Genomic DNA, 144,179 nt, shown 5'->3' with positions numbered 1-144,179 from the left:
TGTTTCTTTCGCATTTGCTATACGAAAGTAATTCTGAGGTTACATTGACCAAATACTGACTTCACGAACCTAGATCTTCTATGTTGTTAGGATGAAATAAATAAGAACTGCTTTCATGAAATGCACTTGAGATAACAGAAAACAATACAATAAATATCTAAAAGTAATACTTATATATCTAAAAGAAAACACAGAATCAGTTGCCGTTTCAAAACTTTTTCGCATACTCTCTAATACAGAAACTATCCCTCTCACCCAGCATATAATTTTGAACCCTTTTTTATGGCGGCAAATCCCTTTCCATAGTTGTCTTGACAAGAAATGTTGATCTTTGACGTGGATTTCCCTTTTCTACTGAATCTGTGACGATTTTAGATGATTAATTCGCGGCATGCATTTAATACTAAACGAAATTCGAATTTGAATTTTTGAAGCGTATTTTTATTTCAATCAATTCAAAGAAAAATTTGAACTACAATTATACTCACAAAATCACAAAGATATCAAATTTGATATTGTTGTGGAAATCAGATGGAACTAGAATTGAGGGATCTACCTGTAGTTAGTATATGTGGATGCATTCAACAGGCCTCAATAATAAATAATGAAATTTATTAGCATGAAACACAAAGACACAGATGATAAATACACAGCTGAGCAGTACATTAGCAATACGCAGCAGCATTTATAACATATAGTAGACCACAATAATAATCGATAATAATCAACCACAAAAACACACTGCGCGGCAAAACAGAACTCAGCAGGGGGAGGGAATCCCCGTAGCTTTAACTGAGGTCTCTCCAGACGCCTATTATATCTCCATTTTAGCTGTACCCAACTGCCGACTTACTACGATACGACTGGCTACTGAACGCACGACTCGATGTTGCTTCAATACTTGTCTTCAAAACTCAGTGCACGGCTGAATTCTCAGTCCACTAATCGAAGCTTCACTCGACCCTTATGCTTCGCAGGACATATCCAACTAATTCATCGTTGACTCACTATATAACTGAATATACCACCTTTGTCGCTAATTTTGCCAAGTTTGTCTCCAATCCCAGGGGTCTTTGATCCAGCATCCGATCAGTATCGAATAGAACTAACCGTAAAACGGTCTTTCCTATGATTGACCTTACGTTGTTGAGTAGCAACATTCCAGATTCGTAACAAAATGTTTACTGTTCGTTTCAGTATGCTCAGACGCCCCCTTTTCGACGACGCATACGAGTATACGAGAAAGAAAAAAATATGTTAAAATATTGTTTTAGATCTATATCCTAGATCTTATATCCCTTATATTTGTATTTGGATAAAAATGTGTTGAGTGGAATTTGCAGATATTTTTTTTATAATTCCTGTACAACTTATTACTATTGTTTGATGGGTACAATAGGAAAACTTTCAAATTTATTACTCTTTCGATCCATTTGGTGTTTCCTCTCCTTCTTTCGATCCATTTGGTGTTTATTGTTGTCCAAAGAATAAAAGCATTGCAAGCAAAACTATAAAACTATTAGAAGAACTATTATAAAAACTATCGATTTTTTTTATAAGTGTATATATAAAAAAGATAATCCAGAGCATCCGCAATTCCTCGAATTCGTTTATCGATTTTTTTTTCCTTTTATAAGTGTATGCATTCAAAAACTGATCCATAGTATCCGCTTTATCTACTTTCTCGTATGTTGCGTCATAAGAGTGGCGGTCTTGTAATATTTTGGTATATAATAAATAGTAATTGTATCATTTAAAAAGTAGAAATTTTATCTTTGTATTTGATCAGGAAGCTTTTACTTAATTTTCTGATAGCACCAAACATAGTGATATCTATTTTGATAAGAAATTTTTCCTGCTTGTAGGAAGTAAATCTAGTATATGCTTCATTTTAGCTTCTAAGTTTAAAGTTAGATTACTTACAACTCGCATGTTTTGATAAAAAAAATTTCTGAATTTTACCCGGCCTCTTTTCCAGTGTAAACATGTACCTTTGGAAAATAACGAATTTTTATTCTATATTTATTAATTTTGAACGATATTCGTTCATAGGAAGTTTGACAAAGTGCATATGAACAATATAATTACAAAATATAAAAATCCAGATTAATAGTATTTGGTATGCAGTTCTGATGTATAAATCCATTCCAAATTTTGAAATAAATCCGTCAACCTGTCGTCGTCGGTCGTCTGTCGGTCTGTACATTCGCATGCATGTAAACATGATAGCTCAAAAGCGCAAAAGTTCAAAAAATTGAAAATGGAGTTAGGTTCGTAATCTTGTTACTATAACAATAGTGCTGTGCAAAGGTTTGATTCAATGAATTAAAATAAGCCAGGCAAAATATATTCAATTATTTTCATTATACAGCGCATTAAGAAGAGCTTTTTTGTGAAACTCAGAATTAAAATTTCAGCCTTCGTGGCGTTTATGGCCTTGTTCAAGCATTTCATTCTTATTTTAGAAGAAAATTTCGAGATGACACTATTATTAGAGACTGTATCAGAAATTTTCTACGAGATGATTCCCACTTGTGTTATATAAGATAGGGCTAGATTTTCAACAATTCACTCTACTCTAATAGCCCATATTTTACGTGTACAACTTTACTCTCGTCGGTTTTAGATAGATGGCTGCAACCGTAAGTGCAGGTCAAAATAGATAAAAAAAAAAAATCTCTTATAGTGAACTTGGACATCGATTAGCATAAGGATAGCACCACGTTAGTGAATTTGTGTTCGTGTCATAAATTTATTCTCTATCGAAAGTGTCAGTTTCTGAGTCAAATTCTTTCATTTGGGGGAAGTTTTTCTGCTTCAATTTGAAGAAAACTACAACTAACGCAACGCGTATCGAATGCTCTTAAGTAATTGCTGAGAATTTGCTCGCAAGAGTTTGCTCGAATGTCGTTAAATGTTTTAATAGTTCAGAACCGAAAATTTGTTGACATTCTGCATTTATTGATGCAGGATCGATGTGATATATTGTGAGTGTTTGAATATGGAATGATTCAGTCAAATAGAATAGGAATTGGTGAGTTTTGAAGAGGAAACGGCAAATGGCGACATTATCAAGAGAGACATGACAAAGTTTATCCTCCAGCATGATAATACCAGGTCACATGTCTCAAGATCGGTCAGGGTATACTTGGAAACGCTAAAAAGGACAGATTTTACCCTATCCCTCATATTCTTCAGACATTGTTCCATCTGATTATCATTCCTTTCAATTGATGGCAAATGGATCAGATGATCAGCAATTCAGCTCTTATGAAGCAGTCCAAAAACAGATCTATTTATGGATTGTCTCAAAAGAAGCATCGTGTTTTCGAGATGGCACCCGGCAACCGCCAAAAAGATGAGATAAAGTAGTAATTGTAGTAAAAGTAGTAATTGTCTTTGGATCATGAATAGGTTATTATTTTCGAAGAATATAGCTTTAAATTTTGGACAAAAACCGGCGAAAGCAAATTTGTACACCTAATATATTTTACAATATTGTATGATATTAAACGAAATTCAGGGTATTATATAATCTTGCTGAATTTTGAATAATATAATATTGCATAATATTGCGAAAAGGCTGTGTTGTCTGGGTATAATGGAGGTTCCTCAGATTTTTTATAAAAAATTTTAAGTTTGGCAGGTAGGGCTTGGATTTTTTATAATATACATTTGATGCTCTATAACCAATCAAAAACGTGCATAGCATTCCTTTTTTCACTCTTGTAGCAATAGTAAGTTGTGCCGATAACGAAATTTCAAAATAGACAAATGTCCAAACTTAAATTTCAATGTCTCATTAGGACAATGCTTCTTTTCAGAATCGGATTATCAAACTAGACCGCAATATCCGGCAAATCTATAGGGGTCCCTGAAATTACGATATTTACAATATATTCTGATTGAATTAATTTTATGTTTTTATTTAATTTACAAACACCATACTCTCGAACTTATTCAATGCAAGTATTGATGGAAGACTAAAATATTACTCTAATATTCTTTATTAATAAAGAAAGAGCCCCCGAAACTTCATTGCCTGGGCAGAAAATGAACATTTTGGACACTTCAGACGCGAATATTCAAGATGGTATAATTTAAAATCAAGGTTGAAACCAAATAGAGCGGCATGCATGGTTGAAATTTGAGTATATAGTAAATTGTTGAGTTGAGAATTTGAAAGTAGTTGAGTAGAAATTTGAGGAGACGATCGTTCTTTGTTCTTATCGTTCCATTGTAACATAAACAGTCCGGTCTTTTTCTAACCTTGATCTGAAGTGGACTCTTTTTCTTTCCGTTGTTTCAAGTCCTTGCTTTGTTGTTCGTCTTCTTTTGGTTAAACTTTAGAAACATGAATATGGATTGAATCACATCTATGATACGATCCTAAAACTGTAAACTGACGGAAAGTGTGGTTCTCTTTATACCAGATTTGTGTGTGTGTGTTGGTGTGGGTGGGTGAGTGTGTATGTTAATAAATTCACTTGCTCTCTACATTTGGAAACCTTAACATATCTCAACCTTTGTTGCTTCAAATCCTAATTCATCATATTCTCAATTTCAAGTCCATTTTCTAACCACACATTCTATACTCATTTTTTTTTCAAATAATATATTCTCTTCTAAATTCATATAGTAATACAGTGTGAGCATAAAATCTTTTTATGATTATAAAAATTTGTTACGTTAATATTATTAAGTGTGCCATTCTTTTTGCAAATTTCTTATTCAAATTTGTAACTATACCAACTGGCGCAGCAAATTTCATCTTGTACACGCTTTGTAGTTTCAAGCATATCAATGTGCTATTCTAGTTTTCAGCAAAGGTTGTCCAATTCTTTTTATAACACTACAGACAGTATCTATCATCCAAGCTCTTAATGTTGATTATTATAAAAAGATGTGGCAAACTGCCATTATAATATTTATATCCTTGAATAGAAATGGCCGATTTCATTTCATAGAATCATTTGCACAGAAGGATTATTATTATTTTTTTTTTCAATTCTCTTTCGTTAAAAATTAATATTTTATTCACTTTTAGTAAATATATGAATTGACTATAGTTGAACTATATAGTGACAAAAATTTTGTATAATAATCTCCAATGGTAACTAACAATTTGTGATGACGACAAGACATTGTGCTCGCCTTGATGCATGCACACTAAAACTTAAAATAATGGAACAAAAGTTTTCATTCATTCTTTGTCCTTTCCGCTTCAGTGAATTGTTTTTTATTTTTAAGAATGGAAATTACATTACATGCGATAAATATCTGAAAATGTAACAATAGAACTACTCTACTTATTTATAAATAATTATAAAAAGCTAAGAAAAAAGTTTTATTGGATAAAGTCTATTTTTTTATGTTGGACATTTTAATATAATAAAACCTTTTTTAATATACTTTAAATGATAATCCAGATACAACTGGTTAATAGTATGGCATCGAGAGGCCGTGTTAAACAATAAAATCGAGATCAATACAATCTGAGTGGCATTTCTTATGTTAATCGTGTAGTTTATTGTGAATGCATTTGATCGTGTCATTTCGCGACCAAATTTCATCAAAAATAAAGCACTTGGACACAACTTTTTGTATGGTTCTGTAATAGCACATTTTTATTATTAGTTTATTGTTCCATTTTTTTTCTTTTGTAACTCAAAAATTCTCTTCTTTTTCTTCCCATTAAAGAATAAATTATTTCCTTCAAAAGTATGAAAAAAAATATTGATAAAGGAATCATCTGTTCCCTCTCTTTCTAACGTGTTTTTTCTTTTTTTCTTTTTCTTCAAGTTGTAATAAAATTCCCAATTTGCATATAAGGATGAAACAGAGATAAATAGCCAGTTATTATGCCTCTCGATTCCGCTAGCAATATGAGAGCATCTTAATCATAAATGCATACATCTCCTCTATTCATCTTTCATTCGCCTATTTTTTAACAAAAGAAAGGGCATCCTCCGCATGCGCAAAAACTCAGAAGATTTCGAAATCCGAGAATAAACAGTAAAAATACAACCAAAGCATAATAACAATCTTTGTATAACACATTTAATAAGTCGTCAGATGTTAATGCAAAACTGAATTTCTGTCTCTTGGTTCTTTATTTCTTATATAATAATATCAGATTCTCAGGTTGATCTCTATCTTTTGGTTCTAGTTCTTCAAATACAAGTAATCCAACAATTTTCCTACTTCAATGAATTACTTAGCAAACTGAATAGTAATCTTTCCCTATACAACAGATCTTTGATTGTTTCCTAACAAAGAATTTAGCCCTGTTGTTCTTCTTAATCTCCTTGACCTGACTTAATCAGAGCAAATCCTAAAGTCCGTTGACAAGAAGAAAGTCAAAAACTATTAAGGGAGAAGAATAAATTTATCCTTAAAGATGTTCTAAACAGTTTAAAATATGTTCAGCAGAGGACCCTCCCAAGTCCTACAGATTGCCTCATCGTGGCGGGAGAGTGTCCCTTTGCGGAATGGGTGAAGCTTGCTCCTGATAGGGTCACCCAAGGCGTGAAGGCCATTCCATTATACCCAGCTAAAATCTGCAGGCGAAGTAGCTAGGACAGTCTTCTACCTCCTGCTGCTCCAGTATTTTGACTCACAGAAACTGCACTTCCCTACCCATGAAAACGTTGACAAATGAATTTAGCCCTAACGTGGAGAAATACTTTCCAACCAATCCTATTATAATCATCTTGTTTGAATAAAAAGGGGGGAAAGTCGTGATTACCAAGAAACAAATTGAATCGACTGTTAGAAAAAAATGTAGAAAAATGAATAAATCTCGATATATATATATATATATATATATATATATATATATATATATATATATATATATATATATATATATATATATATATATATTCAAGCATGGATTGGTGTTTAATGGGTAGCCACTTTGCCACTGCTGACATAAGCCAGAGTGTTGCCCGAGGAACACCACGAGGAGGTGGGCTACCTTCGTTCCTCGCCCTCCCTCCCCCCTTTCACAATCCCTGCAGAGGAAACTTGGTGACCAGCATTGACCTGAGGTGGGAACTTGGTGGGTTGTCAATAAACATTAGTTTTAGTCTTATAATAGATGCTAGTGTTTTTATTTTTAAAAATTTCGAGAAATTTTCTTTAATATTAAAAAAAACTGTTTTAGAATTCTTTGCACATATCTAATAAACCAAACGAATTATTCTTTGTCGTAGAAACAATACATAAGCTTATTGGTTTAATTTACTGGATTAGTATTAAAGTGGTACTTGTTGCCGGATATTTGATTAGATAAGAGAGGAGTGGTTGAAGTATTTACCATCTACTTCTTTACTAATTTAATTTCTTAAAATAATTTTGTATTCTAATATTTCTTGAATATTCTTTTCTAGGTGGTTTAAAACAAGATTACAAGCATTAGTTAAGATAAAATGTCTTCTCTATAAGGGATAAAACTATTACTACAATAATTTTATTTTTTAAAAAATGGGCTATTAATTTGGTAAGAAAAGTTTAACTGGAACAGTTATAGGCATTAAAAAAACTTTTAAAGTAAACCTAAAATCATTAAAATAGTTTTCAGAAGAAATAAGAAAATTTTATACGAAACGTACATTTTGAAAATTATCATTATTGTTGGTTTCAGTTTGAGTGAAATTTTGTAATTCCTATAAATATCGTTAGACGAAAAGAAACCGTGATAAAATTATTTATCGATATTTTTCATTACTTTTTAAAAATTCAGTTTTGTTGACAACAGCAGAATAGTTGAAAATACCTACATACAGTTCTTGTTGTTTAGATATCTTTGAACTTTTAACCTTCATTTTAAACTTTTCTTACCAGATAAATAGCTTTCGTTTTACCGCGAAAAACCGATGTCACGGTTTTTCAACCGATATTCGACGCAAAACAAAGCAGTCACTTATGGTTTTGGATGGTCTATCCAACACCTTAAATGCAACAAATTTGCAATTTTTTTATTTGTTGTATTTTTCATATTTTTCACGACAATTCGACTGGACTAAGAGAGAGCTTTTGAGGTGAAAGCAAGACACTTCATTTGAAAAACTGATTTAGATTAATGTATTTTCTTTTCAAACTAACTCATTTTAAATTAATAAGAGTTTAGTCAGTTTTAAGTGCAAATGTTTAAATGTAGATATTTTATTGAATTAATGTAATGTGATAAAGAAAATCAACGAAATTGAACCAAACGAGAAAATTCTGACATTTCTTCGATAAGATAAGCAATGTAAGGAATTATTTAAAGGTTTTTAATTTTTATGATAACATCTGCAGACTGTTTTCTAACAGATTTAAAGAATCATTTAATAAAATCAAAAATTATTTTGAATAAACCGTAGGAATTTAAGACTAAATTTGAATGACCATAATAAAAATCATTTAATACAATCAAAAATTATTTTGAATAAACCGTAGGAATTTAAGACTAAATTTGAATGACCATAATAAAAATCCTTTAATACAATCAAAAATTATTTTGAATAAACGGTAGGACTTTAAGACCAAATTTAATTATCACATGATTTACTTTTTTTATCTATTTAAAATATTCATCAATTTTTTTTTAATTACTATAATTTATATAATTTTCGGAGAAACTCGTTCAAGTTATAAATAATTCAGGATACCAAGCTTCCTTTGCAAACAGCTATCTAATCCTAGTATTTCTTTTTGGTAAATAACACTCTGTAAGGTGACTTTCTATTTTGAAAATACAAAGTCACCAAAAGAATCTTTTCACCCTCCGCGACCGATCTAGCGATGAATTCAAATGTTATGCATAACGCGTTCTCTCCCCTTAACCTTTTTTTTTTTTTTTTTTTTTTTTTGAAAGTGTGTCACTTAATTTATTTAAATATGCGGGATATCAGTCTGAAATAGCTCATGAGAATATTGACCATGCTAATATTTATTTTATGCTGATGACATTTTGGCCCTGCTGATGTTGTATGCGGATGGCATTTTGACTTTGCTAAGGTTTTATGCTGATGACATTTTGACCCTGCTGATGTAAAATGCTGATGACATTTTGGCCCTGCTGATGTTGTATGCGGATGGCATTTTGACTTTGCTGATGTTTTATGCTGATGACATTTTGACCCTGCTGATGTAAAATGCTGATGACATTTTGGCCCTGCTGAAGTAAAAATCTGATGACTTTTTGATCTTGTTGATGTTGTATGAGGATGGCATTTTGACTTTGCTGATGTCAAATGCTGATGACATTTTGGCCCTGCTGATGTAAAATGCTGTTGACATTTTGGCCCTGCAGATGTTTCATGCTGATGGCAATTTGGCATTGCTAAGAGAGGGGTCAGAAAGTGGCATTTGCAAAAAGATGGCAAGCTGTAGAGGTGTTATTGGTAAAAGATGTAAAGCAGTTAGAGTAGAAAAAAACAGAGCAGCACAAGATTTCAAATGATTCTACAAGAAGACCACTTGGAGCATGGAGAAGCAAGGAAGAAGTGATGGAAGCAGAATTCGAGAAGAAAGAAACCAATTGGAGGCGAGGAGCAGCTGGAGCATGAGGAAGATGTGAAGTGAGCGAAGCAGAATTGGAGCAAGAATTAAACCAATGTGAAGTGACGGAAGCAGAATCAGTGGGAGAAATAACGTAATTGAAGTCGAAGAACAGTCAGAAGAATAGGAGACATGAAGTGAGACAATGGAAGAGGAATTAAGATATGAAAAGCTGAAATATCTGTATCTGTTTAAAAATATTGATGCATGGGATGAAGAGGAGTCTGAAATTTTCAAATAAGATTTGTTAATAAGAATAAGGAATAAAAATATTTTGAAAATTACCATAAGTTAAAATCTGAAAGTTCTTACATGCTGAATATGCTAACATTACTTAAAAGCTAAGAATAAAACTACTTAAAAGCTAAATATACTTAAATCTACAGTCTGAATTTACTAAATTTTGTTGTTTCTTTTTTTCGCCGAATATTTGCTGCAGTAATATGTAAAAATAATCTAGCAGCCGAAAACAATGCAGCAATAAAATTTTGAAACTTATAAACTTAACTTAAATTCTACATAACTAATAATATAAATAAATAATAAAAAAAGGTTCTGGCCTGATGTTTAAATCCACTTGTGGGTAAGCATCTTTCCTGTAAAATAAATGAGAAAAATTATTTCTGCTCATTTTATAAAGAGATAATTTATTTTAGAAGACAAATATTTTTTAGGCGATTTGAATTTCAAGTAGGAAAAAATATACTTGGAGGGACATTTTCCATTAATGTATTAGAAAAGCATCGATGAATGAAAATCAATAAGGGAGAACAGGGTAAAACCGTGCAATGAGCAATTTTGCGCACAATTTTTTTTCTACAAGAAAATGCGCTAAAAATGGACCATCTTCCTATATTGCAGAAGGATTGTGTGTTCAAATAAGGTTTATCATCTTCTAATTGCTCGATTTTATTTGAGTTTTCCTGGATTTTGAAAAGAATGGTTGTTTTCCTTGTAATTTCGAGGGTAAACTTTTTATGGTAAGATTTCTCTTTGTAAACAGTAAAAAATAACATTTCTCTTCAAACAGTGAGAGTTCTGTCGTTTTTCAGATCAATGAGCCATTTTTAGAGAATTTAAACTAAAACAATATGCGTATTCTTTTTCTTTGAAATTGAATTTACTTTGAATTGTCAATGCAAGGAATTTATTGCGCCATTTTGAAAAGAGCAGGAAATAAATACAAAAATTTCAGAAGTGAAATTCTGTTTAAAATTTTATGATCGTTCACTGTATCGATCGTTTTATGTATGGCTTGTAAATGCCGATTTCTTCCAATCTTTAAAAAATCGCAGTTATAAAATTCTCCGATACAGTTGTTTGAAGAGGCATGAAGGAAAAGAAAAGGGTATTATAACTTTGATGACCTTGAAGGGGTCCAGTGCAGAAATTAAATTCATTTCTATAGACCGCATTTAAGTCATCAAACATGATGTTGAAAAGAGCCGAAGAAATAACAGCCCACAGGGCATGATGAACCCTACTGGTAATACCAATTTCAGTTTATATTTCAATTACTTATGACTGATGTCGATGAAAAAAAAAGTTCATTCTTTCTCAGATCATCTCTCGAAAGGAAAGCAGTACAAATCTTCCTGTCGCTTAAAATGACTCGATAGCATATGGAAGTAAGCACTTACGTTTCTTTAAACGAAGATCTCTCTTACCCACACACCCTCCTCCACGTCGTAGGTGTAGAACGCGCCGGGGAAGTAGGGATCCGGAATCTGTAAAATAAATCTTCGTATGAGATGATTGTATCCTCGAACACATCAACATTTTTAATTTAATATGATCTACATTTACACATCGTCACTTGGTACATCTATCTAATTCTTATTTTCTATAAAAATTGAATACTATGTTCTTTTGGAATTATTTAACAATCGCAGAATTTGTTGTGTCAGGAACAAACGTTTTTTTTTTTTTTTTTTTTTTTTTGGCTCTCCATTTTTTTTTTTTTTTCCTCAGTATTTTATTTCATATATTCGAAATATTTCCTACATGACTGAATATGCTCACTATAAGGAGAATTTGCTTTCAGTGCTTTGAAATTGTAAGTACTATGCGAAGTTCTAAATTTTCTACTGCCTTTTTTTGTTATAGCTTGAAATACTATTTTTTATATGAAAACTAGAGTAAATTTAGTTATAATTTCGTTTCTCTAACAGATGAAATCAGATTGGAAAGTTTTTCTCGAAATGCCTCTACAATAAAACTACGCTATGCGCGCAAAAGTGATATATATGAAGGTGACGGAACAAAATGCCCTCTATTTCCACTGGCCATCAGGCCAAATTTAACTTTTCAACATATTTGATGTTGTTACCTGAGTATATCTCAATTAATTGATGTATCGACCCTCAATTATTTCAGAAAGTGACTGAAAATGCAAATTAAAATTTTCTTCGCATTGCTGGAGTAATAAGCTATATCATATGTATCTTATCAATATACGATACTCTAGTTTAAATTTCGAATTGCACTACTATCCATTTAAACAAGTACTTATCTATATAAAATCTTTTTTTCATATTTAAACTTATTTTTCTTGGATTCAATATCCAGTAACACATTCTAAAAAAATGTCTCGAGAAATATGCATCGAAAGGTATTGTTCTCAAGATAAATTTATATGTTGAAAGCGAGGGTTCTCGTTCTACTTTACTCAATTCTTGATGTCAGAAAGAATCATATTTAATGCAAATACTATATTACACATGGATGAAGGGAAATGAACTTACCCTGATTAGAAATCTCAAAACGTAAAACATTTAATTATAGAAGTATAACCATAAATACCTGACTCCCGCTCTGCTTACTAAATGCTAAAGGCATCTGGAAGACATAACACTGGAAGAAGAAGACTTACAGGAGAAAGCATTATCAAATCAAAAGCATGAAGATCATTATGATCATATAAAATAATACAATTTAATAATTAGATGAGAGATTAATAGATAATGTAATAATAGTTTAGTTTTCATAATCTGTGTCAATACCTATTTTTCATTTTGTTGTCCTACAATAGAGCAAACTTGTAGCAAAGTAATATGCCATTTTATGCCTTTTTTGTGATTCATAAATAGAAATGTGCAAGAAGTACGATTAATATTGAAGTTACTTTATATTCAATATATAAAGTGTATGTATCTGTGGGAACCCATTACATCTTATCATTATTTTAATCATTAGTATTATCAAAAGATATTTAGAAATAAACGTTCCGTTAAGCATAAAAATATTAACCATACTTATCAGTCCTGAATTTATAATGTAAATTTTTAGGAATAAAATTCTTACAAATTCTCTTTTTTCAACAAGGTCACAGAAAAAGTAATACACAGACATAAAATCATAACAGTAACTTCCTTGCAAGTCTCTGTCATTATTGCCTTAGCTGGTTTCGTTCCTTTTCTTTTAGCGTTAATTACCTTTCTTCATTGTGCTTTCTATTTCAATAAATCACGAATAGCCTTTTTTTGAGTCTGTATTTCGACGAATAAAACTAATAACCGTAAAAAACATTCTCGGAATTTCAAAATGAATAAGACTTATCGATTAAATCATAAAGGAGATTCCTATTGCAATTACAATAATATTCAAGCTTTCCAGGTACACTTTTATCATATCCTGGAACTCTTAATTTAAATTCAGTTAAATTATGTGCTTAAAAGGAATTTATTAATCATTTACTATTCATAAATTTAGAAAATTTGTTTTCTTTCAATTGTCTATCCTAAACACGAAACTTTCCGCATTTCCGATTTCAGAAACATTTATAAATATAAAATGGATATGTACTGCATTTATATATATATATATATATATATATATATATATATATATATATATATATATATAAAATAAAAAGGCTGAGTTCTTACCTGGCACATGAGGTGCTGATTTGAGTCAAAATCAGCGAAGCTTGGCTGCTTGTAGTGCTGTTGGCGGTCCCTCCGGGTCAACAACCTCCGCACGCTGGACCTGCAAAACACAAAACAGAAAGAAGCGCCAAAGGGCATCAGTATCATCCACTAACACATTTTGGAAAAGTGGAAGGTGATTCTAAAGAAGAATATTAGCTTTGTCCCCCCCCCACCTAAAACTAAGGTATTTTAATATGTAATTAATAACGAAGTCAGAACCCTGCCCAATCAAAAACATTAAAATTCGCAACAAAATTGTCATTCTTTGAAAAAAGTGATTGCTCCCACAAGAAAAACGATTTATATTAGATTGTTGAAAATCATGTTTTAAATCCATTTTAATTAAAGAGAAAGCTCATGGAGAAGAATTAGTGAAAACAATTGCAGGCTTCATCAGATACAATTACCAGAAAAGACTTCAATTAAATTATCATTGTGGAATAAAAGAATTTTTAAAATAAAATTTAGAAGCAAAAATATGATCTTAATTTGAAATTCAATATATATTTAACTCCAAATATCAGGATATGTTCTTAGTAAATACATAGCAGTGAACACATTATGAATGGTTTGAAATGTTGAAATCGCTGAAGAATGGGCATTTCCAGAATTTATTTCATTTAGAAGAATTGCAATTTATTTTTTAGCAAGTATCATAGCGTTTCTCGTCTGATCCTGATTTTATAAACATTCATGGGTGATAAGTGAACAATTTCTTCATTTTTACAAATGCATGTAATTTATATCACTAAAAGACGAGGCGATCATTCTGTGGGCCAAATCAGTAATTAATTTGGGACATTATACTGCTAATTACATCAATTAAGAGAAATAAAGTTGATTTTGGAAAGAAAAAAAAATTATTTCTATAAAAGAGAAAACTGCACCCCAAAATTTGTCATTGTGTTTGAAGTATTGTAGGAGATATCTCTTTACGTCTATGTTTCTACGTAACTTTGTATATTGTTAATAATGAGAATTCATATGTGATTTTAAATGAATCTGAAACTTCTTCCGTTTAACTAAAGCAAGCTGTAACTAAAAGGGTATGTATATACTAATGTATACTAAAAGACCAAAGATATAACTAAATAAGTAAAGATCATGCCAAAACGTTATGGATGTTCATGTCAGTGCTAGCCAATATTTGATACTTGAGAAGTTTCAAAAATTTAAACTTCGCCATTAAATAGTTATTTTTTTTTTTTTTTTGCTAATTTATTTTAAATGATTACATTTTAAGAAATGATGCAATTACTGTTTTCTTAGTAGGAAGATATGGATACTTTTAATCAATAATTTCAAAATGCAAACAACAGGAATAATACAAAGCATTATATTTCGATTATTTTTAATAGCATGTATTTGTACCAAACCCCGCAATTTGAAAATAATGTTTTCTAAAATAAAGCATTGAATTTCTCAGAAAAATGAAGAAGTTAATTCTGCTAGTATCTTCCGTCTTTGTAAACTTATTATTGATTGCATCATCAATAGGAAATATTTCATTGTAATTTCTTATTTGATTACACTTGAGAGATAATAAAAATGGTACGTACGAGCATATGCAAAAAAAATACTGCTATGTAACCGATCTATGTAATTTCACTTGTTCGACATTGTCTACTATATGAGACAAGACTGAAAAAGGTGGTAGATCGGCTCTTTCTTCTGCATTGGCAGATTATCAATATTTCAGTGATTTTTAAGCGAAGTGTTAAAGTCGCTACAGTAGAAATGCGACAAAGAATCCTCGAAGTAGTAATGAAATTTGACTTTTTGAGGGCGGCAGTTTCACAACTATTGCTTGAGTATTGAATATCCTGTAAAACATCGAATCTCCGGCGTCGGTACGGCCGGCGAAATACTTGAAGAAAGGGACAATCAACGACTGACTAGAATCCTTAAATGGGTTATAAATACGACATTTCTTCAAATTCCCGCGGATTTGAATTCTGAAGCAACAATACGAGTCAGTGTGCGAATTCTCCAACAGACCATCATTGATATGGGCTCTTGAAGTCGAATGTGAAATTGTGTACCATTTTGACACCACGACACAAATCTATGTCTTTCCTGGTACAGTCGACATGCTAATAGACTCCAGGTAGATAAGAAACACAGCGCGTTGTCTGACAAACCGTTACATCCGGTCGATATTTCCATTTACATTGGGTCGATGAACGTGTATGCTTATATAGACGAGAATTTATAAGGTTTACATATCAACAAAGGACTGTTCAGATTATTGGAACCTCTGGAATGGTAAGTGGAGTGCCAGTTAGTGTGATATGGAATCCTTAATATGTCAAGATATAAATTCGACGTGAAGGCACTTAAACATCGTGTCCATTCATCTTCACTCGTGCACTTTGTGCATTCTTATGAATTTTCATAAATCTTATAGGAGAATTGCTACAAAGTGACTCCAGGGTCTCTCTTTTAAATTAAATTTTCAACTGGTCACCTGTATACCCAGGCATAAATAATACTGAACGTGCATGCGATGTCTTGTAACGTGATATTCAGAAGACATCCCACCACATCGCAATAATATAGATTTTTGAATCAGTTAAACTGATGTAATTACTTAATAAGGAAATATTAATTTTCTTCTAATAATGAAAAAGTTATATTTTATATAAATAGAATTGGGTAAATCCTTAATAACGTCTATCTCGACCATTATTATCGATAACTACTAATTGAAATATGTAAATGTTCCCCTTTGAGACATACGATAATGAGATTGGTAAACATACCATAATCAGAATGTTCCAATTTAATGCATACCATTATTTTATTAGGGAACTATATCAATATATAAATATAATAAAAGAATTCTTAACATTATTTACAAACAATTTGAGGTAAAACATTTTTATCTACTTACATGCATACTTCGTAGTTATATAAAGAAAGAAAACTGAAAGCAACTCTGCTATGAAAGGAAAAGTTATTGAAAAGGCATTATTGAAATGGTCAGTTCAAGCATTATTTCAAGTTTCAAATTATTTCCTTATTTAACAGTATTATTCGCAAATCGCTTTCATCTGTACTAATAATAAAAAAGAATGTCTGTCAAATCGCTTTACCTGGAATTATCAAAGTTAGTACAAATATACTTAGAAAGAAAGGAATTCGCCACTTGGAAAAGTATTTTGAATTATCAATTAGAATTTTAATTAATTATTAGTTATACTGGATTTTCGGAATTTTCTACGATAATTTCCGAAAATAATACAGCACAAAAATGGCATTGACAGCGTTTAAAATCTTTTTAAAAAAGTATTTTTTCAGTGGTATGGATTTAATAATCATGCAAATCCCTTTCGAATTTCAGTAATTTTAAAATTATATTTTGTGCCTAATTTCCAAAAAATGACTGCATTGGTAACCACAAATTCAAACCGTTTTCATTGTTTCATCAAATTTCCATTTTCGTGACTTTCTGAAAAACTAAATTCTTTTCAAACTAAATTAACTCTTGAAAACTATAGATAACTTACATGACTTATCAAAATGCAAATTTGCATCTAAATTTCTTAAGGGATTAAGAATAATGTCAAGTTTTAAACAAGTAAGCCAAAAACTGCCCAAAGTCACTCCATATTTCTGTCATTGGTAGGCCATAAAATTTATTACAAGAATTTCATAAGTGAAATATTATATACAGGGTGTCCGAAAAAAGTGGAATAAAGGTTTATTTCTTTAACTACTGCAAGGAGATATACGCTTATGATATCAAAGTTACATGAAGGAAGATTCTAAAATCTATGAACATTGCAACTGTAGTATGAGATAGTAATAAAGTTACAAAAATTAAATTTTCATATGGCCCCCAAGCAAAATTATGTCAATGGGCAAAAAAAAATTTTATACACATTAATGGTGTGAACTTGTTTGAAAAAGGAAACTTTAACTATCTAAAAGTGAAGATTATTGCCGTTATCTGGAATAAATAGACATTCGTCCAAATTGCGCTTCTCAGAAAAGAAATTGATTTTACCTAAGGTTGGGCATAATTATAGAATTCTGCACGTCGAGTGAGCATTTGCTGTCCCTGTGACTGTCGTAACAATCTATGAATACTTTATGAATGCCGTTTATTACTTTGAAATAATCTTTATGCTATTGGATTTCGAATGTTCAGTTTTAGATTGATTGTTCGTTCACTACCATGAGAGTAACGAAAAACAAGAAAAAGACGTCAGATTTGGCATCACATGTATAACGCCTTATTCTTCCCTTTCTCGACGAGAAAATAAGATTCTGGCAGTGTTTAATCGTTAAAACGCTCTGTAAACACATTTCCTAGAAAGAAAGTCGGGAATCCTCTAAACGATATTTATATTCTTCCAAGATTATTCCTGCATCATTATTACCTACAGCATAATCGACAATATATCTGAACGCTCCTTGTTACTTATTACATTCACTTAGAAGGTACACAAGTGCGAGTACAGAATTTTATTTTCTTGCTCAGAATTCCTTTTCTTCTTTGATATTAGAATTTCTTTATTTCTTTATGAAGTCGATACTGTCATTTTTAAGCAAAACAAAATAAGCAACACTGTGCATAAATTTCTTGGATATCAAGATGTATCGCATGAGATGTCATGAGACGATAAATGAAATATGACATTTTTTTTCAGTATTTAACAAATATTCCATTTTAAAAAAAAGGTTTTCACCTGAATTCATTATCAGATTCTCAAAATTTAAAAATGAGAACATTTCTGCAAATTTTCTAGATATAAACGTCAAACTTTGTGTGTGCGCATAAAATGAATGCACGAAAAACTTGTTATTCGTTGACTTTTTCTGTCTATGGGACCATATAAAAATGTAATTTTTATGATTTTTTTTATTATTATTTCATTTTTTAGAAACCAAAGTATTTTCATACATTTGCTCACATCAGTTAATGAGATTTTGTAACTGGAAATTCGTACGTGCAACATCCAGAAAATACAAAATTTCTGGAATCATGATTTTACTTTTATCTTTTTAGTATAACCCGGTATTTTAACTAATATTTAAATAATATATATATTAATAACAGTATTTTTAGTACATCCAGCATTTCAACTAATCCAATAAAAAACACCGTTTTAAATGTGATCTAATATTTGAACTGAATGGTTGTGAGGACTGTTACTCAAAAACCATGTAACTATTATCATACGGTTTATCATAGGATAATAAAATTTTTGAAAATGTTAGTTCTCAAAACATACAAATGAATTTTAAAACAAATCATATCTCAATTCAGATGTTTTTGCTTAATTTGAATGAAAATTATATCAATTAAAATAAATACTGTCTTTAAAACGCGCGAAGGTTGATTCTTGATATGAAAATATTTTATAAACTTCCATTTAATGGATCAATATCAATTTTTCTCAAATAGAAGTTGGCCTAATAAGTCTTAAATTTATCTCATGTATTAACATGTCCATATAGTTTTTCGCAAATCTTTCAACACAAAAAATCTAGAAAAGCAGTTCTCCTAATTTCCCTTCTTTAATTGCTTCACTGCATTTTTCATCATAGCATCTATCTTAAATATTGCATAAGGTGATCTGGAATCATTAAGGATATGAAAGAGGGCGGCTAAATATTTGATAATAATATTATTAAAAGTAATATTTCAAACCAAAAATAACTGCAAGAAACACTCTATTGACTTAAATCGTGACAGTCTGTGAAAATTTCGATACTTTGGTTGCTAGGCATTACCGTTTTTCCCATTTGAACTTTGGTTTGAACAAGTCAATGCCTATAATATGAGAAAATTTTTAAAGAGAATTTTTGAGGGGAATTTTAATAGATTTTCATGTGAAAGTGAAGCGGCTATAGCACATCGATAAGCTTCAGATTTGATATAGGTCTCCATTGGCGATGCTTTGAATTGGCGAATTTTTTCTAATTTTTATTTGGCACATCTCGCATCCCGGGAAACTTAAAAGCTACGTTTGCCAGGTTAATATTAAAGATGGAAATTTTTATAAGTAACAAAAAATTCTCCTAAACGAGTTTACAAACGACATTTTAAGAAGTAATCTAAAGGTTTTTAGTAAAAATCTAGATTTATGTAGAAGAACTGGAGGTGCAACCGGAGTTTAACCTCCTGCTTGGCGCGATTTTCAAAAATCGCCAACAACGGTCTTGCGAAATGTTCAAAGGCGAGGAAGCAGATGCCCAATCATAGTGCATAATAAAGATTTGCAGATTTGGCGCGTTACCGCAATTTGGCGAAGAAGGGGGTTTAACTCCGATTCACCTGAACTGGAAATCAAACGATACTAAATATCAATGATAAAAACTGCAAATATTTCTCCTTTATTTCAATCAAAGACAAAAACCTGACAGGTCGTTTTATTTTATCGCCAAATTTCAGCAAGAGCTTTAATTACGAAATCTTGGATACAGCTAACAGAAAATTTTTGAACTAAATTTGAAATACCAAACACTTTCTTCTTTTCTTTGAAAAGTGCATTTCCGATATTCAAAACTACATTCCGTATAGATTTTTTTTTATTCGATGAATAAACTGATGCAGTAAGATATTCTCCTTTCTTTAATGACAAATAAACTTAAGCTAATAATTTCCTTCAATTGATTTCAAGATTAAACATTTAATAATGATATTATCGCAAATTGTACTGAATTAATCATAGTTAGTTTCAAGAATTATTAGGAAAAATTAATTAGGAAAAAGTTTGAATATGAGAATCACATTTTATATAGTTTGACGATTGAAATAGCAAAATTCGCTTTCTTGGCGTTTTTTGGTCGCTGTTACAACCGAGAAGTATCAATTAATAAAATATTCTTTTTCAGTCGGCAGCAAAATTTTTGGAATGATAAAACTTTTTAGCCTATGTTCCACGCGATCTTATGTTTTGAGACGTTATTGAAGAATGATTTCTTAGAAGTAATAATTTTCTTCGAAAAAGTAAGTATAAACAGCAATCTTTTTCTTGGCTTACTGTTGGCGACAGAATAACTTGTTTAATCATGGCTGAACAAATACGTTTATTTATAGATTTTTAGCGTAACTATTGTTCTTGAAAAAATAGACTAAATTTAAACAATTTTTAGAAAACGCCTGACAAATTTTACATTTTGGGGTGAATATTACAAAAAATATATGTGGAATTATATGGGTTTTTTGGCATAACTTCTTACGTATATATGGTTAGGAAAAGCTTGCCCAGTTAATAATGGGAAATTTCCTCTAAATGCCTTTCTTTACCATTGCAGATTTTTATTAAAAAAACCATGAAAAATGAAAAATATTGGCAATTTAAAACTTAATAAAAATACCAAGAATTTTTTATCGAATCATTAATTCGCAATTTTATTACAGAAATAGTTATCTTTTTTACAATTAAATCTTTCGGTACTTTTTCGTTAACCGGGCGCAAGCGAAAAATCGTCAAATAATGTAGAATTCCGCCAAATTCACGTTTGGTTCACAATTGGCGACATTTGAGCCAGGCTAACGGAGAAGTACCAATCTTTCTTTGTGAATTGATAATGATGCTTAATTTACCGCCAAGTATGTCAAAATTATTCAAACCATTCGAAAAGAGCCAAAAATTTGCGATCCTCTAAGACCAGAAACATTATAACAAACGGTATAGAATTATCAAACTCGCCAAAAGAAAAATCAACATTGGCTAACGCATATTATTAAAACTCTAGCCAAATTTTCAGATGATGTTAAAATATTATAAAAATGACAAACTATTTGAAATTATTTCTTAAAATAAATAATTTCAGTTATAAAAATGTGCTATAATCACTTTATATATTTAATAACACATCTTAATATATCAATTATCTAAATTGATATATTAAGATATCATAATAATATGAAACAGCAAAATATCCGTTATGATCATATAAAATGAAAATTATTAATATATGAATACGTATATAAAAAAATATCAATCTCATTTATAGTAGTCTCAAATTTTTATTTATTAAATAGACTTTTATACAATTGAAAATATTTCAATAGCCAAAATTTTAAATATTCTGAACAACTTACAGTTTCTTCCTGATCCACTTCAAAGCCATCTTCTATATCTGCAAATACACTTATAAAATAAGACAAGTAAATAAATATAATTTGATTAATCAAGTAATAGAATAAAAAAATACCACTTTTTCAGCAATAAATTATAGCAAATTGCACAGTTCGTGAAGATTCACAAATCAAGTCGCAAAAATTTTCAAGATGGCGGCGTAAGAGATAGAAAAGAACCTTCTAGAAGAAAAAAACGTCATATATGACGTCATAATATGCTACGTCAGCAATGCGTAAAAGTAATTTTTTTTTATTCATAAACAATAACTTGAATATTATTGGTAACGGTAAAAACAATAAACTGTTTTAAAATGTTTTACCGTTAATAAATTTAATTATTAAGTTCAATTATATAATTACATATCATTACATATTATGAAATCAAACTATGTATTGAGACATTAAATATAGCAACAGATTCGTAATTTTTCAGTTATATAATTAATAAAAGATAGGTATAGCCCGTTAGAAATTGGCTTTATATTAACATTATACATCAGGTTGCGCTGTTTCTATGCTTGAAAAAGAAACGAGCAAAACTCATGGGCCTTTTTATAGAAAGATTTTCTCTACCATTTAAAAGTTAAAACACCCTTAATCTTTATAATAATTGTTATATATTTATAATAGCTTTACTCCAGATCTTTAAGTTAAATGACAGTTCATTTGGTGTAGATATATGCAGATTAAATGGAGTAGATACTTTATATCATGTACCATGTTTCTGTCCATGGAATAAGAATGAATTTTTTTGCAGATTCCGGAAACTTTTTGGAGAATACCCATGAGATTTATTGATCGTTATTCTGAAAAAAAAGAAAACTGAAAATTGAAGAATTTGAAAAAAAATTGGCCATAAACTTGCTGTTGCATATTCTTATCCCACTGCTATTTATTATTACTGAGTTATTTCCTTTATTTGATTTCTATTTTCATTCCTTCGAGTCAATGCCGTTCACCAATGCAAAACCAATGGCAGCCCTTATAATTATTTCAAACGTTTGGACAGACGTTATGAACCAATTTTTCCAAAGAAGATGTTAATAATATAAGATGGTATAGAAAATAACTTTGGTGCTGTTTTTTCACGGAATTTATCATCGCCCAGTATAAGTAGAAACTTTTGCAAAGTTTTGAAGAGGTAAATCATGAAATATTCAAACTTTGGCATTGTTTATTCGTTTATGTTTTACTCTAAAGCATTTCTGATATCTTTTGGAATGCTATATCTACTGGTATTGCCGCACAAATGGCAAGTAAATGTTCACTGAATTCCTAATAATAAGACTCCAGCATTTCAAATAATTCTGTATTCATTTCGGAAATCATGCTTGGTTCGATCAATATCTTCTTAAATCAACCACGCATTCAAAAGAATATTTTTACATGTTTCAGTATGACAATTTATTCATACAAAATGCATTTTCGTCTAAAATCAAACATAACTGTAGCACTGAATGTGCTGTTCGCCCTATATACAGAAGAAAACCCCCCGGAAGGAACCTCGAAATGAGGATCAGATGCTTCCTATAGTGGTTGGATATCGCCACCCTGGTGGGTACATAAATAGGTGGGGGATCTGGCTCCTCCCATTGATGACGGGGCGTACTTCTTTCGGGAAGGGTTGTATCGTGGCCGGTGATGGATGTTAGGACTCAACCACAGTTCTCGTCAATGTTGCTGTTGCGGCGGTGCGGTCATTCAGTATTCTTTATCCGTGTGCCTTCGGGCGGGTCGGAGAGTCAGTGATATGACTTATACACAGAAGAATAGAAGCAATTCCTGATAAAGCAGAAGGAATATAGAGTTATATGACGCATAATTTCATTAAAGATAGGATTAATTGAAGGAAATTGTCATGTTCTACCAGAGACATCAGGGAAGAAAATGCAAAAGTTCCCTGCAGTAATCAGTTTCATGACTGCTTCATAAGCTGATCGCTGATCTTCCTTTAGTTGAGTTTTATTTTCATCCATCATCGCAGTTTGTTCTGCCTAATAGATTTTTATTTTTAGTATGATACGTTTTCTTAAAAAAGCAAAGATTTCCCACTAGTTGACACGCGCTGGTCTTCAATCAGGATGAGAGTTTGCTTTTAATGTAAATGTTCTTTAGCAAAATAAAAAAAAATCTGATAAATATAGAATTACAATCATTATAAAATGTAGATAACTCCCAAATAAATAATATTCACTGAACAAGATGTAACGTGCACTCTTTGGACGCACGTAAAACTAAATACATTGTTTTGAAAATATTTTTGTTTGTATTAATAATTTATTTTTTTTACATCTTTTAGTTATTGATTCAGTTTCAGTGCATTGAAAGTATTTTAATTATTTCTTGCTATTTTGACATTTTTTTTTCTGCTAATGCATGGAAACGAAAACAATAACATTGCGCCAGTTTGGACCATTTAAAATTTAATGCTAAAATATGAAACAAAAATTGTTTAACGATAAAATAAATTGCAATATTTTTGGGAGACAGATTACTTCGCGTGCATATTAAAACGTGTTTATTCAGTATAATAAAGGCAAAAGATGAAAGTATTATTTGCCTTTAACTTTATCATTGGCGAAAGTACCCTCATGATTGATGTGATTAAAAATTTAAATGGGTTTATTTTTGCTATATTGGTCTCATTTGCTATACAAAATTAATGCTCGGTTACATTGATACTGGCATTCAATATTGACTTCAGAAATCTAAATCTCTGTATATATTTCAGAAATATATTTTGGAATAAAAAAGAACTGTTTTAATAAAATATGCATCAAATAATTGAAAAATAATTACAACAATTATGTATATGTAATTATGTATCTAAAAAAAGCAGAGGAAAGGGTCTTCCAAGACTTTTCCCGCTTACTCTTTAATAAAGGATTTGTCCCATTCACCTAGCGTATAATATTGTACTTTCATTTAGACGGCAAACGCTTTCAGGGCATTGGCGAATGATAGTTATGAAATATTGATATTTGACGTGAATTTCACATCTTTACTGAATCTGCCTAATGATTCTTGGCTACATTTTTTTGCAATTAATTCCAAGAACGTATCAATATTAGCCGAGAATCGGATTTGTGTTTTAAACCCGTTTAATATACTTCAATCAATTTAAACCGAAATTTGACACAGAATTACTCCCTCACATGTCGGGATAGCTGGCAATGAACAAGCTGACAATTTAGCAAAATCTGCCACTTCTATTTTAAACTGCCCTATCCCTTTCAATGATATAAAAAAATATGTTTAAATCAACCTCCACTCAAAATGGCAAAGTGTTTGGGACCTCAAGAATACAAATAAACTCCATTCAATTAAACATATTATTGATCACTGGCCCAGACTCTCTAACAGAAAGAATGATACAACTCTCACTCGTTAAAGAATAGGTCACACTCTACTCACGCACAAGCATTTGTTGCTGGGAGAACCCGCCCCTCAGTGTACAGAATGCCAATGCCAATTGTCAGTTCAATACATTCTAATTGATTGCCCACAATTCCTTTCACAACGCACCCGTTGCTTTCAGTCTTCCTCTATCATTTTGAAAAACATTCTTCATAAAATGAATCATCCAAATCTTTTCCTTTTCTTAAAAATGATCGGTTTTTACCATTTGATCTAATTAAAATTGATTCAATTATAAGTTGTTGTTTTTTTTACCGTTTACATAAACATTAACAAATTATGACAAATATTAAGTTGTTTATGATTATATATTATTATTATGATTAGCTTATGATTATGTTTCAGTTTATAAACAATGTTTTAATCAATACCATATGTTTGGCGCAGCATAATCAAAAATGGTTTTTGCGCCACAAAACTCCACTAAATCAAATCAAATCAATCAACACAGAATTACATGTGTAGTCATAAAATCAGGTACCTAATTTGATCTATTTCCATCATAACGTTTTTGAGCAATCGCTTTTACATGCTTATGAAAGCACAAATTGATAGACAATCACACCCTTTATGGATTTGATTTAAAATTTGATAGATATCTACATTTAGATGTTAAATCTCTGTGCCAAAGTTTATCCATCTAGTTCTCTTTGTTTTGTAATTAGCTTATGAACTTGTAGTCGAACAGCTGGACAGACAGATTTCCTCTGAGCTTACTTTGCTCAAAATTTCATAGAAATCTACAAATCTCGTGTAAAGATAGCATACCAAATTTCATCCGTCTAGCTCAAATCGGTTTTAAATCACTTTGTAATAGACAGACAGATAGACGGACATTTTCCAAAAATGGGTGTTTCAAATTCAGGGAAGTCTAAAAGAGGTAAATTCGTCAAAATGTCGAGTTTGATTTTTTCGACGATTGCAATCTACTTTCACTAGGTATATTTCGTATACCAGAAAATAAAATCATTTTAAATAAAGAATGACTAGAAAGATTATCATGATAAAAGTAAGTGCCATGAAAGGCAAGAGATTCTTTTGTTTGCAAAGTAGAACTGATAAATTATATAACAAAAATATTTATATGATCAAAACGTATTATAAAAAGATAATCTAAATACCGGGTTATCCAAAAGTCAGTAAACTTTTTAAAACTTTATTAGCTCTAAATTATTTACAGTAAAATGATGAAGTCCGTACAGAAATGATCAGAAGCACAGGGTTTGAGTTTAGAATGAAAAAATAATTTTATATTAGTTATACTTTTTAACAGAAGAGGGAGCTGAAGTTGAATTAATGAACGTATAAAATAATAATCAGTTCATTTTTATTAATAAGATTTTTCAATATTACAGATGTTTTAATCATAGCTTTTAATCCCGTCAGAATCATCGTCTCTCTCTCTCTCTCTCTCTCTCTCTCTTTTTTTTTTTTTTTTTTTTCATACACCGCATTTTACGATACGAATATAAATATAACTTGCGGATTCTCCATTTTTGTGAAACAGTATCAAGCAAAGGTAACATGTCTAAACACAAAGGTTAAAGACAAAATTTTATAGAAATTCGTTTGAAATTCAGTTTCTCGAATTTTCGAAAATCGCTTGTATAGGAGTGTTTTTTGAGCAACATCAAAATAACATCTTTAGAATCAAGATGCGCAATTAACTCATCTGCTTATTTCTCACATGATAAGATTGTATTCTACATGGAACACTAGCATTACCTTTTGGTCAAACATGTAACTAATATAAAATAATTTTTTTCATTATAAGCAGAAATTCCCCGTGTTTCTGAGCATTTCCGTGTAAATTGTATCGTTATATTGTAAGTAGTTTAAAAAGTAATTTTGAATCCACCCAGGAGCCTTGATTTGTCTAATAAGGGGGCATGAGGTTGAAAATTCAGTTCGGGATGAGATTTAGTATAATCGTAGTTACGTTTAGAATGCTCATTTACGAAAATATTATAGTGCAATATAGGGATGACGAATATTTTACGAACGGTTATTACGTAACCAATATAAAAAAGTCACAAATACAAGTGATCAATACTTTTCAAAGAGGGGTGTGATTCAAATCCTTGATACGATCTCGCTGATGATATTTCGATTACAGGTTTTGGATCACTATAGAAACTAACAATCGATACGATATCACTGAAATTTGCCGGAGCGGTGACTTTACTGGAAAGTAAGAATCAATACGATCTGTCCAATGGAAGCTCTCGAACATAACAGAGAAGAAGAAATCTGTGAACGGATTGAAAAGTGAACGGACCGGTTATTGGACTCATCATATCACTGAATTGCATATCACTGAAATTTATCGGAGCGGTGACTTCACTGAAAAGTGTGAAGTCGCCGCTCCACTTCATGAGAGTAACCGGTCTTACTGGTATTCGTATGTGTTGATGCACTGTTCCGTACAAATCGTTCTTAAATGCTTGTGATTTGACTTTGCATATATTCGATTTACTGCTGGCGCCATCTATTGGTAGAATATAGAACTAAAGTAAACAATTTAAAGAAATGACATTTATATCTAATTCAAATTTTTCAGAAAATGGCTTATTCCAATACAGAAATTAAATAAATATTTTCGAAAAAAATCAAATTTAAGTAGTAAGCTGAAATAGATAAATTAATTCAATCACACGTTACTTAAATTAGTAAATTAAGTATTAAATACAATTAATAAATTTTATATTTAATATTAAATAACAGATATTTGGAACTAATATTTAAAAATAACAATAGCAAAATTATTTGTTATTCAAAAAATCGGGGATTATGCATCTCTAGTGCAATAGCCAGTCAGTTAAGAGAAAATTGTCCTCAATCTTTCATTGTAGCATATATACTAATTATGTGTCGCCTTTGCCGAGTCCTGAATAATATAGTGAATAAGGTGCTGACGTAGTAATTACGAAACCCGAGTTCTTTCCTACAATACTGTTGTTGTTTTTGTTTGTTTTTTTTCTAAATTATTTCAAATAAATTTAACAATTTACAAACAGTTTTAAGTAATATGTTTTCCATTTTTTTATGCAAAAATGAACATTTATTCTCCTAATTCTAGGATTATAATTTAACTTTTGGAAGAAAAATAATTATAAATATAAATGCGATTTTTTAAATATTCAGAATTACTCGAATTAAATTAACCGTTGAAAGATGATTTCAATGAATGATGCTCATGTTTTGTATGATAGATCAACACAGATGGAAATCGTTTATTTGGTGTTTACTTCAATGTAACATTCTTAGATCATTTTTGCAGTCTTTCATATGAAGATGTAAAAGCAGCTAACAAGTTTTCGTATTTCCCAGTGCCTTCCGTCGCTGCATGTCGTATTTTTTCAGAACTTAAGAGTCGTTACTCGTTAAATACATTCTTCCTCCTAAGAAAAGAAAAACTGACAAGGCGAAAAAAATGCCAAGAATCATATGGGGCGAGATTCGGGAATAAGCCTGTTGTAGAAACACTAGTAAACGTAATTTTAACAGGCTATTTGAAACTTGAAAGAGCGCATCATGGTGAAACATTTCAGTTATACACATATTGTTGCACAATATTAGATAATATTTAGCGATATTATATTATATCATTTAATATTCAAAAATATTATAAAATATTTTTAACATTGTTTGATATAATATTGTTTTACATCATATATCATATGTGTGCTACTAGGGACATGCGATTTGGTTTTCTAAAGATCCTACTGCTGCCTTTAAACGAAACATACAGACACTTACCCAGGTATCACAGGCTGTAGCACAATATTGTTCGTTATTATATTTTATTTAATATTATACAATCTTGCGAATATTGTTTTATATCATATTGTACAACGTATGCGTGATACTAGAGTAACGCACTAAAATTTACAACCTCATTAATGAGTTTTCACAGAAAAAAATTATTTTAACTCGGATGATTTATTCACCATTTGTGGCCACCCTGCCAAATGGATAAATGATTCGTCATTTTTCATCTTAAAAAAACTGCTCCTTTTTGAACCATCGATACAATTCATAAGTTTTAGCTCAATACACTGCTGTTTCTTCGTAATTTCACCTAATCAACGAATATTCTCCTACCAACGAATAAAATTTTGCATTTGAACACTGTTCAAAATCCGGCATAATTTTCAAAACAAAGCAAATTTTGAATGCATTTAATCACAAAAAGCAAGCACCGTGGGCATTTTAACTGAATGAAATCAGTTCTGATAAAATAATCAAATAATTATTTTTGTTTGTTCAATGGAATCACTACTTCAAACTTCACTTTTTTCATATTTTTAAAGAGTAAATCCACAAATTTGGGTGGGGGGGGGAACGGCGGAAGTAAAGCTGTACACCTAATGTTCAATATTGTACGGTATTAAACAATAATCATAATATTGTATAATATAGCTTAATTTTGAATATTTCTATATTATACAATATTTTGCAATGTGACGGGTTACCTAGATATGCAAATATTCTCTCAAATGTCAAAAAAAAAAAAAAAATCAGAAGTTATTCAGTCAGGGCATGGGTCATCAATAACATCTGTGGTGGTAACATCATAAGCCAGATAACAACTTCCGGAGAAGAGTGTACACTTTTGTCTAGTGGCTTTGTTACTCGGCTATGAACCCTAACGTTCCGAGTTCGAATCTCAAACTTGCACACATCCTTTTGATCCTCTATAAACCAATCAGAAGAGCATTCTTTTTTGTATATTTGTTGCTATAGTCTGTAAAATTGTATTGATCTTGAAATTTCCGGATGGACAAATGTTTAAATTTAAAGCTGAATTTCTCATAGGATCGGACTATCCGACAGCTAGGTATTGGCCTCCCCGAAATTTCAAAATGTTTTTAAAAAATATTTTCAGATAATACTAATTTTATACTTTCATTCAATTTACAAATATCATAATCTCGAAATTATTCAAATCAAATGAATACGAAATATTATTCTAATAATCTTTATTTATCATCAGTTACGTGTTCGATATTATAGTTTTAAAACATTGAACAAATTGCTTTATATTTTCAAATAAATATCCGATTCTTTAGATCAGGGGTGGCGAACCTTTATGGATCAAAGTGCCATTTTTTTTTCTAAAGAAATGTCTAATGAGGTATAGACGTGCCGTCAAATAAGAATTAACAAAACTAAATACGTACAATTCAAAATTCTTTTTTTTTACTATGAAAAAATACATTTTTCACTGTTTCATATGTTTTAGTTATACGAGTAATTCAAACTAAAGTTGCATTAGTGTGACTTCTGTTGTTTCAGATTAGATGACAAATCATTTATGTTAGGATTGTAAGATGTTCAGAATGCAGCTGAATTGGAGTCATCTGCCAAACGGTTTCTAAGCGAGTCTTTAATGTTATTCCTCTCTGAAAATGACTCACAGGCATAGATGAAAATATATTTAAAATAGAATGAGCCAGCTTCTTCAAACAGTCAAATGTTTGAATCGAATTCCATGTTTCCAAAATTTCGTTACTGGCATTTTTACCTATGCTGCTTGCTAACCTTCAATCTAACCTAACCTAACTGTCTCAACCAATTCCAACTTTTTCTTGGTTTCAATAAATTTTTGAATCTATATTGAATTAGATTGGAAATCAATCAGTTGCATTTCAAATTCTTCAATTTCCAACCAATCGAATTGGGACAAATTCAGTTTATCAAATGAAGTAACATGAAAGCTGTTTTGCAAACCGTAAAATGCAAACCATTTTGATCGTCGGCGTGCCCAAAATATTGTGTCGCGTGCCATCGATGGCCCACGAGCCACTGGTTCGCCATCCCTAGATAAATAGTATTTGGTGTGGGCTCAAAAGTTTTTTTTAATGTTTTGATTTTGAATTTTTTTTTAATATGCAAAATATTGAAACCAACTACCTCGAATGAACCCCTTAATTAATTATTTAATCAGATTATCGGAATTCGCTTCATAAAATTGCTTGCACAAAAAATGATGATCTATAAAAAAAATACTTGGTGTTGGATATCAAGAAATTGAAAAACGAAGCCCTCAAGACTTGCATTGATTAAGCCTCCTGTAGAGCTTAATCTATCCTCGCTCCTTTTGAACCTTTTCGACGCGAATATTCATGAGGGCATCACTTGTAATCAAGGTTGAAACCGAATACAGCGATATACGGGGTTGAAATTTGAGTAAGTGATACTGGAGGATATGCATCCTCAGTTCCCGACTTTCTTTCGTATGGTTATTTCACTGTAAAATAAACTATCCAGTTATTTTCTAATTACAACTCGTATATTCATTTTTTTTTCAAACAAGAAATTCTCTTCTAAATTAATATTAATATATTATACTAATGCCACGTAAGCATACGATATTGCCCTGATTGTAAAAATTGGTTAAGAATGTGTTTGTTTGTTTTTGTAAATTCCTTAATTAATTTTGCAATTACACCAATAAGAGCAATAAATTTCAATCTCAACTCGTTTTATAGTTCCAAAAATATCAAGGTACTTTTCTAATTTTCAGCATAGGCTGCCCAATCTTCTTTATAGCACCAGACACATTAATTATCATCTGAGTTTTTAATGTTGAGTTTCATGAAATTATGTGGCAAACAACCATAATAATATTTAAACCCTTGAACAGAAACGGCTGACTTCATGGAATCATAAAAAAAAAACATTGGTCTTTATCTCTTAACTGCAAAAACGAATTAGAATCTTATTCACTTTACATATATGAATTAGTTATGTCACTTGTTCAATGATAAAAATAATAAGATTAGGATTACACAAACGTAAAAATTTTATATAATAATCTTCAAAGTAACTAGGACTTTCAAAGCAAGGCAATGTTTGGTATTCACCTCGTACTTCCCACCATGGATATGCATTGCAACTTAAAACAATCGAACAAAAATGTTTGCATATTCTTTGTAATTTCAATTTTAGTGAATTCTTTAGATTTATAACGGAAATCATATTTGCATGCAATAAATCCCTGAAAAAGTAACAACAAAACATTTTCTATTTATTTATAAGTATTAATAAAAAGTCAAATAAAATATTCCATTAAACAAGACCTATTTTTTAACATTGTGGCAATCTTTCTAATGTTATAAAGCTCTGTTAATATGCATTAAACGATATGCTAAACACCACTAGCTAAAAATGTGGCATCGAGGTGCCACTTAAACAGTATAATCAAAATCAATAGATTCCATTTGGTATTTGTTGTGTTAATGTTGTGAGCATATTTGATCATGTTAATTTAGAAGTAGCAACTTTTCATCAAGAATAAAGCACATGGGAACACTGTACTTTTTTTGTATAGTGCTGTAAAAGCACATTTTTATTATCAGTATATTGTTGCATAAAAATTTTGCTAAGCAAAAACAACTGTACATAGAGTTTTCACAATATTACAATAAACATGCATGTAAAAGTAGCATTCCATTTGATATCATGAATACAAATGAATTTTTTAAAGCCTTTGCACAAGTCTTTGATTACACAAAACAAAGCAATTCTCAATTATCTGAACACATTACAACAGAGGAAATACTTGTCACAGCAAATTTGAAACCTAAAACAATAGACATGACAAACTAATAAAGTAAATTGACTTTGTCAATTAGAACAGAAAGAGAATACTTTTTATTCTTCATAACTTTACAACAATACAATATTTAAAAAATCCATTTCATGACATAGTAATATCCTGAAACATGTAAATGTTAAGTAATATAGTATAAGATATTCTTGTAACTGCCAATCAATATATTATATACATTTCAATGAAATAAAAATATATTATCTAAAAAAAGTCATAAATAAATCAATTTAAATTTGAGAAAAATGAAAAATACAATTACAAAAAAATTAAATAATATTAATAATTTAATATTCAATTAATTTTAATAACTGAAATATTCAAAATGTAATAACCATGAAGGAAAATTTGCATGGATTACCTTTAATATGTAAATACAGAGCAGTAGAATAAGTTTTAAAAGTATTTTTTTATAAATTTGATATTTAGAAACAAACAGAACCAAATGAATTCTTTCCAAAAAAAAATTCTTCCAAGTTAAAAATTAATTTTAAAATTCATCTGTTATGCCTTAAATGATACAAATAAAATTACTTTTAAAATTCAATTCTTCTATTATATTTAGAAATAAATGTATACTTTTCAATGATCAAAATTTTAACAAAAATTGTGCATTCACACTTCCAAAACTTTAATTGTGCATCTTTAATTGTGCTCAATTGTTAATTGTGAAATTACTTGCACATAACCACATTTGTAATACAATATTTGTGGAATACAGTGCAGCTTATATTTTGTTAGAAGGGCAAGACCCAGTTTTCTTATTAAAATGCAAAACTTTTAAATTTTAATAGTTTCATAAGGAAAATGTACCACATAAAAAATTCTGTGAAATCATTTATTTTATAATTTATCTTTCAATTTATCCTCACCAAACATTCATTTTATAATTAGTGTAATGATAAAAAAAAACTGATAACTAAAATAATAAAAATAGAAAATCGATTGGTGAGTATATAAACTGTTATAGTACAAGATCATTTCACGTTAAACCAAAAACAATGTTATTAAAAAAATGAAGCACACAACACAATTTACAATAATAATAATAAATAAATAAATAATCATACAGTAATAGATTTATGCAAATATTCCAGTACATTATATGCAGTCTTTCAAGATTTTTTTTTCTTCTTACAATCCAAATTAAAAAGGACACAGACTCCTAATAAATAATTTAAGAATTCACTCATTTCACTTTAAATCATGCAAAGAGATTCTTAAATAATATACAGCAACAATTCAAACTGCTGAATAAATTTACATTTAACATGAAGAATTAAAAAAGAAAGATTGATTCACAACTGTATCAGAAATAATAAATTAATTTTTCATCAGACTAAAATAATTATGATTGAAAATGAATTAAGATTCATATTAATTAAGAATATTTGTGCATGCATATTTTCTTGAAATAAAAGAAATCTCAGGGTGATAAATTTAGCATTTTAAAGAGTATAATTTAACAGGCAAGCTTCATTCAAACTCATGTCACAGTTGGTAGATTCTACAAAATCCATTTTTGATCCTCAATTTGCTCATGGCAGATAGTGAAAAAATAAAATTATCAATCAAATACAGAACAAGATCCAATGTTAAATAAGGAAATATATTAAATACATATAATATAAAGCAGCCTTAAAATTTCCATAAAAATATCATGTTTATCATAAATTTCTTATTCTTGAAATTTAATTTTTATAGTGTGAGCAATCGTTTATTCACATTGCATATTGACTAGATTTTTTTCAAATGAAAAAAAAAAAAGCATCATCATATCACAGTTCAATGAGCACAGTTGTAATGTATAAAATGAATTCTTTTAGCATATAAAGTTCAGTCAAAATATTGACTGATATTAATTTCATTTTTAATCAGCATTGCAGAAATTTTCAGATACCAAGAACAGGAAATCATGACTTAAAAGACCTAAGAAAACGCCATGCAACAATCATACTAATACAGGATTCTTAGGAACTGCCATTGCAATAAAAATTTTAAATGCTAATAAAACATACGTGCTGTAAGTCTTAATGATTAATTTGATGACTTTGAAGCAGAATGAAACAATGATTTCACATTTGATGAATGTAATCATTGGTACTGTACTGACTTCCATTATTATTGGATACATATTTAAAGATTTGTGATTTCAACAATGGCAACCTTGTTCCCCTTATCTTAACATTTTTATCCCTTATCCCTTTTAACCCTTATCCATCCGCACTACCAATCTGGATAAAATTACAACTGCCATAAATGGGAATTTGGGTAATGTACAGAAATATGTGTGCTACTGGGTTCACATTGAACATATATGAACTACCATACAAAAAACCATGTATTTTGAATAATCTGTAATTTAACCCACTTTTGTCATTTAATTTTTTTTTTTTTTTAAGCAGTGGTTTTGAAATTGAATTAGCTTTTGATGCACTCAGTATAATATATCATAAAATTATATCTTATATGCTGTTGTCTTTAAAGAATAAAATACTCTGCAATGCCTCAAAAATAATTACAAAACAAACAAAATAAATTCCAAATAATTCAAAAGTAAATGGCAGTTCTTAAAAAATGAACAAAATAATATATCAATAAAGCCTTCATAATTTCAGCTAAGTATTAATTTTAAATGCCTGTATTAATAAAAAAAAAAATTGTCCTTAAATAAGGTTTCAAAATTAAGATTCAGTATAGTGATGAGAAAAAGTGAAATGTTACATTCATCATAGCATAGTCAATATTAATTGCAAAACATATAGAGATTAGCATTCAGTTTTATACACATTGTATTATGTGATGTATTCAAAGAAATGGAAAATAAACAAATGAATTAATTAATATTTCTACTATATACAACGTAACACCACAACTTATTTGGCACCAAACAGATAATACTTCTAAACTAAAAATATAAAATCAAAGCAATGTTCAAATGCATTTTTCTAAAAGCATGTTCAGCAGATCTGAAATTTCATCCACAAATAAAAAAAACTGACTAGCAACATAAATTAATAAAAGAAAAAAAAAAGTCATCAACATTCTTTATTTGAAAATACTAATGACTTCAACTTTAAAAGCAGATATATACATTCATTCAAAAAAATTATTAAAATAGTAAATAATCACTAAATAAACTATGAATAAATCAGATGGTTAAGATCACCATGAGAATTTTTTCTTTGTAAATTAAAGAATGAAAGAAAAAAAAGAAATGAGTTAAACTTATACAACTGAATCTTGTTGACATTTGCTGGCACTGCAATAATAGAGATGAATAGATGAAAATGAGATAGTAAATAGTGTCTTAAGAAGCTGATGAGAAGGGAAACTAAAATGAAAGACAATGAAAGAGTTTGAAAGTGCATAATAATTCAAGATTCAAGTAAGTTTAATGAGATTTGGCAAATTTTTGACAATTATGTACATAAACTTATTTTATGCTATAAAATTGATTTCTACAAGATAATTTTTTTTTTTTAAATTCAGGAAAGCAAAAAAAAAAAAAAAAAAAAAGTTTACAAATACATTGAAAATGTGTTCATCATAAAACAAATTCAAAATATATACATTACTGTTAATAAATGTAACTATATATGAAATTGCATAATTTTTCAATTAAATAGTTTAAGATTAAAGTTTAAAACACACATAAAATAAAACATAATGAGCATTATATTTAAAAAGATTATATTCATTAATCAATCCAGCACCATATTGAATAAAATTATAAAATTAAATTATACATTACATGATTAAGTATTGCAACTCTCATTTAAATAATATCAAATGCATAAAAGATCTATAACATATTTAAATATATAAAGTTACACATGCATCATAAATCTTAATTCTAACTCCTCAAATTATTCGTTTTCAAGCCTTTTTTTTTTATTTATAAATAAATGTATAGGTTTTGTGAGTTAGAATCAGTAGCAAGCCCTTACAAAAAAAAGTTAGCATTCAAAATTCCATTTTTACAGTATCACTTCATTCAATAGCTGCACTTTCAAGCTTCCAAATGCATCACAGATGTTTTCTATGGAACATGTATTTAAAAATACATTTAAGTTCAAAATTTGATCCGGAGTAGAAATTTAATTTTTTTCACTTTTACAAAATAACAAAATTTATCTTTCAACAACATTACAATTATAGAATCTGCACAGTTTATAAAATGTTCCATGCAAAGATTTAAGACTATTTTTTGGCAACACACAAGTAAATACTACCTACAAACATCAAGTCTTGCAAGATTTATACAAATATATGGAAACATTCATATAATATAAAGAATTTTTGTATTTAAATTGACACTACTTAGTCATCTGTAGTTCAATTTACAAGTTGGATTAGAACTGTATTTAGGAGAGGAGACTAATAAAGACAGATAAACCTATAAGAAATTTTATAAATTCCAAATTTTCTATATAGAAAAAATAATATACTGCTTTAGTTTGAAATATGAACTTTTTGAGACATACATTTTATCTTATCTTGTCAAAATATTTGAAGCTATTTTGTCATATTTGATTAAATTAAAAGAGTTTGAGGGTAAAGATAGATGTCCAAAAATGCAAAGTCACAAACATGTGCCCAATGGTCACAGTGAAAGTTATTAATAAGAAGATTCTGTAGCCACGAAGCAATATATTTTCAATTCAGCAGAGTAAGTTTGGAGCATTTAGAAGACAAGAAAAGAAAAAAAAACTTTCAATGAGTTTCAATAGATGATAGCACAGTGTCATTCTGAAACACACTGAAAGGAAAAGAAACCCACATTTGTGCCTCTTATAAAAAAGTCTCCAGCAACCAATCCAACAACAATAAACATAAAAAATAATTTGTTGCTAAACTATACATGACATAGCTGGTTTTTGAATAATTCTATTACAAGCATACCTAAAAGATAGAACCAACAACCTTCTTCCTTTGTTTCATATTACTCAACCATACCATACATCAATCCCTTCCAAGAACACTAGTAGATAATGTTAAAGGAATATGTTAAATAATATCTAATGTTTCATTACCTTTAAACCTTCATTGCAAATTCCTTTGTTTTTTGTAACTTCTTCAATGCCATTTTTTTTTTGGGGGGGGGGCAATATTTGAAATTGTAATTTACAATTTGTTTCTTTTTGCTTTTGCATATTCTTACAACACCAATTGGGTTCATTTTCCAAAGATGTAAATCTGAGCTACAGATGATTCTGAGTAATGTTAATTTAATTATAAATACCCTGCAGTTAAAACTCTAAAAACTCAAATAAATTAAATATATAAATGCAATAAAATGAACAAAAATATACTGAACAAAAGCATTCAATCCTCACTTTTCTAATATGTTTCCATAAATAACAAATACATATAAGCAAAAAAATATATATAAGAAACATTTATCTAAAGTTCATGACAACAGCTAGAAATTGGATGCAAATAACATATCTTGCAGGAAATCCGAGTACGAGTTATAAACTCCGTTGGTTAGCTGGATCGTAAAGAAGTGAGGACAATGTCATCAGAAGCAGGTGGAATTTTCCTGGCACAGGAACGCAATATAGCAAGCAAACCACAGACAATTGTACTTAAGATACCAAAAATCTGCAAAAAAAGTTTCAGTTTAGCATACAATTAGTTATTAGACTACAACAAAGTAGAGTATGACTTTAGAGCTACATATGATTATTAAAATGCAAACAGATAGCTTTCAAGCAAAATTGGAAATAGAAATTAAATTATCATAACATTACAAATGAAAAATATCACTGGCTTCAAGTCAATCAACCCTTTATCAATGTAATAACATGTGACAATTACATTTCAATAATTAAATTACAGAGATAGCTTACATGTAATAAATTACAGATATCAATTCTTAATTGCAAATAAGCTACACAATTTGCCAATTAATCAAAGTTTCATAACCTATTACCTACTAGTCCATTTTGATAAATGCATTTTTGCTTTACTTCTTTATGAGTATGTAGCCTGATTGAAAGTCCTAAATCTCAACTTCACATTTTTGAATTAGTTTGAAAAATTTAAATGCATAAAAATATATTTGAAAAATGAAGAATAGATTTAAACTAATCTAATCCCAATGAATTTTTAACAAGCGTCATAAATAATTATTGATGAAAAACATCTAAGTAATACAAATATATAATAAGTTATTTTATTAAGTATACTAAGAATTTAGCATTTTTTTAAAAATTAAGAGAAATGACGCTATAAACTCGAATTCCACATGAAAATATCTGTATTAATCTAATCTTAAATCATATATTACATGTTAAATGAAATCATGTAGAAAAAAAACATGCAATAATTTCTCTGTTAAATGAACATTTTGCAACAAATAATGACACTTTTGGCTATAAAAAGTACTCACAGCTGATACAGCAAGCTGCAACTTTGACCACTCTGTAATGGGAGGTTCATGAGTGTGAATCATGTGCTCAGCATGTAGAAGCATGACAGAAGAAAATAGAAGAAGAGCACATAAACTCCCATGCACAGCAGCATCCTAAAAGGATATGAATAAAACATTTAACATTTATTTGAGTGAATTAATAAAGGTTTAGTTATTAGGGTTAGAAAAATCAAATTCCAATTTCGCACAAGGAAATGTAAAATTTCCTATTACTAAACTAGTCACAAATTGTTGCACATTTTACTCCTGGAAATATTGCATTGCATAAACCAAAATTTAAACTAATGTAAAGTAAATATCTTTATAGATTACAAATTTTGTACAGTTTGATTCTCTACCTCAGCATTTTAAATATATTTTAATATGAAAACACTAATTGTTTATAACATTTAATCGCTTACAGATTATTTTTTAGTTATGATTTTGAAACAGTGGGCTTTTAATAAATATGACAATAACACTACTGCACACAAAAATCTACATTTACATATCATCAGATAGTCTGTTGCATTTAGTCCAGCCAGAAAAAAAAAAAAAATGAATTTCTAACATTACTTAACATACTGCTTAATGGAATTCATATGGCATGAAGTCCTCATGAGTAAATTTAGTTAATTTTCTTAATTATATAAAATAACTGCTTTCAATTCTAGCAATAACAATTATTGCACAAATCATATCTTGCCTGCTGACAAACCATCTGTAAATAAGTGCAAAAGCTTTAAAATAAAACTAGATAGTTTATTAAAAATGATAATGATATCTTTCCCTTTATAGCTGCTTTTAAGTAAGAAGAATGGAAAATTTTAGAAATGACAAAGTGATAAACTTTATGCCAGAAAAAGAATATTTTTAAAAGCTTGCATTCAAAATATCTTCTAGTATTACTTGATCTGATAAACAATGAAGCAAAATACCCAATTTCTAACATTCTGAGAGCTAATTCAAAGATTTCAAAAAATGGCAAATCATATATATATATATACAGGGTGGTTATAATTAAAGTTACCCTGTTTAGACCTACGTAGTATCCTCTCTAGTGGAAGGATGTCGAAGAAACTTGACATTTAAGTTGTATGGATCATGGGAAAAAGAAATCTACAATAAAAAAAAATTAATTCAAATTTCGGCCGATAGATGGCGGTTTTCATGTACGATAAAGGCAGTTATCCAAATTTAGAGTAATTTAAAAAGCCAGTACTCACTGCCGCAAAATCACTCTTCACCATGTCGTTAGAGAAGAAAGGAAGAATTTTACTGATAAAGTTGTTTTATCAGAACAGCATAATTTGTCAGCTGCACTGCGAAAATATCGGCACTTGAAAGACTTACGGAAAGGGCCTATGTCCAGGCAAGCTTTGAAAAAGATGATTATTAAATTTGAAGAGACTGGAGAGTTGGGTGTGGTACAAGGAAGAGAACGGAAACGGATTTCAAATGAAACTGCGGAAGATGTCGCTCTTGCCATGTTGAAACAGCATCTGATTTGTAATATTCTTCATCAAGTGCTCAAGCGGTGACGCGTGATTTGTCCCTCCCTTGGTCTACAGTACGAAAAGTTCTTCGACCCATCGTAAAGTGGTATCTATACACATACATCATATGCAAGCGCTGAATCCTGCAGACCCGGAGAAACGAAATCAATTTGCTAGAATTTTTTAGCCAGAATAGCCATTGACAATTCATTGCCTTGGAACATTTTGTGGTCGGAAGAGGCTCATTTTACCCTAGGCGGAGCAGTTAATACTCAGAACTGTCACATACGGGGTACTGCAAGTTCTAATGATGTGCATGAACAGTCTCTACATCCTGATTACATGTATGGTGTGGTTTTACTGCTGATTTCATTCTTGGTCCCTTTTTTATTTTATTTTTTATTTGAGGAGAACACGCCTCATGGCCCTTGAAGGTGTTCTGTTAAGGGTGCCTGTTACCGCGACCATCTTCAGCAGCAAGTCATTCTTGCGTTACAAGAATGAGAATGTTTAGGGATTACTGTCTTCATACAGGATGGTACACCACCTCACATTGCTTCGTGCCCATTTTGAAGATCAACGGGTAATTTCAAAAAGTTTTCCAACTGCCTGGCCTCCGCGTTTACCGGACTTGAATCCCTGTGATTTCTGGTCATGGGGATTCTTGAAAGATCATGTCTATGGAGGAAGCATACGGACTCTGCATGAATTGAAAGCAAGTATAACATGTCATGTTGCTGAAATTGATTGAGAAACCCTTCATGCCACTGTTGAACACGCCATAACATGTGCTTGACGAAAATAAAATGCACATTGAACATATATTGCAATTAAATAAAGATTTTAACTTCCACATTGTGTTTTTTTGTTTTTCATGTGCCGCCTTCTCACCTGACAATTGAAATTCAAACTAATTTTTTTTTTATTGCAGATTTCTGTTCCCCATGATCTATACAACCTAAGTATCAAGTTTCTTCGACATCCTTCCACTAAAGCGGACACTACGTAGGTCCAAACAGGGTAACTTTAATTATAACCCCCCAGTATATATATATATATATATATATATATATCTTTTTAAATTATAAATAGACAATCACACATCATACATTATATTTGCCAGGCTTATATATAAATATTAAATTTGTATACAAAAAAAAAAAAGAATGTATCCTTCCTATTCCTTAAAATAAAATTTCAAAGCTTGTTTTGCTATGCTAATGAAGCAAAAGTGAAACAAATATAAAATATATAGAATGTAGATTCCAAGGAAATGCTTAGACAGCTTTTAAAACAACTTGTTATGAAACACTAAAGAAAGACCCAAATTAGATCATACATATATAATTTATCAAATATTAATATTGAATAAAAACCAAGAAACACTTACAATAGCATTCCAGTAAAGAGGGAAACTCCCAATGACAGCAGTCACATTAAGGATGGAGAATGCAACGTTGATGAGAATAGCAAGAACTGTAACAAAAATATGAGCACGAACACATGATGCAAATGGCATGTCCAAAACATCAGCATTTCTGTTTCCAGCACTGGCAACACAGGCTAAACTTATCATTGTACAAATCTATTAAAAGTAATAAAGAACATTTCTAATAATTTCAGAACGCAGGTATACAAAAAAAAGTAAAAGAGGCTTGAAGCTAATAATAAATGCATAAATGAAGAAACAATTAAAAAATAAAACATAATAAAAAATGTTTATATATATATAGTAAAAATATTGTTATGAATCTGTAATGTTGTTTTCCAGCACAGTTAGTTTCATCATAGAAAAGACTGTTTTACAATCAGTTCTATTAGATGCTGATGGATGCCAGATTAATGACACCCAGGCTTAATGAAAAAATAAATGATACTCGAATCTTCAAGAATTTTGGTGATAGAACCAATAGGAGCCGAGATATGCCTGATTGTTTGAGAACTTTCTCTGCCCTGCTCCGGAAACTATAAAAGGACAACAGTCCAAGCTGAAGACATGTAGTTAGCCATAGAGTTATATAATGAGACAACACTGAATTAGTTGAAGCAGTCGAGAGAAGTGCAAGCATTGAGTTGAGCACAAGCAATTAGTGGATTGTGAATCGGTACTGTGTGCCAAGTTTTGAAAATAAGTAGTGAAGCAGCATCGAATCAATCATAGAGTGTGGAGTAGACAATCATGTAGTAGTGAATTGGTAGTTATATATAGCTAAAGCAAGGAGACAATTGAGAATAGCATTTGGAGAGGCCATAGAGAACGGCTATATAGATTTCCACCTCTTGCTGAGTTCTGTCTGGCTACTTTGTGTGCTGTGGTTTACCACCAATTACTATTTAAGGGCAGCTGTTTGTTCTGAGTGTGCTGCTGTGTATTGTTTGTGCAAGTTTCAGCTGTGTTTTATCGCCTGTGTCTTCGAGTAAATAAACATGATTTATTATTGAGGCCTGCTCACTGTTTTACACCATATACCCACTACAAGCAAACCCAAAGATTTTATGGACTTAGTGGAGGAAGTTACGTAACATTATTTAAATATAATATATAAGTATAAACATATTAAAAATAAGAATTTATTCTTTTAAAAATTTAAAATACCAAATACTTTTTAGTTAAACTACATACTACCAACTCAATAGTGGTTTGTTCTTTGCTTTGCTAAAGTTCTGCTAAATTTCTTATAAAATAAAATTTGTAAAAGCGATTTAATTTAATTTAATATATTAAATTTTATCAAAAATGCTGATAATGATATATGGTATTTTAACAATAAAGAGAATGTTTTGCTGTCTCTAGCTAAGGGAATGCAACTCTACTAATAGTAAAAATGGATGTGCTTGTGTCAAAGCTTGTTGACTCTTGATAGGTTCTATTACATCCAAAACTACAAAATTTGGCACAAATATACTTAGGAAGGTGGAAATGTACAACTTTACAGCAACTTTTTAAAATTCAATTACTTAAAAACTGGGCAGTTTTTTTGTTTTGTTTTTTTCATTATAATTCCAGAAAATGTTACAGCATTAAAACAATTTTTACACCATCTTAAAAATTTGAAAAATTATCTCTTTATTAATATTAATTTAATAATCATGCAGATTTTTTATGAATCTAGGTGATTTTTTAAAAATATTTTCACCTAATTTTAGACAATAGATTATATAGCTGAAATTTAATCTATTTTCATTATTCCATCAAATATATATTCTCTCATTCTTGAAAGAAAGGAAGAAGTCTGCTTAATTTCTGAATAATAAAAAAAATTAGAAGATAAATGAACCAAACAATTATGTTTTTAGGTATCCTGATGTCATGGAATTTGGCCTTATTAGAATGATTTATATGCACGAGTAGAAAAAATATTAGTTTATTAACCTAACAGAGCTTTAACTTTTGTCAAATATAATACTTAAAAATATTTTCTAAAGAAAACATGAATATCAAGTTATGAATAGGAGGTTTAATTGAAAGTTAACACAATTAAAATTCTTGGCAAGCCAGTTGTGAAAATAAAAGTCCTTAAAATTCAGGTATTCAGCATATAGTTTCAGTTATTTCATGACAGCAATGACAGAACAATACAATTTTATTAAAATAATGCTACATTGTGTTGTATCCCAGAAAGTTATTTAATGGAATAATATAACAGTCCCCTTCAACTTATGTTAATTTAAAAGAAGCTGGTTTTATCAAAGAAATTTGAAATGTTGTTTTTTTTTTTTTCTTGTTGTTGTTCTTAATTTGTAATTGTATTTTTAAAAAACAGACTATAAACATTTTAAACAAAATTTTAAGACGTAGCACCAAAATTTTCATCTAGTTGTGGCGCAGTTTATCCAGAGAATGGATCTTGCGCTAGTATAATATTCACTCACTCAACTAATGTTATAAAGAAATCTTTGCAATATAAATATAAACCACAATTAGATATAAACCACATAATTAGATATAAACAAATTTGCACCTTGCACATAATTAGATATAAACCATAATTTTATTTTATCTAAACAAATACTTAATTGTGATGACATGGATATATGAATTACTAGCATTATTATTTAGAATGAAGTCTATTTAATCTCCACCTTTGATTGCAACCTAACTTTTTAATTTATTGCTTGCCAGAATTTCCCATTCCAGCTTCAGCACTGGCTTTGCTAATTTCAATCAATAATCAGATTATTGTGAAATCCCAAATGAAGTCCCATAAGTTTGATAAAATAGAAGAATTTTTTCCCCTTTTGAAATAGTTTACTATTGCAAAGATTGTGTTGCATCTCATCAAGGAGAAAATTTTCAATGCAGTATTTGGAAACTTTTACTATTAAAAAAAAAAGCATGCATTTGCTATAACAAAATTAAAATTTGTTTGAGGAAATATATTTGGACATTTCTCTCCTATTTTTATGTATCTTTATATAGATTTAATTTGATAATAACTTTAAATAATTTCATGCTTAGAAAAATCCTACTTTTTTTAGAATAATTTAAAAAGAATACAATTCTTCTTTAGCTATGTTTAAATAAACAAATAAATGTATTGAAAGAGTAATATATATGAATGTAAGAAAAGAAGAGAAAACAAAGTTTGTTTTTTCTTAAGCAAAAACTGAAATCCCTTATTATAATGATAAAAATCTATTTTTATTTTGATAATAATCATATCTAAAGATCAGAGAATCTGATGGATTTCATGCCTTGATTCTAATTGCTAAATCCAATATTTGAAATAAAATCAAAGTGAGTTAATTATTTCAAGCATTAATATAAAATCTTACTGAAATTAAAATGATCAACAATTTTTATAATGGTACGTACCAACAAAGCAATTCTTAAAATGCCTTCTGTGCTAATGAAATAGCTATTATGCCACTCTAATATGATAGCAAACTGTATTGGCTGCTCACTACTGACAGAACTAGGTGTTCTTCTGATATTTCCATCAACACCCGATACACATCCTTGGTCACTTAATTCCTCAAGTTCATCTAATGAAACATTTCTAAGTGTAGATTCTTCGACGAAATGTCTAAATCCACTTTTATTGTAACGCGATATGTTATCACTTAAACTATCGTCTTTCTCACTTTCTAATGAAAGTGATTGGTTAAAAACGTTCATTTCATTTCCTTCCATTTAAATTATTTTTAATCTGTATATGTAGAGTAATAGAAAATATTTTATGGAACTAAATCTGTTCACTTATAGCTATTCCACCCATAATTAAACGGCAAATCATAAAACCACCGAGCAACAAGTAAACAAATAATCTTGCAACTGTAGTACTTTCACTTTTAATCAAGTTAATTTTCTCGGTTTCATTCAAATAGATGAATATCTAAGTATTAAAATAAGCGTTGTAAGTTATAAATAAGTTACTGTTAGTTAGATACAAACATGCATTATAATCAACATTATATAACTAGTTTCGTTTTATCATTTTAAATTAATAAATTCTTTGTCTGTTAGCAGCATATAAACAACTCAATATATTGATACTCCCATGGTGATTTATTTATTTTATTTCGGAAATGTGTATTCTTGGTTTCGGTATTGGACAAACCTAAATTTTTAAATATATAACTATATTAATATTAAAAAAAATTATGTCAGAAAAGGATTACGCGCCTTTGAGCACTTATTGTGTTCGAGCATTAAATGACAAACTATATGAAAAGCGTAAAACCGCTGCATTAGAAATTGAAAAGTAAGTTTCACGTAAATTTTTAACCAGATTCATATATACCGTATGACAATTCTGAACGTTTTATTTACATTTATAGAATGGTGAAGGATTTTCAAAGGGTTGGCGAAACGGGTGAAATAAGAAAACTACTCAAAGTATTAGGACAAGATTTTACTTTATCTCAAAATGTCAATAGCCGTAAAGGTGGACTTATTGGTTTGGCAGCTATGTCTGTAGCTCTAGGAAAGGTATTTAAGGACTTTTAAAATCATTTTTTTTTCAGAGACAATAATTTTATGTATTATCCTTATTTCTTTTTTTTCGTTTAAATGTAGGAATTTTATAATACCTTAGGTGATCTTAAATTTGTATTGTTAGATCATGGATAGATTTTACGAATTTATGTCTTTAATTTAATTATAGTTAATACTTCATAATATTTATCTTTCTATAAAATATTCAATATGTAAATGAATTTTTTTTATTTATTTTATAGATAAATAAAATTTACAGAATTAAATAGCTAAATTTTAGTAGAATTACAAACAGAAATCTTATTTTTTATATGGCATATTAAGCAAACATATTGCATATAATTTGATGAAGTTTCGCCGTTGTGTTTTATTTTGTTAGTGATCAAAATAATCATAATTTTCATGGTGTCGGCACTTTTATATGTTTTTTTAAATAAATGAGGATTTAAGAAGTACTATCTTTAAATTGGTCAAATTTGAGGTTTTTGTTCCAAATTAACAAGCATATTTTTGAATAAGCTTCTTGAATTGTAAATTTTAAACTCATTTTCCTTAATATTATAAGAATGGGAAAGAATTAATGATTGGTTATTATCCTGTAATACTTTATTGAATTACTATAGTTATTTTTATCTTCATATATAATATATATATATATATATGTTAGCTGCTTTTGTCGACTTGCCGTTTCTTAGGGGAAATGGCTGGTTTTACTTGCAATTAAATTTCTTATGAATAATTTAATTTTCATGATTCCTATAAGAAAGTACTTTTAAGCATTAAATTATGAGACATCAAAGTGTAATTTTAATACCCTAATATCTATTCTGCTTATTGTATATCATAGTGAAATCAAATTCCATGACATCATAATGTAATAAAAAACATTTCTTTTGGAGTAATCTGACTTTTCTTGTATTATAATTGCACTTTTTTTACTCCTCATTTATTCAGTAGAAATGTTGATTGTATTTCATGTCAAATAAATTGATTAAAGGTAACTTTGTATTCATGATTCTGCCAATCTATCTAACATTAAAGTTATGTAATTTTAATTGTCTTACTTATGTTCTTTTTTTATTGCATATGAAAATTTCTGATGGAGATTGTCCTCTAACATCCCATACCATATGTTTTTTAAAATGTAAAAATCTGTTTAATATATCTTCTAAATTTTGCAATATTGTAGCTTCATTTTTTTTTTTTTTTATTTGTCTTACAATCTATGCAGCTATTAAATGGAATCATCTTTTTTTAGCTTTCAACAATGGAAGAAAATCACACAATTCAGCATTTGATGAAACAATGAAAATGGTTTGAATTTCAGTGTAACTGTGTAATCTGTTATTGGAAATTAGAATTTTTTTTTTAAATCCCAAAATTTAGAAAAATGATTTAAACAACTTTTATGTTGCCATCATAATTTATTTTTTTTAATTTTAAAGCAATGTAAATTTTGTTTTTGCAATATTTTGGGAAGTTATTACAATTAAATGCCAAAGTTCAGCAAAATTTTAAATTTAAATAATTATTAAAAATATTTTAAAAATTGCTTTAAGGTTGACATTCCTACCTTCCAAGGCATATATGTTCCATATTTGGTAACCATAAATCAAACAGTCTGGCTTGTAGAAAACCAACTCATTCATCTGTATTTTTAATTTGTATACATATATATATATGGTATTTTGGTAAGACCTGATGGTAGAATTTGAGTGTGGCACACAGCCTATGAAGCCATGGACCCAAGTTGTCAACAAGGTACTGCACAAGCTGGTGGTGGCTCCGTAATAGTGTAGGCTGTTTTTGCATTGAATGGACTGGGTCTTCTGATCCAATTGAACTATCATTGACTGATAATGCTTATATTCAGCTACTTGGAGGCCAGTAGCAGCAATTCATGTACCCAAACAATGATGAAATATTTTTGAGTGACAATGGACTATGTTACTATGCCACAACTGTTTGCATTTGTTTTGTAGAACTTTCTTAATAACTCCAGCAAAGGATTTAGGCACCTAGATCACCAGACTTGAATCCTATAGACTATTCATAGTATATAATTGAGAAGTTAGCTTGTGTATGAAATCCTGCACGGGCTACACTTTCACTGTCATTTGTAGTGGCAGCATGACTCAATATCTCTGCCAGAGACTTCAAACCCCTTGTATCTGTGCCACATTAAGTTGCTGCACTTTGCTGGATAAAAGGAAGTATCCTATTACTATTGTCACCTTAGTGTTTAAGTAAGGAAAAGTACTTAAAAAAAAAACTCATGAAATTTATCAAATGTTGTGACACAGGCAAATTTTATAGAAATATTTCATTTTATTTTTTATGAGGTTAACATTTGAACTTGTTTTTAATTGTGATTTTTTTTAATTACAGGATACATCTCTCTTTGTAGATGATCTTGTGCAGCCTGTTCTTTCATGTTTCAATGACCAAGACACTAGAGTTCGCTATTATGCATGTGAAACTCTGTACAATATTATTAAAGTGGCAAGAGGATCTGTGTTGCCATTTTTTCCAGAAATATTTGATGCTCTTAGTAGGGTAAATTAGAAATTCTTTATCTCACAGAGTGAAATTGATAAGAAATATGGCAAAAACTGATTATATATGCATAATTTTGTTTTGTGTAGTTATCAGCTGATCCTGATCAGAATGTGAAAAATGGTTCTGAATTAGTTGATCGACTCTTGAAAGTAAGTTCTCTCTATATAGTGCTTTTTTTATATATCTGATTGAAAATTTTGTTTTTAATTATTGATTTAGACATTTATATTCTTTTTTTTTTTTCATTTAATAGTTGCAGCACATGTTGCAGTAAATTTTACTATTAAATATATGCAGAATTTTTGAGAATTATAATTTAGCGATTGGTGTATTATTTTATATCAGATAATCTTTTTAATAGGCATATAAAATATGTATAATGCCTTATTTGTATGCACACATCCAGTTAGTTGAAAAATCGGGAAAGTAAGCAAAACTTATGAAATTTTTGAATTTAAGTAAATCAATTAATAAGGGGGGAAAATTACCTCTTTAAGGCTTATACTTTCTAATAATTTTGAAAAAAATATTTATAATTTTTTTAATAATAAATTTATGCAACAAATGTTTGAGTTTCAGGAACATTGTAAATGGGTATTTGATGTAATTGTAAAATCTTATTCTTGATCCTGATATTAGGGTCATTCCATTTCTATTGAGCCAAAGACTGTTATGAGCATTTTTATAAAGGATTTTATTAGCAAACAGTTACAAATTTAGGCATTTTGCAGCCCTAGTCAAATAACTTTTTGAGACTGTTGTTTAAAAAAAAAAATAGTTTAATTTTTTATAAATACTGATACAAATTTATTCAGTATTTTAATTATTTACTTAACTAAAAAATGTGTTTTAATATTTTTTTTGAAAATTTATTTATTTACCTAGATTTATTATTACATAACATCTACATTTGTTCTCGATTTTAATAAAAGGACTGTGATAATTACTATCTATTAATTTTAGTGTTTATAAAGACTGTAATAAAAAGTGAATGTAATTAAAGAAACAAACTTGAGCAGGTTCATTTGACCAAAAATTATTATCTTAATATTTTATAATTCATAGAATTATTTTTTCAAATTTATTTATTTATTGGTTAATAGAATTTTTGCTATGAAATACTTGCAACCTCTTCTCACCCAGGCAGCTAGCTGCCTTGTAAAAAAACCCCATTGTTGCTTGTAAATTGTTATAAGATCAATTATTAACTATAGGGGGAAAAAATGTACAGGATTTTTGATAGATTTTATTTATAGTTATCTGGCATCTCTTGATTATTTTATCCAAACTCATTGTGTTTCTTGCAAGTTTGAAAAGACTAACCATATTTAGTCTGAGGAAGTGGGAAAAAGAAACAACACTGGAACACTGCTCTCCTTGTAATGTGCATGCATAAAATTTTACATCAACATTATTGTTCTCCAGTAGAATTATTCACAAGTGAGTGATTGAAGTCAGATGTATTCACTCCCCTGCGATAGTTAAAAAAAATTCTTTGGCATTTTACAACAATGGTATTGTTCCTTTAGTGTCTTTTTGGGATAAATGTCTTAATAATTATTTTGTAAAAATTGAGCTACAGTAAATATTTAATGTTTTGTATACTTTTAATAATCTTCATAACTATATTTATCCATTGCTTTCTCTCAAAAAATATTTTTATTTTAATGTAGTTATACTGTAGTTTTAGAAGTGAAATCTAATTACCATAACTTCATAATTTTGTAATTCTTGAAATATTATTTAGGATATTGTTGCCGAAAGTTCCTCTTTTGACCTTCCAGCATTTATTCCATTATTGAGAGAAAGAATATGTTCCAAGAATCCTTTTACAAGACAATTTATTATCTCATGGGTATGCTTTTATATTGTTATGATTCATTAATTTTAAAAATTATATAATACATTTCTTATTATTAAATTTATAAATATGAACTATGAAAGGTAATAGATTAAAAAGTTAGAAATGTATCTTATATAATGTAATGTAATGGTATGTAATGGACATAACGTAAAAATTCATAAGAATATGAATTTCTATGAAAAAAATAAGAACAGCATTTCAAATTAACAAAATCTTGAAGTTTTTAAATATATATTGCGTAAGAAATATATGAAATTTGACATGATAAATTGCTACCATTTCTTTAACTTTTCCCTTCATTTAAGATTTTTTAAGCATTACTCATATATACATAAAGATTTAAATATATATATATTTAATGTTTCATAATATATATATATATATATATATATATATACAAAAGTATTAGAATCAAGTTAATAGGAAAAACAAAATCAAATAAAAATTAAACCAAAAAAATTATTAAAAAATATTAAAAAAGAATCCGGCCTGAAGACTTTTTCAAGGGTCACCCTCAGGCAGGGATTCAAATAAAGGGATTTTTTCTGTGAGGACATACAGACATTAAGTCTAATAATGATTCCTCGTGACCCGAAAATCCCCCGAAATTATGCTCAAGAGATATACCATTTTAACAGAAAGGAAATACAAAATAACAAATTAGAAAAAAACCACAAAGTAAAAATACAATGAAAACAATAACAATAAAAACAAAAACAGCATTAAAATTAAAATTAAAAACAAAAAGGCCAGAACATACCTTCCAACAGTGAATGAAACTTTAAACAATCGATTGTGATTTCCTGTTTTTGAAAGTTAACGGTTAAATTATGTAAACAGAGGTAGGCACCCAGCGCCATCTATTGAGTGATCCAATATGCAAGTAAATTTCTATTTTTATTTAAGCCAAAAGATTAATCCCAAACCATACCTTGTTTAATTAAAAAATTGACATTACAGTAATTTCTAGGAAAATCATTTTTAATTAAATTTTTAAGGAGGATATTTGATGCTTCAATATAAGAATTTTTATTATTGCAAACCCTTTTGATCCTGTTAACTTGTGAGAAAATTAGATTTTTGAAAATTTTAGAGTTTAGATTGGAATGGTAGTTACATAGTTTTGTTATTTTAAAGTTGAAATCATCCCTTTTATCGTATATACCAACTATTGTTTTATCATTAGCAATTTCGATTTTTAAATCCAGAAAGGTAGCCTCAAGTTGATTTATATTTGTATCTTTTAGAATTAAATCTTTTGGATAGCAATTAGTAATAATATTAGTATTGTCGAAGTTAATCAAAAGTAGGTCATCAATATATCTCCACCCGTTTATTAAATTATATTTAATTATTTTTTTCTCATAGTAATGCAGGAAAATATTAGCTAAAGCACTTGAGAAAGCTGTCCCCATTGGAATGCCCTTGACTTGTTTATAAAAATTAATACCATTAAACACGTAATTTTCAGTAATATTAAAATTACATAACTCAAGCCAGTTATTTTTAGGAATGATATTTTCATTTAAATATTCGTCATATATAAAAGTGCAGACCTTTATTAATTTTTCATGAGGTAGATTAGTGTATAAATTTTCGAAATCAAAAGTATTAAGTTTATTAATGTTGTTATCTTTAAGAAAATCCAATACTTCTTTGTTACTAGAAATAATAAAGTTGTCTTCATTTTTTATTTTGTCCAGGATAATTTTTAAGTATTTAAAGAAATGTTTACCCGTATAGTAATTATAACTACCAGTGCTACAGGTTACGAATCTGAATTTTAATGGATTTTTATGAAATTTAACTGTTGGGAATAAATAAGGATAGTTAAGAGAGCAAGTCTTAGTTTTGGTTTTTTTTGCAAAAGCTAGCATTCTTTTATCTAATTCCTTTTTTCCGGTGTTCTTTAACATATAAGTTGCATTAGAGTTATATTCATTAATTAAAAGTTCTTTATAATAATATTTACAAATTAAACAGAAATTATTTGCTGATTTATCTATTACTGTAATAACAAATTTTTCTTTTAAATTTTTTATTTCATTTTTTAATGTTTTACTAAAATAAATCCCACGTTCTTTAGATCTGTCAAAATCAGTATTCCATTTTATTTTAATTTCCTTTAAAATTCTCACTTTCCATTCCCCGAAACCTTCCGCAGGCCAGTGGTATTTTCTAGCTAATTTGGCAATAAAAACATCAAATCATTACCAATAGAAATCAAAATTTTGTTATGGTTTATTTTTTCTCTTAATCTAAATTTTGTTCCTCTTCCCATCAAATCTCTTAAAGAGTTGGATTCAATAATTTTTAAATTACCTGTAATAATATGACCTTTATCAATATCTATAAAATCTTTATATTTTTCCTTGTTACAGTAACAATCTGTTTTATTTATTTTATCTAAATTTTTGCTATAGTAATTATAATTACAAATTTTTTTCTTTAAAGTTGAAGTGTAACTAAACGCTATTGATACATTAGTTTTATCTGCAAGAGGAAAAAATATATTATTATTATGTATAATTTTGGGTAATTTTAGATATTCGAAGTAAATATCCAAGAATTTAATCACACAGTATTCTTTGTAAACATTATTTTTATTATTAAAAAGTAAATCGTTTTTTCCAATGTTAAGTTTACATTTAATAAGATCTAGAATAATACATTTAGTGTACGAATTTTTAAACTCTAATTCCCCGAATTTATTATTTAAAAACCATTTCATTTTATTATTTCTAAGACCAAAAATGTATTTCCTAATTCTGTGAATGTTTTCACTATTGTGTTCCAGATTACAGTAATTTTGAAATTCCTCAAATATAATTTGAAAATTGCCTCCTTTCCCTTTACCTCTTTTAAATCTTTTAGAAAAGTTATCTTTATTTAGAAAATTTTTAAAAATGTTAAATTTGTTATAAATGCAATTATTGTTTAAATCTGCATAACCTTCCCCATTTAATTTACTATTGAGACCATAAGGAAATAAAGTTTTCAGGTTGCAAATATAAATGTTTTCCAGATCTAATCTTTTGTTTAATTCGTTAATATTGTCTTCTAGAATGTAGATATTAATATTGTTAAAGTTATGGTTTTGAAAATGCTCCAGTTCGAAGTCAGTGGTCCTATTTTTTATGAAGTTTTTTATATCGGATCTGTGATTGTTAATTCTTAAATTAAGCTCGGTGCTAGTTTGGCCAATATATTTTAAATTACATTCTGAACAATTAAGGAGATAAATCAAATTTTTGTTTTTACAGAATGTTTGTAATTTTGAGTTTTCATTTTTGATCTGTTCCTTATCTGCCAAAGGACATGTCCTACACTTTCCGTTTCCACAAATTTTATATTTTTTTGTATTTTTAAGATTTTTTAAACAAAACAATTGTGTCAGTAATTTTTTCTCCGTGAATGCTCCTGACACAAAGCTATCCACAGTGCCCCTTGGTAGAGCGCGCGACGGGCCATGCGCTATGATAAATTCGTTATTAACTTTTTGCATAGTTTAATTTATTTATTAAAATGAAAATATATCTCCTAAACGCCAAAAAACAAGGAATTCTCGAAAAAGTAAAATCAGGAAAAATGATCTGAAAATTCTTAAATTTTTTAGGCAATACACCAAAAAACCTATTGAACCCCCCACCACCACCAAAAAAAACTATTAAAAATATTTTATTTAAAAATTTTGCAGTTCGTGGAACAGCGCACCTGCAGCTAAATTCCAACCAAATGCAAGAACGAGTAACCAATCTAAAGTAAGAAAAAGTTTGAAAACGAAACTAAAATGAAAACGAAACAAAACAGTTTCGAAATCGCAACTAAAATTTATTATCTATTTAAACTAAAACCAAAAAGGAACTTCATAGTATTTAGAGAGCGCAATTGCAGCTACTTCTAAAACACAGATGAATTTATACAAAAGTATTAGAATCAAGTTAATAGGAAAAACAAAATCAAATAAAAATTAAACCAAAAAAATTATTAAAAAATATTAAAAAAGAATCCGGCCTGAAGACTTTTTCAAGGGTCACCCTCAGGCAGGGATTCAAATAAAGGGATTTTTTCTGTGAGGACATACAGACATTAAGTCTAATAATGATTCCTCGTGACCCGAAAATCCCCCGAAATTATGCTCAAGAGATATACCATTTTAACAGAAAGGAAATACAAAATAACAAATTAGAAAAAAACCACAAAGTAAAAATACAATGAAAACAATAACAATAAAAACAAAAACAGCATTAAAATTAAAATTAAAATTAAAAACAAAAAGGCCAGAACATACCTTCCAACAGTGAATGAAACTTTAAACAATCGATTGTGATTTCCTGTTTTTGAAAGTTAACGGTTAAATTATGTAAACAGAGGTAGGCACCCAGCGCCATCTATTGAGTGATCCAATATGCAAGTAAATTTCTATTTTTATTTAAGCCAAAAGATTAATCCCAAACCATACCTTGTTTAATTAAAAAATTGACATTACAGTAATTTCTAGGAAAATCATTTTTAATTAAATTTTTAAGGAGGATATTTGATGCTTCAATATAAGAATTTTTATTATTGCAAACCCTTTTGATCCTGTTAACTTGTGAGAAAATTAGATTTTTGAAAATTTTAGAGTTTAGATTGGAATGGTAGTTACATAGTTTTGTTATTTTAAAGTTGAAATCATCCCTTTTATCGTATATACCAACTATTGTTTTATCATTAGCAATTTCGATTTTTAAATCCAGAAAGGTAGCCTCAAGTTGATTTATATTTGTATCTTTTAGAATTAAATCTTTTGGATAGCAATTAGTAATAATATTAGTATTGTCGAAGTTAATCAAAAGTAGGTCATCAATATATCTCCACCCGTTTATTAAATTATATTTAATTATTTTTTTCTCATAGTAATGCAGGAAAATATTAGCTAAAGCACTTGAGAAAGCTGTCCCCATTGGAATGCCCTTGACTTGTTTATAAAAATTAATACCATTAAACACGTAATTTTCAGTAATATTAAAATTACATAACTCAAGCCAGTTATTTTTAGGAATGATATTTTCATTTAAATATTCGTCATATATAAAAGTGCAGACCTTTATTAATTTTTCATGAGGTAGATTAGTGTATAAATTTTCGAAATCAAAAGTATTAAGTTTATTAATGTTGTTATCTTTAAGAAAATCCAATACTTCTTTGTTACTAGAAATAATAAAGTTGTCTTCATTTTTTATTTTGTCCAGGATAATTTTTAAGTATTTAAAGAAATGTTTACCCGTATAGTAATTATAACTACCAGTGCTACAGGTTACGAATCTGAATTTTAATGGATTTTTATGAAATTTAACTGTTGGGAATAAATAAGGATAGTTAAGAGAGCAAGTCTTAGTTTTGGTTTTTTTTGCAAAAGCTAGCATTCTTTTATCTAATTCCTTTTTTCCGGTGTTCTTTAACATATAAGTTGCATTAGAGTTATATTCATTAATTAAAAGTTCTTTATAATAATATTTACAAATTAAACAGAAATTATTTGCTGATTTATCTATTACTGTAATAACAAATTTTTCTTTTAAATTTTTTATTTCATTTTTTAATGTTTTACTAAAATAAATCCCACGTTCTTTAGATCTGTCAAAATCAGTATTCAATTTTATTTTAATTTCCTTTAAAATTCTCACTTTCCATTCCCCGAAACCTTCCGCAGGCCAGTGGTATTTTCTAGCTAATTTGGCAATAAAAACATCCAAATCATTACCAATAGAAATCAAAATTTTGTTATGGTTTATTTTTTCTCTTAATCTAAATTTTGTTCCTCTTCCCATCAAATCTCTTAAAGAGTTGGATTCAATAATTTTTAAATTACCTGTAATAATATGACCTTTATCAATATCTATAAAATCTTTATATTTTTCCTTGTTACAGTAACAATCTGTTTTATTTATTTTATCTAAATTTTTGCTATAGTAATTATAATTACAAATTTTTTTCTTTAAAGTTGAAGTGTAACTAAACGCTATTGATACATTAGTTTTATCTGCAAGAGGAAAAAATATATTATTATTATGTATAATTTTGGGTAATTTTAGATATTCGAAGTAAATATCCAAGAATTTAATCACACAGTATTCTTTGTAAACATTATTTTTATTATTAAAAAGTAAATCGTTTTTTCCAATGTTAAGTTTACATTTAATAAGATCTAGAATAATACATTTAGTGTACGAATTTTTAAACTCTAATTCCCCGAATTTATTATTTAAAAACCATTTCATTTTATTATTTCTAAGACCAAAAATGTATTTCCTAATTCTGTGAATGTTTTCACTATTGTGTTCCAGATTACAGTAATTTTGAAATTCCTCAAATATAATTTGAAAATTGCCTCCTTTCCCTTTACCTCTTTTAAATCTTTTAGAAAAGTTATCTTTATTTAGAAAATTTTTAAAAATGTTAAATTTGTTATAAATGCAATTATTGTTTAAATCTGCATAACCTTCCCCATTTAATTTACTATTGAGACCATAAGGAAATAAAGTTTTCAGGTTGCAAATATAAATGTTTTCCAGATCTAATCTTTTGTTTAATTCGTTAATATTGTCTTCTAGAATGTAGATATTAATATTGTTAAAGTTATGGTTTTGAAAATGCTCCAGTTCGAAGTCAGTGGTCCTATTTTTTATGAAGTTTTTTATATCGGATCTGTGATTGTTAATTCTTAAATTAAGCTCGGTGCTAGTTTGGCCAATATATTTTAAATTACATTCTGAACAATTAAGGAGATAAATCAAATTTTTGTTTTTACAGAATGTTTGTAATTTTGAGTTTTCATTTTTGATCTGTTCCTTATCTGCCAAAGGACATGTCCTACACTTTCCGTTTCCACAAATTTTATATTTTTTTGTATTTTTAAGATTTTTTAAACAAAACAATTGTGTCAGTAATTTTTTCTCCGTGAATGCTCCTGACACAAAGCTATCCACAGTGCCCCTTGGTAGAGCGCGCGACGGGCCATGCGCTATGATAAATTCGTTATTAACTTTTTGCATAGTTTAATTTATTTATTAAAATGAAAATATATCTCCTAAACGCCAAAAAACAAGGAATTCTCGAAAAAGTAAAATCAGGAAAAATGATCTGAAAATTCTTAAATTTTTTAGGCAATACACCAAAAAACCTATTGAACCCCCCACCACCACCAAAAAAAACTATTAAAAATATTTTATTTAAAAATTTTGCAGTTCGTGGAACAGCGCACCTGCAGCTAAATTCCAACCAAATACTATGAAGTTCCTTTTTGGTTTTAGTTTAAATAGATAATAAATTTTAGTTGCGATTTCGAAACTGTTTTGTTTCGTTTTCATTTTAGTTTCGTTTTCAAACTTTTTCTTACTTTAGATTGGTTACTCGTTCTTGCATTTGGTTGGAATTTAGCTGCAGGTGCGCTGTTCCACGAACTGCAAAATTTTTAAATAAAATATTTTTAATAGTTTTTTTTGGTGGTGGTGGGGGGTTCAATAGGTTTTTTGGTGTATTGCCTAAAAAATTTAAGAATTTTCAGATCATTTTTCCTGATTTTACTTTTTCGAGAATTCCTTGTTTTTTGGCGTTTAGGAGATATATTTTCATTTTAATAAATAAATTAAACTATGCAAAAAGTTAATAACGAATTTATCATAGCGCATGGCCCGTCGCGCGCTCTACCAAGGGGCACTGTGGATAGCTTTGTGTCAGGAGCATTCACGGAGAAAAAATTACTGACACAATTGTTTTGTTTAAAAAATCTTAAAAATACAAAAAAATATAAAATTTGTGGAAACGGAAAGTGTAGGACATGTCCTTTGGCAGATAAGGAACAGATCAAAAATGAAAACTCAAAATTACAAACATTCTGTAAAAACAAAAATTTGATTTATCTCCTTAATTGTTCAGAATGTAATTTAAAATATATTGGCCAAACTAGCACCGAGCTTAATTTAAGAATTAACAATCACAGATCCGATATAAAAAACTTCATAAAAAATAGGACCACTGACTTCGAACTGGAGCATTTTCAAAACCATAACTTTAACAATATTAATATCTACATTCTAGAAGACAATATTAACGAATTAAACAAAAGATTAGATCTGGAAAACATTTATATTTGCAACCTGAAAACTTTATTTCCTTATGGTCTCAATAGTAAATTAAATGGGGAAGGTTATGCAGATTTAAACAATAATTGCATTTATAACAAATTTAACATTTTTAAAAATTTTCTAAATAAAGATAACTTTTCTAAAAGATTTAAAAGAGGTAAAGGGAAAGGAGGCAATTTTCAAATTATATTTGAGGAATTTCAAAATTACTGTAATCTGGAACACAATAGTGAAAACATTCACAGAATTAGGAAATACATTTTTGGTCTTAGAAATAATAAAATGAAATGGTTTTTAAATAATAAATTCGGGGAATTAGAGTTTAAAAATTCGTACACTAAATGTATTATTCTAGATCTTATTAAATGTAAACTTAACATTGGAAAAAACGATTTACTTTTTAATAATAAAAATAATGTTTACAAAGAATACTGTGTGATTAAATTCTTGGATATTTACTTCGAATATCTAAAATTACCCAAAATTATACATAATAATAATATATTTTTTCCTCTTGCAGATAAAACTAATGTATCAATAGCGTTTAGTTACACTTCAACTTTAAAGAAAAAAATTTGTAATTATAATTACTATAGCAAAAATTTAGATAAAATAAATAAAACAGATTGTTACTGTAACAAGGAAAAATATAAAGATTTTATAGATATTGATAAAGGTCATATTATTACAGGTAATTTAAAAATTATTGAATCCAACTCTTTAAGAGATTTGATGGGAAGAGGAACAAAATTTAGATTAAGAGAAAAAATAAACCATAACAAAATTTTGATTTCTATTGGTAATGATTTGGATGTTTTTATTGCCAAATTAGCTAGAAAATACCACTGGCCTGCGGAAGGTTTCGGGGAATGGAAAGTGAGAATTTTAAAGGAAATTAAAATAAAATTGAATACTGATTTTGACAGATCTAAAGAACGTGGGATTTATTTTAGTAAAACATTAAAAAATGAAATAAAAAATTTAAAAGAAAAATTTGTTATTACAGTAATAGATAAATCAGCAAATAATTTCTGTTTAATTTGTAAATATTATTATAAAGAACTTTTAATTAATGAATATAACTCTAATGCAACTTATATGTTAAAGAACACCGGAAAAAAGGAATTAGATAAAAGAATGCTAGCTTTTGCAAAAAAAACCAAAACTAAGACTTGCTCTCTTAACTATCCTTATTTATTCCCAACAGTTAAATTTCATAAAAATCCATTAAAATTCAGATTCGTAACCTGTAGCACTGGTAGTTATAATTACTATACGGGTAAACATTTCTTTAAATACTTAAAAATTATCCTGGACAAAATAAAAAATGAAGACAACTTTATTATTTCTAGTAACAAAGAAGTATTGGATTTTCTTAAAGATAACAACATTAATAAACTTAATACTTTTGATTTCGAAAATTTATACACTAATCTACCTCATGAAAAATTAATAAAGGTCTGCACTTTTATATATGACGAATATTTAAATGAAAATATCATTCCTAAAAATAACTGGCTTGAGTTATGTAATTTTAATATTACTGAAAATTACGTGTTTAATGGTATTAATTTTTATAAACAAGTCAAGGGCATTCCAATGGGGACAGCTTTCTCAAGTGCTTTAGCTAATATTTTCCTGCATTACTATGAGAAAAAAATAATTAAATATAATTTAATAAACGGGTGGAGATATATTGATGACCTACTTTTGATTAACTTCGACAATACTAATATTATTACTAATTGCTATCCAAAAGATTTAATTCTAAAAGATACAAATATAAATCAACTTGAGGCTACCTTTCTGGATTTAAAAATCGAAATTGCTAATGATAAAACAATAGTTGGTATATACGATAAAAGGGATGATTTCAACTTTAAAATAACAAAACTATGTAACTACCATTCCAATCTAAACTCTAAAATTTTCAAAAATCTAATTTTCTCACAAGTTAACAGGATCAAAAGGGTTTGCAATAATAAAAATTCTTATATTGAAGCATCAAATATCCTCCTTAAAAATTTAATTAAAAATGATTTTCCTAGAAATTACTGTAATGTCAATTTTTTAATTAAACAAGGTATGGTTTGGGATTAATCTTTTGGCTTAAATAAAAATAGAAATTTACTTGCATATTGGATCACTCAATAGATGGCGCTGGGTGCCTACCTCTGTTTACATAATTTAACCGTTAACTTTCAAAAACAGGAAATCACAATCGATTGTTTAAAGTTTCATTCACTGTTGGAAGGTATGTTCTGGCCTTTTTGTTTTTAATTTTAATTTTAATTTTAATGCTGTTTTTGTTTTTATTGTTATTGTTTTCATTGTATTTTTACTTTGTGGTTTTTTTCTAATTTGTTATTTTGTATTTCCTTTCTGTTAAAATGGTATATCTCTTGAGCATAATTTCGGGGGATTTTCGGGTCACGAGGAATCATTATTAGACTTAATGTCTGTATGTCCTCACAGAAAAAATCCCTTTATTTGAATCCCTGCCTGAGGGTGACCCTTGAAAAAGTCTTCAGGCCGGATTCTTTTTTAATATTTTTTAATAATTTTTTTGGTTTAATTTTTATTTGATTTTGTTTTTCCTATTAACTTGATTCTAATACTTTTGTATAAATTCATCTGTGTTTTAGAAGTAGCTGCAATTGCGCTCTCTAAATACTATGAAGTTCCTTTTTGGTTTTAGTTTAAATAGATAATAAATTTTAGTTGCGATTTCGAAACTGTTTTGTTTCGTTTTCATTTTAGTTTCGTTTTCAAACTTTTTCTTACTTTAGATTGGTTACTATATATATATATATATATATATATATATATATATATATATATATATATATATATATTATTATTATTAAAAAATCAATAGAAAAATTTCAGGGAAATAATCTGGCAGACGACTTGAGGATACTTTATTCCATTCTTTTATTAAAATATACTGTGCAAAAAGACTTGTTCATTCTTAATTTTTTCAATCTTATTAACATTGTACCTTTTATTTAAATGTTTTTTTTTTTTTTTACTTTATTTTGAAATATTGTAGTTACGATATTAAAATTGTATTCAAGTCTAGTTTTTTTATTTACCAAAAATTTCTGTTTTCAATTTTACTTATAAATAAAATGCATTATAAATGTGAAATTTAATATAATTTAATTAAAGAATTTTGATTATTAATAATTGTTTTTATATCCAAAATCAGAAAAATTCTTTATATATTTTAATCTGGTTTATTTCTAAAAATTTATTTAGAACTTAGTATATTATATATCAATATCAATGCACTTTAAATATCAATCAATGAAATGAAAAGCTGAATTCATTTCATTCAGAGGGCTTCATTCTGTCATTTTGCTTTCATATGAAATGTACTTTTTGCTTGCTGAAAGAGTTACAATATTCTACATTAAAATAATTTGAAATTCTTTTAATGTATTCTAAATTCTTTTCATTTCTTGTATTTTATTAAAGAAATATTTTATTAAGCTGAATTTCTTGTATTTTATTAAATGTAGCTATTGTATGTTCATTTAGATTGCTATTAAAAATGACATTTTTACTATACAAAATGTTTTACTTAGGGTTTTTTTTTAAAGGTATCTTCATTGGATTCTGTTGCTGATATCAATATGATTGTTTTCTTACCTGAAATTCTTGATGGTCTTTTCGTTATTTTAGGTGATCCACTTGCTGAAATCAGGAAAATGTAAGCTTGAGTGTCCAAAACCTTATACTTTTTAATCTATTTTCCTGCATTTTACAATATTTACTTTTGCTTACTTGAATTAATATAAGAAATAATCCCTTTTTAATTTATATTATTTTAAATGGTTAATGCATTAATTTAAATAAAAGTTGCTTTTTAATTGGTGAAAATATATAATGCAATTAAAACTGACATAATATTTTTGTATAATTTGATCACATCTTTGTTTTTAGGTGCGAATCTGTTCTTGGAGAATTTTTACGAAGCATCATTGAAAATCCAAAACGAGTTAACTTTAATGATATGGTAAACATCTTGACTATACATGCAAATTCTACAGGTATATTATTAATTATTTACTGATATATAATTGTTTTGCCACATTCTTACAATTATTCTAATTAGGTATTTCATATAAGTTGATTTCGCATTGTTATTCTATATTAGTAAATTCTACAATTTTAGAGTTTTTCTATTTCATTTGACTTATTTGTATATTAAATTATCTTAATACTTCATTTAAATGAATTATGAATGCTGTATTTCTTATACAAACATACAAGAATAAGCCTGTAGACACTTGAAAAGTTACTGTAAATTTAAATATTTGATATCTTAATAATCTAAATGTTAAGAGATATTCAATGCTTTGATAATTTTTTGCAATGCTCAAACTCATTTTCCCAAACTTTATATTTTGTGAAGAATTTTGTTCTTTGCTAATTAGATTCAATCAAAATATGTTGAGGATCTGTAGTCGTATAACTGTTAGTTTATTTATTAAAGAAAAAAAATTGAAGCATTTGATACTTTAATTTTGTTGAAATAGTATTTGCGCATGTATTCTTTCCATTTTAAGTCCATTTAAGAGATTAATACTGAATTTTTTTTATAATATGATAACAACAAAATACTTGTGTAAAAAAATTTTATGGACTAGAACTGTGAGTTATTGTTGTTATTATGTTTTTCCGCTATTGTTTTAAAAAATGAAGCAATAAAATTACATTTTTAGTTTTAAGTAAGCTCTAAAATATTACTATTTCCACAATAACTAAATATGTGATTACACAAATGATTCATGTTTTTTTTTTAATGTATTTAAGCTCATTTCAAGATTTTTGCTCCAGTGTATTTAAATATAGTATTAGGATTGATAAAAATGAATTAATTTGCTAAATTTATTTTGAAAATTTTAACAATTAAATTTAAAATTGTATTTTTATACCATGCTTAGAAGAATTGGTGCAATTCACTGCCCTTACCTGGTTAAAGGAATTCGTGGAACTTGCTGGGTGTTCACTTTTGCCATATGCATCAGGAATACTCACAGCTGTGCTCCCAAATTTAGCTCAGGATACAGAAAGTCGAAGAAGTATCCTTTGATGCGTTTGAAATTTTTAATTTTTATTAATACAATCAGTTATGAATTTTTTGCCTAAATTTAAATAAGTCATTGTTCTCTATTCCATGCTTGAAGAAACTTTTTTTGATTAACAGGATAAACTTTTGAGTTTTCCTATTTTCATTTTATTTAATTAGTTTTTGTTAAGATGAAATTTCTTGGTAAGTTATAAATCGTTTTCAGATTATTTTCAAATATATTCCTAATCTCAGGGGTGTTTGTGCTCCGGGGAAACCCCGGAATTCCGGGGATTTTGAACTTCGATACCCGGAAATTCCGGGGATCGTCGTTCAAAAGGAAGTAGGAATAATAATGAATTATTTATTTTGATCTGGGTAATTTTGTTTGCTTTGAAAGCAGAAAGCGCAAGGTCAGTGTGTGTGGTGAAAATTTTTCCTTTCTTTCTCCAAAGGCAGTGATAATGCGTGAAAAGGGGGAAAAAACTTCTTTTTTGTTCTTTCCTTATTGCGAGTTATGACTCATTCCCCCGTTTCTCGGACATTCTCTTCTGGATTCTTTTCGGCAAGTAGGCGCGGCAGAAAAAAAAGGGAGAGACTTCGTTCGACCAGATGTGCGATCACGTGACCTGGGTTCAAAGGTCTTAATTTTGCAAAATTAATGGTTATTAATTTTGCAAAAAAAGTAATTCATTGAACTTTTATAATTAGGTCATTCAATACTTAATAATCGTAATTTTTCATTTCTCTCCCCCCCCCCTTCTCGAAACTGCAAAATGTCGGTAGTAAGTCCGTAAAAGTTTCCGGGGATTTTTTTGGGGTCCCACAAACACCCCTGTAATCTTAAGTCTATTTTTCTAGTTTTTTTCAAAAAAGGATAAATCATGCAATTCTAGAGGAGATTAGATCTTATATATCTCCCTCTTTAACAATGTTGTGAAATTTTGTTTTAAAATAGAAAAATGAACATGCTTTAATTTTTAATACTTTTGAAAATGGAATTATTTTTTTTATTTGTACTTTCAAAAAATTTTTATGAATATGAAACATTTGACCTGACCTTTTCTAATTTAGCAAGACTACAATTTTTTTTCTTAATGTTATTGTTGAATTACAGATGAAATGTTAGATGTATTTCAAAAAAATTAGTTGCATTCTTTCCATTTTTAATGCTCAATTTTTAAATTTTTTAATGAGAAAAATTTTGGTTGTTTCTCAGAATTGAAAATTACTTATTAAGGTAATTAGCTATCGGGTGAGTAAATGTACATACCATTTCTTCATTTTTTTAATCTTAAATATATTATTATTTACATTTTTTTTACACATTTTTCATATTCTGATGCATTTACCCTTCTTTTAGGTTATGCCTTATTGTAAACACTTAACTGAAGACAATGAATTATGTTCTTTAGTTATCACATTAATTTTATTTAAAAATATCTTCTACATTGAGTATGAGAGTACTGTGTATTTATCTGGAAATTATTCTCTTTAACATTAAAAACCATGTTAAATATTTAATGCATAGTAATGTAATTATCTTAAATGCTTTGAAATAAAGTTTCTGTCTGTAATACAAAATTTTTAAATATAACATTAAAAATCTATTAATAATACTGTTAATATATATATATATATATATATATATATATAATATTGTATTTTATCACATGTAATTGTAAAAGAAAAAAAAAGATATAGCTGGCAGATATTTTTAAAAAAATAAGTTTTCTTCAATGAAAAGTTACACTCTTAAAATTTCTTTAATTTCATTGTTTTTGAAAATTCTCAGTCCTTAGCTTTCAGAAGATATTATTGAGACAGCCAAGACAGTAAACAATGCCCTCATGAAACTAGTTGTGCAGCAAAAACAGCAGCTGACTTGCGAAAGTGCTGAAGACTCTTCAGAAAAAGTAGAAGCTCCCCTGATGGATCAGCTTGACAATCAGCTGGATTTAAAATCTCTAGTCATGGTGTTGACTCGGCAGATCAAGTTCAATTCCATTCAAACACGTATAGCTGTACTTAAATGGATACATCATTTGCTCCTCCAAATTCCCGATAAAGTAAGTGGTTTAATCTAATGAGTTTTAACATTTATTAGCAAAGTTTTCTATAAAAAAATTATATAGAATTTGAAGAACTGTTTTATAAATAAAATGGTACATTAAGATTTAATTACTTTTGAAGAAACAGGATCTTATCCAGGGCCGCCACGTGGGGGTGGCAAAATTGTTCACCGCACAAGGGCGCCTGGGTCAGGGGGGTGCCAAAATTTATAGTACTTATAGTTTTTTAATTTAATGTTACTTAAATAAAAGTTGTTAATTATACTCTTGTAATTTTGCATGTTTATTATTTTCTAAGCAAAAAAATGAGATTATATTTTTATTTTACTTTTGTTTTCGTTTCTGCGGGTTGTTTTCATTTGTGTAAAACAAAATTTGATTGCCGATACGAACAATAAAAACAAGATTCGTGTGGAGTTCGAGCTACCACACGGCACGTGTTAAAAATCTAAGAATTTGTAACATGTACAACAGGAATTGGAATGTTTTGTATTGGCATATATTTATTCTTTATGTGCTGTGAAACTGTTGCGGCTCAACGTCGTTGTTTAGTTTGCTTTTTTTTTTTTTTTTGGAATGTTGGTGGAGGCGCTACCATCCGTGTATGCCTTTGAATTAACAGGGAATATATTTATTTTTAATCATATACGTAGTCGCTACTCACAAAGTTCATACATTCTGTGAATTGCTTCGCAAGCAAAGTAATGTGATTAATTGTTTTCAATTCGTTTTTTGTTTATAATTGCTCGAAAAAATAGGATTATTATTTATAGGTAAGTGAACAATCTAAATATATCATTAGTATTATTTTCATAGCAGTAAAGATTCATAAAAAGAAACAATTCATTAAGAAAAACTTTTATCTTTTAAATTAACAAAACAATTCAAAAAGCAACTTTTTATTTATCTCTATAAAACCCAGATAAATCTTGCCCTTAATTGGGCAGAATTTGATTTACCTATTTCTGACATACAGGCAATTTCCAAATAATCGGGAAAAAAAATTCTAAAAATTTATTAAGGACTATAGCACTTTTTCATTAAAAAATTATAATTATTATATATCTGAGATGTTTTCAATATTTCAATTGCTTATAACAAATGCTTTTTAGTAATTTGTATTAATATTGATTTAATTTGCTTTAAATATTTTGAATCAGCAGAAAGAAGAAAAAATTTCACACTAAATTCTCAGAAATAAATTTTCTGTAAAAAAAAAAAAAAAAAAAATGTTTTTAAATTTTCAGTCAAATTAGTTTCTTTATCTAAATCTTTATTTAGTAGCAAATGACATAAATGGGCTTTCGACTTTCAAATAGTATATTGAGAGAAAATCATATGATGCATTTTGTATATGGAATGAAAATTAAAAATTTTTTATTTAGTGCAATAAATATTTTTTTAGAAACATGTTCTCAAAAAAAAAAAAATAAGTCTGGAGTAGAAAATAGAAAAGGAAATTGCAATGTGAGGAAGCTAATCAGAAACTGGCGGGATCACTAAATAAAGATCTCAGAAACACAATAGGATTAGACGGACAAGAAATTGAACCAAGACCATCAACATCTGGTTTGGAATTTCAATTTATCCCAAAAAGAAAATTTATCAGAATATGATCAAGAAGATGCCACGATTGTATCAATAGAAAACTTGTATTGATTGTATCAAAGATGTTGGTATGGATTGTATCAAAAATGGATTGTATCAAAGAAGTTGACGTAGAAAATTCGTCTGGTAATAACATAATATCTCAAAGCAAAGATTTTGACTTTGAATTAAACGATCCAGCTACCTGACCTGATACAACTTCTATAAAAATTAGAGATTATTAAATTGAAACTATCGCTCTCCCCGCTTGATAATCAAACATTTTCCGGGAGATAATTCTGGCAGAAAGTTTTCAGAATCGTTCTATTATAGAACATTACCGAATGGAGAAAAAGTATTTAGAAATTATTTAGTATATTCAAATTCCCGGAACACAGTTTTTTGCTTCCCATGTAAACTATTCAGTGATACGCATTCGCAGTATATTAAGGATGGATATAATGATCGGGCACATTTAACCCACATTTTGAAAACACATGAAAGCAGTGCATCTCACCTTAAACATAGTTCAAAATGCAGTGAACTCAAAATGTCTGCGTAATTTATGTACCATTGATGCAGCTCAACAAAGACTTTATGATGCAGAAAATGTTTACAGGCAATCGGTTATTCAACAGTTTATTTATTTAATTCAATTTTTAGCCCGGCAATACCTTGCATTTAGATATTTTTCGAAAGAGTTATATCATAGTGATAATGGAAATTTTTTGAAGTTGGTTGAAACTATAGAAAAATTTGATCCAATAGTCGCCGAATATCTCCACAAAATTCAAACATCTCAAAACAAGAACATTGCTCATCACTTAGGGGTTCAAATTCAGAATGAAATTATAAGCATTATTTCAGAAGGAATTAAAAAGCATTTATTACATATGATTAAATCATCAAAATATTACTTACTGATTCTGGATACTACACCTGATGTCAGTCATACCGAACAGTTGACTGTTGTAATTCGATTTGTTTATCGGAACGAGGAAACCAATAAAGCCCAAATTGAAGAACATTTTTTAGGATTTCAATCTGTCGACGACACTACTGGACAGGGTCTGTTTGAATTCATAAATGGACATTTAAAATTGTTAGAACTAAATTTATCAGATTTACGAGACCAATCTTACGATAATGGTGCTAATATTAGAGGAAAGCATAAAGGATTGCAACAAAAAATTATTGAAAATAATTCGAGAGCACTCTAGAGAATGGGCAAAGCAGGGGATATAAATTTAGTTGTAAATGATGCAGCTAAAAAATTTTTCGAACAGCTAATTTCTATTGGAGTAGTGCAGGAACTTTACAACTACTTTTCTTCAACCGTTAAACGTTGGTCTATTTTGCAACAGTATGTTGAAAATCTAAATTTAAAGCCACTCTGCAACACCAGATGGGAAAGTAGAATTCAAGCTTTAAGACCTTTGAAAAACGATTTCTAGGGAGTTTTGAGAGCGTTAATAAATATTCAAGAAGATCAAACAAGAGACATGGTATCAAGAACCCAAGCAAGAAATTTGATTCAGAAGATTTCCTCGTTTAAATTCATTTGTTCCATTAACATCTGGCACGATATTTTAAATTTAGTAAATCTATACTTATAATAAAGCTCAATATGTGTGTGTGTGTGTGTGTTGGCGCTCTACAGGCCAGACCGTTTGACATACAGCTACCAAATTTGGTACATGTATACCTTGGAGGTTGGGAATGTGCACCTGGGGTTTCTTTTTTCGAATTTTTAATTAGAATTTTAATTATTAATTAAAAACTAACTTTCCCGCCAAAAAAATCTTCCATTTTCCCCACCGCCAACTTTTCCGCCAAAAAAATCTTCCATTATCCCCAGCGCCAAACGAGAACGGCTTCAGTTTTTTTTTCTCCCAACAGTAATGAGGCTAGGGTTAACATTTTTCGGCGGATTATTTCAATCGGTTCTGTTTATTTTCTTAATGTTTGATGCATTTAAAATTAAACATTGTTAATGAATCAATCTTTCAGATTCATTCTGAAGTACTTTTGAATTAAAATAAAACAGAATAAAGGAAATTAAAAATTTCTAATCCGCATAGCGTTACCCCAACTGGGGTAGAAAAAATCACGTATTTGCGTTACGTAACCGGCGAAGAAAATTCACGCATGCGCATTCTGTTCTGATGGTTGCCATGACAACGTTATCAATGGATGATTTAAATTATTTTTGGATTAGTTGCATGCTTTTGTAAGTAAATTGTATTTATGTTAGTTATATATTTTTTGTATATGCTTATAGTTTTAAGTACATCGTTTTTTAAGTAGTTTTTTTTAAAACCTGTTTTCAACCGTTTATTTTAAACGATTCGTTTTATTTTCTTAGTGTTTGATGCATTTAAATTTAAACATTGTTAATTAATCGATCTGCTCATACTGAATCTAAGAAAATTTTGTTGACCAACTCTTAAGATATTACATAAATTTAAAAAGATATTCTTTAGTGTCCATAAAGTTTAAACGCTGAGTGACTCTATTTTCAGTAATCAGATTATAAAAAAATGTTTTGTTTCAGTAAAAAATATTATTATATTAATTGAAGATAAATTCTTTCCACTTTAATTTAAAGCATAAATTCTACGGGTGCTAACAGAAAATGAGAGAGATACATATTACGTTATGACTGAAGGCCTTTATAATATTATGAATGAATTATATGATAATCAAAATTTGAAGTTTTAAAATATTTTGATGAAGAAGCTATTAAAGTAGAAATTGCATAAAATATTTAATTATTAAAATTTTAACGAACATTAAGATTGGCGAACCGGCTGGTCGCCAAAGGTGGCTAGTATGTAAATAAAATAATGCAAACTTCTAAATATGATTTACAAATCGTGACTGACTAATTTACAAAATCTTATATCAGAACTAAATAATCGTAGATCAGATGAAGCGTATGAATATGCAATTGCCAATGCAAGTATCGTTGCTGATGATTTGGGGTGGATACTGATTTTCCTCAAAGTCAAAACAGATTTAAAAAGAAACTATTTCAAGATGAACAAACCGAGGAACCAGTCAGCTATCCAAGACAAAAATTTAAGATTGAATTTTACAATATAATATTAGACACTGCTATTTCTTCAATTACTGAAAGATTCAGTCAATTAAAAGAACATTACAATTACTACCAGGTAGTAGACTGTATACCTAATTTAAAAAACTGGAGTGACAATGAATTTTTAAAACATATTAAAGAATTAGAAAAAAAAATTAACGGATACTAAAAATGTTAATGAAAAGGACTTTGATGGATTAAATTTGTTCGAAGAAATAAAATCTTTGCGATGTTTTACCAAAGACGATATGTCACCTATTGATGTTTAAAATTATATTTATGTAAACAATCTTGCTGATACATTTCCACATATTGTAATAGCTTTACGAATTTCTTTAACCCTGCCAGTTTCGGTGGCTACTGGAGAACAAAGTTTTTCAAAACTTAAAATTATAAAAAATTACATGTGCAGGAAAAGATTATCGGATATGTCAATTATATCCATAGAGAGCGAAATTTTTGATAAATTAAATATAAAGGAATTGATACGAGCGTTTGTAGCTACTAAAGCTAGGAGAATCAATATTTGAATATATTTTCTAATTTTTATATTTTACTTAAAAAATGCTTTATCATTGTTTCGTTTTTAAAATTTATGAAATAATAAAAAACAATAAGACAAACGTGTTTCAATATTATAATTTTAAAGCTTTTCAGTTCGAAAGTCAAATTTTGAATACTATAAAAGACTATTTCACATATAATTTGCAGCACTTTATAAGAGTGCAATAGAACCCCATAAAGGGGCGCCAAATTTCAATTTGAACAAGGGCACCTAATACTCACGTGGCAGCCCTGATCTTGTCTATTATAAAGAAGTGGTTAAAATTTTATTTTTGAAATCAAGAGACTGCTCACAATGTCAAATAATATAATTATTAGCATTTCTAAGCACTAATTGGTATTAAGCATGCTCTCTTTGAATTTCTGCTCTTGATTTTTCAATTATACATGATACGAGTTAACAGTATGATAAAATGAAAAAAAATATATATATATAAAGCTATCAAGAGCAAAATTTGATGGATGTAGTAGGTTGAAGTTGAATGTTTCTCACTTCAAACCAACCTTTTTTTTTTTTCAAAATTCCATTATTATAAGCCTGAGAAAAATGTAAATTTATTGCTGCATTAATTTCATTTATAATTAAAATATAATTTTAGTATGGAACATTGATATATTTACTATGTAATTGTTTATGCAAAGTATTTTTGCAATTTTTAAACCACCCTGTATTTACTCTATAATGGAAATTATTTTTATTTTATACAAAGATTTAGATTCTTGTATGTAGTTATGGTAAAAAATTGTCCTAATTATAATTCTTTCTTCTGTAACAGTTCTTTATGTATGTGGAAGATATATTTCCAGTGCTTCTACAAGCTCTTTCTGATTCATCTGATGAGGTAGTTGTGTATTTTCTTATTTTCTTTAAAAAAAATTTAAATGTCACTGTCTTTACCACTTGTTTTATTATTATTATTATTATTTTACTATATAATAAGATGCCACCTTCTTTTTGAGAATATTTTCTTATTTTTGATTCAAATGGAAATCCATTGAATACTTCACTTATATATGCATTCGAAGTAATTTTAATATTAAATTATAATCGTTAGGAATAGTTTATTTTTTGCTTACAACTATCAAAATTCGATGAATCGATGCACATATGGCATTCGGGCAAAACAGTTAAGCAGTTAAAACGTTTATTTAAATTAAATATTTTTTAAATTTATAAACAAACAAAAAAACATGAAAAGTGATATATATTTGTTTTTTAAAACGTTTTAACCTTCCTCTTTGAGAAAACTGACTTTTAAGAGTGTACTTAAACTTTTAGAATGAAATATTTCAGCCATGTTTATTCTTCAATAGTTTGTTTTCAATTGTACTCTACTAATGTTTCTCATTATCACACTTAAATTTGATTGAAAGATATTTGTGCTGAAAAGTCTGCTATTTTAAATAAGTGCACTTACATAAAATGTGTTACTAATGATAAAGTCATTATTTTTATCATCTATGCTTCAATCTGACTTATCCTCTTAATCCTTATAATCAATTATTTTTCCTTATAGTTTAAATATTTTTGAGGATTTAGTCGATTGTAAATTTTAATTGCTGGTTTATTTTAATTTACTTTTTATATAATATTAATTAAAAAGACGCATGAGTTTTTAGATTCTATTATTGCTTTTTGTTATATTAGCTAAAGTTATTATTTTTTAATATTTAATTTTTTTATTTTTTATATTTTTCTGTATAAAAAATTTAATTCTTTTTTTTTTTTTTTTTTTTTTCTTTTTAATTTTTCAGGTTGTACTTTTAGACTTAGAAGTTTTAGCTGAAATATCCAAGTCACCTGCTGGATTGAAACACCGTTCTAGTCTTGAGAGTGTGCCAGCTGCCAATTTTATTAAGGACATAAAATTGAAACCGCCTTCTGATATGAATAGTTATTTTACCAGTTTTATGGTATCGCTTCTGTATATGTTCAACTCAAACAGTCAGCTGTTTGAAATTAAATGTCCTTTCATTATTAGGTAATTTTAAATATTTTCCCTTCATGCTACTAAACAATAATTGTTGGAATAACAATGCTGATAAAATTTTACTTGTTAAAATAATGACAACAATTGACTATTTTCAATAGGAATCATGATATAATAAAATGAAAGGCAGTCTTGATAAAGATTTTTTGATATTACAATGTATATGATACATTTTTTTTTTTTTTTTTGTAGTTTTTGAGGTATTGATTTTTCATAATTGATAATACCACAGAAAGAAAGATAAAATATTCACAAAGAAAAAAGCTTCTGGGCAAAGCTGTCCTTAAAATAATAACTAATCGTAATTTATGCTTGTGAAAATAAAAGTGAATTTTTCTGTTGGATTAATTAAAAATTATTTATAGCTTTATTTCTTAAATATAAATCATTCGTATTTGAAAACACCTTAATTGTATCTATGGTATGGTAGTCTCATATTTAGAAAGATTCTTTCTTCAATTAGTTTAATGTCTTTGCATACTTTAATGAGTCTAACTCATTATAATAATTTGGGTCTTAATATGAATATCATAATTCATATTCTTGGAAGCAGATTGGGCCAAATATCATTATCATGAGTAACTTTTGAAATGAAGATTGGGTTATATTTACTATTTAAGCTTGAGTACCAGTGTACTTTATATGTCATTAAATCGCAGATGGAGCACTCGGCCATATAATTTGTAACTTTTGGTATTATGTTATTTTTTGGTATAATTTACAGTATAATGCTAGTAAGCTGTAAATAGTTTAAAGTAAGAATTCATTGTCAATTACAACTTGTTCATGTAAATTATTTGCCTTACAATATGCTTTGTATTGTCTGATGACAAACTATTATATTTCTTCTGTTGTAGCCTCACTTTATAACTCTTATTTCATTATTTATATGTTCTCAAGCATCATCCTGGCTTGTTTAATATACATCATTGCTTGTTGGCTGGGCCAAGAGTTTGTAGAACTAAATGATATGATGGGGGATTAAAGAATGTGTGCACTTAAAATCATGTAATTTGTAAATTATACAAAGTGAAAGGGCAATTTTGGTCACCCTCTCCTTGATCTGAAAAGCAAGATTATCTTGAAATGTGAGGAATAAAACTGAGCAAAATTAACAGTTTTCACTGAATTTTGTTCCTTTATCTTACTAGTAGTTGATTGCTATAAGCATTAAGGGATTATAACTTCCACTCTACACAAATGAATATTAGAAATTTTGTAGAATAATGATTGAATCTGGCAATAATTTTAATAAATTTACTGCTATTAATAGATCTTTTTGTGTATAGATATTATTTACTTTTTACAGTTTCTATATGAAAATTTTATTTAACATAGCATTAAGGGGTTGTTCATTAGCTTTGAAACTAACATTGCTGAAAAAAAAATCTTTATTGAATGCTATTTAATTTTTTTTTTAAACCTTAATCAGAATAGCTCAAGATTTTTAATTGTGATCTAATTTTGATTTGAAAAAGTTACTAGCATAACTTTTTTATGAGTGATTTTTAATTTTTAAAAAAGTCAAAAGTGTTGTTCACTGAACTTCGAGAACAACAAGAAAAAAAAAATAACTTCAAAAAAGAAAAGACTAAGTTTTTAAAACAATATCTGGAAGAACTGCAGCCCTAATGGATTAATTGTTGCTGATAGATATAAATATTTTGTATTCTTCTTAAACAGAAGAGTTTATTGATTTGCATTGTAAAATTGCTTGTGGTCATTAAAGAATTATTGAATCTAATTTTCAACTGGTATTTTGCATAATTGTATTTCTTTAATCATTCATTTTATTATAAAATTTATTGAATTTTGACTTCTTTTCTCAACAATTTATCAATAAAATTATATCCTGCTTAAAAAATTTAAGATCAAATTATATTAATAATGCATATTTTTAAAATAGGGAAAGAAAATACAAGACATTTAAATCTTTGCAGAATCAGAGTTTAATAGTGCTTTTTAGATTCAGTTTAGAAGAAATGAAAAGAACTGTTGCTTAACAAATAAAGACCTCCATGTCTTATTCACTTTAAATATCTTACTTTGTTTATTCATTTTATGACTCAATGTTCAACAAAATATATGAATATCCCTTTTTTTTATTACCATTAATCAGTTAATATCTTTAAATTAATACTGAAATATAAATTCGTATAATGCATGTAAAGGAAATGAAAGAATCTTTCTTTGTGCATACATAGTACAAAGAAACTATGTAATAGAACATTCAACATTAACATTTAACATTTAATTCATATAGGAATTGGATATACTGTAGAGACAATTTTTAAATAGAGTTTTTGAGGTGTAACTGCTTTTGCTAGCAATCTTAAGCATATATTATTTGCTCTGAGATGTTTTTCTTCTCAACATTATTTGATCTTGATTACCCCCAATGTACTTATGCATATTCCTTTCTTTTAGGCAGCTGTGCATTTTGTTAAATGCTGAAGATATTTATCGCACTTTGTCCGAGATTCTAGTCATTTATAATGATGCCCGGTTCTCCTGTCAGATGGTTCATACTTTGAATAATATATTGCTTACATCAACAGAGCTTTTTGATCTTAGAAATCAGTTGAAGGATTTAAAAACTGAGGTGTGTATATATTTTTATTTTTCCTTCATATAGACTTGGAGTTGGGATCTTCTATAATTTTATTTATCTTTTTAAATTCCACTATATTGCTTATTGAGGGAAATGTGTTTAATTGTGTACCTCCTTTTGGCATTTTTTAGAACAAATCATTATAGTTACCGAATACATCATTTTAGGGAATGGAAATAAAATACATACACAAAACCTTTTTTCCCCAAAACTTGTAGTTAGGTAACTAACTAAAATTGTAAATAATATATTAGTGAGTTTCTGATTTTGGAAAATATTTTCCCAAATATTATTTTTATATTCTTTTTAAAATAAAAAGTAAAAAACAAAAAATTGAGAATATTACTTAGTTATCCCTAATGTTTACAGTTTTAGAAATGCAATGTTAATATCAATATTATTTTCAACAATACTATTTATTATTTTATTAATTTTATCAATATTTTCATTGATTCTCCAAAAATGTTTTAGATTGCTAAGCTTGTAAGAAAAGTGTTTGTTTAATCATTTTTTTAAATCAATACCTAAGTTATTTTTATTTAAATTTTACAATACACATATACAATTTTTTAAAAAAAACTGTTTCATTTGGCTCATGGATGAATTTTGTTGCATTTTTTTTTTTTTTTTATCATGCTTCCATGTCTATTTTAGAATAAAAATCTTGAAATTTTTTGCTTCACAATATTAGTATCCCAACATTTAATTCTCAGCATCATTTATAGGAAGGAAATAACAAAATATGTACTATTGTTCATACCCAAGCAGCAAAAGATCGTTGGCCAACCATTGGCCAAGCATCGCCCCACGGAACGAGCGAGATTGGGGCGAGATCGCCTCCGATCTCGCCCCGACATTGATCATGTCCCCCGGCGGTTCGCCGCGCGATGGTCGCCCCGACTTGTTTTCGACGAATTCGCCGATCCTTTGGCGACTTGTTATTATCACGGGCGACGTTATACCAAGCATTTCGCGACCTGTTTTATCGATGGGCGACCCAATACCAATCATTTCCCCATGTGATTTAACAATCGGCGACCCAATACCAATCATTTCCCCATGTGTTTTAGCAAAGGGCAACCAAATACCAATCATTAGGCAATTTATTTCTGAACACTTGCTGGTGTCAAATTGAAATATTAGTTTAGTGGTTATTCAATTTTCTCAAACTCTAGAAACTAGTGTCATAATATTTAAAACTATCATACTTTCAAAATTTTGTCAAAAGACTGAAAATTTGAATAGTTTACTTTTCTCTTTTACCTATTAATAATAGTGTTTGTTACTTATTTTGATAAATTTAAAATTCCATAAAATGCTTTTGATAAAAAATTCATGGAAAATGTCATTCTAACAATTCTTCCAACTTTTTTAACTATTATTATAGCATAGATTTTACCACAATCTTACCCCATAAAATGTTTAAATGACATTTTTTTACTGCTCTTTAAAAAAATAAACAAATGTTAAAATCATCTGAAATAATTTTAAATTTGATCCCCTGAACATCTATCTACATATAAGATTTATTTCCTTCATTCCTATTTATTTTCATTGTTTAATGGATGGGAAGAAATAACATAATCATAGTTTCAATTATATAATTAATCAGTATGATTTTAACTGATATTAGAAATTTAAAAGTAGATGTATTATATATATTGCCTATATCATCTGTTTTTAAAAGCTATTTTACAAAAATTCGAAACAGAAAAATATATAATTCATATTAAAAAAATATTTTTTTTTTACTATACACACTTTTATATTGCTTAATGTGAGTAATAAACAAATAATTCCTAAAGAATAATGAATAAAACACAAATTCCTATTTTAACACCCTAAAATTTAATGCATTGGTTAAAAATAGTTTAAAACACTAAATTATATAATTCCTATTATATGTTTCTTCAATAGAAAATATTTTACGAGCACAAATTAATAATTTACTTCAAATTTCTAATATTTTCCTTGATCTATAGTTAGTTGTTTGGTTTTGTAGTACAAGAACCAAATTTAATTAATGATTAACACTGAATATTTCATAAAAATTCCATACCCAAACATGGAACACTTCTTCCCATTATAGGAAATTTTATTTACTATTAATTTATAGAGTTACTTCATATTGCATTAATTTTAAACCTCATTATAAATGTTAGTGTATTCAATAAACAACAATTTACAAGCACAAACTTACTTCTTATTTAATAACTTACTTCAAATTTCTAATATTTTCATAATTTATGTTTAGTGAGGTTTAGAGTTGTGGCAAAATAACCAAATCTGATCTATGATTAACTCTGAATATTTGAAAAATATGTTTCACAAAAATACAACACTTCTTTCACTTATACGAAATCTTATTTATTATTAACTTACAAAGTTACTTTATACTGTAGAAATTTTATACCTCATTACAAATGTTAGTGTTAGCTAATGTCCAATTGATAACATTTTACAAGCACAAATTAACAATTTACTTCAAATTTCTAATTTTTTTTAAATCTATGATTAGTTTGGTTTTGTTTCATGGCACAAGAACCAAATTTGATCTATGATTCTCTGAATATTTCACAAAAACTCCATACCTAAAAATGTAAACACTACTTTCAATTATACAAAATTTCTTTAGACAAATATTTTTTTAATTATTATTTTCCCCTCTTTATTTTTAGGAGAAAAGAAAAACAACTATGCAAAACAATTTATTTACAAAGACCTTCATTAAATAATATTTTAGAAATACAAGGTAAAATAATAATTTACTTGAAATTTTTTTACTGAATTTTCTGTAATGACTTATACACCCAAGCAAAATCCTGAAACTATGACTTATAATTTACAAGAATAAATAATATTGACACAAAGTAATTTATAAAAAATTTATTTAAACTTTATTTATTATGAAATATTTGAAGAGTTTGAAATTTCTATAAATCCACACACATTTATATAAATATTATATATATGTATAACTGAATCTTCAGCTACATATAAAGAATTATACATTTATTTATACATTTCATTTTTCCTGTTTGATTACATTTGATGAACCTAGAAAACAATTATAATAGTAATTGAGATTTCGCTTCATTTAAAAGTACAAATAAAACATTTGTTGACAATTGGAGATGAGTAATTAACAAGCGAAAGTCTTATAGAACTTCATAAGCATAATATTTTTGTTCTGATACTGGACTGTGTAAGCAAACTTTATAATAATGTTTAGGATAATAAAGAAAAAAAAAACTCAAACTAATGGGAGTAAAATTTATGTTACTGTTTTATGAAATGTGAAATAATTTGAAACTATTCATATAAGAGTACTCAAAAGTGCCTGCATAATCTCAAGTTTTAAAGATTTTTTTTATTTTTTGAAGTTTAAAATAAATACATTCTGCTAAACTTTTTTTTAGCCTCATGTCAAAATAAAAATAATTACACAAATGTTAATTTAATACCAAAATATAAAAATGTTATTTAATACTTTATTAAACTTCTTTCATAGAAAAATTGTGAATGAAAAGGAAAATTAACTAAGCTAAATAAAATTAAAATCACTTGAATTGTCAGTCTGAAAAAATAATGAGGTTGCCATTAAAAAAAATTTATTCAAATTATATAGAAAAATAAAAGTTGTACAAAACAAAATTTATGCCTTTCTAATTAAGGCAAATAAGTTTTCAGATAAAAAAAAATCAGAAATTAAAATTTACCTACTTGTTATTCAAGCCTATCACATTGCAACATTTTGAAGTTTTACTACATTTTTCACGAAAAGACATTAGATATTTTGGCACTTTAACACATACATCTGATAAATCCTTGATTGCTTCCACTGCTCTGAGTAATTGCAACTGACCAGAGAGAAATTTTGTGATTTGGAATATCTTCAATTCTAAACAAGTTCTTAGGATATAAAGTGAATTGGGACATATAATTGTCTCACATATAATTGTCTCACATATAATTGTTTTAAATTTCCTTCTGATGTTCCAAGTAGGTAGAAACCATACTCCATCACATTAATTATAACTTCCAATATTTTGCTCTTTTTTGAAGTCAGGAATAGAAACTTGCACAGTAGTTTGCAAAAAAATAGTGAGAAAATTTTTTTTGTTTATATTTATAGATCAATTTTAAAATTTATTTTATCTTTAATTGCATTTTCAGTTTTGAAACAAAGGTTGCACAAAATTTTTATTAAATTGAATGAGAGATGTATTTCATACTTTGCCAGGTTGTCATTTGGCATTCTATAGAATGCTTAGAAAATGTATGGAATACAAATTGTTTCATACATTACTGGCTTGTTTTAGGCATTACATACAATGCTTGGGCATTCTATAGAATACTGGATTTCATATTTTGCTGGTAATACATATAAAGAATTATACATATACTTTTCTTCAAGTTCACTCTTCTTTTTGCAGATTTGATGAACCTAAAAAACATATTCCTTAATTAGAATAATGATTGAGCTTTCACTTCTTTTAAAAGTACAAATAAAATATTTGTTGACAATTGGAGATATGTAATTAAGGAGTAAAAGTCTTATAGAACTTCATAAGCTTGATAATGTTTTCAATCTGATAATGCACTATTATAGGCAAATATTATAATAATGTTTAGGACAATAGAGAAAAATAATATAAACTAATGGGTGTAAAATTTATGTTACTATTTCATGAAAGGTGAAATAATTATAAACTATTCACATAAGAGTATTGAAAAATAACTACATAATTGCAAGTTTTAAAGATTTTTTTTTTTTTTTTGAAATTTACAATAAATATATTCTGCTAATCTATTTTTTTAGCCTTATGTCGAAATAAAAATAATAACACAAATGTTATTGCAAAAGCAAAACATAAGAACGCAATTTAATATTTTTTAAAACTTTTTTCATTAGAAATTGTTGTTAACAAAAGGAAAGGCATTGTAAATGAAATGGAAAAATATCTGCAATAATTTAAGAACACACACACAAAAAAAGATAAGAAATAAAATCACTTGAAAAGAATACAAACTAGAAAAGAAATGATAATGGTCGCTTACGCCTAACGCTAATAATATCACGTGCAACTCCATGTTTCAGGTAAGCAACAAGTTCGAACGGCTTCAACAAAAATAAAAATTTTTATTCACTATTTAGAATAAATAATATATTATTTACAAATATATAATAATAAATACTTTACACTTACCAAGTTTCTTGAAATGACAGTACGTTGCTGGTTGAATTTCAAAATCCAATACACGCCAGGTGATTCATGGGAAATTTCTAAAATATATTCGCATAGCGCCGCCTAGGAAAAACAACTTTCCCGACATCGAGGCGACTATGGGCCGATTGCTTTGAGACGGTCTTTTTCACTAAGTCGCCGTAGGAGTTCGCCCCGATGAAAAAGCGATCTTCAGAGGCGACAGAAAAAAATATGGTCAGAATCCGATGTCGCGCCAATGCAAAGGTGACATTGGCAAAATACGGGCGGTGTATATCAGATGGATGCGATGCTTGGCCAATCGTTTAGCGACTTCTCTTGCTGCTTGGGTAGTTTCTTCATTACATTAAAAATTTGTTTGTCATTTTAAAAGTTATTTAATTTTATAGTGAATTATATTGCAGTATATCTCTTTCTCTCTCTCTTTATGCTTCTAAAAAAGTGAATGGTTTGGATTGTCAAGACTTAAGTTAATATTTGTTATATATTATAAAGACTTATTAAATAAATCCATTCTTCAAATTTCAGAATAGCTGGTCATTATTTGCCTGTCTCTACAGATCCTGGTGTCATAGTCCGGTGGCTACTGTCTCCCTGTGTTTATTGGCTCAAACGTACAAACATGCCTGTGATTTATTACAAACTTTGTATCCTTTTTCCCCCTTTGAAAGATAAAATATCCTAAAATAAGTACAAATTATCAAATGCAATCTTTTTGTTGGGGATAATTTAATAGTTTCTAGAAATGTATCGAATGTTTTTTTGTTTTGTTTTGTTTTTTAGATTTATTTATCATTTTCTATTTCTTTTCTCCTCTGGAAAAGAGAAGCAAAGTTTGCAAAATAAGTAACATGTAAAATTTAGCACATTTTTAATGAATTCAATGTTGTTGAAATGCTCCAAGTAAAATACTTCAGTATAATTGAAGCCATTATTTTAATTTGAAAATAAAGTAATTTCATCAATCCTTTTTTTAATATAGAACTTGGAATATTTTTTATTCCAATGATGTTAATGTTTGTATGTTAACTGATATTATCTAGTTCCATTGAAGAATAACTATAGAATCGTTGCCCTTGTGTTTATTCATTGATATGTAAATGAAACAAAAAAGAGGAAAAATTTTATTAAGCAGAAAATTATCTCAAAATGTATGTGGACATGTTTATATTAATTCTACTGATTTAGTCAAGTAGAAATACTTAATTATTCATAACTGAATTTCAAATTTCTACTTCATATTTTAAGCCTAAATATAGATATAATAGTAATTGGAATAGTCTGAGTGCATAACATAATAAGCAAATTCTAAAATATTTGCCATGTGCATACTGGCAATCATTTATCAAATAGGTTTACAACCGAATTAAAGTATGTGAATAAATTTAAAAATTGAGTTGACAAGCTTGAACGAATTTACAAATGTGAGGTAAAAGTGGGTTTCAGTTCTTGGTGGTGCAAAACATACATAAACAAAGGTAGCCACCTTCAAGGAAACACGATATCAGGAGGATTTTCTTTTCTTTTCCTGTGAAATGTAGAAAAAAAATTTTTTTCTTTTCTTTTTTGAAAGGCTAATTATGGCACATGCATTGAAACAACTCAAATACAAAAAAAAAAAAAAAAAAAAAACGAATAAATAAATAGTTATTCGTTTTGGAAGTGTCAAAACGATTCACTTGCATACTTTTCTATATGAACATTCGTAAATGGGCATGATTAAGTATAAACTTTTATGTGCTCTTTCATATTTGTGATTAAATTTTACTTGTCTTTATTATGCTGCACAATGTGGAGAAAGTTATGAGGAAATCTCAAACGCTTTCAGGGTTTCAGATCTTGATTTTTTCCCCCTCTTTTCTGTTCTCTTTTGAGCAAGGAATATTTAAAAACAAATGAATGAAAGAAAAACCTTTTGAAAAGCATTTTATTCCTCTCTATGCTTAACATTTTCTCTTGCATATACAGAAAAGTATGAATTATTTTCTTATTTCTATTATAAATAATGTAATATATTAAAATAAGTGAAGTTCTTATTTTATATTAAAAATTTCATACTATTTTTTATTTCATGTCTTCATTCCATTCATAATTTTTAAACTTAAAGTTATTCATTCATTTATTTAAATTCAGATATCAATTAAAAATCAGTTAGTTTGTAAAAAGGTATTACAGTTTTACCTTAATATCAATATAGTGGTGACATTGAAGTCACTGTTGACTTTTTGACAGAAATTGACAAATTAGTGCAGCTTATAGAATCTCCTATTTTTACATGTAAGTTACATATAATATTTCTTATTCAATATTATAATTACTTATGGTTATATACATTCATTATAGAAGAGAAAGTATTTTTTGCTAGCTTCAATTGTAAGTATTGCATTATTATTCAAATTAAATTTATTATGTTGAGATCTTTTCTGTTTAATTACTTGCGTTTGATTAAAAAGAATTATTTTATTTTAAAATTAGAGCATTCTCGATGAAGTGAATATTTACCTAAATTTATTATTTAAAATAAAATATTATTATTTGTAATTGAATGTCTGAATTGATATTTTTAAAATGTTGGGCCTAGAAATATTTCTGACAATTTTAAGGTGAAAATTACTTTATTAATTGTATTATTTTAAAACTTGTATGGTAAAGTAATGAGAATTTCTGATATAAAAAATGTATTAGTGATAAAAAAATAATAAAATGAGTTTAATCGACCATTATAAGTCTATATACTCTGCCTGCTGATTTCTAAAGTGCATCATGATTATTTGATGCCTTCTGAGTTTTTGATATGATTTATATTTGGATAAATTTTATTTTCCATAGGTGGAATTCTCTAATATACTTCAATTTGAATTTTTCTCCTATCAGTTATAAATTGTTTTAGTTGTTTAGTTAATAACAATTTTATATCTGTTTGCTTTATTTTCATTACATATTTTTTCTAAAATGTAATTTTTATTTCTATGTGTTTTCATATCATTTCTTTTGAAGTTTCAGTTATTTGCTATAATTTTTCAAAAATAGTGTTTTAATTTTCTTAATATTATTATTCTTTGAATAACTCTATAGAATATAATTTCCTAAGATAAATATGAAATATTTTGAAATTTGGAATTGATGGGATCATCTTATCTGAGTAAGGTGCATTTAACCAAGTTTAATTTTTAAATGTCCTTCTTGTCTTTATAGCTTACAACATTGTATTTTAATACATTGCTAGAGAGCATACAGTTAAATGATATGCATAATTACTTGAATATACCTCATTAAAATGTGTTTTATACCACTTTCCCATAAATATTTATCTTGTAGTCAAACCTATCAAAAGTGAATTTAAAATTTTTTTAACAGATTTGAGGCTGCAGCTTTTGGATCCCCAACAAAACCCATATTTGGTGAAGAGCTTATATGGTTTGTTGATGCTTCTTCCTCAAAGTGATGCATTCCATACATTAAGGCATAGATTGGCTTGTGTGCCAAATGTTCAACTCATGCCACCTCAGAAAACAAAGTAATTTAATTTTCTTAATTATTTCTTAGCATCTTATTGATTGATTTATGTAAGATGTTTCCATCATTGCTTATATTTATTTTCAGCATTTTTCTTTACAAATAGGTATATTAAAAATTTCTAGGATATTATTTTTATAAAATGATAAGCAGTAGCAGTATAGGCCTATGCTTGCAGCAATTGGAACTTCCAGTCTTGGTAGGGCAGTGTGTCAAATATTACTTGACATCAGGAACTGTTATAGTATGGATGCTGCAGTTATGTTAATTATATTTTCTTAATGACTTGAAAAGTCTTGATAGTTACATTATGATGCCACTCAGCTCACTGTTATGTCATTCATTATTTCTGTAAAATAATTATGTTCTGTTGCTTTTTGGTTTCTCTACAATACTAATCCTAAACTTTTTTTTATGCATTTGTAATTATTTAAGTTTAGAATCATTTTGTAATTGTATACTGCAAAGAGATGAAAAGGAAATGAAAGATTTGGAATTTTGCTTTAGTAGGCAAGAGAGATTTTAATATGGGATTTTAATTTGACAATTGAAAGAAATTTACTATAAAATTTACATTTATATTGTATAAAATGACATTACAAAAAGTTTTGTGATTATATTAATACTTTTTTCAATCTTCTAATGGCAAAAATGATAGAAACTCCTCTTCATGAAATTGAATAATCGGTATAAGCTGCTTTTTCATGTGAGTTTGAATTTGAATAATAAGAAAAATTGTCAAAACGTCTCAATGCTTTGGTAAAATAAGCAGCTTTTTTATGTTTAACTTTGTATTGACATTTTCTCTAAGTAATTTCTAAATTTCTTTTCTATTTATATTACAGGGCAACTATGGAAAAAAGTTGTTTTAGTTTTCAAATTGATTATTATAATTCAGTAATCTTGTGTAACAAATCCAACCCCTTTTGTTGGAAAAATTAATGTTATTTCTCCATTTGTTAAGATTTTGTTTTCAATATGCCAAGTTTGGTGATCCCTTTATCTAAGTTGTAACTACATGAAAACTGAATCATAGAAATCTGAAGAGCAAACAGACACCGAATGATAATAAAACAAGAAAATACTCTTTTGAATAAAATGTCTTGTCTATTATTACAAAGATCATTTCATCATAGTCTCGTCCCAGTTTTGTCTATCATATTTTCCAACAGCTATGGAAATTAGATGAAAACTGTTATGAGTTATGGAAATATAGTGAAAAATAATGGATGGCTATTACAGAAAACTGCGAGAACACCAAGAATACACTCTTCCTGACTCCTCAATGCTTGCAGTAATGGTAGTGAAAAATTTGTTAGCATAATTTTTTTTAAAAACTGAAATCTCACTTCAACATGATTACAAAACATTGGAAATGCTGCTCATAACAAAAATGAATATGATGGCAGTTATGATATGAAATTGAGTAAAAATGATTATAAGGAAGCAAAACTGCTTGCTATTTAATTAAAAAAAAAAAAAAGTGTAAATGTTTAGCAAATAGTGTTGATTTGACCAATAAAATCATGTTTTGTGATTTTTTTTTAAATAAAATTATTTCACATCTATATGTAGTCAATAATAAATGTCAGTCAAATAATTTTGAATATTGTTTGAAAATATTTAATGAATTAAAAATTTTGGAAAAAATCTATTCTTGAATAATAGATATTTCTGAATTATATGTAATATATTGGTAATGTATTGTAATATATTGGGATATTTCATTATATGTAATATATTCGTAAGTACTACAGATGACTGAGTAACCAATGTTGGAGAGTATGTTTATTTATCAACTATTTTAGCTCCATTGCAATTCATTTTAGAGCCATCATGAACTAAAACCCTCACTAGGGTTTCAAGAATCTTTTATTCTTTATTAATCGAAAAATTATATGAAAATTGCATATTGTTTTACACCTATATGTTTAAAAAAATTGATAAGCATCTAAATTTTGTATATTTGTTTCAGGCCCAAGGATGAGCGGAAACCTCCATCATTCATCAATTATGATGAACTTTTAAAACACTTTAAAGAGGTTCAAGATCGAAGACAGAAAGAAAAAAAGAACCTACTGTGGAAATGACGATTGTAAATAATGTATATTTTAATTGTAATCAAAGCCAATATTTATCTAATGTAAAAAGTTTTATCATCTTTGTACTGAATTCATAAGCAATTTCTTTTAGTGCTTTTGAATATTTTAAATTATAATCCATTTATTATAATTCTCAATCATTTGTTCAGTTTGTCTGTATTTTATAGTATAATTAATATTAATCAAATTTATCATTTTATTGTTATTCTTTCATATATTCTATTTTTATATGTTTTTGTGATTTATTATTTTGAAACTGAAACTGTCGATTTTTATGTATGAATTCATTTATTTGCGTGATGTTTGCATACATAAAATGTTTTCAGCTCAGATGTATTATTTTGCAATTATTGTTAAAATAAATCAATTATAACTTAAGGCTTCTCAGTTTTCTTTTAGTGCAGTAATACTTCAAAGTTTTGTTTTTTGCCGGGATTGATGAAAAGTGCACAAAATTCTATGTCAAATCTTAAATGTGCATATAACAGAGTGCAAATTTAATTTACTCAGAAACAAAAGCTAAAAAAACGCTGTTTCAATAAAAATAAGTAATAAAATATATTTTTTATGTATTGGTCCACATATAATAAAAATGAATATGCGTGTATTGGCGCTGTACAGCTCATTTGGCTTAGAACTATCAAATTTGGCACACTTATACCTTGGAGAGTGCAGGTAACTATGCATATCAAAGTATTTTTTAAAATTTTGATTAGAGTTTTAATTATTTAAAAATTAAGCCAAATTTTGCCATTTTTTGCAATAATTCCAAAAAATAATATTTCCTGAAAATCAATTTTACACCATTTCAAAAAAAATAATGTATTTTTAATAATACCAATTTAATATTCATGTTATTTTTTTAATTGTGGCATTCTTTTTATTCCCCCCCCCCTAATTTTCAATAATATTTTTGCTTTAAAATTCAAACCGTTTCCATTGTTTCAACCAATATATAATCTCATGATTTGCTTCTGAATTTTGTTTAATATCTGTGTAATTTGTAAGACTAATAAAAAAAAAAAACGACAATATCACAAAAATTTAGAAGATAAATGAGCAGACTATTTACTTTTTTAATATCGCTATGATGCTATGGGACTAATCGCATTACAAAAAACAGAATGTAAGCAAGACAATTAAAATAAATTGTTTTAATGTCAAACAACTTAATGGAATCATGTGCATAAAATTATATCTCATTTAAATAAAATGAAATAAAACCAATATCCGTAATATCCTATTAGTATTATAATAAAAATCTGTCATAAAAGAGAATCAGTTTTATGTCAGTGTCATTCATCTTACTACTGTGTTTTACCTTTTTCTTGTAAAATTGATGCTTAATAAGCTATTATATTTTTATTTTTAATTTTGTTGGTAGATTACATTCCTCACTAGACTTTAGACTCTTTTGGAAATTTGTAACTCTTTTTGAAGTAAATCGAGAGTTTCTTCAAATTTTTGAAACTATTAAGAATGCTTTGGGAATTTTTTATTGCCAGCTTCTCACATTTTCTGATGTATCGATTTCTATTCTAGTATATGCATCTCTATATAAACTCATCAGCTATCCGTTCTTTAAGTTGAACCGATCATTAATAGTATTATTATCAACCTTTAAATATAATTGACAATCCAGATTGAAAACTGCTTTTTGTCACATGAATGATGCAATCAATTTCTGAAGTTGCCTCCCCCTTGTTTTGAGACGTATTAGAATTAGTTTCTTTTTCTTTCTTTTGTTTGTTTCCATTTATAAATCGCAATATTATTTACTATCATTGCTATTATTCAATAATATTATCTGCCTAACATTATCTTATTAATTACATGGCAGCATAGAATATATTAGGAACAATATTCGAAGCTGAAAGAAAAAAAATAAGGAATCAAATCTAATTCATATAAGACAAAATATAACTCTATATAAATCATCGTAAATAAGTTTGAGAAAACAATCTGTCCTAAATTTTATCTATTAATCTTCTGACTAACAGTCTGTTTTGCTTTGTTCTTAGAATATATTCTGAATGTTTTTGTGCATTAAATAACAATTTATTGTACTGTTTTAGAAATTTAAACTCTAAAGAATTAAAGAAAGAAATCCTCAAAATTAATAACCTACATAGCTACCCTAAAATCCAGATTTTAGGGTAGCTAGGTTATCAATTTTGTTGATTAATTTCTTTATTATTTTGAAATAAAAATCGCCATTTGGGAAAATAGAGTAGAACGCATTTTAGAACAGAATCATCATTTTGTTCCCCGTCTTTTTGCTTCTTCTCTTTATAAGAGCTGTAATACATTATCTGATATTTTATCTTGCAAATTTTACTATCCATAATATGAATTTTTTACGCACATTATTACCATACCACTGGCTGAATATATGTTTTTAAAGACATATCTTTTAAAAATAATTCTTCACTTGAAGAATATCTTCATAGAAGAGAATATCTCCATAAACGAACAAAACTGGTATGTTTCAACTATGCTGTAACAATAAAGGTAAGTACGAATACCAATAGCATACCGAACGGGAAGAAAAGGGTGATGTCCGGGTGTCATCGCAGCAAAACAGTGAATTATAGCATTTTTTTTTTTTTTTTTTTAAGAAATATGACTGATCGAAAAGATAACGCCATGCCCTGGCGTATTTATTGAACCATTTGTAACGATTGTAGATGGTAAAAAAATTATATTCCGGGCGCCTTCAACTCTCTCTAGAGAAATGCGCTTATGTCACTTTTTAAAGCCAAATATGACAAAGGAAGCGAAAGATTGTCGCATCCTGATTAGCACTTATACTCATTACACCATCGTGTTTCAATAAGCAGTGAATTAATTTTCTTGTCGTTACATTGTGTTAAATCCGCATTCCAAACTGCACGTTCATAGCAAACTAAAATATCCCCTTATATCGTGGATATAGTGTATATTGTGCTAATAAAAAAATATATATATTAGAAATAAAAAATTTTTCTTTGAACTCCTTAAAGACACCTTTTCTACTAAATAAAGCTTCTCTTCAGAAGTGCAATCAGATCTAATTTTTAATCCAGTGCGAGCCATTATATCCGGTATCCACCTTCGTTCATCAGTTCTTTATACACGGCAAGAAAGGTGGAATATATATATATATACTTGGATTATATATTTTTCGACCCATTAGCACAAGATTCTTGTACGATATCTCCACGATATTCTAAATACTGGACAATATCGTGAAGATATCTTGTTGTTGAGTATTTTGTGCTAGTAGGAAAAGTTTTGTGGCCTTCATCTCTGACTAATTACAATTACTGCTCCAAAGCTTTCAATGTATGACATTTTTAATTTCATCAATTGGTTGCTTGGAATTTACGCTTTTGGACATGCTGCAGGAAACTGTTAAAAGAATGAATTTTTTAGGTTAATATACCGATTAGAGTTTGTCCTTTATTTTTATTAAGATAGTTGTGAAAGTAAAACAAATGAGAAACTGAAGATGTTGAAAGTCTGATGCAAATTTCTTGAGATGAGGGAATTAATCTTCTATTTTTTTGTTTATTTATTTCAGTATTTAAGAAGACTTTTAGCATGAATTCGTCCAAAGTGAGTATTGACTGACGGAAATACGATGAGGTCAAGTTTTAGGATACGACAGAAATATATTTCATAACCCATTGTATGCTATATGCTTGACGCGTTTAATGATACTCTGAACGACAGACAATATTGTAAAAATATCACAACACTATTATTGGACATTTTGTACTAAGATTGCGTAAACAAAAGGGCGAAGAAGTCTGCTTTCTAATACTTCATGCTATACAATTGATGAAGATGAATGAGCCATCACTTCATTTTCAGGACCAGATTAAACTCTAAAAACCCGTTTTTCTTCCTAAAGTTCTGAAATCAGAATTCATTCATTTATTTTAATTTAACTCTGAAAATAACAATTCTGTCCTTAAAATAATTTGGAGGCATTGAGTTTCATCGGTATTTGCTTATTTTTCTCTTTCTTCTATTTAATTATCCGTCCTTATTCCTTTTCTGAATTTCCATATGATACTACAGTGGAAAAATGTTACTTACAGTAAAAGAGTAGAAGTTGAAATATCAGAAAATAAGGCAATAAGAAGGATATGAAAGTTAGGATGTGATGAACGCTTTCTAAAATCATAAGATTTTGTATAATATTGCTAAAATATTTTCACTACATCATATGAATCCCCATTGATATATAGAATATCTTGTACTAATTAGATAGACATTCTTTTCTTCTAAGAATTTGTAAAATTATCTACAATTTACTTATAGCTTCCCTACCCTGTTTCCGATATTGTATGATACATGAAATTGTTTATTGTTCTGAAAGTTGCTAATTTCATGAGGATATCGTGTTAATATGTTAACATACAGTTCTGGGGAAAATAAACATTTCAATCTATAGCAGCTATCTCCCTGAAAATGTACAAATTAAAGTTCATATAATCTTCAGGTTCTTTCTCGCATTTTAAATCTGCTTAAACTAATCGTAGCTCGTATTCCTCAGAAATTTCAAATTGTCACTTCTAGCATCAATTTTATTTATTATTCTTTATTAAGATGCATTTAGAATGTATAATACGATTTATCGATTATTTAAATTCTGATTCTTTAATTTGCCTAATCGATTATAATCGATCGATCTTTCCCATGCATCAAATGAAGTGAAATAAAAATACTGTTTGTTTGTGTGTCAGTTTTCGCTTCTGCTAGATGCGAATCTGGGGAGAGAGAGATCCTCTTAAGCTCTTTTCTATATTTTTAAAGTTGCATTGTATTGATCACTGCATTTTGACAACGTGATATTTTTTGTTGTCAAGATCCGTCCAAAGATTTGCAATCAGTCCACCGGTTCATTTATTTGAGTATTAATATTTGCGATAATGGTGAGAATCAGAGCAGTAAATCTTACGCATCATATTTTCAGTGTATTGAAATCATGCTTATTTCGGAACAAGAGATAAAAATTTTATCTCTTACTACATTGTTCTATATTTGGGCAGTAAAGGTGTTTTACAAAATATTATTTGTGACTGACCAATATGTGCATTTTATTTCGCGGTGATCCGACGTGTGGTTTTACAATCTGTGCTAAATTTACAAGCATGTAGATCAACTGTATTTTACGATATTGTGAGTGTGTTACGTTACATGATGGAACCGGCTGTGGAAAGAGAATTTAGTGCCTTAGGAGGCTTATTTCAACATATTATATCCGATCTTAAGGTAAATATATATATATATATATATATATATTTAATTTTGTACACTTCTGTTAAATTAAAGAAACAAAAAAGTTTCATTTTACTTTTTATACAACCTTTTTTATATGCATTGTAATTCCTATTTTAATTGCATCTTTGTGACATATGTACTTTTAATAAATGTAACATTTTTTGCAATATTACAAATTTTAAAAAATTCAGAAAATTTATATGTAATTAGAGAGCAATAATTATCCATTTCACTATATGGCATGGGAAAAAAAATGCAGAATTTAATTCTTTAAATGTAATCAATAATTTTTTTTTTGTCATTTAATTGATGCTGGATGATTTCAAAACCAAATAAACTTGAATATTTGTAATCTATATTTAATTTTAAATATTAAAAAAAATGCTCATTATTTTTAAAACTAAAAAAAAAAATAGCCCTGTAATTGAACTAAGAACTAAATAGCCTTTTGGATTTCATGAATATATTCGTTTTATTTCTGATGTGAGTAATTTCAGATTTTTAAAATTTTATGATGCGTGAATATAATTTGAAATAAATTGTTTTAAATCATTTATAACATTGTGTTTTATGTTTTGTATTTTATATGACAGGAATTAATATTTTGAGTAATTTAATATACCTGATTTACTTTTTTATATAACTTCTGATTTAATTTAAATTTTTCATATGTTTAAAACATTAATAATAATTATTATTATTTTATTTTAGAATAGTGCACCAATATGGGAAGATTTTCTCTTCAAAGCCAGCAAGTTTCATGGCCAGTTAAGGTATGTACAGTGGTTTTATAGTTCTGAAAATATGAACAAAAAATTATAAAAATCTTTATTGCAAACTTGGAAATAAAAAAGGGGGAAAATGCCCTTGAAAAAAATTTAAAAATTATTAAGGATTCTTTAATGTAGTAATGTCAGAAAAAAATTCTGGATTGTAATTTGGGGGGGGGGATTTAAATATGTAATTTTTTTTAATAGGATTCACTGCATTTGATGCAGAAAGATATTGTTTATATGTCATTAATTGCAAGCTTTTTTTAAAAATTTGTATTGTATGAAAGATGTATTTTAAAAATATATATGCTTTTATGTTGTTTATATTAATTTGTTTATATTATGTTATTATATGTTATAACATAATATAATATATAATAACAATATTTTTAAAGTGAACTATTTCAAAAATTTTATCCTCCCAGGGGAAAAAAAAGATGAATTTAAAAATAAATTAAATATCCACTAATACTTGGATTTTTAATTTATTGTATAAAATAAGGTAAAGTGTTATTAAAATATAGCTTTATATAGAATTTTCTTGCAATGATGTTTGATGAAAATCTTTTGTTTTCTCTATATTTTCTGAAATAGCATAAAAGGTCAATAATAGTATACTACTTTTAGATTTATATTATATTGATGATATTTGCATTCAAATTTCTCCATTTAAATATATTTTAGAAGTTACAAATATCTTTATTTAAATACTGAATGTGTTCTTGCTGTTATAAAAGTTTGCCGAAGAAGATACCAATACAAGTATTAAGCTTATTATCTCACCCCTATTTTAAAATTGCGTCCTAAACGTACAAATGAATTGTTTATCTAAGCTAAACTAAACTCTCAAAGAATCATTTTAGATTTAAAAAATGAAATTCATCTTAAAATTATTAGTTAAATTTTTTAGTTCATATTAATTTGATATCTCTTATTGGTCAATTTCCATTTAAAAGAATAATAGATTATAATGGATTCTTTAATATTTGGTCTATCAACATGTGCCTAATCCTAAAACATCTTGTGTTTTAGTGGTATAAAAGAAACTCTTCAACTATAAATTAAATCATCCAAGTGTAAGTTAAAATAATGGGAAATTTAATCTTTTATATTACTAATTATTATATAAAATCAATTACAGTAACATTAATCTTGATTAACTAATAATTAGTTATATTAATGAATTTTTTTTCCAAGTTAGTAACTAAACATTTGAAAATATTGCAGGTCAACTATATTGGCTTCTACATCTTTTTTGGATTCCTTTCAAAAAATAGCCGATATGGCTACTAGCACTAGAGGTGAGTAATTTGTGGAATATTTTTATTTAATCATGGAAGATCTTTTACTTTAGCTGAAATATTAAATCTTAATTATCAGCTTGATATCATACTTTTGAAAATGTTATTTTGCAGTTTCATATTCAAACTAGCAGTTTTAATAATGCATTTTTATTCAATAAATTTCTTCAGCATAATAGATAATTTAATGAATAATTGCCGCTTTTATTTCAAGTTTAAATATTTGTAAATATTTATATTGAAATAAATTTGAAAAAAACCCCTATAATTTGTCTTATTTATTCTTCTTCTTTGTAAAAGTAATGAAAGAATGCAGTGTCAACTGCAGAATTTTTTTGAAAATGATAATAATAATAATAATAAACACCAATTAAACATAAGAATAGTTAAATCAGTGGTTTAAATTTCAGCAGTCGTGGCATATTTCATAATTAAAGGCTATAAATAAGCTAAAACCATTTCAATTTGAAAGTAAGAATGAAGATGTGGAATAATATTGAAACTAATAATTTTATGAAAGTTATAGCAGATTGTCAGAAATTCAAAACCCAGTTCAGTAAACTTTTTGTTGTGTATATACATTTAATCCATCTTGTAAAGGTCCTCCTGTAACTATGATGTAAAAATCTGAAAAGAAAGGAGGGGCAACCTTTATTATTAGCATACCATAGCATGAAATTATAAGACCGGAAATGAAACATCTTTTATGTGGCTCAAAACAAGATTCTAATCTAATTAAACTAAAGTAAGATTCAGATTAGAAATAAAGCAGGTAAATTTTAAAATTTTCTCTCTTGTGATATGTTAGATTGGGTGTTAAGTAGTTCAGAGTCATTAGCAGAGATTTACTGCTTAAAAAGGAATATATTCGGAACAAATTTACATAGTTTGATAAATCTTGCAGGAAGTTATAGAAATTGATTTTATCAAAAATAAAGAATTCCATATACTCATAAGCACAGTACATTTGCCTCTTTCTCAAAAATCACTTTATAAAATTTTTTTTTATTTAAATTTTTTTTACTCATTATTATAATTAATCCATTATTTTGAATATTGAAATTCTTAGGCAACGCAGCTAATTCTGCTTTTAAAGTATAAGGAGTGATATTGTTATTCAAAATAATTAAATAAAAATGTAGTAATATTCATTTGTATTTTTAATTTATTGAAACACTATAATTTTATATTTGTAAATATAAGTGATAGTGTGATAAAATAATGTAATAGCAAAATTTCATTTTTTGTGCCATTGAAACCATTGACCATTTGAAATATTAAAAAGAACTTAATTTTTTAAAATTAATTATTTGGAGAAGTCCTAGAAATAAATGAAAGATATTTAGCTTGACATTTATTTTAATAATTTGAGCTTGTTTTCTTGCACTATTTACTCAAAAGTATCAAGACACTTTCAAATTTATACTTTTTTTCCTCCAGAAAGGCCCAAGAAACTGCCCTTGAATTTTGACCATATAAAAAATATACCTGAACTCATCAATAAAAATTTGATCTCTAGGGCATTTGGAAAACTAGCCAGAAATTGACAAAGAAAGAAATTATTTGTGCTTATCCCATCACCCCAAAAGCTGATAATGATGTGCAATTTTCAACGAAGGTTTTGTTTGCAGTTTGCAATGTTTTTATGTACTTTTGTAAAAATAGTACATATATTTTGAAAAATATAGATTTTATTTTTTAAAAAATCCAAACTTTCCTTTTTTTTTTTTTTTTTTTTTGTTTTTTTGTATAACATACAAAATTTTGAACCAAATAATTCAAATAGAATTATGCATTCGATGTATCATATTAGAATTAAAAATAAGTAATTTGGTTATTCTAGGAAATATGAATATTCCTATTAATTAATTTTTAATTATATATGTGTAAAATAGAACTTATTTTTTCATAGTTTTAAAGCTACTTACATAAAAATTTTGGTAGAATGCCAATGATACTAAAAAAGATATCATCATTGAAGTGAGTGTTGAATTACATTTATTCTCTAAAAGAAGCTGATTGGTTAGGGAATTTCCGCAAAGATATATATATATATATATAAGCTTGAATAGTTGAATTTTTTAAAGGTGAAAAATATGCTAAATATTGCTAAATATCCTTACTTATAAATTAAGTACTTAAATTAAATTGCTGTAAAATTTTACTGTGTTCTCATTATTTGCACAATCATTAGAATTGTAATTTGATATGCAGTATAAAATTAAAATCATCAAAAAAAGCATCAAAAGCTTTTTGAACCACAAAACTGCTAAAGCTCTATTTTTAATAAAAATTATTAAAATTTAGTGGTTGCTTGGCTACAATTTATTTATTAAGATATACATCAAAACAAAAATCCAATTATTATTAACTAATCATTAAATTATTCAAAATAAATAAAAAATGATAACATTTAAATAAGGCATAACTTAACAATTTAAGTTAGTTCATCCCCAAGAGTACAGTGTATGAGCCCTCACTGTCTTCAAGGCCAATTTTGTCATCCCTCTCTTTATCTCAATTTTTTATATTATGTATACCCAAGAATATGGGTTTTATAGTGAAAGACATACGTTGCTATTTTGTTTTCATGGCATTCGCTGAGACTAGGGACTTTAGAGAGAGACTCGGACGTCTGAACCATTTACCTCCCTTTCTCTATTGCTTCTATGGCCTTAAATTTTAACTAAAGCCTTGAGCATCCACCTGAGTTTCCACTATGATTAAATAAGTTTAAATACCTACTTATGTTTAATTTTTTTTTTTCATTTTATTCTTACGCATTTGTTGGAAAGTTCCGATTTTACTCGAAACTTTATTAATTAACCCGACATTAAATGTTCTAACAAGAAAAGTTTGGAATTTGCAATCGTTTGACATTTTTATTAGAAAGGAAGACAGTCATCCAATTCATTCACCATAGATGCTGGTCGCAGTATTTCAAACATGTCGAATGGCCGTAAGTTGCCGCATTAAGAGAGAGAAATTCATTCGTTCATTCTTCGGATTTCTTTACTACTTAGGAAGCCTTATTGTGTTCTTTTCTCTTTCTTTTTTTTTCCTTCCGCGTATTTAGACATGCCGTTTTCATATGGCTTCGTCAAATGAAAGCGAAAGGAAGGGCAGTAGAATGTATTGGAATTTTTAGTTTGCCAAAGGAAATGAAAATTTGTCTGGTTTCGTTTCCAGACCAGTAATTCATTCTTATGATATATATATATATATATATATATATATATATATATATATATATATATATATATATATATATATATATATATATATATATATATATATATATATATATATATATATATATATATATATATATATATATATATATATATTAAATTATAGGTTATCGAAGACGCCATTTCAGTGCCTTTGTGCTGTCAGTGCATTTGCTATTTATGTTTATTATTGATGTAAAGCAAATATTATGTTTTGATTTTTTTTTTTCAATTTATTTGAATTTTTTTAAAAAAAATATGTAGTTTGGACTCCTTGGACTATTTTCGACTTCTTGTCATGTTTTATTCCTTTTTTTTTTCAATGTGAGTTTACACAGAAAAAAATGTATTCCATTTTTTATAAAATTAGCTTTTGCAGAATTTTCTATCTTAACTATGTATATAAAATATGATCGTTGTAATATGATCAATTTAGAGAAATCAGATGGAAGAAGAAATACATTGGCAGAGAATAAAATTCCTATGCCAAAAAGGAGTTGTGTTAGATAAATGAAATTTGGGAGGCTTAACTGCACATCTGAAAGATGACGGATGCTCAGATTTCGCATTAAATGAATAAGAGGCGCTAATAGCTCCAGAATGAACATATATATCCCGTTGCTTTTAAATACGCAATGTAAACTTTGTAAACGATATTTATGTTCCAGAATGATCTTTGTTAGCTACATTTGGATCAAGGATGTCTTTAAGGAAACGAAGAAAGCAATATTACTAAGTTTTAACGAGATTTTATACTAAGGCTATGAAAAGGCAGATTTTTTTCTTCACAGTATTGCAAAAAGATTTGGTAAAGATGTATCCACTGTGCATGATTGTTAGCAGTAATGGTCACTGGAAGGTCTGTCTCAAGATCTTCTCTCAGGTCTGATTATACACGGACCACTGTTTACAGGAAATCTGCTGTGTTCGCCGCATGATTGTAATGTATCTTATGATATCTACAATAAATATTCGAGCATCTGTTGTATCTATGTGACATTGGGAATGATAACATATCGAGTACTTGAAGAACAGCTCTCTAGCAGGTGCTCTGTAAGGTTCCAAAATAACATTATTTGAAACTTCAATGGTTATGTCTTCAGGTGAGAGTGTTTCTGTCTTGGTATCAATGAAAGTCGTTTATTGGGTAGAAAGAGGCCAGGTGAGCGTTTGGAAGCAGGCAGTCTGCAACTTAAATACACTGCACCTATATTTGGAGTTATGATTTGGGGAGCAATTTTCTAAGACAACAGGAGAAATTTTATCTCCCAAGCTTTGATAGCAAATTTGTGTAGTAGGGTGGTGATTGAACTTGTTAGAATGATTTTTTATCACTATTTTAGGGAAAGCCTTGAAACAGTAAAATTCTCCTCTCCCATATCGTAGCTGTCACTCACCTTGTTCTACATAGTGTCGAAATATTATATTATCTGCGAGATCATCAGATGTTTATTTCATCGAACATGGTTTAGCGTCACCCATAACCAGCAAGCGCTATTGCTGATTATTTGCAACAGTCATGGAATTCCGGATCCTAACATTTGCAACGGAATAACTCTCAGCATATGTACAATGCAATGCATATGAGCTTGCATGTTTGCATTCAAAATATCGTGGTAATTACTGTGGTTATTAATGCTCTACAATTTTAATTGACTCTTCCTGAGCAACTTGTAGCCTCGGAACTTAAATCAAACAGAGAAATGCTTTGGCAGAATTCCATTTCTTTAAACTATTTTCTCTTTAGTGGTGGGATTCCATTTTCCGCTCCTGTCTGAAAACTAACTTTATGAATATAATGGACTAGATAATATGCTTTGAAAAACAAGCCATATTATCAGTACTTCTTTATATCTTTTTGTTAAAGATTATAGTTAATCATTTCTTTGTGTCTGTTTTTATTTAAGAGATTTTGGGGTTTTGCCTAGCATCCTCTCTTTCTTTTCTTTCTGCGCTAGCTTGCGTACCGAGTTCTAAAACTTCCGATCGAAATTTAAGAAATTTGATCGTTTTATACTATTTGAAAGACAAGGAGACATAAAGCAAAAACTTTTTAGTGACAGAAAGTTTAAATGTTCCTGTGCATGCTCTTTAGAATTAACTCTGTTATTAATGCATTCTATTGCCTTTCTGTTTAAGGTTTGTGATCGTATTATCGTTTATGATTGATTGTTAAATTTTTTGGAATTCAATAGCTTTATAGTTTATTTTAATTTTTGTTTGTTGATCTATTTTCAGAAACGGAAATACAAGTAGCTTAACCACTTATTATCTTCTCACAAAAACTATACACATATACATAAATAAATACAAATTTTCCGAACGAAATAATACCTCTTGTATTTGTCTCGGCGTTTTGACAGCTGGGATGATATTCTTTGTATTGAACCTGTATTATTTATTCGTGAGTGACCTCGATTGATTTTGAAAAAAGTCGGACATCACCATCTAACGGTAAATACAATGCTGCGAAACCTAATTCTTATTTATCTAGTGGATGCTGGATCTCTGTTACTCTTTTAATGCTAATTTCGGTTGCTTGTAGTTTCAAAAGAAAAAAATTTTTTTCGTGCATTTAATCCTTCATTTTTTTCCTTTCTTATCTGACCTGTTCTTTATTTCTGTCACCGTGTGGGCTGTGATTGATCGAATTGGTGACTCACGTTGCACGTGCGTTTTATTGATGGAAATAATGCCCTTGCGATTGAATGTCTCTTAATTTTGAAGTGAATTTGATTATTCTTAAAGTACTGTTTTAGGTTTTATTTGTCCGTATTTTAAACTATATGAGGCGTAAAATAATAATAATAAAACTCACATCTGATCTTATAGTTAAAAATTAATTTATGTATGCCATAAACCTTCGACAGTGCAAGTACAATTGTTAGAATCACCATTTTAATTATATTAATGCAGATAAGGTGTAAGATATGTGTATCAACCTCAACCATAGCCACAATTTATGTGTTCTGTCTCCTCTTCCACAAAATATTTGTATGGACTTACACTGGTTTTCCTGAAACTTTTTTCTATATTGCTGCCGCACTGAGAGGTAATCCCCTTTATTCCATTTTAAAAACTGTGGGCTTTGGGCATAGTCTTGAACATCCTGAGTGCAGAGATTTTTATCTTCCGCGTTCTGTACATGGGTGTTTTGTGCTTCGTATTATACTGAAAAATTACGAGTATGCATTTTAGACGCTATTGTATTTATAGATTTTTCTTTTTCTTTTTACATAACTACAGTTTTAGTCACACGATAACGTAGCAGATTTCTTTTGGTTAAAGCATTGCGTTTTGGGGTTATTGCTTTTACATGTATGAGAAAGTCAACCCCTTTGAACGGATTTGGTTCAAAATTTGATATGGAACTATACTTTGAATGTTAAACTTGTGTATCAAACTTTATCCGGCTAGCTCTTTGCTAGTGGTCATCAGACTCACTTATTCTCAGACTGACAGACATACTCCCCCTCCCCCGAATGGAACTTCGCACAAAATCGCATTTTTACTTTGTCGTATTCATGTTATTAAATATAATAATCATAAACAAAATCGAATTCAAGATTTTGATTGATTTCCACGTTTTAGACCTGCCTCCCTGTTCGTTTGTCTGTTCGTGACAAAGATAACTCAAAAATGCTTTGAGCTAGATGTATGAAATTTGGTATACAGTCTTTATAACCAGATTTCTATCACATTTTGAACAAAATCCCCTCAGAGGAAACCTGTCAGTCCGGCTGTTCGAATATAATTTAGCACGATAATTAGAAATCGGTAGATAAAATTCGTTACATAGAATTAACATCTATAGTCTAGACACCTTTCGAAATTTGAACCAAATCCAACGAGGGATTGTCCATCTGTGGGTCTGTACTTTCATAAACATGTAAATGCGATAACTCAAAGACGGAGTGACTTAAATGTATCAAATTTGGAATCGGATTTTGTGACTACATGAGTAGTTCTATACAAAAAAAAAAAAAAAAAAATCTCAATCGGTTGGGAAAAGCGCGTTTAAAATACAAATTCGATTTTCGGATTCTGTCAACCGCATGGCAGGGATTAAACGCCAAATAACTCGCCAAAGATTGCACGAGGGATTCAGTAACAATGCTAAATTTACTTTAAGAGTTAATATTTCGTAACTTTTGTACATCATTGCCATGCTAGGCATTGTCCGGGATTGTACTTTTATTGCAAATTATGCGAGAATGTTTTTGGGAGACTACTCTCGTTATGGTATGCATAGATACACAGAGCGGGCATTATTCCAAAAATGTGTGTAAAGAAATGAGGGAGGTCTGAAGCGGTGATTCATTGAAATCTCGAGTTCGAAAGTTGCAATACTTTTTGTGTGTGTGTGTGTGTGTGCTTCGTACATGAGAAAGTAAAATGAACAGATGCTGAATTAAAATTGGATGTTTTCTTCCTCACGCTTGGCAGCTCTTCTATGCTGCAATCGTTTCTTTGCTGGGGTTTTTAATGTGTAAATCTAAGTAATATATTATTTTCAAATCTAACTAAGGATGTTCCTTAAATGCTATTGCTACCTTTCACAGAGTGAATCATTTCGATGAATACTTACAAATAATAAAATAAATTCACGTTCGAATTTTTGTAAAATCGGCTTTAAAAATATAACATTCAAACGCTTGTACTTTTTCAAATTTCTTTTCATCCAGAAAATTATTACTATTGGAATAAAATTGGGGGGCGGAGACGTTTATAGAATAATTCTCTTACGATTAACAACTATAAAACAAAAGAAGACTATTTCATGTGCAATAGTTGTTATTTGTGAAGTATTAGCCGCTTTAGGTGACCATCGTGTTCTCCAGAGTATCGCTTATTAAATTTCAATTAAATTACTTAACAAATTTTCAATATTATTCTGTCGGATTGTTATGTATTAAAGCCATGTTATTTTAATTGCCTTGCATATGCTATACTTATTGTAAAAATGAAATTTCCTAATGGAGGCTAGTCCCATGATATCATTGCATTGTTAACACGGTTATCCGGTTCATCTATTTTCCTCTTCTCTATATTGTAACTTCCTCTTTTTACTCGTCTTGTAAACTACACAGATATTAAACACACTCCTTAGCCTTCAGCAATAAAAGAAAATTATGCGATGAAATATTTGATAAAATTGTGAAAGCATTTTGAATTAATGTCAGGGCAACAATGTGATGTATTCTTAGGAATTGGGCAATATATATATATGTAATGATATTTTAAACTCTTAATTTAACGAAATTAATTTCCAAAACTTTATCTTAATTTAGCCCATAGTAAAATATTCACTTATTTCCTGATCTCATTCTACTTAATAATTCAACTGAAGCTGTGTAAAAATTACTCCGCAATCAGTCTATGTATCAAGTGAAAATGATGCTTTCGGTGCCCTTGTCAAAGGTCAACACATGTATTCAACCGTCACGTGGCCGGAAATCCCATGTTATATAAGACTAGTGATCATTTGTTTCGCGCTCTTTCTTACTTCTACTTTTGTGCCCTGCTGCGCTTTCTTGTAAATAAAGCATGCCTGTCTCCCAGGAGAGAAATAAACGAAATTAAAAATGTCTTCGAACCTGCATTCTGCTGCAACCAAAAGAAGCGGTGTGTGTGTGTGTGTGTGTGTGTGTGTGTGTGTGTGTGTGTGTGTGTGTGTGTGTGTGTGTGTGTGTGTGTGTGTTTGTGTGCGTGCGTGCGTGCGTGCAATTTTCTGACATAAAAATTAGTTTTGTGCTATAATATGTTCGAAAATTTTGATGAAAAAAATGTCAAAATTTCGCTTAACTTTTAAATAATTAAAATTTCAAAAAACTGTCATCGAGTTGCCCATTTCCATTCTTCAAGGTATGTAAGTGTTAAATTTTGTATGCACACACGCAGTGTCTTATTATTAGTAGAGATAGAGAAATATTCATTCTTTGATCTATTTGCTTTGCTTATTTCCTGTTTGCTGCTTTCAAAAGGACATACTATTAAAGTACTTTTATTTCCAATACCGGTTAAAAAATCTCCACCTTTAATGTGAATGTGATTTGTTTTACTATCATTCCCTCCTACTCCCAGAATCACGTTGAAAAGTGATTTTCACACTTCATTGCTGGTAGGTGTAGCTGAAGAGAAAGCTGTTCTCGCCTGCTGTTGACATTAGGTTTAGCACTTAATGGTCGAAGCGCCATTAAATGTGGATGCTTTTTGAAGACCCACTGAACCGTTGATCCGTAGACGAGTTCTTACCGCATCAGATAGTCATGATATGGTTGTAAATCTTAACGAAAACAGGAACTAAATAAGGCAGTAACCTCCGCTTCGGAATTCGAAAAGCCTTTTATTTTATTTAAAAGAAAGGCGGATTTTAAAACATTTTTTTTCGTTTAAGAAAATACCTGAGTTATATTATGGGGAATTAGAACGGTATGCAAGAATTCCATATAATTATTTTTAAAATTGTATTTGTAAAGAATTATAAAAGAAATATCATATTATTAATTCATGACAGAATGGAAACAGTAACAAAATAGACGTAAATGGGCATGTTATCTTTACACTTAATAAAGGAAAACATGTGTACCTATTAGTCAGACTGTTTGCTGTTTTTTTTTTATATTCTTTAAAAAATTTTTTTTTATTTAAAATAGAGAAATTTACAAATTAAACGCTTTTCCTCGATAACTTGCAAAAGCATTACGGCAGAAAAATAAATATTTGCATCATTTTAAAATCGTCTGTTTGATTATACCAATCAAGCTATTGTGCAATTTCTTGCTGAATTTTCACAGTTGAAAATTTTTTTCTTTTTCATAATTTTCAGAAATACATTTCAGTGCTTAATGAAATGTGTTTTTTTTTCTTTGCCTTATTAAAATATAATGGTTTTTGAAAAAATTCAATGAAATTCCAACTTTTTATTATTTTATCAAATATTTAATTGCGTTATTTTCATACATTGCTGACAGCTAAAGAAGATATACTTATATTCTGTTTATTACCGGCGCAGCTTACATTCAATATTAAAAACTGAAATTTCCGTAACGCAAAAGACAGCGCACAGTTAAAAGATAGATTATCCAGGCAGTTGTAATATTAATGGTTATATAATGCTTTGGAATTCGATTCCATTATGAAAATTCATGTATATAATAAATAGAACGAGTATAAGTCTATCAATATAACGTACTTTATTATGTGTCACATTTTGATAAAAATTTAATATAGATTTAAAATTTTGTTTTCAAAGCTCCCCATATCATAATTCATTCATTTTGTTTGTTGTGTTTGAATTGTCCAATACAAATGCGTCCAAAAGGACGGACAACTCCTCGTTGGTGGTTTTAATCCGAATTTCGACACGGATCTATATTTCCAGAGGCAAAATTATGTGATACATTTTATCTATGAAGCTCATATCCGTATTATTAAACTGTCATTTTCGGAACATTAAATAAATTCATTTATTTCTTAATATAAACTATTTACGATAAGTAAAACCTCAAACAGTTTGGGATATTTAATTGAAATTTAGGTCTGTAACGGGCATTCTGGGACGTTTGGTTGCTTTATACGCTTTTAATAAATCAAATAGAATAATACATTTTGCTTTAATTTTTTTTTATTTTTTTTTTATAAAAATCAACTTTTGTTAATTTTTAAAATGATATATTTATGAGAAAAATTCAGACATTGGATTTAAATCCTGGATAATTTGTCAATCTGGAACAAACAAATAAAATTCGAACAGAACAAAAAAAAAAAAAAAAAAAAAAAAACGCTGATTATATGCGCAATAACACTTGTCATGTTATTTTGATCTGATATGAATCAGTCTATTAAATATCAATGGCAATAAATTTAACTTAAGTATTGCAATTTATAAAATAATGCTGTTTTTCTAAATCGAGTTGATGAATCAGTCATTTTGGCGTTTATCCGTAGTATTTTTTTTATGAATAATGATCAAACTTTAATTTTAGACAAGTTTTAATGAGATTTTGAACTTGCTTAAAAACTACTTTAAATGAAACTTTCCACTAGATTAGACAAAAATAATATATGGTGACTTTAAAACGAAAAAATATTGTATATAATCGTTTTTAAATAGAATAAAGAAGCACAAATATTTCTGTTTTTAGAAATACAATTGTGACATCTGCAAGCGATTTTTGATAAATTGCAATGTTTTTGTATTTTTAAAGAAATATTATTTTCAAATTATTTTTATTCTTCCGCATGTCCTAAAATTTTGATTGATTGCGAAGAAGCGAAATGTATTCGATTAGATCGAATGTTTCTTTTTTTTAAAAAAATAGGCCAAAGAAACAAAAAAGAAAAGAGAAAACTATTCTAAAACAAGTTTTCAATAATTTGTTGAAGTTTCTTTTCTAGACAAAATCTATAAATACAGGAATGAGAAGCAAATCTACGAATTTTAATTTCCAGTTTTGAAAGTTTGTTTTGTTTCTGCTAAAGATCCAATTGTTTGATATACTTCATCCATTCATTAACTTTTTCGATTAATTCTTTTAACTAGCAATTAAAATTATATAGTTAACGAAGATGAAAATTCACTGTGATTAAAATGCTGTTCTATATCATTAAAAAACAATAAAGTGGTTTAACATCTTTGCCTAAACTTCAGATGAAAAATCAAAAGGGAGGATCACTTCAAATTTTGTAACAAAACATCCTGTTTCACTATCATTTGTTTTTAATCTAAAAAAATTTTCTATACTTGTTAAATTATTGTAAAATGATAAAATGAATTAATGAAGAATGTTATTGTAAAAGTAAAGATTCTATAATTACTAAATTAGTTTTTAAATTGTCTGAATTTTGCGATATTGAAATTCAAATGTTTATTGACATTTGAATTTGTTTGTGCTAATGAAATTCAAATATTTATTAACATTCAAATGTTAAATGTTTGTTTATAAAAAGTGGCAACACACTTATTATGGGAATTCTGGAAACATCGCGGTTTCAAACGAATTTGCCACCTTTAAAGCCATAGAATTTGGTATATATATCAAAATGATGATTCAATACGCTTAAAAATTCAAATGTTAATTTATGATTTTTTTTTTGCTTTAATGTTGTTTTCTATAATTCTTGGAATTTGTCCATAATATCATTTCTAATGATCGTAGGAAATTTGCCGATGCACTGTGGAATATCTTGTAAATAAAATTTGTTTTAAGTATCTAACATAATTAAGAGGAATGTTAAGCAAATATATTTAATTTTTACGCAATAAATATACTGCTATCCGATGCAAGGATTTTTTTCTTATTATACTGTTGAGTTTAATGTATTGATATTCCTAATTTATGTATTGAATTGATTATTAATTTATGTACATATATTATTATTTAATGTATTGAAGGCATTGTTTCTTAAAACCATCCATATTTAAGGATAATTTTAAAAAGGAATAAATTTAACTTTCGAAAATACTTTTTAAGGAAATAAATGAAATAGTTTCAGGCTTTGCATTTATTTGAGTGTTCTTCGAATTATTATAAAAAGAATTCATTTATGAAAGCTAAGTTAACAGGAATCCTAATTGTTTGCTTTTTAGCAAGAATTTGTGTTGAATAGTGAAAACAGTTTTACAGGTATTTATTGTAATATAAAGTTTATAAAGCGTAGAATGTAATAAAAACGCAATGGTTTTGGAGATGATGGAACTATGACATTTCACTTATGCAGAAATCATGCTTTTATTATTTTTGTTTCAGTTGTATATGACATCATGCTTTCGAATTAGTTCACAAATTACTTTTTTTAAAACTGAACTTTATCATGTGTTTACTTAGTTTTGTCTAACAGAATCTTGAAGACTTTTCTTTTAAAATATATTCTTTATTTTTATACATTTATTGAAAATTTCCGTACAAATTTATTATCAAAGTGAACAAGCGCTCCGATTTTTGACTCTTTGCCATAACTTGAAAAAATATTCTTAATTTGTGTTGGATAGTTTCATTTTTTACTTATTAGTAAATAATTCATATTAAATTTAAAAAAAAAAATTGAGTAGATTTTATTTTTTTAATTAATGTCCGAAGAATTATTATAATATAAACCAATTTAGATGGAACTTATTGAAGAAAATTTAATGGAAAATATGTTAATGTATTATATCACTTGATGCCTTATTTTAAAATTCTTTTAATTAATTTTTCTTTTTAAAATAATGGATTTTTTTTTCTTTTTTTTTTTCCTTCCTCTCCTTTTGTATTGAATATCTATAATGCCCTTATTCATAGTATAGATAATTTCTTCATTTCGCCTAATTCTTTATTTTCTCCATTTCATTAATGAAGGGGAAAAATTAAAAGCTTATTATTAATGGAACCTCCGAGAGCTGAATTTCCGTTATTATTGTCCAAAATAAAGCATATTAATTGTAACGATGGTTTGGTTTTCAAACGCAACAGCAACAAAAATATATTTATGTTTTTATTTATTAATCGATTTCTGTTTCACTGAAATATTCAATTTATCATTCTGAAACTCGAGCTAAATAAGGTAATTTCGAGTTAAGTTGGCAATTTTGTGTTGGAAAGGAAATTCACTATTATTTTTAAAATGCATCAAATTCAAATAAGTCAACCTTAGTGAACTGCGCCATCGTTATATATTTGTTTTATATATTTGTCAGGAAATGCAAAACAAAAGAAAAATATTGAACCTGTATTTAGATTTGTCAGAGAATGGTTTACCGATGAACCGTAAAGCTATTGGTAAATTTTCTCAACCATTTTCTTTGGAAAAGGTTAATTCCCCTTCCCATCTGAGATCTTCATAAATATATGAATTCTCTTTCCTGCATTCTGTTTTCGTTCTAAAATTGGATTTAAAAAAAATACTATCTACGAATCTCACATATGACAGCTTATTAATTTTATCCATGCGTTTAAAGACACTGTCTGATTTTCCAAATAGATTTCCCAAGAAGTCCCCTCCTGTTTTTGCTGACGTATAACAAGTGGCCGGCGTTTCGGGTGTTATATCTATTAATAGTGTCTTATTAAAATGAACTTAAGACGTAGCATCGTCCTTCCGTCCGAAGTGTCTCGTCGCACTATCAGTGTGGTAGAAAAAAAAAAAAAGGAAATCGGTCATTTGGGCTTTAAAGAGTTGCTTTGTTGCGTAGTGACTGTTCCGTGTGGTGGCCTTATTTCTTTTCTTCTTCCTTTGATTTTCCGGACCATTTCACCAAAGCTCGGCGCGAATGATAATTCTGGGAAACCTGTCTTCCTCGCGAAGGATTCGAGCATGTATAATGCCAATCTGGGTTCGCCAAGGTCAATGTTATTTGGAGTCTGTATTTTGTTTCAGACAATGAAACGATAAAGTTTTATGTCCTCGCGCCCTAGCCCTTTTTATAATGGGTGGAAAAAAATAATCTTCCGCTTAGAAATATATTAACAAATGTGTCTGTATCAGTTTATTTATTTTGTTCGTGAGCGCTTTTTTTTTTTTTTTTTTTTTTAAGTATGCTTTGCAATATAGTGTTCGTTTTCATGATCGTTTGGTGTTCGTATCACCTGTCGCGCAGTACCTGCTCTTATATGGCAGCAGTCTTGTTCATTGTGACCTTGACCGTTTCCTTTTGTTTAGAATGGATTACGACCCAGTGGAAATGTATGAGCTCGTGTGCCATTGTCACGCGCTCAACTGTATATTAGAATTGAATGAGCGTGAAAGATCATCGAGGGGAGAGTGTTGTATAAGTAACAAGATGTTGATGTGGTTTGATCTCGCAGTCAAGGCCAAACTGCTAACACAAAGAGTTTAATTTCGAAGCTAGCTATGAGACCAACAGAATTCTTTTTTTCTTTATTTGAAATTTTCCTTAATTTGAAATTTTAAGAAATTTATTTTAAAAATCCTGTTGTTTCTAATATTCGTTCAGTTTATGTGATCAGATAATTTTGATTCAGTTTAGTAATAAATGATGAAAGTAATTGTCAGATAAAGACACGTTCTTTGCTATGTATCCCTTATTTAAATCGGGTTATTCGCTTCTTATCTTGTTGAATAAATATTATTAAAATATTTTGTTTTTTAAAAATGCTTATTTTAATGATATAAAATATGGTTTCAAAAACTGTCAATGTTATTAAATAACTGTATTAACTTCGTACACAGAATACTAAAAAAAAAAAAGTTAAGAAATTTGATGTAGCGATGTCAAAGAATCTCCATTGTTTAGTCCAAAAACACTATCATGGGAACTATCTGTCTTGTTGTCCGCCTGTGTGTATACAAACATAGTTAAATAAAAAACATAACGAGTAAGATAGTTGAAAATTCTATAGTTGTTGATTTGTTTCGAAATTTAAACAAATTCTCGCAATTGGAAGATATTTCCCCCCCCTAACTATCAATAATAAGAGATCAATTGGGAAAAGTTTTACTTCATTTTCTTTACTCAGTTTTAAAGCCTCTCAATAATAGCCATTTAAAATATTTTAACAAGTGTTTTGCCATTTGAACAAAATGAAAATAAATTCATTTTATAATTTGAATTATATACATCCATTTGCATTTGAATCAGTTATTTCAAATTGAACCCCACTCTCCAATCCACAAATAGAATTAATTTAAGTTTATATTCTTTCTTCTGTTATTTTTAAATCCTTACTATGCAGATTCATAAAAAAAAAAAAAAAAAAAAAAAATCTTTTTTGTCGTTTGTTATCTTTGACGTGATGCAGCAGTACGTGATTATATGATTTGTTTTGTTTATGTAGCCTTAGGTGATTTAAAACAGTCGATGACATTCAGAGCAATATATTTTCTTTCTATTCTCTTTGTTTTTTTGACAGTGTTTATTTTATTATTGTATTGTGTTTGTTTAAGCCATTGGTATGTCTGTTCTGTTATTTTACTAATTAGTTAGCCGTGAAGTAATAATAATAATATTGTTAACGGCAAAATGAAATGATTGCGATAATGCCATATCTATATAAACTGATTTACTCCAAGGTTTTAAAAAAAATGTATGCTCAGGGTCTCATCCGTTTGCAGTTTCCTCCTCTGACCCCAGAGTACATTTAAAAAAAAAAAAAAAGAATAAAACAACAAACCATCAAGTAAAAAGAAATATAGCAAATCGCTTTGAAAATTTCTATAAAATTATTCGAATCACGGTATATTCTTTGTTTTGATTTGTATTTACTTAAAATAATTAATTGTGGATAATCTAACAGAAGAACGGTTTGTCAGTGTCTCTGCAAACGGATCTGACTTCTGATAACTAAAGTTTTTGTTACTTCTGTGTTATTTTTTATAAATATATATAAATTTATGATTTAAACTCTGATTACGAGGAAATGCACACTTCTTCATCAAGCAGTTTCAGAAATTTTGTTTCAGCTCAACGTTGTTTTGATTCCAGATGCACGATTTTCACAATCTATAGCTGTACTCCAAAATTTCCTGTATCTGTTGCCTATTTAAATCAGGGCCCCTATTTCCATGTTTCTGTTCTTTTTCAGAAATTTTCAGATATTTTTGCACGAATTAAAATAACTGCTTGCACATATTGGTGTATGTACATTACCTACTTTGTAAGAGATTTCTTTTGCGAAGCGTACGCAATATTTCCATGAATTTTTTATGTTTTTAAAAATTGTCTTATATTTTTGAAGCATTTTGATGCGATATTGTAAATGCGAGGAAATTGATAGGATATTAGAATCCACTTTACAATAAAGTCTAATTCATTTTCATCTAAATTAATGCATTGAGAGTTGTGTATTTCTGTCATAACTTTTAAAAATTGTTTCAGTCAGTTGCCTTTTTATTTTTCCTGCCTTCCTTTTTTACTAAAAATGTTTGATTAAAATATTCATGCGCAGTTTTTTATTTGCGATATATATATATCATCCATAAGATCGTATAAAGTGAAGCTTTTTATTTTTATTTTTCTGTAAGAATACGTTTCTTTTACTCGATTAAGAACGTTTAAAACGATTAAATTCAGCAAACGATTTTTAAATCTTGCAATCAACTCTCTTATTTCATTACATAATAATAACGCTTTATGCGTGCTGATGAATTAATCTTTGTAAATATGGCAGTGCTAAACATTTTTTAAAGATATTTTATTTCCTTCCACTCCCTGTTTTACGACCTAAAAATTCTTAACGCAGGTCTGGAGTAATTCTATTCTAGGAAATTTACTGATGACATTTATAGACATCTGGCGATGACATTTGGCCTACTGCTTTATGACACGTTATTTTCGGACCTTAGGGAGATGCGCCCGGAAGATGTATCATCTGAACATTTTTGGAGACATTACATATGTTTGTTATGATAGCATTATTTAATTATAACATATCGATTTGAATATTAAGATCAGAATAAGGCAACTTCTGGAATTAATAGATTAACCTGCAGATTTAAGATAGATAGTTTTAAGATAGGTTTCTGTATATTATTAAGATAGGATACTGTTGTGGACTGTATTTCACATGTCCGTCTGATTCTTTCGAAGAGAATGCTAAATCTTTCAAATCTGCCTTTAATTTTTAAGCCCTTAATTTTTTGAAATTATTGTGCACTTTAAAGTATTAGCTTACTATTTCAGCGAGTATTTTTATTTTGTATTTCATTATATTATTTAAAAATTTCATTAGATAATATTTGTGTAAATTAGAAAGGCAATGCTATTTAATATCTGTGTAATTAGATAGGCTATCTATTTAGCTTACCTGATTTTATAGCTCATCAAAGTTTTTATTGTCCATGAAAATGTTAATATGTAATAATTTTTGTGGAGAAAACAAATCAAATTTTATCTATATTACAACGGATTTAAAGACGTTTTGGAAGAATGCAATATTAGAATTTTTATCTGTAATATTTTTTGAAAATAAGAAAAAAATAACAGCTGGATAATTAGAAGTATGTCAAATTAGTTCTTCAAGGTAGCTTGTAGTATCAGAAAAAAAAATTATGCTAAGTAGCCTTTTTATAACACGTTAAGGAAATGTGTTCCATTTCATTGCAGAAATGTTCAATATTCAAAAGAAGTATAAAAGTGTCACATACATTCATATGGAAGTAAATAAAAGAAAAATGTATTATGCAACTGCGTGCTTGATGTTATTTCAAGATCTCTGAATAAACATGTAATTGATTATGAAATCCTTCTATGATATTTTTAATACTATATAAAAAAAAGACAATTATATATTTCACATAACGGAATTATATGATATTTTTGTATTATTATTCACTTGGCGGAACTGAAAAACAGAATGATTTTATCTAACATCCGTAATACGGAAATATATTTAAAGCGTGATGTCGACCATACGTAGAATTAATATTCTATACCGGGTAAATGAGTAATCTTGCATCTATTTAATGATAACAATGCTCCTTTCAGGAAAGAAAGAACAGTTATCAGATTACACCATTTATTATTGTCAATGCATGCAAAAAATTGGCATTTTTCTTAGGTTAATAATTATATAATTCATTTTGGAGGATTGTTTAATTTAATTTGCTCGGTCTTTAACAAATTAATAGAAAATTGGTGAATTTCAATAAATAGATTTTAAAATTATTCATTATTTATCAGTTACTTGATATTTTCGATGTATTAAATTGCACGTTTGTTTAAAAATTGGAATTCAAAATATGACCTTGCAAATGGCCTATGTTTAATGAATTATTGTTACTACGAATCATTTGAATATGGATTTTATAATTGGAGTTATTTAATATTAATTTATTCAAAATATTCTAAAACTTCCATTTTCATTAGGATGAATTAAGAAAGTTATAAAAACAAATTGAATCGATAGTATGAAATTTAATTCCGTTCTATTCATTAAATTCGTTTTCTATTCAATTAGGAAACGATGGCTTATTTATTTTTTCGTATATTTTGATGTCTCAGGATATCTCCAAACAATATATTTTTATTATTATTATTATTATTATTTTGAATAGGGATACAGTATTGTACTTTTACTAGAAATGGCACTAATTTTTAATTGTTTGAATTAAATATGAGGTTTGATAGATAACTACAATCCAGACAAAAATGGCGTATGGGAAACAACCCTGAGACCGATTGCCACGCTAATTGGATTTTTTTAAATCGTCTGCTAATATTTTAACGAACAGAATGGAACGGAAGATCATTATTCTAGTTATGCGCACAATAAATCATCATTTTATAATTTGTTTTTCCCTGATATAACAATGCTTATTTTGAATACTTTATTTGTTAGCATAAAAAATTTGTTTTAATTATTATTTTGAAATGAGATCTGTTACATTAACGTTGATTAATTTTGGTTAAATGGATTATATATAAATAATTTAAAGTCTGCATGTTATTTTTCTAATATATTTGAATTCATTGTTTTTGCTTAAAAATTACTATTCAACTTTTAGGGAATATTTGCGCAGTTTTGCATTGCTTTTCTTTAAAAATACTGGAATCACGTGATGAAAGCAAATATTCTGTTGTGGCCATTCTTTCTAGCCATTTCTGTCAAATTTGAATATTTGAAACCTTTAAAATTATTAAATGGTTTGAACCCTGCATTAAAAATACATAATTTGATTAATTAAATTGAAATACTGTCACTTTAGGAAACTTCGTAGTGTTCTAGACCAGTGGTTCTTAAATTTTTTTGCACATTATAATTACTGCAAACAAATATCGCGACGCTGTCTTTGAACAAGAAATAACCCTAATTGATTCTCAATCTCCCTCTAATGTATTCGCATATACTAATAACACTAAATAATGTAACATTAACTAGGAGAATGAAATATTAATTAGTAATTAGTGAGAAACGAAATATATTTTTGCATTAATAAATTCTGTATGAAATTAAAGAAGCAGATTGCCATTGTTTTTAGTGATCTCCATATTCATTTTTGCGATCTTACTTGGGTTAGGAAACCATAGCTTAAACTACGCTGATACAAAACTGCAGAATAGTTGTACTACAAGAACGTAGTATCTATCAATCAATAAATTTTAATTCTTGGTTGGAAAATAAAAATTTCTATTTTCAATTCAGCTGAAAAAAAAAGAGAAGCTACTAAACAAGGCTTAGTAACTGCTGAGATCTTGAAAATGTACCTGTAATATTTCAGAATAATTCAAAAGCTTAAAAAAATATTCTATTGAATTGAATCATACTTAGATTTGTATAACTGATCTCCAAGATTAATTTTCATCACATGCTTCATTTTTTGAAGAAAAATAATTTTTGACTTGTATGCCAAAAAGGGAAATCACGTTTAACGATCTTAATCCACGCCCGATTCTTAATCCTGTATGCCTTCTTAGTCATAAACTCCTTTCGCACAATATCCTACCCCTGTTGATTTTACTCCCTGAAGCGTAGAGAAGGGGGACTTTTTTTTCTCATGAAGAAAACGGTAAAATTCCATTTTCGTCTGCACCAAAGTTTAAAAATAACTTCTCAGTGCACTGGTTTTCCGGCTACTCGTTTCCGTCGTTGGCTTTACTGTTATCCTCTTCGAATTCTATTCGATAGATGCAGGAACACAATTACGAATGGCCAATTGTGGTCCATTCCTCACTGTTCTACTAGAACAACCAGGTAAATGACCTGTGTTGTGGGGCTGTGTAATTTTTTTTTTTTTTTTCACTTTTTGCTCTCGTTCTACTCTGTATTTTCAGGATGCTCTTTTTTTTTTTTTTTTTTTTTTTTTTTCCTCATGGGTGTATGTTAATATTTTATTTACATTGCGCTCGAACATGCTTCCGAACGACACGCCTCAGTTCGCAAGAACGTCGTTTGTCCATTTTCTGTTTTGGAATACTTTTTTCCCTCCGCTAAAATTTATCGTTTGGGAGAATCTGTACTTTTTTCATTTTTTTTCTTTCTTTGCGTTATTTTTATATATTCGTGAATGGTTATTAGAGAGGAAAGAGTCGAATTTGAAATGGTAGAATGATTTTTTTTTCTTAAAGTTTGTTTGGCTGTTATCAGATTTTGGAATAATAATAAAGGCGTGGAAACTATTATTATTTTATTTTATTCTTTATTCTAATTGATAGTTATTTTCATTTTCCATGAAATTGAAGAACTGGAATTTATTCGATATTATTTTTCGATGGAAATGCAGCTAACAAAACTTGTTTTAATTGAATATGTATGAAGTAGATTTTTAGTAATGTGGATTATTTTTTGCTTCTTATAGCATGTCTTATGTTTACATTTTAAAATAATAATTGGCTGTTTTACCACTAGTGATTAAATCATGCCTCTGAAAATTTTAGTTTTAAGTTTTATTGATAACTAACTAGCTGATATATAAATGGCATTGTTCGGGCTAGTCAGAGGAAAAAAAAAATCATTAGATAATTACTTCCATAAGTTATTCAGAATTTTTAAAAACGATATAAAATATACTTAAAATTGTGAATGGAACTCTGAACAATAGGAATGGTATCAATAATACGAAATAATCTTTCCTATACATGGGAAAGTTTTTGTTTTGATAAAAAATGAACTATGTAATTAGTTATCACGAAATCTTCTTTATGCTTCATAGTATTTATTAGCAGAATTTGAAGAAAATCTGTTGACGTTTGAATTTGTATAGCTCATAAATTATTTATGAGTTTCCTTTTTACTTTCTCATATATGAAGTATAGAGAATATATAGTGATCATTAAAAAAATGAATCAAATTCAAGATTTTGACGATTTTTCACGTTTTAGACCTACCCGAGCTCGAAAAATGTGTTTTTAAAATTATGTCTATCTGTGACAAAGATAATTCAAAAACGTTTTCAATGAAGAACGATTTCTATCAAATTTTGAGCGAAATCCATTCTGAGGAAGTCTGTTTGTCCGGCTATCCGAATATAAGTTAATGCGATAGCTGCAAAACGCAAAGAGCTAGGTAAATAAAGTTTGGTACATATATTAAACAAATAAATTAAGTCTAAATTATAGATATTTATCAAATTTAAAATCAGATCCATCAAACAGTTAACTATCTATTAGTCTGTACTTTTGCATGCATGTAAACACTGTAACTCAAGAACGCGGTGATTTAAATCAATGAATTCTGTATGTTGTCTTGTGATTACAACTGCAGTTTCCTGTCAAATTTTGATGTTAATCGGTCTTCAAAAAGACATTCGAAAATATGTATTCTCACGATAGAATCTGTAAAAATGCTATATTCACTCTAAAGTTCGGTATTTCGTTACTATTGTTCATCAGTTCCACAAAAAGTATAATCCACAATTTTATGCAGTGTGGAGAATTGAATATAATAAATACCTTTATGAGAAAGTATGCGAGAAAATTGTGGGGACATCTCTTCCCCTGGTTATTTCTGTAGATTTTGCGGATCAATAGAGTATTCGCACTTCTGTATATAAATGTGAGAATATTATAGAATTTTAAGCCGAAAAATTAGTGAAAAGCTAGCTGTAACTGCCCAAAGTTACCGTATTTAGTTAATGAACGTTTTGAATTGCTTTATGTATGATTCAGCTCATTATTTATATTTTTCTTATTTAAAAAATTCTTATTTAAAAAATAAAACGTTGAACCAGGAAAAACATTTGGTTCTTTAATCAGAAATATGGGTAAAATTCCTAAATCAAATTTTGTTACTATCTTTTTTTTATCAGGTTGTTAAACTGAAAGTTCACAATGCAAATGATTACGAAATAGAAGTATCATCTCTCCCCTCCCTTAAGGGATAAATTCTCAGTTCCTCCCCTCTTTTTTTCCCCCAATAAAAACAACAACCGTACTCTATCCAAACTCTTTTCAAAGTTTCGACGTCAACTTGATGTCTATTTGAAAAGGAGGATGTCTATTTGAAAGGATTGTTAAAATATTTTTAGAGGAATTAAAGTTCGAATATTAATGTTCTACTTTATTATAAAGACTAATCCATTAACCCTTTTGGTGAACTCCGCAAAAATTCATCAAGTTACTAAGTTTATTGAAAAAGTTAATTTTTCACTTGCTGTGCATTTTTAGCATATCAGGCTATGACCTCAGTATATCGTCTTTCAGAATTAAAAAAAAAAAAATGAATTATGTGTAAAATGCAGCGACGTCATAATAACTCACTTACCGTGTAAGTGATGCTCAAATTCACGTGTAACCATTTAGATTAGTTGGCCTCTTCACGTTAAGCACGACCTTGATTTCATTGTTGACTTTATTTATTTATTTTTTGAATTGCTTATTTTTCCCGGATGTGCTTTTAGCGCTCTCGTATTTTCTTGTTTATGATCCGCTCTGCCATGTCCTCTCTTAAGTATCCACTTTCAGCACTGCTACAGTAAAATTTGAATGAATAAATTGCGAATACTAAAATCACTTAAGATTCTTAAGTGTCGGGCTTTTCAACTAATTCAGTCAGTGATTAATTCGACGTGTGCCTGGTTTGTGTAAGATTTAAGTGTTCTCTTGTCTTGAAGGTATTTAAGTGTGATTTCTACCTTTTTGGGATAAAAAGTTCTTTAAGAACAATAATTCCAGAATATTTTTGAGAGCATCGCAAATTATATAATTAATTGAAGATGTGATAGAAAAATATTTCTAGAATTTGAAAATTGTACGAGTCTTTCTATTTTTATTCTTTTATTATGGTTTTATTATGAAGATATTTAAGTGTGAATATCTGTTTTTGGGGGGATAAAAAGTTCTTCTAGAACAATTATTCTAGATTTTTTTTTTTTTTTTTTGTAAATTCTAGAATAATTTTTCTAATTCTAGAAAATTTTGTAATTAATTTAAAGTGGATAGAAAAATTTTCTTCATTAAGTGTCAAAAACTGATTAATACTTTGATATGACTGATTCAAGAAATAAACCTTATGTATGATGGAGTTAAAAATTATTTCTTCTTAAGTCTTATAACTTTCGGAAACAAATGAAACTGAGATAAGATTTCGGAAAGGAATCGTGGTGAGTCTCTCAAAATGCGAGATCCTGGCAATTGTGGGATTGTAATTGGAAGCCAAAATTGGCCCTGGTGGCCTGATAGAAAAAAGATATAATAATAATAAGAAACTATCAATCCAGAAATAATCAATATGAAAATTCACCTATATAAAATTTCCTGAATCTATATAATAAAATATACATTATATTTAGAGAGCGCTAATGTTGCTACTACTAAAACACAAATGAACTTAGCTAAATTAGAAGAATTATTAGAAATAAATATTAAGTTTACAGCCAAAGAATCAAAAAGAAAGATAAAATGAATCCGGCCTGAAGACTTTCTCAAGGGTCACCCTCAGGCAAGGATTCAAACTATGGATTTTTTCTGTGAGGGGTCTGACTTTCGTCCAATAAACTGACCCCTCGTGACCCGAAAATCCCAGAAAATTAAGGTTATGGAGATAAAATTAGTATCAGAAGATTAAAGATAATTATACAAAAACAAGTAAAATCATTTTCAAAAAACAATCCAAAAAAGAACACAGCAAATCAAACAACAAAATACCATGAAAATAGAACCAAATTCATTTAAACAAGAAAGCAAAATACTTAACTAATTGAAAGAACTGTTCCAAAAAAACCTTATTATTATAAAACATTAAACTATTAATATTTATTTCTAATAATTCTTCTAATTTGGATGATAATAATAATAATGAAAAGTATAGGAACATTGAAAGCTGTGTTTGACTTTCAAATCTTATTAACTTCCATTATAAGTATAATTAGTTTAAATTTATTGTATGATTAAAGGTATTTATATTTAAAAAAAAAGACTATACTTTTAAAACCATTTTATACTTTTAAGCATCAGCTACATGTCAACACGTGAGAAACAGTAACACTACATTTTGTAATACTCTGGTCAGTTTGCACTGTAAAAGGTAAGAGTAAGGATCTTAATTGCTGTTGATCCAAAATAGTTATGGTCTTTTCTGCTAATTGGTTACAGATGAATCATTGATTGAATTTTCTTTTATACTTTTATTCCGAAAATAAATAATAAAAATAATAATAATTGACAGGGAATTTGGGCATTCAAAAACTTTACCAATTTAAGATCATTATGATGCACCAAATACTTTATATACCGTGGAACTTAGAGAACCATCACTCGTGTTGAAAAGTTTTAGGTTCTTTAAGCGAATTATCGCTGCAGATTCTTAGACTGTGATATTGATTTGTAAATCGGGGTGTGTATTTTTGGTTGGGAGTATAATCGCTCTAAAACTGACAAATACCGGAGAATGAATTCCATCAATTTGTTTATTGAGTGCACAAAAGTTAATTTAGTTTAGTCGAAACTTATTCCTAGCATTTGCTAGTTGATGCCAGAGGGCGGTTTAAATTAATAAAGAAACGTAATTAATATTGCATAAAAATTGGGCTCCTGCATTTTTATGTACAGATTTTAATTTTCAATCGATGGAGGCATAGAGGCAACTGAGATACACAAAATGTTTATATAATTTATTATTTCCAGTATTCCAATGCAAAAAAATAAAAAAATAATTTTGAACACCGATTCTTGTATTTCTCAGATATATCGGGACAAAATTTCGAAAGGAAGACAATAATTGTATTTAAATCTCCTCTTAAATGTAACATTCAAATTTAATTAAATTAATTAATCATTTCTGTAATGTCAGTAACGAAATGAAATTGATTTCAACCTCTTCTTTTCTAATATGTCTTGTTTGTATGTTCTATGTGAATCTCTTAAGTATTTTTTCTCAGTTGAAAGATATACGTTATCTCTTCAAACATACGAAAAATACGTTAAAAACTGATATGATTTGTGTAAACCTTCGTTTTGTGTTATCACCTACACTGGCTAAATAACTTTTGGTTATCAGATATTTTTTATCATAACCATCCGTTTATGTGTTTTTTTATCTTAAATTTGAAAACAGAATGCTGATAATAAGTTATTTCGTTTTTGAGTTATTTCGTATATGATGTGCTCAAAAAAGTCCACCTCAAGACTTTTATGCAAGTTGTATGGGGGGCATGTATGTTTGTTGTAATATCTAAAAAGCAAATAGTCACGTGTATATCATTGGGCATAGGACTTTTACAGCAAATTTTGAAGCAAATGCCTCGACGAAGAAGTATTTTTCCACAACACATATTCGATTTTATTCATAGAAGCTAGTTTTGAAAAAGGTAATCAGTAGCTTTAGAGTACTGTGTAGCTTTTATAGAAATACAAATAAAAATTTGCTTCTAGAATTGGTTAAAACTATGAAAATGTACCGAATTTCATGACAACAACCCTATGTATTTTTTGTGTTGGTGAAGTCTCTTTTTCTCCAATAATACAAAATCTACAACATTAAGTAAGGAGTCAGTAGATAATTCTGTGAAATGTACTTCTAACATAGCACAGATTTCATTTTATATTAAAACTTATGCTTTGTTTAAAAGTGAAGCTGCAAGTCGCATGGAGTTAGAACAATGCCTAGCAAACCAATTAAATTATTTCACAATATCAACAAAAGGAAGCTATTTTTTGCATGAAAAAAAAAAGTTTAATTTAGTTTGAAAATGAACATTAATGAATCTCCCGTTTTAAAGTTAGGCAGCGGCTATTTGAGGATGGTCCTCGTAATTTTGAATAGTGATCCGAGACAAGGACAACTGTGCCTCTGAACCCTTCCTCTTCAGATTTCTGCGCCACACTAACGGGATTGCATTTCATCTGTGGTAGATTTAGAGTGTACTAGGCCTGTATATACGGGCGGATCTCCAATGGAATATAATCCCGAGCCTTCGACTCTCCGCTTTCGAAGTCTCGAGTGTCACAAGGCCGAATCTTAAAAAATAAAGACTGCACAATTTTTTTTAAAAACTTCGCAATTTCTTTTTTTTTTTTAACACAAAACATTGAATAAAAGATTTCAACATAATTCCATGCGATCTGAAGAGGATTTTATAATCAATTATGTTCTCTGTAATTTTTAAATGCAGTAGTTTAAACCCATTAGACCTTGATAAACAGGACCGAAAAGAACAAAAAGAGTCGTCGTGCATCTTCAATAAAAACGGTGTCGTTGCTCGGTTAATTGACTCTGGCAAACTGTTGTCGTAGCGTGAATTGACCTCACACCGTCTGATCTAACCATGGTTTTCCAAGTGACCGTAGGACAGTTCTAAACAAGTGATTACCAATAATTTTGAGGCACAAGTGCTTTGTAGAGCTGGATTGTGATTGGTAAATGATGTATTTATTCAGACAACTCTGTGTGTCTTTTTTTTTTTTTTAAGAGTGACCAATGTGACTACAAATATCGTAAACAAAGTAATATTATAAATGCATTTACATCAATGATGCATCAATTGTTGTTTTGTGCTTACACTTCGTTGAGTGATCTCAACTACACGACCAAATACTGAATCATTTTTGGGGCAGAGAAAGATGGAGATGAAAGTTTCGTTCGAGTTGCTACTAAAAAGTACTGTTTTAAAAATTATATTTATAATAATTTTAAGAAATAAGGCGATTAGAGAGAAAAAAATGCATTAATCAAAGAGTATCCTTTTAAATAATAATGTATTTTAAAGTAACATGAAATAATTAATGCTAGTAATCCCCGGAAAACATCAAACAGGGAATGTTAGTATTATATATATATATATATATATATATATATATATATATATATATATATATATATATATATATATATATATATATATATATATATATATATATATATATATATATATATATATGTTACCGTTAAAGTATATAATGCAGTTATTTCATAGAATACCTAGTTATTCCATGAAATAACTGATCGTGTCCGTTAAAGTGTGAAATATGTTATTAATTTGACACTTTAACTAGTTATTCTATGAAATAACTAGGTATTCTATAAATTAACTAATGAGAGACAGTCAAAGTGTAAAAAAAAAAAAAAAATGATTTATCTAAAATGAAATTAAACTAATGATAGACAATTAAAATGAAAAAGAAACAATTTATCTAATTTATGCAGCGTATAAATGGTATTTATGGAAACTTACCATAAAATCATTTGTTACAACAAGGATTACTAAAATGACACTTGGAATGACAAAAAACATTATTTCTAAAACAAAAACATTTTTTATTTCTAAAACAAACATAAATGCAGTAGGAGAAATGTATGCTGCAGATCGTTATTCTATGAAATAACTAGGTATTCTATAAAATAACGGATTTCATACTTTAACGGTAACATATATATATATATATATTTGGCCACACTACATGAATTTTAATGGGAATTTTTAAAAAAATTTAAGAGATACTGCAGATTATATATATATACGAGAATTTTGTTTAATTTGCATTATTGTTGTAAAATAACTTCGTTCGAAATTGCAAATAAAAGATCATGAAAAAATATTTTTAACGTAGAACAATTCTTTTCTTTTTTTTAAATACTTTTAAATAATGACTAATACAAGGTAAATAATTGTCTGCTTTGAATTAACCTTTTTTTCTCTTATGCGTAACTACAATTCTTATACTACTAAACAGCTTAAAAATAATCATCAAATCTTTTTTTTTTTATACTGCTTAGTAACATTTATTCTGTTTGTTTTCTATATTGAAATCCTAGGAAGCAATCAAGTTTGTTTGTTTGTTTTTGTTGAACGAGTCCAAAATAAAACAAAAGAGATTGTTGACATTGTTATACGAAAAACCTTTTATCAATCATTTGATCATTCCATCAGACTAGTCCTAACTCGATGAAACGATTTATTTTCGAATGCTCGACTGTTTTGATTTGGTTTCTTTATTTTCTCAAAGCAACTAATCTTGCCTGAAGCGAGACACGTCATTGAACTTCGAAGTATTTCTGGTTTTGGAATTCGCTTACTCTGAATTTTATTTTATTTTACTGGATGCAAGCGTCTTCTAAGATGAAGGTGTTCTAGAAATCACAAATGAAAGTAGTCCATCTTAAATCAAGATGTATTTTTCACCTTATACTCCGCACAGGTCGACAATACCCGCCATGATTCTCTTGTATAAGCGCATCATTAAAATGGATTATCTTCTATCATTTTCATTCAGATGATGAAAGTAGGAGCAGTCAAATGACGTTTACCAAATCAAATTGACTTTATTCTTTCCAAAACCGGTCTGTATAGCTGTTTCAAGTCATCAAATTTTTACTCCAAATTGTTTTTCTAAATCATACGTTACTCATATTCTGTCCTTGGTTGAAGAAACAAATTATACGTTTCTTTATTCTTTTTTTTTTATATAATGTCCAACCATGCTTTTGGAGTAACAATAACTGAAAAAAAAAATCTAACAAAGGAATATTAAAAAGATAACTTTTGACTGAATTATATACCTTATGAAAGTGTTTTTTTTTTAAATCACGATTTTTAGTTATATTAACTTCCCATTTTAAAGCAACACTAAGTTATTTCGGGACAGACCTCGTAATTTTGAACCGCTTTCAGATGACGAGGACGATAGCTGAATTGATATCTTCCCCTCTCCGGGAGGACATTTAGTGCTGACGGATTTCATGTGCGCCAGTCCCGCTTATACGATGATTTTTTTGATAGAATCGGGTTTCGAACCTATAACCCACCAGCTCCGAAGCCGAGACCTTACAAACAGGCTACCGCGACCCTCACAATTTTGAGATTAGAATTTCTAAAGCTAGAATCGGGATTTGATTTCAAATAAAGTGCATTATTTCCTGCTTTTATGATAAGGTCGTAGTGATGTCATGGCAAAGACCCAGCTTTGGATCAAGAAAGTTTCGAATCCAGATTCAATAGAAGATCCGTATACAGAGGGTATCATGCTTGCTAAATCTATAGATAATGAAATGTTTCGCTGCTGATGTGATGCGGAAAGTTGGAGAAGGGAATGGCAACTCGTCGTTTTCGTCCTCTGATTTCGGCTCAGAAATAACAAAATTTGTCCCAAAATATCTCAACTATAGCGTAAGAAAAGGGACGTTCATTTAACTGAACACATATAGTTAGTTATGAGACATTTGTGTCTACTAATTAAATTTGGAATCCACTGCTCAAGCATTCCAAATTCTAAAGCTTGTCTGTCTGTCTATCTGTCTGTATGCATGGGAGCATAATAACTGAAAGACACAACAATCCGAGTGAATAAAATTTGATTTGAAATCTTCACACAAAAATTTTTTATGTGTATCAAATTTTGGACAAAATCTATTCGTGCCAAGATTTTCTAATGTAAAAATAAGCCTTGATAATTTCGTCGAATATTGTATAATATTTAATTACTATATTAAAGATATTTCTGCGTCAAAGACCTGCAAATACTGTCTACATTTATTTGTGTATATTACTGAGGTTATAATCTATACTTAAAAAAAAAAAAATGTGTATGTGCGTGCGGCGTCCAGACAAATCTAACACAGTTATAGCCACGTAATTTCACGCTCAGGTAGTCGGAATGATAAATCAATGCACTTCAAAAACCGAATCTTAAAATTTAATATAAATTTTTTAGCGATGTTTTGTGTAGTTTAGGATAATTTGTTCGCCATATTTGCCACTAATATCGTTTCTAATGATTGTAGAAAAGGGGAGGGATCTTTACATTGTCGGAGGAAGAAAAATATTGTCATTCTTAAGAAATTTATTTTGCATCTTTGTTTTTAATTTGCTGAATTTTGAGAAATTTTTGAATATTAGTCAATTTTTTTTTTTTTTTTTCCAAACATGTTTCAAAATTGAAACAAAAACTTCTTCTACCGACATTCTAACCCCCCTCCCCCCCCTTTTTTTTGAGGTATTCAAACACTTCTAATTTAAAACAAGAACTATCAAAATACTTTCTTAATTAATTTCTAATTAATTATTTTCCAAATAAATTCTTGATTTTTTTTGCTTTTTTTTTTCTTTTTGATCCGCTGGGAAAAGTTTTACTTCTTCACTCATTTGGCAAAGTTACAGACTTATCAAACGAAGAATCATAAAAATTATTTTAATAGCCTCTTCTTTTTTCTTTTGCGCAATTTTATTTTCAGTTATTCGTTTTGATTTTTGCAGTCTGCAATTCTCCAGGCACAAACGGGGGAAAGTAAACGCTCAAATTTTATTATTACTTCGTTTTTATCCTTTTAGTTTATGCCGTTGTAGTTAGTTCTGCTTCTTCACTGAAATGGGGATATCAAAGAAAAAATAATAATGATAATAGATATTATTTCTAATTTTATGATGCCGTATAAGTTGTTGTTATGATTTTGCATAATATTTTCCGCTAGAAAACAAAAAATATTCATGTTTTTTGGGATAATACTTAATTTATGTTATCTTGCGAACACGAACCTAGGGTAGTTTTAATTGGATTTGAATCATTGAGAGAGGTATGTCTTAAGGGAGGGTAAGAATCTTGTCCTAATTCTTAGGTGCGTTATCAATTTCACAAAGGTCCGAGATAATGTACTTTGAGATTTTAATTTCCTTACTTTTGAAGATAAAAAAATAATGTAAATTATTGTCTCACCAATAATAGTTCAAAACTAGTATTAAAAACTTTCCGATAGCTGCAAACCTTAATTAAAAAGGAAAGGGATAGCATCAAACTTTAATTGAAGCAGAGTTAAAAAGTGACTCTGCTTTAATTAAAACTTTAGTATATTACACCTCGTTGAAAAGTATTCATTACATTGTTTTCTGCCATTTTTAACCTCATAACTTCAACTTTTATGAAATAGAAACTTAATTATGTAACTTAAACAATAAAAATCTACTTTCGCTTTTTTTTTTTTTTTTTTTTTTTTTTTTCTTCCCCTGGCTTGCCGAGAGAAATTTTTAAGTTGCAGTGGGAAATAGGGTGAACATTTACAATTTTTCATTAATTTTATTTATAATTTGTCAATACATTCTTTTTCTTTCACCGAAATTCGTTTATATAATTATTTGCTCTAATAAGTACATTGATGCATCGCTGTAAGATTTGATTATTTCTCCTGAATCAAATAAAAAGATCTCTAATTCTAAGTAAAATGAAGTATTTATTAAGCCTACTTCATTATTTCTTCTTCTGGTTCTTCTCGAATGTGTTCTAACTCATATTCATTTCTTTTTCTCTTATTGAATTTACAATAAACAGTTATTGAGTATACAAGAATATGAAAAATTGTGTAATTCGGCGATCTAAGGATAATCCTCAAAATAGCCGAAAAAGAGCAGAAATCAACATGAAAAAACTTTCAACTATCTTAATTTTTAGTAGAAGGCGTACAAATGCAACTGCGATTTAATACTTAATCGTCTGCCAGTGAGTGTGTAGTAATTTATGTGTATCAGATAATCACTTCTGAAAATTATTTATAATTCCATGCAAATATTACATGCCAACCACAAACATCATAAGAAATTTTCTGGTTTCATAATTGAACACCAAAAACAGCATGTACCCGAAATAGAAAGTGTTATTTGGTTAGATAATTGAGAAAATAGTTACGGTGTTATAAACAATTAATTTCTTTTTTTAGAAGTTTGTGGTTTACTTTTTGCATGTGTATATTAAAATACCTGTGTGAGTATGCGCGCTCGTGCGCACGCTTAAAGTTGTAATCATAATTAATACTCATGAGTCGGTAAATATGTTTAATTTTTTCTAAATTTTCTAATTTTCTAAAATGTTTTCTAAATAAATAGCATTCTAAATTTTTTTCAGGTGCTACGAAAGAAATTGGATCAGCCTTAACCCGGTTGTGTTTGAGGCAGAGAAGTGTTGAAGCAAAATTGCAAATCTTCGCAAAGTAAGCATCATTTTCAATGTAATTTTTCCTTTGTGAGTGTTTTTTTTTTTTTTGCTGAAATATCTATTTAAACCCTCATTTCTCTATTTATGGGCATTCCTTTCTTGTTATTGACATATCAGTTTCATAGGTTGAGAGATATTCTATTTAATGGTTTCGAATAGGAGTCTACATTTAAAATGTTAAAGATGTATTTAATTTTTCACGAGGAGTTAAATTGTATGTCTTATATTTCAGATATTGAATAAATAATTCAATTTTATTTTTGGATCACTAATTTTTACGTCCTGTTTTAAGATTTTATATATTAAAGGTGATATCCAGGATTTCCAAAACGATTGCACTAGTTTACAATAAAGATATTTATTAATGAATGACCATTCTGAGGAAGTGCTTCATTCTGCCAAAAAGGCAAACATTCTTTAAAATAAAATAAAGATGCGAATCTATTCAGTTGACGTTAACAAATTTGAGCGCTTAGAATTAGAATTATTGGTGCGTCATCGGAAGTTGAGTGCCAATGGAATCTCTTATTTAATAAAGCAATTGAGATAAAAAAAATAATCGTTTCCCTAATAATTGTCATATGACTTCGCAAATGAAATATTAAAATAAAATCTGTAAATAGTAAATTTTTAGGTTCCCTTGAAGCACTGGCGGCTCTAGGCTACAACTCAATTAGCTCAATGGATAAAATGGCCCTTCATATAATAATATAGAGCAAAAAGTGCTTGTATAGCAAACTCATGATAGCGTTAATGGTACTTTTTGGTTATAACGGTGACCAAAAAGCGCCAAGAAAAAAATGTCGCCAATTTGGCGAATTCAGTCGTCAAACTTTGCATGTGATTTGATCTATATTTATGCACATATTATATATATATATATGCACGCACTTGAATAAATTTTTATAATTTGGCGATTTCTTTTTTTTTTTTTTTTTTTTTTTTGTCTTGGCGCATTTTGGTCGCCATTAAAGCTAAAAAGTACCACTTTAATTAGTTTAAAAAATCGCGAAAGATGTCATACTCATTTTTTGATCGTTCTTGCTAATGACATGCGATTAAGCCTAAAGTTTGCAATGAGTACTTTGTAAAATAAACAAATTATTACGCTTGCATAAAAGCTTTTGCGCATTTGGACGATTGTGTGTGAAATCTTTCTTTCATCAAATGAATATTAAGATATTTTATTGCATTTATTTCTTAACCAGCATATCTGCATTTATTATAAACATACTTATTCTTGCAATTCTTTTCTTTTGCAGTGCTTTACAGGAAGGTTTAGTCGGCCCTCTACAAGAAAAAGTCGAAGAATGGAAGAAAACAGTTAATAATCTCGATAAAGAACATTCGAAGGGTAAGTTTTACTGAATTTAAAATCTCTGTAATCGAATCTGTGTGATGCTTCTCAATATTCATGAGGAATCTCTCCTTCCCTATTTAGAATATAAGCGAGCCAAGCAGGATCTGAAAAAGAAGTCATCAGATACTTTGAAACTCCAGAAGAAAGTCAGGAAAGGTTGGTTTGTTTTTGCTACCTGTCTGCTGTGTTGTCTCTGTTTCTATCCTGGGAGTGACTTTATTAACAAAGTATCAGTCAATGAATACAGTTATGGTGATCTGAAGTAGAAAAATGACGAAGAAAATCAGATTTGACGTCATTGTAAATGTTAATCATCTTTTAATTCGATAGATTCATATAAAGTTCTGCATAAAGTTTCTCTATTAACTGATTTTTGCAGATTTTTATTTCATTATTCATTTTTTTACTAAATGAGACATTTTTGTTTTAATTCATTATTAATTGCCTTCATTTTCGATATCAATAGTATTAATTTTGTCAAATAACTTTTATGAATAACATCGTATTACATCAAAGGAAAATACTGTTTTAAATTGCTCTCGAATAATAACAAAGAGCATTTTGATTGGTTAGCTAAGCATACAAAATTATTGAATAAAATGGATGAAATTGTTTTAGCTAGTGAGATTAGGGGCTGTGTCAAGATTATATTCTGTGATATCTATAAAAAAATTATTGGTGATAGTGGGCTAGCGATAATTGAGGCCATATGTAAGGATCGTGATTTTCCATTTAAAGTAATATTCGCAAAATCGGTACTGTGGTTAAGACTGGGAGACTTTTGAGGCCCCCCCCCATAGGAAATGTGAAATGAAGTGGTCTTTTTCTCCCAAAATTGAGAGGTGACGAAGAACAAGTGACCACTGTTAACTTTTCTAGGAATCATTGGCTTTCGTTTGAAATAGTGAAATAGCGTTTTTGAAAAATCCTTTGAAAATCCCTACCCCCATTTTCGAAAGAAAATGTGCAATATTTGAAATATTGCATTATTAACATCTTCTTATCTTTGGACCTCTCTCTAAAACTTTTGACGAAATTCAGTAATAGTAGAAGCAATAATATTTGATTTTTTAGTTGGTGTCATCGATATCAGGAGGACTCTGGATTATGCACTTCAGGATGTAACAGACAAATATCTTCTGCTCGAAGAAATCGAGAAGCAATCTGTTCGTAAAGCCTTAATTGAAGAGAGGAGTCATTATTGCTTATTTGTTGGATATTTGCAACCAGTTTTAGTAAGTTTCTTGTGTTAAAATATTCTGTGGGAAGATTATATTTAAATAAAGTAAATTAATAATTAAATAAATGACATTAAATAATAAATTAATCTAAATATATGCTTATACAGCTGAATATAGTTAAAATATCCTTTTATTATCTAATTAATGAAACTCATTCATCTTTGATTAATTTCCGTGGACTGTAACAAAATGTTCATAACCTGAAATGAATCTCTAGTAATAAATCAGTATTAAAAAATTTGTTTTTGCTTTTCTACTTTCCATAAAATTCTCAATCAGCTTAAAATTATTTTAAATGTTTTGATTTTGCTACTAAATAAATTCTCTTAAACTGCTGTTTACTATAAACTTTGAAACCGAAAATAATTATTTTATAAATGATATCAGGAATGAATCTTTTTTAAATTTAAAATAATAACTAACATTGCCATTAATGATAGTTATTATCATTATTTAATTATTAGAAAATGAACTTTTTTTATAAGTGATCATTCAGTACGTTCAATTTCTATATCCATTGAAAAAATTGTATCAATTAACAACTTAACCTTTTTTCTGTAAAATTTTTATTTAACTTGAATTAAGCTTTCTTTCCATTTTTAATCTTTTTTTAATCCATTAATTTCATAGGAATCTGAAATAGCTATGCTGCATGAAATCAATCATATTCAGGAAATAATTGACACCCTTTCAAAAATAACTGGTGATCCTCATCTTTTACCTTCTGCTAGTGAACAAGTTATCACTGATGTTAAGAAATCTGAAAATACTTGGTCCTTTCATGAGGTTTGTTTCTAAAGCTTATTATCTGTATCTTGGAGTTATATTTTTATAATATTAATTATTAATATCATTTCAAAGTTAATAATATTATAATCATTATCATCATATAATAATATAACTATAACTTTTATTTTTAAATTTTATCTTGGATAATATGAAATATCAAGCTTTAAAACTATTCATTTATGAATAGATAATTATTTAGTTAAAAAAATTATGTGTCAAAGATTTCATTTTGAATTTTTTGCAAGATTTCATTTTATTAAGAACAAGAAATTCTAAATGAGTGAGTACTTATAAATAATAATCATATTAAAAGTTAATAATAAATATTAACTTTAATTTATATAAAAGTCATTGATATAAATTAAAGAATTTTGTCAGTTAAAAAATTTCAAAATTTAAAATAGCTAAATGAATAATTTATTAATAAGAAGAAGAAATTTATAATTTCATTAATCACCCTACCACTAATCTTTTTTTTTTTTTTTTTTTTTTTTTTTTTTTGATGAAAACATTTAAAATATAATATTGATAGCTCAAGATTGGCTACATTCTTCAATAAGCTAAAAGCTGCCAGGGAAAGCAATTATGCTTGGTTATCGATTGATATACTTATTGCTATTTATATTTCTATCAGCTGATTTTTATTAGCATAGAATATTTTAAACAGTTCTTATAATTGACAAAATTTTAACTCTACTTTCATTAATTTATGTCATAAAACCTTGATTCTTGTCATTAATTTGTTTGTTATATTTATTCGCAGTACTTATTCAATTATTTGAACTTCATAGATACAATATTTTATTGAGAAATTGTCAAAAATTATAGAATATAAAATGGATGTGAAGGCTAACACATATTCTTAAATTAAATTATTATTTCTGATAATCTTCAAATATTATTTGGCAAAGTCAGCCTTATTAATTAATACTTTGTTTTAGACACCTCCTGGATCTCCAAGATCATTAGGTTCTCGAAAATCAAGTGTTTGCAGCATCAGTAGTATCAATAGTTCTTCTAGTGGAAGCTTGAAATCTCACTCCTCTCGTCATCTTTCCCATTCACAAGTACAGGTAAGAATGTTAAGTTGTACAATATATATATATATATTAGTACTATAATTTGATCTTAAATTAAAATAATTTTGCATTCATAGGTATTCAAATCACTGACATTTGCTTGTATTAAAATGTAGTTAAAAATTTCCATACTTATGTAATTTGTTTCAGTTCTATCAAGCATGAAATAAACTTAAATGAAGTTATTCAACTCCTCTCAGTTTATTATTTCAGTATTAATTAATCCTAATTTCTAAGTAATAAAATGTTTTATTATGATTATTTTCTGCAAAGTTTATTCATGATACATTAAAATTCTTTATAACAATGGGATATGTTATTAAGTATGTTATTCTTTAAAATCTTACTACTCTTTTGAATGCATAGCATTATTTTTGCAGTCTTAACAATTTTTTTTTCCAACAATTTTTTTTTTTCCATTGCCATTTCATGAGTTGATATCTAAATATTTTCAAATAAGAAATTCAATCTCAGTTTCTAATTATGTTTATAATTCCAATTTATTACTTGTCCAATTATGCTACCATTCAAGTTTTTGTAAAAATTAAAGATGTAGAGATGTGATGCTACGATTGGATATTAATATTGGAATCCATATTAGCAGTTAATGATTGTATCTTATTTTTATGATTTTGTTTTGCATTTATTACTGTCTGAACAATTTTATAAACTTAAAAGTTTGTCTTTTTCTCTGTTTTTTTGTTGTTATTTATTGACACACTATTTATCTTTTCTATTTTGTTTTCATGTATTATTGTTTTAAATTCAGATAATTAATAATTCATCCATCATTTTCTTTTTTTATTTATTTTCTATATGAGTTACTTTTATTTATTTTTATTTCGAGTTTGTTCTTTTCCTCCCTTTTAATTCATTTTGCATGAATTTTTAATTTTATTTTATAAATAGACTTTGGGCAGGAAACATTTAAATAGCGTTGCTTCACAAGATTCTGGTTTTACTTCTCAAGACACTTTATTTTATAATAATATGAATGCTTCAGCTGAATATTCTCAGGTTAGTGACCGGTTATTGCTTGTTAAAATATTTTCTTAACAATCAGTAAATATCCAATGATGCTTATACAATGTTTATCCAATTGATTTATAATTTGATGGTTTTATACATATTTGAAATTCATTTCTAAATGCAAATATAGAAGTTTTAATGTTAAAAATAATTATTATGAAATGAAATTGTGTTCTAAATATGTTTGTAAAAGAAAGAAGTTTAGTTGAAAAGTTTCTGTCTCATTTTAATTGAAAGTTAATCATATATTTTTTAATTTCATTTTAACTACATATCATATCATTATGATCATAAAAATAATATTGAAAATTTCCGTTACTAATTATTACATATAGTTGATAATCTGTATTGTTTAAGATTCTTACTTTAAGAGAGATGTTTTTCAAAATTTTGAAAAGTTTTCAATAAATTCATGAAAAAAATTGCTTTGTCTCTCATTTGGTTGTAATTGCTGTTTCAAAATTCTTTTATTATTAATTGTGTTATTTCGTCACGAAAAGGTAGCATTAATTCTAATTTTTTTAATCAATCTGAAATTTAGCACGTGATTTTGTAATCACAAACATAAATAATTGCAATTTCACCCTCATGCACCATCAGAATATTTTTATGTTGTATGATGAATTTAGATTAGGTTGATATTAAGTAGGGTTGCGAAAGTGCATTGGCAAAACAGACATTAAATTTTTATCTGTCAACAGACTTCCATGAGATTGAATAATATTATGGAAAAAAAACAAAAAAAAACTGAAGATGCCCCCCCCCCCCCCCGAAAAGAAAGGAATTATTAGCTAAACAATTTTTTTTTTTTTTTTTTTTTTTTTTTTTTTGTAAATGATAACATAATTTTGTAAAAAGGTAGCCTCGCTGCACTGTTTTGCCCAAATGCCGTATATGCATTGAATTTTGATAGTTGTAAGCAAAAAATAAACTGTTCATAACAGTTATAATTCAATATAAAAATTATTTCGAATGCAGAGATAAGGGAAGTATTCAATGGTTTTCCATTTGAATCAAAATAAGAAAATATTCCCAAAATAGAAGGTGTCATCTTATTAGATAGTAAAGAAAATAAAACAATCAGGTGGTGAAAGAATTTAGGGACAAAGGATTAATGAAAATTCTGTGCATTAAGATGATAAATTGGGAACACTTCCATCACAATGGAAAGTATAACATTTAATAAATAGCAATTTCTGGAACATTAACTGGACAACAAAGAGTATTAATGCATTATTTGCCAACATTTTTTTTTTTTTTTTTGTAATAAGGGATTGTCTTTTTTTTTTTATCATTAATTACTATGAGCTTTATCATTATTACTACAGTTACAGCTTTAAGTTGAAACGTGTTTTCAAAAAGACATAAGAATATTATTTTTATTTTTTCTTCCAGCATATAATAACAATTAAAATACCATGTTTTCCCTTCCTATGAATATACCTTTATTCTTCTGTATATTGTATGAGAATAAAATAATTCTTTGTATTCCTTAGCTGTGTACCTTTCAAGAATCCATTCCAGCGACTTTCAGTACTCCTTCATCACCAGTACCTGATGTCACATCCACTTGGCCCAACCTCCAGGAATCAAATTCACCAGAGAAGGATTCCTCCAGTTTGCTGAATAAGTATCAACGACCACACACTATATCATCAGGCAAGCTTATACTTATGTTGTAGAAAACTGTGAAAATGAATAAATGTGTTTCTACTATTTTTCAAAATGAACAGAAATAAAAAAAAAGGTTATATGGTGTTTTGGTTTCATATTAAAGATATAATTAATAAAAAGCTTTTTTTATTTTATTTGCAGTTATAATACTTGAAGTTTATTTGTCTATTTTTCAATAAGTTGGAAAAATATTTCAATATAGGATAAACATGTTCAATCCAAATATTTTTTCTGAAAAAATTTGATCACATAATGTAAAAGTTAGTTTTTAATTAATCATAATTTCATATTTCTTTATTTAAATTAATAATAAAATATGTTATACTTTATATTCACTGTTTTATTAAATGATGATTTCAGCCTATTAAGATTTATGATTAAATAGTTTTATTTTTATTTCAACATTATAATATCTTTTCTATTTTTGAATTTAGTTTTGGTAAAATTTTCAGAATGTATTCGTTTTTAATGTACATATTCTATGTTTCATTATACATATTGCTTATCTAAATTATGCACATTTCTTTTGTTAAATATGTTTTATATGAGTTTTTACTTTAAATATTCAGTAAAATGAAATAAATTAATCATTTAATTGCACAAAGAGATCCTATTTTTAATGGGGAGAATGTTAATTATGTTTTTACTTCCAGCTTATGAGAAATCCAATCATAATCGTCCTGCATTAACAGTGCATACATTTCTACCTCTTGACCAAACTCCAGATTTAAGGAGTAACTATGGAACGGTTGGAACTTTCAAATCTTTTGGAAGCAAGTTTAAGGATAGAAACTGCAGCAGTCAACCTGGAACTCCAGTATACAGCAGACCTTCTCTACCGGAGAGGCAAGTATATATAAAAATAAAAAAAAAATTATGGAGATTTATCTCTTAAAATGTTGTAATTTTCTTTTCTTAATTAAAACTAATCAGCCATTTATTGAGAAAGGTTGACAAGATTACTATAGATTTGTGAAATAAATTTATTAAAATCCATAAGGTTACATGTTTTAATGGTTTAGCACATTTCATATTTTAATGTTCATTTAAAAATTAGTTAAAAATAAAAATCCATTAAACTTATATGAGGTTGTGTTTTTTTTTTAATAACTCTCACATATATGATTTATTTTTGAATATTTTATTTTGAACATTCCCTCTCTCTCCCCCCCCCTCCTTTTTTTTATCTCTTATACTATATTAATGCTTTCTTTTCATTTATAGGAGTGATAACTGTTATAGGCCTAAACCAATTCTTCCTGAAAAATCTGCTTCTGTGAAAGCAAAACATGATAAATTATACAGTGAACCTAATAAAAGCGTTCCTGATTTCAACAGAACACCACCTGATCAAGGTTAGTTTTTCAAGCATTCTTATCTTGAACAAATTTAAATATAGCTGAGTATATATAAAGTACCAAGATTATTACAGTGCCACATTTTTGTTATAGTAAAAAAATCTGCAAACTTTATTTATTTTCATCCAAAATTAAATACTTATGTGAAATTATTAAATATTGCAGAGTGCAGATTATTAGAAATCGCATAATGCTGGCAGATATAAACTAGATCAAAATGCAAATTTTATTTAATCGTGAAATATCAGTTTAATGAAAAATTTTAAATGATCATCAAAGTTAGGTAACTATTTTAACTGTCCTTATGTATATATTTTCTAAATATTACATCTTCATATCAAAATCACATTATTTTCTGCCTTTTCTACTCTGCAAGTAATTGAATGCTGTTGTTTAATTTTTTTGTAATCAAAAGTGTCTTTAATTATGTGAAAAAAGAAATGCAAATTTTGTTTTCCACCAGATTTATAGAGTGTGAGTAAATGTTTATGAACTATCTTTTTGCAGTACATTTTGATCATATAACACAAATATTTATTTTATATAATTTCTTAGTTTTGCCATGCAAACAAGATTCTCTTGCCTTTCATAACTTTAACTTTTATTATGTTAATCTTTCAAGTCATCCTTTATTTCAAATGCTTTTACTTTCTCATGTACGAAGTGTAGAAAGAGAAAGTATAGTAACCATAAAAAAAATTGAAAATTGGGAATTTGGTGGATCTCCACATTTTCACTCTGAGTTTGTACATATTTGGTACATAAAGTACATATTTGGAATTGTGTCTGTCTGTCTATGAACACAATAACTAAAAAAAAAATTGATGAATGAAATTTTGCAAGATTGCATGCTAATAGGCTCTTTTGTTTGCCAGTGCCATGTGGTTAATAATACACATGTATAATTTATTTGAGCATATGCAGGAAAGTTTCTAGTAAACCACTATGTCTAGTTAGTATTTGCTTTTGAAAATTACAGATGAAATTTCTGAATTTATAATGTTGGGAAATTCACATATGTGGGACTAAATTTCCTGTATGATATTACAAGTTTTTGCTATTTTTATTTCTGCATTGTGAATAAAACTGTTTTAGTTAAACTTTGATTCAAATACAATTATTAAACATTATATTTATTAGAACATCATAGCTATTCATATACTGAATAATCTCACTTTTAAATTGTTAAAAAAGTATTTGTGTGAAATCTTTTTCTTGCATTTATAAATGCTTAACAAAATGGAAACCATAAATGAAAGTTACTAACTTTTCTGGTTAAAATAATGCTTATTTATTTTGCTTCAAAATACTGAATCAGATCAGTCTTTTGCAACATGTTCAGCAAAAAAATGATAATTATATTTAGTTAATGGGATAATCGAGATGCTATTATTTAGTTGTGTTTTTTTTTCCAGAGTTTGTTGTGTAACAAAATTCTTTTAATTAGTATAAATATTAATGTAATTAATCAAATATCATGCAAATGCATAATAAACATCTAAAGTTTTCAAGTTTTTGTTTTTGTGTCAATACTTACAATTAACTGAATTACAATACAAATACTTACTATTAATTGTCTTGTTCGTATCATCTATTATTCTTATAAATAACAAACTTAAAAATCTGTTGTTAATCAACAACCACAAGCTTTGTAGAATTATTATTTTTTTCTCAGATTTCAATTGAGCTGTATGATAATTGCATCCAAAAAATAAAATATACATAAAGGGAAATGCTTTTCAATATTTTTATGAAAGGGATTATAAATTATTATTTTTTTTATTTCCAATATTGTTACTAAATAAATTATTTATTAATTGTTTTAGGATTAGTTGGATGGCTTTTTAACATGGTGTTTGATTTTAAAACATTTATGTATATTATTATTAATAATAATATACATAACGTTATAAATATTATTATTAAATGTCTGTAGCTACTATACTCAATAATTTAAATCTTTAAATTACGATTCAAGCATCCAATAGGAGATGAAATAGGTTCATATATTGTGGAGAGGATCTTCTATTATACTTGTCTAATTTGGATGTGCACTGTTAAAGTGCTTATTTCTAAACTTTTTATAGTTAATTGTAAAACTAATATAAAGTTATGTATGATATGAAATATGCTGTAAGATTATTATAAAGTTATGTATAATATGCATTTGTGATAGTTATCCTTATATACACTGTGATGACAAAACCCATGGGATAAAGATATGCAAATATACAGATAGCAGTAAAATCACATACAAAATATATAAATGAGTAGTGCATTGGCAGGGCTTTCATGTGTATTCATGTGAAAAGGTTTCTGACATGATTATGGTCAAACTGTCTTTATATAATGATTTTTCCCCATAAATTCTATACTGAAAATGAAATGTTTCATTATAAATATTCCTTGTTTTGTTTTGCATTAACTTATTCCTGTGTTATTTTCACATAATTTTTTTCTATATTTAAAGGTAATTTCTTAATTTATTTTTCAGTTGTTCCTCATCCCATTTATGCCAATGCTTCTGATTTAGCTTCAAAAAAGTCACTGAGTGATGAAATTTATTCAGGTGTATCAGAAAGTACAGAGGTTAGTATAAATCCAAATAATATTGTTATAATTTTTTTGTATTTTAATTATTTATTATTCCTATTGGCAGTTTTGGCATGAGGCATTGATTAGAATACATGCTATGTGTCTACTTTAAGGAAAAATGTGAATAAGTTTTAATTTTTTCCCCCTGTGTACCTGCCAGTCTGTAAAGGAAACTTTTCATTTATTAATTTTGGACATGATTATTCACTTTCTAATGTAGAGAAACCTTGAACATTTCTGGAGTGATATGACCCTTTCTCAGCATTGATACTTATCCAAACTGTTTAGAAAATATAAAATAGATTAATATATCCTTGGATCCTCAATAATTATTTGTTTAATCTTTTTCTAAAGTGTATGGTACACAAATTCTTAACATTAAAATAATTGAAATCATTAAATCTATCAGAAAAAAATGACCATTATTCTTTTTTTGTTAAACTTTTTTGTACATACAATTGTAACAAACTATGAGTTTAAGGAGAAATTTTATTTCAATTAGTCTCAACTATTTTTGAATAATTCGATATTTTTTCATCATTGTTTAACAGATATAATAATGGTGTTTATACTTATGTTTGATGATTTTTGTTATGTTCATTTCTCAAAACACAATGCATCATTGGAGGTCATTTGTATCCCAAGAATTGCCTTTACCAGTAATAAGTTTGACTAAAATTGGAATAACTTTTCACACACTAATAGTAATAGTTTTATTTGATGTTTGATTTTAGGTACAAAATCGTAAGGAATTTGCTGCTGTTTTGAATGAAGGACTTTTGATGCAGTCCAAATGGATTCGATCCGAGAAATCTTTTTCTGAAAGTGAATCATCAGCTCCTTCTGTTCCAAAGCATGGCCGTTCTGCAGGAGGCAGTAGTGAAACTCTTCCCAGATCAAGAGGTATGGTAACATTTCTTTTTTACTGGCTTAGACATTCTTTTTCATTCTGTAATGATCATTTTTAAAATTATGTTCTTTCATTTTAAACAATTTAAAATTTATGTCCTAGTAGCAATAAAATTTTTAGAAGGTTACTGATCTTAAATTTTGACTTTATTTTCTATATTTAGATATTAGGCATTAAAGGCACTAATGAATGTAAGATATTTTAGATTATACAGATTGTGATATTTCTGTTTTGTAATTTATGAGAAATAATAACTAGTTTATTTGTATAATAGTAGTTAGATATTGATGTGTTATTCTTTCAAAAAAATCCATTTTAAGAAACTCTTCTTATTTCAGTTTGAACTGTAACTTAAAATATTAAATGATTTACGATAAATACTGTAAAACAGTTAAATTTATATAATTGCTACATATATATAATTATTTATCTATTTTTACAAATTATGTGTTTACATTTTTGCAATTTGACAATTGATTTGCATGTATATATATATATATATATATATATATATATATATATATATATATATATATATATATATATTGATTTTGTAAGTGTGGAAAAGATACATAAACAACACTTTTTGAGCAAAATTGTGTTGGCACTTGCATACCATCAAATAAAAAATGAAAAAAATACACATATTTGACTTTTTTTACTATCTAAAAGTTAAATATTTCAACACATTTTTCAAATTAAATTATCAGAAATATTGAAAAAGATCAACATTCATACAACCATTTGAAAGTTTCATTAAAAAAAAAAAAACATAAAATTTTTATTTACATTGAATTATCAGAAATATTCAAAAAAAAAACAAAAAACTTACATTTATAGAACCAACTGAAAGATTCTTTTTTTTTTATTTGAATTCTCAGTTATATATTTATTTTAAATATTTTTGTAATTGTGTTACTTATATAACTTTTTTGTGTTATCATTTCTACATTTTTACTTTTAAAATCTCTGAATGCTTTTTTAGTTTATGCTTGAATCATCTGTTTTTATTCTACTTTTTTAATTATATTTTTATTTTATAATTTTTTATTCATCTTATTTTTGAGTTTATGATTTTGCTCCCATGTTATCTTAATTACGCATGCTATTTTATTTGTGTTTGCACTGAAGGAAGCTTCACAGAAGACCAAATTTTAGAATGGCAGTTTCAGAATTTAGGTTTCTCAAATGAGTCAAATATGGTAAACCAACAAGGTAATCAGCGTAGACCTATGTCAATTGCAGGTTAGTTGTATGCTTATTGTTTATTCAAAAGAAACTTTAGCATATAGGTAGTCATAATGAAGACTCAGAGTACCTCAAATTTTAAAATTTAATGTAGAATTTTTATTTTATATTTTAATCAAGAGTATTGATTTATTTGATCAATAAAATTGTGTTGTGTATGTCTGTTTTTAAAAATTATTTCAATTATATATTTAGTCAGTAATGTCTATAAAAATAATTTCGAATAATATTTGAAAATATTTCTTTTAACTAATTAAAATCTTTTGGGTCTTAGTCTTCAAAAATTTGTTGATATTACGTTGTATGTAATATATTGCTAAGAAGTGTTACTGATGACTGGATAACCAATGCTGGAGGGTTTGAAACTTAGTTTTTGTGAGCCACAAAATAGAAATATATAGAGATTCTAATGGTTGCCATGAATATCAAAATGCCAATTTAAATAATTCATATACACTGAAAAAGTATATTTCTTATTTTTCATCTTCCTGCTTCCCATTTTTCCCCTGTTTTCCCATTTTTGAGATGCATAAAACTTTATTATAATGTGACAACACGACGTTTTAGTTTGGGGTTTTTGAAGCCTCAAAATGCACAGGCAGATAATTGGCGATTTATCGCTTTTGAAACATCGATTTATCGCCTTTATGGTTATTAGAAAATGGTAAAGAAGAGTGTCACATTTGATGACTTTTCGCCAACGAAAAGTTACAATTCGGCGGAAATGTTCAACCATGGGCTCGATTCTCCTGTCTGATCTATAAAAAACAGGGTCATTAGAAATTATCGCCTGAAGAAACAGAGAAGAAAAGGGGAATAAACGTGAAACAGCGATGGGAGATATTGAAAGTTATATATTAGTTTTAAATTTTTTTCCTTGCTGGTAAAAAGAGTTTTGAAGCTTGAATAGTATTGAGATGGGGGGGGGGAGCCATCGTTTTCTAAATATTGATGCATGTGTAATCTGATAGTCTGATAATCGTTTAAAACGGTTTAAACTGTTTTTTTTTTTTTTTTTTTATCTGGCCGCGAGGAAAAAAATTTTAGAACTCGATTGATTTTGAAATGGTTAAAAACCATCGCTTTTCTAAGTGTTGGTCATTGTGAAATATGTCATGTGATAATATGATGTTTTCTGTCAGATTGGTACCACGTGACTTAAAAAAAATAATGTTCTCATATGATAACCTGAAATTTGCTATAGCAGATTTCAATTTTTCTATTTTTTCCCCGTTGTTGTAATTATGGTCTTTCTTTCGTTAGCTCTTAGAAGAAGAAGAATTTATATCTAACTAGTCTGTATTGTTATTCTGTTTAAAACTTATATTACTTTCGGATTCCAAGAATTCCCAGTTATAATATGAGTTTTCAATTAATTAGAATAATAAATTGAATATCAAATTTTGTATTTGTACTACAAAAATAATACCCATACCTTTTATTTTTAATTGCTATTCGTTTTGCTATTTTTTTCTTAAATAATTTAATATGTTTTTGTGTAGGTATTTCGACGGGATTTTTACTACCACGTAAAGCAAACACCTTACAGCGAGTTGGATCCTGTGCTGGTCCTAAACCTCCAACCCCTGTGCGAAGATCTTCCTCCATTACAACATCAGCATCTCAAGGGAAAATTTCTGAAGCTAGTGTATTAAGTAAACCTGAAAGCTCTGCACAATCTATGAGTTCTGGCGCTGGTGAAACCAGATATTCTCCAAATCTCAGAGAATTCAAGAGAAGTCATTCTACATTATCTTCACCCCAAGAAAAATTCGGACATACCCTAAGGCATGTGGAAATAGGCAACTTATCTGAGAAAAGCAATAGTAGTTCATCTCTAAATAAGGAGGCTTCAAATTCCGAAAACAATATTGTAACCGATGTATCAGACAGTAGAGCTCGTCTGATACATGATTTAAACTCTGTCATGCAACAGAGAAAGAGCACATTAAAGAAGCAAACTAGCCAAGGTGACCCTCCTGTTGTTCCTCCTCGGAATACTTCAAAGCAGGAACAAAATGGCTCTAAGTCAAATGAACACTTTGCATCAGTGGACAATGCCCTGTATGGCCGTTTCACAAAAAAAGAGAAAACGCCTCACACTTTCAATGCTAAGCCGGTGCACTCACAAGAGCTTCAGAAACAGTTTCATCAAAAGCCAAGGCTCAAAGAATGCTTGTCTCAAGGAGATCTCTTCCACTGCTCTAAGGACTGGGACCAGCCGTTCAAGCATAAGAATGGCAATGATGTACCTGATAATGATCGACTTCTGAAACGATCGTTTGTTGCAGCCCTAAATGCCAGGCTGGCCGAACACCAGCGTATCGAATCACAGACTGATGACAAGCCCCACATTGCTCCATGGTTAAAGAACGACAAAAATTACCTGACGTGGAATTCTGGGTTTCATCGTTTGACACCCCAAGTTTCATTGATGGATCAGATAAAACAGGGCACAAGGCTTCGTAGGGTCACCTGCAATGATAGATCTTCTCCCCGTTTTGCGTGACGGTTCTATGTGGTTTTCATTTGCCACATGTAGTCGGTAGTCATCTGGAATGACTAAATGCGATGTATTACATTTGTGGCAGATTTGTATGTGTGTGTGTGTGAAGCATGCTGTTTTGTTTTTGTAACATTATTTTTTCCCCTCCCACCTATTTTGTGTTGGACAGATTTGAAATTTCACAGATAACCATTGAGATGGTTAATTTGTCATCATCATCACTCATTGAATGTAAAATATCATCCTGCTTTTTTTTTTTAATTATAATATCTATGTGTAGTACATAGTACATAGTTAGCCTTGGTTTCATGAGGATTTTGAAGTATTCTGTATATTTTTTAAATCATTTCTTTAGTTTGATTCCTTTTCATAATTCGTATTAATGCCTTTTTTACTTTTAAACTGTATATTTTTAAGAATAAACTTGAAATCATTGATATGATTATGAAATCATACACAATTAAATACTTTTAAATGAACTTATAAAAATATCTAAATTTATTCAACTGTCACAAGCTTTAATTTCTATCAAAAATTTTGGATATGATAAACTTTTTTAAAAAGCTGTGCTTTGGGGTGATATGATTCTGTTTAAAATCAGTAATTAGTTGATAAAATATCCCACCCCTATAAAAAAAATGTAGGAAATATAAAATTTCTTAGTCTGAATCAACATTTTGAGGTGAAACAATAAATTCTGACAAATATAATTATCAAATTTTTATCCTAGTCAGGCTTAAAAAGAGAGAGACAGAAAAAAAAAAAAAGCTTTTGTCGTCTGTATGATTTTAGAATGAAAAAGATTTTTAAAAAATTCTTACTGTCAAAACATTTTGTTTAAGATAAGAATTTGTGATAGATTAATTTTTTAAGCTTTTGTTATTCTTTTTTTTTTTATATTGTGACTGTGTTTCTTAAAATATAGAATTTTGAAGGCCAAGATTTTTCTGAAAAGTATATTTTTACTTAATATGTATTAAATTATTGTTATAAATAATTTTTAGTATATAGTTTTGTTGATAAGAATTTATATATATGATTTATTTACTAAATATTTATGGTTTTGTGCTTTCCATTTAGCTTTAATTTTAAGTAGATATATTTATTTTATATGTATAGTCAGTAGATTGAAATGTTGGTGTTTCTCTTTATAAATAAGGTTTA

General features: G+C 28.2%; 3 protein-coding genes across 8 annotated transcripts; 2 read left to right on the top strand and 1 right to left on the bottom strand.

Annotated features, from left to right (window-relative positions):
• Positions 1–35,785: 35,785 nt before the first annotated feature.
• Positions 35,786–45,822, bottom strand: LOC129985175 (uncharacterized). 2 transcript variants are annotated; one of them, XR_008785539.1, is made up of 5 exons: positions 45,342–45,822; positions 41,916–42,110; positions 39,009–39,143; positions 37,648–38,218; positions 35,786–35,945 (listed from the first exon to the last, which is right to left on the bottom strand). XR_008785539.1 is itself a non-coding variant. In XM_056095101.1 (4 exons), exons 1-4 carry the CDS (start codon positions 45,657–45,659, stop codon positions 38,102–38,104), a joined length of 765 nt encoding a protein of 254 aa, XP_055951076.1. In that variant the 5' UTR covers positions 45,660–45,822; the 3' UTR covers positions 36,327–38,101. The 2 variants fall into 2 exon arrangements, 1 of the variants encoding a protein (XP_055951076.1); XM_056095101.1 differs by lacking the exon at positions 35,786–35,945 and having other exon boundaries at positions 36,327–38,218.
• Positions 45,823–46,017: 195 nt separating this feature from the next.
• LOC129984762 (protein VAC14 homolog) lies at positions 46,018–87,120 on the top strand. 4 transcript variants are annotated; one of them, XM_056094716.1, is made up of 16 exons: positions 46,018–46,230; positions 46,307–46,457; positions 48,852–49,019; positions 49,109–49,171; positions 50,770–50,877; positions 62,621–62,730; positions 62,964–63,070; positions 63,968–64,105; positions 65,905–66,161; positions 72,192–72,260; positions 73,171–73,397; positions 75,834–76,008; positions 81,774–81,892; positions 83,443–83,522; positions 84,603–84,762; positions 86,737–87,120. In XM_056094716.1, exons 1-16 carry the CDS (start codon positions 46,130–46,132, stop codon positions 86,849–86,851), a joined length of 2,148 nt encoding a protein of 715 aa, XP_055950691.1. In that variant the 5' UTR covers positions 46,018–46,129; the 3' UTR covers positions 86,852–87,120. The 4 variants fall into 4 exon arrangements, with proteins under 4 accessions (XP_055950691.1, XP_055950689.1, XP_055950692.1 ...); XM_056094714.1 differs by having other exon boundaries at positions 65,902–66,161; XM_056094717.1 differs by having other exon boundaries at positions 46,019–46,230; positions 72,192–72,257; positions 86,737–87,119.
• Positions 87,121–91,611: 4,491 nt separating this feature from the next.
• Positions 91,612–143,971, top strand: LOC129985255 (protein MTSS 1-like). Of its 2 annotated transcripts, XM_056095213.1 has the most exons (17): positions 91,612–92,125; positions 92,846–92,907; positions 94,135–94,208; positions 127,137–127,221; positions 128,489–128,580; positions 128,668–128,742; positions 129,661–129,821; positions 130,458–130,613; positions 131,558–131,689; positions 132,605–132,712; positions 134,221–134,383; positions 135,052–135,244; positions 135,623–135,753; positions 138,251–138,345; positions 139,086–139,254; positions 140,393–140,506; positions 142,012–143,971. In XM_056095213.1, the coding sequence occupies exons 1-17, from the start codon at positions 92,051–92,053 to the stop codon at positions 143,016–143,018; spliced, it is 2,892 nt and encodes a 963-aa protein (XP_055951188.1). In that variant the 5' UTR covers positions 91,612–92,050; the 3' UTR covers positions 143,019–143,971. The 2 variants fall into 2 exon arrangements, with proteins under 2 accessions (XP_055951188.1, XP_055951189.1); XM_056095214.1 differs by lacking the exon at positions 132,605–132,712.
• Positions 143,972–144,179: the final 208 nt, after the last annotated feature.

The sequence above is a fragment of the Argiope bruennichi genome, chromosome 9, assembly GCF_947563725.1.
Source record: "Argiope bruennichi chromosome 9, qqArgBrue1.1, whole genome shotgun sequence".
Lineage (NCBI taxonomy): Eukaryota > Metazoa > Arthropoda > Arachnida > Araneae > Araneidae > Argiope > Argiope bruennichi.
Note: the sequence above shows the minus strand (reverse complement) of the source record. Positions and strands in the feature narration are given on the sequence as shown.

Bases quoted from the DNA above. Each gene is read 5' to 3' on its own strand.
- LOC129985175 (XM_056095101.1), bottom strand. From the start codon at position 45,659: ATGGAAGGAAATGAAATGAACGTTTTTAACCAATCACTTTCATTAGAA. The intron at 42,111-45,341 runs GTACGTACCATT...TACTTTTAATAG, and splicing joins TTTTAAGAATTGCTTTGTTG to ATTTGTACAATGATAAGTTT. The intron at 38,219-39,008 runs GTGAGTACTTTT...CTTTTTTTGCAG, and splicing joins TGCAGCTTGCTGTATCAGCT to ATTTTTGGTATCTTAAGTAC.
- LOC129984762 (XM_056094714.1), top strand. From the start codon at position 46,130: ATGTCAGAAAAGGATTACGCGCCTTTGAGCACTTATTGTGTTCGAGCA. The intron at 49,020-49,108 runs GTAAATTAGAAA...TGTTTTGTGTAG, and splicing joins TATTTGATGCTCTTAGTAGG to TTATCAGCTGATCCTGATCA. The intron at 81,893-83,442 runs GTATCCTTTTTC...ATATCAATATAG, and splicing joins TGTGATTTATTACAAACTTT to TGGTGACATTGAAGTCACTG.
- LOC129985255 (XM_056095213.1), top strand. From the start codon at position 92,051: ATGATGGAACCGGCTGTGGAAAGAGAATTTAGTGCCTTAGGAGGCTTA. The intron at 128,743-129,660 runs GTTGGTTTGTTT...TTGATTTTTTAG, and splicing joins CCAGAAGAAAGTCAGGAAAG to TTGGTGTCATCGATATCAGG. The intron at 131,690-132,604 runs GTAAGAATGTTA...TTTTATAAATAG, and splicing joins TTTCCCATTCACAAGTACAG to ACTTTGGGCAGGAAACATTT.